This window comes from Pipistrellus kuhlii, unplaced genomic scaffold, assembly GCF_014108245.1.
Source record: "Pipistrellus kuhlii isolate mPipKuh1 unplaced genomic scaffold, mPipKuh1.p scaffold_m20_p_3, whole genome shotgun sequence".
Classification (NCBI taxonomy): Eukaryota; Metazoa; Chordata; class Mammalia; order Chiroptera; family Vespertilionidae; genus Pipistrellus; species Pipistrellus kuhlii.
Window position 1 is genome coordinate 10971718 of NW_023425529.1, and position 144179 is coordinate 11115896.

The window sequence follows — 144179 nt, forward strand, 5'->3', positions numbered from 1 at the left end:
GGCTAATGTTTATTTAGCACTTTCTACATGCCAGAAGCTAGTCTAAGGGACTTACATGACTTCACTTGTTAAAGACATTTAAAGACAGATGAAATTATAAAATACACTAATATACTAATGATATAAAGAATATTATTTAATGGAGAATCAGGCAATTCCTTTTTTTAACTCAACTTTGCTAGTACAATTGGGGACCAGAAATATACATATATGTTTACATACATATATACATATTGGAGAATTAGAAAAACACACTTTATAATAATAAACTACATGCAAATGTATTTTTCCACAATATTATGTTTTTCTTCTGAAAGTATAAATAAAATTTTCAAGAACAATGAACAGGAAAATAATTTTATTTTCAAACAACCCTTAACATGCCAACATTAAAATTTTAAATATCATTACATTTTAAAATATATCTGAAGAGTATCCATGTTATTGCCTTATGCAAATCAAATATGAAATTTTCAACACTACATCTAGTTGTCCCAGATGTTTTTATTCTAGTATTTCCCTGTTTAACTACCTCCATATTATTGTTTCCCCTGAATATCATTCCAAATACAGTCATTAAGAATACCTCAATCATAATTTTGTATAACTTAGTCAAACTTTCTAATAGCATCAGCAAAAATGTCTAAAGACAGACATTTTTCAAGAAAATTTTACCTCATAAAATGCATGATCTGATTTCTTAAATTACTGAATGTTTTAACGATTTATAAGTAATTTGGGACATTACTTAATAACATTCTTGATATTATGAAAGGTTGACATTTAATAGTCATTTTTATTAGAGAGTCCTGGAAATTTACTATCTTGCATAGCCTTTTCTTTCTTTTTTAAAATCAGTTTAGTCTCTCCCATAGTCTGTGACCCTTACTATTTTTTAAAAAGCTATGAGTTCACAGAATCATTTGATTTTTTAGGTCATAGCTCCTCATACATTTAAATGCTCTGCCACATTAACTCAAATGCTTCCCATCCACTGCACCAGCCAAAATGAGAAGTTATGCACAAGACAGCCCACAGTGTTGTTATTATTATTAAAACTGTTTTTCCTACCCTAAGGTGAAACCTTCTTCCCCAAAACTAATACCTATTTTGGACCCCACCAACCTCAGCACTGGCCCTGGCAGAATGACTACAGGCCAGTCAATCCCACTTCCTTGGTTGGAAAATGGGGATAAGAAATGTATGTCACTGTGGGAGTGCAGATCCAATGAGGATGCTCTAAAGCACCTGTCACAACACAGGGCCTCGATCAGCAGAGCCTTAGGGTTAGGAACCCTCCTAGGCATGGCTGCTCTCAGACATGCAGTGGCAGCTACTGGTTTCTCTCCTCCAAGTCAAATATCCCCATTTCCTCCCACCTTCTTTTCCTTTTAAAAATTTATTTATTTCAGAGAGTAAGGAAGAGGAAGAGAGAAAAAAAAAATCAATGATGAGAGAATCATTGATCAGCTGCCTCCTGCATGCCCCCTATTGGGGATGGAGACTATAACTTGGGCATGTGCCCTTGATCATAATCGAACCCAGGACCCTTCAGTCTGTAAGCTGACGCTCTATCCACCTAGCCAAACCCGGCGAGGGCCCATTTTCTTTTTAAAAACATTATATACATTATATATATATATATATATATATATATATATATATATATATATACCTATTTTGTCAACTTAGCGCAAATTCCATACCCATAAATGTCATTGCCAGATAACATCTATAATATCTCTTTTCTCTATTGCTGATTAAATCTTCTCTCCCCCTCCCCCACTTCCAGGGTCCCCACATTTAAACCCTGGCAAGCTGGGCTACAGAGAAGGCAATAGGTATGGATACTTTCTGGCTCTCAGGTGAGGGGAAGACAGAGTGCCCCTCAGACATTAGGCTGTATCTGAGAAGCTTCCCTCTTCATACTGGTACGATGTCAGCTCTCCCTCATCCAGGGTCACTGCCCCCTGCCCTCTCCATTCCTGCCTCTGGATTTCACAATTCTGGGTGGTGGCTCCATACGACATCTTCTTTCTGGGACTTGCAAGACTCTCGTGGTTGAGTTCTGTCTCCTCCTCGGCTAATTCATCCTGGTCGATGATTCCACACTTCTCATCGGAGAGGTTCTCAGGATCAGCCCACTCCTGTTTCTCCCCCGAGGCAAAGACCCCATAGAAGATCACGCCACTGTAGTGTACCAGGGCAGCAATGAGGAACACATTCTGCCATTCCTCGCGGGTCTAGACAGGAAACGGTATTAATCATTACTTTAACAAGAGAGAGAGAGAGAGAGAGAGAGAGAGAGAGAGAGAGAGAGAGAGAGAGAGAGAGAGAGAGAGAGAGAGGAGAGAGAGAGAGAGAGAGAGAGAGAGAGAGAGAGAGAGAGAGAGAGAGAGATGAACAGAAAGCTCTGGACAAAAGCACAGTTACCCTAAAGGCAATGGTGTGTTCCTGGGAAGACATCAGAAGCATGCCCGGGATCCCAACAGAGTTTGAGTGTTTGAGAATTGCAAGTGAACACTATTAGATACAATGAATATGCCTTTTTTTTTTTAAATTTAGAAAAAGACTTTACAGAATAAACATCCTATGAAATAGAGCTCTCTGAATACACAAGAGGTTTCCCCTCAGCTAGTAGGTTAAATGAAACTTGCTTTGGGAACCCACCATTTTCAATATCAGAGGTCTCTTCTCACTTACTATTGGAGATGTAACCATTTGAGCCATGAAAAACTCAGTCTTCACTGTCAATAGCTTATTTGTAATTACATGTTCTGTGTAAAATACAGTATCAAAAATAATGGGTATGTGTATTTAAAGTTGAGGGGAGATAGTGGCTGAGATTTAGTAGGAATGTTATCAATCTTACATTCTCACGAACAGAGAGGGAAACTGAGTACTCTCCAACTTTAATAATCTCCAAATCCCACCTTTCTTTTCCATCAACAAATAAGAAACACTGCCCAGCCAGCATGGCTCAGTGGTTGAGGGTTGACCAGGAAGTCACAATTTGATTCCCTGTCAGGGCACATGCCTGGGTTGTGGTGGGCTTGATCCCCAGTGTGGGGCATGCAGAAGGCAGCTGATCAATGATTCTCTCTCATCGTGGATGTTTCTATCTCTTTCTACCTCTCTCTTCCTCTCTGAAATCAATTTTAAAAATCTATTTAAAAATTAATAAATAATAAAAATTGCCCACACTTTTCCCTCCAAGAAACAGAAAGACTTTCTGAAGTTATATTTGTAATAGGCTATGCAAGTTTTAAAAATATGCATAACCCATTGACACAGACAATAGGGAGGCGAAAGCCTGGGGCAGGCTAGAAGGGGGAAATGGGGACATATGTAATACTTTCAACAATAAAGAACTATTTTTTAACTGAAACTGGTTTGGCTCAGTGGATGGAGCATCGACCTGCGGACTGAAAGGTCCCGGGTTCGATTCCGGTCAAGGACATGCACCTTGGTTGCGGGCACATCCCCAGTAAAGGGTGTGCAAGAGACAGCTGATCAATGATTCTCTCTCATCGATGTTTCTAACTCTCTATCCATCTCCCTTACTCTCTTTAAAAATCAATAAACTATATTTAAAAAAAAACTATTTTTTAAAAATAGTAAGACTAAAAACTCCATAATTTTAAAAATTCTTATTTGTAGAAAGCAGCATCCTGGAGCCTTTTCAGTGACAGAGATTAAGAAGCCATATGGCCTGTGGCTGAACTCTGCATGGATCTGGGCTCCTCCTCCCTGGTCTAAATGCAGAAAGGTTCAGCACTGACTGAGTGCCATACTCTTCTTAGAATGGGTCATTAATGTCTTGCTTATTTTCTGCATAATAAGGAAGTATAACAGCACTATTTTTATGCTGGAACATGTTAAGCAATAGATGGAAATGGCTATACAGTTTAATTACTTAGAATTATAAAACAATCTTGAGTAATATATTCATCCTGAGTTGATTGCCTCAGTTTCTTCCTGTCTCTAAACTCTCTTTATGGAACTTGTCCCCACTACACACACACCTTTTATTTGTCAGTTGAGAAAATGAAACATGGAGTTAAAATTAATCAGTTCTCTTGCCATCCATAAACAATAAATTAAAGAAGGAGGAGGAGAGGTGAAGAAAGAAGAATGGAAGGAAGGAATGGAGGAAGAAATCAAGGGAAGGATGGAGAGATGAAGAAAGAGAGACGAAAAATAAGGTAAGTTCAAATGACTTAGCCAAGGTCAAGGACATACACATTGACAGGCTCAGGCAGGGCTTTGAAATCACAAGGGTGTGCAGTATTTCAGTCCTCTGATCCTCACAGCCCAAAAAGAGACCATTACCTTGTGCTTAGTCATTGCACCAACTATGAGGGGACAGACCATTCCAGAGAGGGTTCCCACTCCGTTGGAGATGCCCATGAGAATGCTGGCATAACGGGGGGCAATATCCAGGTGGTTGACATTAAAACCTACAATGAAACAAACCTCAAAATCAGGGTCAAGACCAAAATTCCAAATACATCTTGGAAACTGCTTTGTATCCCCCCAATTCTCACCAATTTAAGTGGTTCCTTCTAGCATATGACTAATGGGTGTACAGAGAGGGCTGGGCTGAGGATTGTCAGGCTGTGTCTGCATATAGAGGAAAGCATGCTGTGATTGATTAGCAATGTCTGCCATGGACTCTCCATAGGGAAAATTAAGGCACCTGTGCCTTTTAGGTTCAAAACTCCAAAATAATGGTTTTCATTACTGCAAAGCAGAAAGCCTGGGTCACATCTATTCAGCATAAACAATCACACAATCATATTCAGTGTGATTAGAATCAAACCTTGTCTCGTAACATCCTTCCTTCCAGCCCCCAACAGGCCACCGTAGGGAAGTTTGCCTTAGTGGCCAAATGGCATACTGACTAAGGTACTTTTTAAGTAATACAATTGCAGAGACATGGGCAGAATCCCCTGTAATTTACAAAACACTTCTGTATAATACTTGCTTTCAAGTCTGTAAATCTAGATTTTTATCTTGTTTCTAACACTTAAGTCATTTTAGGCTTTGTTTCCTCATCTCTAATATGGGGTACTATTACTACTTAAGTCATAAAATATGCTGTAATATGAGACCCAGGTGAAGTTGTATGTAATATCTGATGGCAAATAGCTAAGCTCTGCTAACTACCACTAGCCACCACTAACCACCATTAACTACTACTACCACTTGTACAACTATCACTAACTACCTCTACTACCACTAACCACCACTAACTACCACTAATCACCACTACTACCACTACCATTAGCAGTATTACTCCTGCTATGACGCTGTTGCTAGGCATCCCCCTCTCTTTGATGAAAAGAGGCTACCGCAGAGAGTGGTAAAATAATAACTTGCCAATATCTCACTATTCACCTGTGTATCAGGAGAAAAGAATGAGTGGGAATGGGGAGGAGTGATGGCAGGGGAAGGCCAGGCTGTGAAAGGGACAGCTTCAGGCCCTAAGAACCAACTCTACCAATATTGCCCAAGGGTGCATTTTAGTCAGACAGGCCTGCCTCTGATAGCCGAATTGAGATACAAACCTGAACAAAGGATTAAAACTTTCTGAATTCCACTTCTTCATCTGTAAATTGGCATAATAATTCTTATACAATTGTAAGAATTCACTTAAATAATGTATGTTCACTGCATGGCACATAGAGGTTGGTTATCCATCTGTCTTGATTCTATTTTAATACCTGAACTGGCAAAGTGTCTGGCACACAGTAGGCACTCAATAAATCATTATTTAATTAATTATCAATTTGAGCCGTGACATGACAGCAAGGGGCCGTAATTTCTATTTACTCATTTTTTGTGTATTACTTTGCTTTTTAATTCTCTACTCTGTGCAAAGAATCTGAAAATAGGACCTAAAATAAATTGTTTTTCTGAATCTGGTACATTGGCTGGTTGATTTTTACTACTTCTTTTCAAGAAACTTTTTGAGAAAACATTTTTTTTTAAATAAACATGCCATTTCTTTCAGATCAAAGTGGCAGACAATTCAAATATGAAACATCTGCAAAATTAATTAATCTTGCTGTTGATTTCAATGTGATAAACACTTATTAGAAAAGAAACCAGAGATAAGAAGCAATTAACATGATTGTCGAGCATTATATTCCAACACAAAGCCCAGGCATCTGCGTTCAGTTAAAGATAAGGTCCAATTAAAGATTAGGTTTCTAGCTGCACAATCCTGGTATTGGAGGGAGAGGGGAAGAATCACTGAGAAACTCAGCTTTATGTGTGGGTGATGTAGTTTTGTTTTGGGGTTTGTTTTTTTTCTTTTTTGTAGCATATAAAAAATATTTTTGTTGGCATCCAAGCTGGGAGAGTCGGTTTTCTCTACATAGGACATTTCTCAAAACAGGTACCACCCAGCCCTTGTATTTGTCAATATCACAGTCTTGACTCTTGTCTATAATCAGCTCCTAAATTGTGCCAGTCTTCCTTGGCATCTCTATGAACGTCTTATGACAGTGGCAGGTAGTAGATCCCGGGGAATTGTCACCCCCATGGCCACAGTCCCTCCCATCGTATCACTGTCAGTCAAACAAGCCTGTATTCCAGTCCCAGCCGCTTACTTACCTGGGCAGGTTAAGTCACCTTTCCAAGCGTCAGGGTCCTCATTGGCTAAGCGGACATAGCAATACCCTTCTTGCAGGGTTGCTACAAGGGCTGAATGAGACCATGTCCAAAAAATGGCTAGCTTGGAGGAAGTGCTAAAAAAAAAATAATGGCAGCTGCTGTGCTTTGGAATATTGGGTTTCACTCCTTCTGATTGCGACTTACTTGGCAATCTGGGGGCAATATGAACCTAACTATTTCAACATTTCTGAAAACAGAATATGAATTTCTTCCACATCATAGAACTATAGGGAAGGCATTCTTCAACATCTAGGGGAAACAGGTCAGAATTGCTCTGCCCATGCCTCTGGGGTCGCCTGGACTTTGTGTCTTTTCCCAAGATGGAGAAACTGGGGACAATGCCAGCTGCACCAGGCTCCTCAGCCCAGTCCTCAGTGACCTCACAGTCATTGCCAATAGGCGACATTCTCTAGCCAGAGGCCCCACTGGCAATGCCTGCCTCTTCAAGGAGGAGAACCCATTATAGTTTTCCTTCCTCCCTCCTAAGTCTTGCTGGATCTGTAGAAAAGATGTGGACATCCGAAGGACACTTTACCTGAAATGGCAAAGCCACTAAACCCCACAGCCAGCACCAGAAAGGAGATAGCCACCCCTTTGGTGTGGGAAAAGCCAACCACCAGGAGTAAGGTTGCCTCCATGCCAAAACCTGCGAATGGAAACCCCAAGGGGGGAAAATGTCATTGTCATGTCAGTCAGCCCAAGTTCATCAACTTATTAAATAAGAATCTATTAATATTTCAATGAACCTGATGTTTAGCACATACATTCTGACACAGTGCTTACAACTATTACCCAGGTGCTTCTTGACTACATGATGATGCTACTGTTGCCCAGGTGATGATGCTACTGTTACCCAGGTGATGATGCTACTGTTACCCAGGTGACAATGCTACTGTTACCCAGATGATGATACTACTGTTACCCAGGTTACTATGCTACTGCTGCCCAAGTGACCACCCTACTGTTACCCAGGTGACCATGCTACTGTTACCCAGGTGACCATGCTACTGTTGCCCTGGTGTTCTGTGAACCTCTGCCATTATCTTGGTGCACCTTGAACACTAAAGGATCCAGCAGATTCCAATGAAGCCCTTGGGATGAGGGATGTTTATCATCAGTTGCTTCATGAGCAGTTGCCCTTGCAAATTCTAACACTAAAACTCTCCTTTATACTGTGAATGAGTCCCCTTTGCTTACATGTTATGGCCTGTCACAGGAAGAAAAAAAAAGTGACCACACTTCAACATTTATTGCCAAAAGTGGCCTTCTATAGTGAATAGCTGAAGCAAAATGCATAAAGTGGAATTCTTCCCTTTCAGTTCACCAAGCTCTCCGGCCTCAAAAGTCATGTGATAGTCACACAGAAAACACAGTGGGATAGAAGTGCTTTCTGTGCTTGTCGTTCAGGATACATGACTCCAGCACAACAAAAAAAGGACTAGGGAATTCTAATGATGCTCCTCTGACAATCCAAACACCACACACTCACACACACACTCAGCCAACAGCAGACAGAAGAATGGCAACTTGAGTACCATTTCCGGTATAAACATGCCCTATGAAATGAGAGACAAGGATACATTGTTCTCAAGACTGCTTCTTCCAGACATCTCCACAAGACTGTCCATGGATCCTTCAAAGCCAACATCCCCAAGTTCTCCTATTTCTTACTCATAAACCAACAAAGCAAGCCACCACTGCCATGCTCTTTCTTCTGCTCTAAATTAATCTTCTATCCACCTGTGTTTAGAACCCAGACTTAGAGACAGACAAGGCTAGGTTCAGATCTCACCTCAAAACCACCCATTATGTGACCTTCAAGTGACCTGTGATCCATTATGAGGACAAGTCACTTCACCTCTCAGATTCCTTATCCAAAAAAAAGAGTGGGGGGGGGGGGAGATAATAACACAACCTTATAGGGCACTGGAAGATTAAGTGAAATTGGGTTATTTAAGGTATTGAGCACAGTCCCTAGCACATGGGCACGGCTCAACACATAGCAACCAAAAATCCAACACAGCAATCTCAAAATCTCCCTCTTTCTCGGCATTCCCATAAGAATCCATGGAGTCAGCCGGGACCGGTTTGGCTCAGTGGATAGAGCGTCGGCCTGCGGACTGAAAGGTCCCGGGTTCGATTCCGGGCGGGGGCATGTACCTTGGTTGCGGGCACATCTCCAGTGGGGGGTGTGCAAGAGGCAGCTGATCGATGATTCTCTCTCATCGATGTTTCTAACTTTCTATCCCTCTCTCTTCATCTCTGTGAAAAATCAATAAAAAATATATATATATAAAAAGAATCCATGGAGTCAGTCACAGAAATAGCTGTCAAAACCAACCTTGCCCTCTCCTCCTCGGCTGCTGTCCTAGGCCTGGGCCCCATCACCACTCACCTGGGCAACTTCAACAGCCTCTTCACTGGTTTTCTCATCCCTTCCTCCTCTGCTCCATTTTCCACATCACTCTTTCTAAACCACAGATCTAACCATTTGTGCCTTTACTGAAAACTGTTGTAAGGGTCCACAATAGTATTATTTGATAAGTCCCTCCTGCTGTTCCTGTCTCATCCTCTGCTAGCCCGCACCTTCCAGCTCACCACCGAGCCCATATAGCACCCTCTGCTGTAGTCCCACGGCACTAACAGCTATTTCCTAGACACAACACTGTTTATGCTTATACGTATTTTCACCCACTGTTCCTTTACCTGGGATCCTCTTCTCCCACCACTTATTTCTCTTTTTCTGGAGGAATCATATCCTTTAAAGCCCAGTTCAAATATTACTTCCTCTAGAAAGCTTTCCTGACAATCCTGCCCTCACCCCCCAGTGCCTTCTTCTTACTCAGAACTTTTCAACGTTGCCTGGTATAATTTTTCACCTGTGTTTCTGCCTCTTCAACTGAACTGTGGTATTCTCCAGGAGAGGTACTGTATATATAGTACAGTACTGGTGGGGGGGTGGACTTAGGGGCTTTTAATATCCTTTCCAGTGATTAGACATAACCTCTGAGATATACTCTGCAGTTCAATTTCATCTCTTTCTAGAAATGCTGCTTAAAATCGCTTATGAAATCCATAGTACCTCCACAGTTCATGATTTTTCTGACGGCGGTTGTGCTCAAAATTTGTCTGCTTCTTAAATAATCTGCCAGTTGTCCTCCAACAGGCACAATGATGGTCATAACCATGTGTGGGAGTGCCGACAAGAGCCCCACCTGGATGAGAAAAAACAACAACAATGAGCTATTTTTAGCTGTTTTCTCCAAATGTATGGATTCCCACTTCCCACCAGCTCCCTGCCTATCATCATTACCACTAAATTTCATCATCTACTTAAATGGGACCCAGGTAGGCCTGAATTCTGTAATAAATACATAATGAATGAGGGAATGATTATAAGAGTGGACCTAATTGCCTCCTCCAGCAGATTGGAAGCTCCTTAAGGGCACAAGTGGCTGTTATACATCATAGAGACCCCCACCACCAAGCATAAGGCCTGGTACATGGTAGTTAAACACTTAGCACAGAGTGAATGTTCACTGATGGCACTGACTTAGCTCTTCCCCAGTCACTTCAGACAGTACCTGGAGCTACGCAGACATCTATCCCTAGTAGGCTGTATTCTTCCCTTGTAGGAAGGGGGCTTGATTCCTTCTTTTCCCCCTTTTTTTATTAAATTTATTGGAGTGACATTAGTTAATATGATCATATAGGTTTGAGGTGCGGATTTCTACATTATGAGATCTGTATATTACACAGTCAAATCTTCTCCCATCACCGTATATTATAACAATTCTTTCATGATGCTGGTTTAAGTTTCACCATTCAAACCCTTCCTCCATGAAATACAAGCAACCTAGTGACTGGGAAACATTTAAAACAGCTTGTAAAGAAGGCCTTGGTCACTATCATCATAACCACCATAATGAAGATAGGAATGATCTGCAAAATAAGCTTTAAAAGCAGCTCTCCACAGTTCTGATCCTTACTATAAAGAAATTAAATAACTATGTATCCTATGCACAGAATGTATGACTTGTCTGACTTCCAGGGCATTCATTAGGTGTCATACAACTGATATAAATTATGAAAAGCAATGTAATTACATTACCATGCAAAGATTTTCTCAGACACAAGAGATTTAACGTTAGAGAACATTTGAAGCATCTTTGTCTTTACCTTACTTATTGCAAATCCGAAGACCTCTTCAAAATAAGCAGGCTGACTTATTAACAGCAGATAAAAGGTCCAGCTTCTGCAAAAATTTGCCACAATGATTGCATAGACCGGCAATGATGTGAAAAATTTTTTCCATGGTGTATTAAATTTCTAGAGAGTAAAAATACCATGAGATTTCTAGGGAAATATATTGACATGTAATTTTTCTTCTTTTATTTATCCATTACAGCTGATATTCTATATTATATTCGTTTCAGGGACACAGCATAGAAGTTAGACATATAATTTATAAAGTGCTCCCCTAATAAGTCTAGTACCCAACTAGCACCAAACATAATTATTACAATATTATTGACTATATTTTCTATGCTGTATTTTACAACCCCATGACTATTTAGTAACTACCAAATTGTACTTTTTAATCCCTTCATCTTTTCTACTTAGTTCCTCAAATCCCCCAACCCCCACCACCATCAGGCAACCATCAGTTGACATGTTATTTTTCTTAAGAAGACAACACAACCACTAAGAGAAATAGTCATAGAGAAGAGAGAGGCAAGTCTTCATCTATCCATTGAGACTTACGCTTAGGCTAACCACATTGGCTCCTTCTCCGATACTTGTCTCTATGTAGGTCTTCTCCTCCTGGGATATTGTTGGATGAGCTGCTGGGCACTCATAGGCCTGCAACAGCCAAAAAATGTACCAAATAATGCCAAACATACCTAAAACAAAAGGTTAAAATAGTTAAAAAACCAAAGGTTTGATGATATGGTCTCATTCCCTCCCATCTCTAAATTTTTCCATTTTCAAAATATTCCCAAACAGTACTATGTTCAGCTAGGACAGTGGTCGGCAAACTCATTCGTCAACAGAGCCAAATATCAACAGTACAACAACTGAAATTTCTTTTGAGAGCCAAATTTTTTAAACTTAAACTTCTTCTAACACTGCTTCTTCAAAATAGACTCGCCCGGGCAGGGTATTTTGTGGAAGAGCCGCACTCAAGGGACCAAAGAGCTGCAAGTGGCTCTCTAGCCGCAGTTTGCTGACCACGGAGCTAGGAGAAAGGATTTTGTTGTTATTCACTGGTATTTAAAGAAAGAAACTCAACTTTACTATAAATGTTGAATGAATTCTAGGTAGTCAAGTATTCCTTGATATCCTATCGTAAACTCTCCGTCTATCCCATTACCCAGTAAAATACCAGCTCTATAGTCACCATGGAAACTCATGAAGTCAAATCACTCACCATAAATATAAAAGACGGAGGCCCAGCCAATGTACTGTACCAACACCCCCGCCAGGGGCATGGCGATCACTGCTCCAGCATAGGAACCTGGAACAAGAAAAAATTGAGAGATACTTAGTGATCTCATGAAGCCCTCTCAACCCATTTGGAGTTCACATGGTTGGGGTGAGGATAAACCACCTGAGCAGGAGTCAGAAGGCCAGAAGGGACAAGCAACTCCCAGCATGCCTTAGCCCAGGACTTCCAGGAGAGAAAGATCACAAGGATGCCCTTGAACTTCACCCAGGTACCCTGAAGGGGTTTTTCAAAGATTGCTCAGGCACAGCAATGTGAAACTGATGACAGGATGAAAATAAAAAGAGAAAAATCTAAGAGAATTTAAAAAAAATTCAACCAGGTATAATATTGGGTGCTGAAGACAGCAGGCAAAGAAACATGGATCTGCCTTCCGGAGCTCACAGTTGAGAAGGATTATTGCCTACATCTTTAAATAAGGAACCTCAAAGTATTCAAGGATCATGCTTTTTTTAGAGTCTTAATTTTTTTTTAATTTAAGGAAACAGTTTAATGGCAGGAGGACCGACAGGGCTGCTGTCTCCATCCACCTCCTGGATGAGTACATTTTTAGGTTTATTTCTTACTCTGTAAATACTTCACCTGGTAAATACTTACCTGTGTGTGGATGTTTATCTTGTCTAGACAAGATAATGAGGGCAGAGGCAGTGACCTGGCTTCCACTATCTCCTGCAGCTACCTAACATCTACTGGAAAAACATGAGCCCTGCAAACTCCCAATAAATATGAACTGAGTAAAAGAAACAGCTATCTGAAGTGCCCTCTGGGTTGTGAATGAAAAAAAAAACATCTTGCTTCAGAAAAAGTGAGCAGCGAAAGGCAATTCAGTAGCTCAGAGGGCATTGCTGAGGAAGGCCTTCAGGCCACGGAGGTTTAGAAGGAGGAGATGAAATCCCATCTTTCCAACCTGGGCCAGGTCCAACCCCGAATCCCAGATCTGGACATCATGGCCCTGAGGAGGGGTCTGCATCCCCCTGAACCATTTTCCTCGGACAGAAGATGGGAGAAATCTCTACAGCCGACTTGGGGAGAAAATGAAACCTGTATGTGGAGATGTTTGGTAAGTTACAGTTAGTGCTGCATTAACACCAACTAAAACTGCTTTGTCACGTACAGTATGTTGGCACACTTCTTTCTTTTGCTTCAGACTTCCCCAGAGCAACAAGGGAAACATTCCTGGGCATCCCAGAAAGAGCTGTACTCGACTCTGCTGTGTGCGTGGAGAAGGCCCAATACCCTGGGAGTCGGGGAGAGGCTCCTGTTGAGCTGATGCAGAGAAATAGCCGGACAGGGAGAGTCAGGGAATAACCAGCAACTAAGCTGCGTTGGGTACTGTCTGTGTGCCCAGCGAGGTGCTCAGTATTCTGGACCCATGATTTTATTTAACCCTCTTTTCAACCCGACAACGGTGGTACCAATATCACCCCCATTTTACAAGAAGGAAACTAAGGCTGGAGGAGGGGAGGTAGGTTGCAAGAGTTTACACAGCTGTGAGTGACAGCAACCCAGGTCTGTCGGAATCCAAAGCCTTTACCCTGAGCTACTCACTAATTCAGGCCTGCCTCCCCCGCTCAGAAAGACCTATTTCCTCCTACTAAGAAGCATTCTTTCATCCAAGGAGTTTTATAACTTGAAGATGTCCTTCTTCCCTGTCTATTCCCTATCTATAAACAAACTCTTCCTCATCCTTACGGACATGGCTGCATGTAAGATCCTCTCACACTCACCCACAGCCCCTAGCACACCTCAGTAGGCACTTCACCCTTATTGCCCGGGGAGCTGGCTATGCCTCCACCCATCAGTACACTCACCACAGGACAGAGAGCCCTCGAATGCTGCTGAAAGGCGTGGAGAGTGGGGAATGGCTGCATTGGGGGTGGGAGGGTCCCCAGTTCTGTCCTCACTAGTTGTAGAATTTATATTTTCTCCTCCCTCACCCTTTGTTTCCTCTCTAAAACAATGGCTATAATTAGATGTTTCTAAAGTCCCTTCTAATAATATATTTTTTTAATATATATTATTGATTTTTTTTACAGAGAGGAAGGGAGAGGGATAGAGAGTTAGAAACATCGATGAGAGAGAAACATTGATCAGCTGCCTCTTTGCACACCCCCTACTGGGGATGTGCCCGGAACCAAGGTACATGCCCTTGACCGGAATCGAACCTGGGACCTTTCAGTCTCCAGGCCGACACTCTATCCACTGAGCCAAACCGGTTTTGGCTAACTCCAAAATTTTTAAGTGTAGGAACCATTTAGACCCCAAGCTTGGGTCTCCTTCTAATGGCATTTTGCCGTGGCTCTTCTTCGACACCTTAGCTGGAAATGTGGCTTTGATCAGGTACCTTCCTTTGAGAGTCAAACCACTTCTGAAAGACACTTAGCATGGGGAGTGGCACTAGTCACACTTGTTTTGCTGGCAAATCAAAAATGCAAGCCCTCATAAGTAAACCATCCAAGGAAAATTGGGCCCAGGATCTGACAGTTCACAAGATTGGCGGGAGCAGTACATTCTTCTAGAGTTGGTATAAAGTCAGTAGTGTGGGTAGAAATGATCTTGGACTGCAAACAAGAGGACAGGAGTGGTTTCTGAAGACAAGAGATGCTAAAGATGACAGGACATCTCAGCGGTGCATGCAGTTCCAAAATGGGCACAAAATGGGCACATTGGTGAGTATGTCAAACTGCTGCCAGGGATGATGATGATGATTGAAGTAGGTAAAGAGGAAGAACAAGGGAGAAAATACAAATACCTTTAGAAATAAAGAGGAAGCGTTCTTTCTCCTTTAGCATTAGCTCAGGTTAGCTTCTCTCAGGAAAGGCACGTTACCTTGAAAAACTAGACTGACCTAAATTCTGATTCTAATCATTTTTGTCTTCCTGGGCCCTCCCCTGCTTTAAAAAAAAATTAAAGATATTTCATACCTGCATTGATTGATACCTAAAAGAAACATATGATCCTAATACACTCACCACAAAAAGAGGTCGTGGCCAGTCGGCTTCTCTCCAAAGGTGGAGCCCACTTGCTCCACATCCCGTGGCAGGCTGGGTAGGTCACACCCTGGCAAAATGGTTGAAAATAGATATTTATTTGATTTGACTCCATTTTTTGTTTGTCTTCAAAATATGGACCATGATTCTTTAATAGCGACTACCATGTAAAAGCCCAATACATAGACACCAAATAGCATGTGTCAGCTACTTGGACTGACAGCATAGACCTGATTACCAATTCAAAGGTAAGCATGGTGGAGAATGGGGGAGGAGGTCTTTGTATTTCATATTATATGGAATATCACTATAGAAAGAGACTTCTTTAAAAAAAAAAAAAAAAGGAAAGAAAGGAAGAAAGAGAAGGGAAGGGAGGAAGGAAAGAAGGAATGAAGAAAGGAAGGAAGACTTCTTCTGAGCCCTGGACAGGTAGCTCAGTTGGTTAGAACATTGTCCCCAATACACCAAGGTTGCAGGTTTGATCTTCATCAGGACACATACAGGAAAGAGCCAACGACTGCACAAATAAGTGGAACAACAAATCTCTCTCTCTCTCTCTCTCTCTCTCTCTCTCTCTCTCTCTCTCTCTCTCTCTCTCTCTCTCATCAATTTTTTTTAAAAATTCTCCTTAAAAAAATACTTTTCCATGGCTTTAACTACCACTTATGATGTGACCTTACTCTCAAATCTTAAAAAAAAGAAAGAAAAGGACTTCCGTAATCACCTAGTGCATCCTCTCATTTCAACCTGGGGCTCAGAGCCATTAAGTAAGTAGACTCTAGTCTTTATGGCTGCAATATCATGTTCTTCTCGTCATGCCAGTATTTTTGGAAATGTGGTATATATATATCGTTCTAGCGGGACTAGGGTTAGGACTAGCGGAGCTAGTGCTACAACAACCTACATTTTTTAATATAATTGTGGCATATATATTCTAATATGCTTCAGAAAATAAGTAACTAGCACTTCATATCCCCGATTTCAAAGAACTGTTATGGACTGCCCAACCTATGAGGGAAGGTGGGGGGATGAAGGGGTAAGAGATCAACCAAAGGACTTGTATGTATGCATATGAGCATAACCAGTGGACACAGGGGGGAGGGTGTGCTGGAGGGGCGGCTGGTGAAAAAGAAGACTTATGTAATACTTTAAACAATAAATAATTTAAATTTAAAAAAGAGAATTGTTATGATGAGGTTCTTTTGTTTTTTGGAACATAACCATGCCCATTGATTAACATTGTCTCCAGCTACTTTTGCTCCATAATGGCAGACTTGAGGAGTTGGCCAAGTCCTCTGGCTATATCATGCTACCTCCTTCATTGAGCTAAATCTCTTTGTAAGCCACACTCTAAAACTTCACATATTTATTAATAAATCCATTTAAATTGCGTCAGTGGGAAGAGCTCTTGCTATGTTTAGGGCTTGGGTTTCATCATTTATTAAATGAAAAGGGTTGGATCAGGTTATCTCCAAGATCATTTCTTACACATCTAAAATTCTACACTCTAGGCAATGGTCCTTTATTTGTGTTTAAATTAAAGTGTTCATAAGGGTGGTCATAACCAGTGAGGTGAGATAGCAAAACAAGGTGGAAGACAGGAAAACTGAGTAGAGGGAGCTTCCTTCAGAAGCGGAATTTCCTAAAGGACCATGTTGTTTCCAGCAAAAACATGGAAAACTGTGAGGAGGAGCATCTCCTACCTCCACTAGACCTTGCAAAATCCTGACACACATGACACAGCCGTAATGCACTCTGGCTGCAGAAGGAATGAACATGTTCAAGGTCGATGTTAGGAAGATGGCGGCTCCAAAGACCCTGAGGGACCAAAACACTGTGTTAGGCCTGCTCATCGTTGTGGCAGTTTAGTTAAACATTAGGAACAAAACAAAACAAAAACAAACAAACAAACAAAAAAACAGTTTCTGGAGGACCACTATGGGAATGAACAGGAAAAATGGATGTGTTACAGTCTAGTGTGTCCCAAACTAGACTGCTGGGCTGCTTTGGTTCCCAAGCTCCAGACCCCGGACCAGTCAGGGACAAGTTTTTAGGAATACAAGGATGACGTGCCTGGATGAGGTCCTGATGCTGGAGACTGACCCCCACGTGGTGGGCTCCTGGAGACCCACCACAGCGGACCCATTCTGACCCATACCTGGCAACTTGTGCACATTTGGGCGGTGTCTTCTGCTGTACCATTCTGCTCTCACGTTACCAGGAGGGGATACAGACTATCTGAGAAGCATGCTGTGTCCTGGGACCAGCCAAGCACAAGGCGGGCTGTGTGCCTGTCTCAGACCCCAACTCTCTGCCTGTGCCACTGCCTTGTCCTCCCCACCTTGACCAGTGTGGGAGAAAGCAGACAGCAGTCTTTAATGCCCTGCTCTCTCACACCTGTTCATGATGCTTCAGTCCGTTTTACATGCTGGGAAATTATGTATGATTTCTTTTTGCGGCAGAAATGTAAGCAGTAACCCAATAGATCATAGGAGCCAACATGTTATCACTTTTAAAAAAAAAAGAATATAATAAGTAAGTGGAAATAAAAAGGGACATAAATTAGACAAGAACATAAGTAAATACAGTCTTGCATATATATATATATATATATATATATATATATATATATATATATATATATTCTATGATAGTGACTTTCAAACTTTTTTTTACCTTGACCCATAAAACAAAATATATTTTATACAGCAACCTAACACATATTCATACACACAAATGTAGCCAAAATAAATTTTAAAAACCAAAACTTAAATGTACAATGAGCTAAGATATTTTATGCTATTTTCTTCTATTTATCTTCTCTCTCTCTCTCTCTCTTTAAAAAATGCTCATTGGTACATAATTACATTGATTTCATTACCATCTAAAGAGTTGTGTTTTAGAATTTGAAATGTGCTGCTTTATAAAATGCATATTTCACAAAATCCATGTACATGAGATCAAACCGGACACACAACTGGAAGGGGCCTGGGGCATTCAGTGCACTCCTTTCTGGTACATATACACCCTCCCTCGCCTTCCAGTGGCCATTCTCTTTGGCAGGAATCCCTCCAGTAACAGAACTCACTGCTTCTCGTGGAACCTCATTCTGGCTTGGCTACTTTTAGTTGTCCAAACACCTGCTATTAAATATCAAGGGCATTAAAGACATTTTGCGATCTAGAGGCCAGTCCCTACTCACATGACAAAACCTGTAGGGAACATGACAATATTTACATAGGATCACAGAATGTCACGGGTCACAGGTAACCCACACACAATCTAACCCATGCTTCATTTCACAGGTGTGCAAACTGAGGCCCAGAGAAGGAGGGAAGGTGACTCAGTAGAGGGCACCGAGTGAGTGACTCGGAGTCAAATTTTTTTACTACATAATCAAGATAAATTAGATTCAATAAAAAGAGATTCTGAAGAACAGGACCATATGGGATTGATATCTGTGAGTCACATCTGTTGGAATGGCTCCTGTCTCTCCTCTGTGCCCCCACATTGAGAGCCAGCTCTGCAGACTTGGTAGGAGGGCAAAGCCATGCTATGGTCTGAGCAGCACGCATGTCATATCGGTTGATCTTACCTATTAGCAGCAAACTTGTTTGAAATGAAACCACCTGGAATTTGGGTCACAATATAACCCCAGAAAAAAGAGCCATGGATAAAGCCCACCGTCTCTGGATCCCAGTTGAACTGTGCTACCTGAAATTGAGAAATCAGATACAAGTTACGTTTGTAAGAAAACACTTGCCCACCATTTTTCACTGAGGATCCTACAGAATAATCCCATGAGTTCCTTCTTTCTTTTGCTTATTCAATAATTATGTATGGAGGGTCCTTGTGTGCTTGGGATATAGCAGTGATCACGACAAAGTACCTGCTCTCAGGGAGTTCAGCTTATAGTGAGAGACTGTGTATGAATTTACACATATGTATATATGATATATATGTATGTACATATTTATATATATTATAACATATATATTATATATACCAAATATATATACCATCATATATTATGATATATATGCATAGACCATTTATCTGAGTCCCCTTAGAATCATAATAACCTCCAGTACGAACCATTGGCATAAGTCAAGCACTGTATCAGGCACTGTGTTAGGCTGTAAACATGGTCCCCAAGAGGCAGACACACAAAATCCTGGAACCTATGAATGCTGTCTTATTGGGAAAAGGGTTTTGTGGGCGTGATAAAGTCAAGGATCTGGAGATGAGTTATCCTGGATTATCTAGCTGGGCCCTAAACACTATGACAAGCACCCTTATAAGAGAAAGGCTGGGGAGATTTGAGACAGATAGGAAAAGGCCTTGTGAAGACAGGCAGAGACTGGAAGGATGCTGCCCGGAGCCAAGGAAGGCCTGGAGTCACCAGAAGCTGGGAGAGAGCAGGAAGAATCCTCCCCTAGAGCTGTGGGAGGGAGCACCGCCCTGCAGACACCTTGAGTTTGGACTTGAGTTTGGTCTCCACACCTGTGAGAGAATCAGTTCCTGTCATTTATTATGGCAGCCTTAGGGAACGAATACAGGTACTTAATATACGTATTAGTACCATATTTGATCTATAAAGTAGGTCTTTTATCCCCATTTTACAATGAGGGAAATAAAGTTAGCAAATAATTCCATCTTCTTGCTCACATTTTTCTATTTTTTTCAATTACAGTTTACATTCAATATTATTTATATTAGTTTCAGGTGTACAGCATAGTGGCTAGACAATCATAAACTTTACAAAATTCCCCCCCCCCAATATTTCCAGCTGGCCCCAGACAAATACATTATTATTGACTACATTCCCTAAGTCGTACTTTACATCCCCATGACTGTTCTGTAACCACCAATTCCTTCCAAGAGGATTCCCCCCTCTTCTCAGTACCCTGGGCCTCTCCCCTGCTGAATGAACATCTGAATAGAAACAGGTAAGACTGGACTGAGCCAGATAGCCTCTGTTTATCTCCGTGATTTTTCCCCTCTATCTCTCCCTATCTACCATGTTTCCCCGAAAATAAGACATCCTCCGAAAATAAGACCTAGTGCATGGAAAATAAGACATCCTCTAAAAATAAGACCTAGCGCAACTTTGGGATAAAAAAATTAATATAAGACACTGTCTTATTTTCAGGGAAACAGGGTATCTATCTCTATCTCTATCTCTATCTCTATCTCTATCTCTATCTCTATTGCCCTCCCTCTTTCCCTCCTACCTTCCTCCCTCTCCCTCTCCAATCTGAACCCAGAGATTCTAGTTAAACAGTACTGAACTGCAACAAGGCCCACTGGAGTCAGGGTCAGTTACTTACTAGTAAAGGCTCAAGAAATTCAGCTTTGAGAGCAGTGAGGAACCATAGAAAAGGCAAGAGAACAGTCCATGGAGAGGCCCGGAGGATGGAGCAGATTCAGAGAGAAGCAGAGGAGAGCCATGAGGAGTGAGTGTGCTGGAGGCATTAGCTACGGGGTTCCTGGCTCCCAGGAGGTCCAGCTCTGCTCTGCCTTCCTGGCGGGCCTCTGTTCGTGCCTTGGAAACAGTGACATAAAGACGCCTTTCCTCCTCACAGTGGAGAGCAGCCTGGATGTCAGTCCCACCACAGGCTGGGCGCCCCCGTCCAGGGCACATGTGGGACACACGCACACAGCAGCGCTGCTCTCCGCCCTCCCCTTTCCTGAGATCCCCGCTAGCCTCTCATGATTCCCTTTTTGACTCGACCCGGTTCCACTGAATTCCTATTCTTTTGTACCCAGCGAACCCTTCCCAGGACACAAGGGCAACTTGCTCAAGGCCTCAGAGCTAATAAACAAGAGTCAAGTTTGAAACAGGGCCTGGCCAGTTCCAAAGTCCAAGCTCTAAATCTTACAGAGCTCCTGATTCACAGGAAGGCGTCTAGACTTTTCCTGAGGGTAACAAGAAATAATCGTTTCTCCAGCTCCCATCATTTATTGCCTACCATATGCTAGGTTCTCACGCTCTAAAACTCATAATTATGGAACTGCAGCTGATCATTCACACATCAGCTAAAATGACCTTTTATACCAGCAGTGGGATATATATACCATGTATTTGCAAGACCTATCTAGTCATACTGCTTAAGCCTCTCACTCTTTTGAAAAGAGGAATTTAAAGTGATCTCTGTGCAAAATATCAAGATTTCTCTCCCTAAAAGGAAAAATCAAACAAACAAAATTAGCAGCCATACAAGGCCTTTTTATTGATACAATTAGTGGAATCGCTTTGGCATCAGGCTGACCAATGAGCTGATATCTAAACTCGGTTCTGTGTGGATGAGAGAAACAGCCGCCTACTCTACATGAGAGCTGGTTAGAGCTTCGAAATGCTACTCAACTTCTACTTTCACCGCCAGCGAAAAGTGGCGTCAAGTATATTTTAGAATTTAGGGGTGTCGAACTCAATCAGAGAAGGGGCCAAAATCTAAAATCCAGCCTAAATCGCAGGCCTAATGGTTTACTGAACAGTCATAAACTGCCATTGTGATGGAAACGCAGCGGAGTGCAGTGATGACAGCGCGGTGCGGGCCACATTGCAAGGCCTGGCGGGACGGATTTGGCCCGCGGGCCTTGTGTTTGACACATGTGTTTTAGATCTTAATCAGTTTCTGTAAGATTCCAGAGGGCAAAGCCATAGAAACTACAGAGAGCACACCAGCGTGGTACACCAGCATTGGTGCTCGGGTTTATCAAAAGGCCTTTTCTGTGGGCCTCACAGCGGACTCTACTGACCTAGGCGTATGGTCTCAGGCGGCAAACAAATGGACACCGGCATCGCATTGTGATCTGGGCTGCGGCACAGGAGATTTAATGACATCTGCAAGCTCACTGATGCTCATTGCTCTTTGTTTTAAAAATGCATGATATGCTCCCTGCCCCTCGACTGCCTGCCCCTACCCCTACCCCCCAGTGAAAATAAACAAGGGTGTTTATTTAAGGGTGAAAATAAATTAAATTAAGGGTGAAAATAAATAACAGTATCCTTTCGAACAGGTGTAGCTGTGACATCAAAGGGACAAGTCAGAAGAATCTCTGTGGAGCTCTTTTCTCCTAAGCAGAATAATCTCTTAGAAAAGACCTTGTGGCAGCTGGAGGGCACTACGCTAAGTGAAATAAGCCCAGCAGAGAAAGACAAATCCCACGTGATTTCTCTCCTGTGTGGAATCTAATGAACAAAATAAACAACTTAGAAACAGACTCATAGATACAGTGAACAGACTGACCGCTGTCAGAGGGGAGAGGGGCTGGGGTAAAAAAGGTGAGGCGATTAAACCAACAAACAGGAAAACCAGACACAGACAGTATGATGACTACCAGTGGGAAAGGGGTGGGGGAGATATGAAAGGGTAAATGGAGGGTAAGTGGGGACAGAAGGAAAATTCACATTGGGTGGTGAACACACAACATAATATACCAATGTCATCCCAATAAATTCAATTAAAATTCAAAAAAAGCCTGCAGACCAACTCAAGACTTCTTTTTAATGGATTGAAAGCAGCTTTTCCCACATCAGTGCTTAGCAGGAACTGGTCCGGGTAATGCTAACAGTGGCGGCATGAAGGAGGGCGTTCTGCAATCATGTCTGGGAAGCACCGCGTTCCATGGCCCCCTCTCAGGTTCCCCATAGAGCACAGCACAGAGAAGTCTCTCATGTCACACAGCAGCGCCTTCTTCACAGCACAGCCCACAGAGCACTGACTGGCCAGACACCAGTGTGGGACACTCTGGTCTAAACGTGTGTTCAGTTGTGGGCAGGGACCAGACCAGACAACTATTAGATGCCTCTCCACAAATGGATGGATTTCTACCCGTCATTCCAATGCATGGGTTCAGTACAAGGAAACGTGCATTTATTGGGTATCTATTGGGCATCTATTTTCATCTTTCTTTTCAATGATTCTTTAGGCCTCCCATTTAAGATATTAACCAATGAGCCGAGACCGCTTTGGCTCAATGGATAGAGCGTCGGCTTGGGGACTGAAGAGCCCGGGTTCGATTCCAGTCAAGGGCATGTATCTTGGTTGCGGGCACATCCCCAGTAGAAGGTGTGCAAGAGGCAGCTGATCGATGACTCTCTCTCATCGATGTTTTTAACTCTCTATCTCTCTCCCTTCCTCTCTGTACAAAATCAATAAAATATATATATATTTTTTAAATAAGATATTAACCAATGAGCCCTGGCTGGTTTGGCTCAGTGGATAGAGTGTCAGCCTGTGGACTGAAGGGTCCCAGGTTCGATTTTGGTCAAAGGCACATGCCTAAGTTACGGGCTTGATCCCCAGTAGGGGACATGCAGGAGGCAGCCAATCAATGATTTTCTCTCATCATTGACATTTCTATCTCTCTTTCCCTCTCCCTTACTCTCTGAAATCAATATATATATATATATATATATATATATATATATATATATATATATATATTACTTACCAATGAACTTATATGCATATATGCTTAACCCATGGACATAGGCAATATTGTGGTGAAGGCCTGGGGGGGCAGGGTGGAGGGAGTCAATGGGGAAAAGGGGGAGACATTTGTAATACTTTCATCAATAAAGATAAAATAAATAAAAATAAGCAAAGGAGATTTTTGACTTCCCGGTGATTCATAAAAACAACACTATTTAAGTCACGTCAGAGTATGCTCCCTTGTGACTACAACAGCCTGGAACTGGGCCTCCTGCTTCCACTGACGTCAAACCTGCCCCCCGCCCCCTGTTGTGGAGCACAGATCTGACAGTACAGCCTCTCCTAAAAGTTCATCTGTGACTGCCTACACAGTTTACTAGGCTTGACATGACCTGACCCCTTTCCCCTTGCTGCCTCCATCCCCTGATGCTCACCCCCCAATCTACTCCCCTATGGGGTTCTCACCCTGGAATCTGTGAATGGGGATCTGTGAACTGGATGGGGGATAATCGGCATCTTTATTTCTACTAACTGCTAACTGAAATTTGGCGTTTTCTGCAATTATGAATGTGGGCGACAAACCACAGTCTTATTCTCAGGACCTATGACTCTATTAGTAGTGGGAATTATCGATATGGTCACATCCGCATGGCAGTTGTTGCCACTGTCTCAAACTACGGTTTATAGTTCAAATTCGAAAGCACACTGATGTTTAGACCCATTGCTAGATTTTGTCATCTGATGCGTTCATAAAGAAGTTCGTAGGTGTCTGTATTGCAGATTTTATTTTCAAAGATTTTGATATCTGTATTTTAATATTAGTTTCTTTTACAATCTCATAGATTTAGTTTTAAGAATTTAAAACATGATTTTGACAGTTCATAAGTCTTCACCAGGCTGCCAAGCATGACACAGAAAAGATGAACTCCTGTCTCAGTTCTAAATTCATCACTCCTTCTCTCTCTCTCTCTCTCTCTCTCTCTCTCTCTCTCTCTCTCTCTCTCTCTCTCTCTCTCTCTCTCTCTCTCTCATTCTCTCGCCTTCCCCTAAAGACTTGGACACATAATGTTCAAAGATTCTTATTTCTCCCCCACCGAAACCTTTAATGTCAAAGTCTTCCTCATCCTTCAGCTCCAGCCCTCACTTTCTCTGGGAATTCTTTCACAATATCAAAGTCTGTACTACGTCCCCTCCCTTCTATGATCCCGACCATTCTGAACACCCCAGCATAGCACCTAGACCCCCGAATTGTAATCGCCTGCTTGTATGTCTCTGTGAGAACCACGGCCCAGCCTGCGTTGCTCAGCATCTCTCCCATCACCTTGCTCGGTGCCCTCTACCTTTTCGTCACACCAACGAATGAGGTGCAGCACTCTCTTTCACATGGTCACGGATTTGCACAGCTACCGCCAAACAAGCTCCCCCCGCAGACGGACCCTGACCTGAATTTCCGGTTTTCCATCCACGTAGATGGTGCTGTTGTTGACCATTTCCACGATGGCCACTCCGAGGTTGCACCGAATCCCGAAGGAAATGCAGAACCCCAGGCCGCTCATGATGGCGATGATGTAGCGCTTGGGGACGCCGCAGCACTGGCAGTCGCAGAGCGGGGGTTTCTGCCTGGACGCCGGCACCGGCCTCCCCTCCTCATTCAGCTCGATGTCATTCGCTTCCTCGTTGGTCCCGTCGATTTTTCTACAGCGGAAAACGCACGGGCAGAGAAGAAAGGTCAGGAATGGAGAAAAACAAAACGTGCTAGTCACAAAGAAGAAAGTGTCCCGAGAAAGGAGAAGGGAAACAGGGAGGATGCAGCCTGCATTATTAAATATATATATTTTATTGATTTTTAAGAGAGAGGAAGGGAGAGGGATAATTAGAAACATGGATGAGAGAGAAACATCCATCAGCTGCTTCCTGCACACGTCCTACTGGGGATGTGCCTGCAACCAAGGTACATGCCCTTGACCAGAATCAAACCTGGGACCCTTCAGTCTCCAGACCGACGCTCTATCCTCTGAGCCAAACCGGCCAGGGCCAGCCTGTGTTTTTTAATGTTATCATTATTCTCACTACAATAAGTTATAAAGGCTAAAATAACTGATATTCTGGATCCTGCGTTGCCCGGTGATAGGCAAAATAAGTCATTGCAATCTCATAACAACCCCACGAAGTAGATAGTGTTCTCTTGCCATTTACAGATGAGGAAACGGAGTCATCTGAAATGGGATGTGGGCCCCAGATCAGAGGCCGTGTCTCCAACAATGTGCTTCACTGAGTTTCCCAAACCGGGGGACTGTCTACAAAACACCCAGTCAGTATTTCTCCAAACCACCCCAGCCATGAAGAGCAGGAAGAGGCTGAGACACAGTCCCAGATCAGAGGGGACTACAGGGACAGGACGGTTAAGTGCAATGTGGTATCTGGACTGGATCCTGGAACAGGAAAAAGGACATCAGTGGAAAAAGTTATGCAACTTTAATAAAGTGTGGGGAGTAATTAGTAATTCATCAGTGTTGGTGCCTTAGTTTTGACCGATGTGCCCTAGTAATGTAAGCTGTGCACATTGGTGGAAACCAAGGCAGGAGTATATAGAACATCTCTGTACTATCTAGGCAAGTTTTCTGCGAGTCTAAAATCATTCCAAAACAAAAGCTTAATTTTTAAAAAGCAAAACAGCAGAACTCCAGGGGAGGTGGAATTCTGAGCTGAGGTAGGTCTCTTTCACCAAAGCTGAGGTCCTGATAAGAAATGGTATTCTGGGAACCTGGATGAAAGGGTATCTGAGACTTGGGTTAGGGGATAGATGCACTTGAACATCTAATACCCTAAATTCCTCCGAACCCTCTGGACCTGCAGAGGAGGCCACTTCTCCTGCTTGGAAAGTATTGGTTCCACCTCTTTAAAGGGAAAGTATAAGTACTTGCAAGGAGAGCAGAATCCCCCTCTTCCCCCCCCCCCCCTGGGCAAAACATTTTATATGTCATTATCTTCCAGACTTGAGGTTAACTGACACCAAGTGCATGGCAGAGCTGGTCTCGCTGGAGAAGCCCTAATTCTGGAGCCCAGCTCAAAGACCGCTAGAGCTGAGCATCAAGGCAGACCACTGGTCCGTTAATGCCTTTGTTTCTTTCCTAGGCCAATAATTCCCCTGTGGGGATCACTCAAGGAAGGGGTCTGAGTTTGGCTCCATTTCAGCTAACGTCGTCCTAACAATTGTGAGGGCACTGCTAACATCCAGCGTGCATTTAGTGCGCTCTCTATCCCAAGCGCAGGGACTGTGATTGTTCCGGGATTCTGTTCCGAGGAAACTGTTCGGAGTCCGAAACACAGAGCCTCGGTTCTAGGTTGAGGTCACACAACTTGGAAATTTGTGTTATTATATGCCTGAGTAAACCAGCTGGCAAACAAAAGGATTTTTAAGTGGCTCATCTACTCAAACAGCAAAACCTGCGCCGAAGAGAAGTCTCTCATTGAAAAAAGAAAAAAGAAAGAAAACGGACAGAATTTCAAAATAGGAATTCAACTTAAAGTTGGAAAAGAAAATTCTTAAGGACCCTTTGCCAAGTATTTTATAAGCCAAGAATCCGGTGATTATAAATGGCAACTATGGTCCAACGTCATGGTTTCCCTTCCTGACTTTGTCAGATTCCTTTGTCATCAGGTGACTATGCCTGGGAAGCCACCGTGCATCCTTGTCTGCATTTTTAATCAAAGGAACACCACCACAACAAGGTGTTACTGGGGGGAGGCTCAACAGGAAGGACAAAACACTCTTAAAAGAATGGGCTCTTTTAATCATAGCCTGTGTTCGGCACCTTTATCATACTTTCACCAAACTAGGTTTTCATCTCTACATAATAATGGAGTCTGATTGGAAGCTTTTTGTTTTTAATTAAATTAATAAAGTGCACAACCCAGTTCTCTGACTATGAAAGCTCATCAAGAGTGACACAATAGCCCAGCTGGTGTGGCTCAGTGGTTGAGCATCAACCTACGAACCAGGAGGTCGCAATTTGATTCCTGGAGGTCATGGTTTGATTCCTGAGAAGGGCAAGTGCCTGGGTTGCAGGCTGGATCCCCAGTGTGGGGCCTGGAGGAGGCAGCCTATCAATGATTCTCATCACTGGTGTTTCTCTCTCTCCCACTCCCTTCCTGTCTGAAATTACATATTTATAAAAACTATATATATATATATATATATATATATATATATATATATGCTTTTTTTTTAAGAGTGACACAACAAAAAATATAGCACCCACAGGAACCTCTGTGCTATAAAACACAAGAAGTGAAATGAACCTCAGTGTGCCTAGACAAGTTGAATGCTAATGTTTTTAAATTTAAGAGATAACATAGAAAAGTTAAAAGAGATACCAGGTGACATTTTCACTTACCATGATTAGAAATAATCATTCAAGCACATAAAAATCTTAACAAGGGTATTTTTCACATTTATTTATATCACAGAGATTAAGGGAGTCATTTTACCATTGCATGAGGACTGCTTACTAATTCATCAATAAAAACCTAGGAAGGCACTTACTATGTCTATAAAAAAAAAACACAAATTAAAATCTCACATTAATTCATTCACTTAGAGTAAACTCTCCTTTCAATAATAATATATTTTAATTTTTTTAAAAAAATATTTATTATTTTTTGTTTGGTCCAAAGCATTTAACTCAATAATAGGCCTTAACATCTCCCACTAAAATCATGTGAGACTTTCTGATTTAAAGAATACTAATTTCCTAAGTTACCTTCTTCAAACTATGGTATAATTACACTTTTACACAATCAGGAACCACTCTATATAGTTTATATGGCAAGCTAAACAGTTTGCAAATATCTCATTTTCATTTACAGTGGGGGGTGGGGGGGATGAAGTAAAAAAATTTCTTAAAAAATTATTTCAGCTCCAAGCATAACCATATATTTCATTCCTAGAGAATTAATATGAAGTGCCATTTCCCTAAGCCTTTCCTAACTCAATGCCAAACACACGCTACATAAATCACCACGTCCAGTAAGTGCTAGTCCTGCTGTCTCAGCAGAACCCTGTACTTTGGATGTATCTCTCCCTCCCCCGGGCACAGTCTGCTGGAGCTGGAGGGGGCTCCAGAACCGTCGAATCTGACCCACCTTCTGCTTATTAGAAATGGGTCTTTAAAAACAGTAAGCAAAATCCCTGAAGCACTGGCAATGCGAAGCTGCTCAGAAATAAGCCTGAAGTTGGCATTCAAACTTTACCTTTGTAAAATCCCCAGCGAATCTCCCACGGCATTCTTCACTCCTTCCTTCCCGGGTTTCAGGATTTTCTCCTTGAAGGTATCCAATGCTTGGAAAGGCATTTTGCGTGGGGGACACCTCGGAGCTGGTTACCAGCCAGTCTCAGACGCTGTCATCCTCCCTCATTGCCAGCCTGGGGACCACTCTGCTGTCCTCGATGAGCAGTCTGAAGTCACTTCCCATGCAGGTAACTTCTTCAAATCAAGAAGGAGATGAAACTCAGCCCAGATCTTTCACGTTGAGACAACACCCTCCACACACACACACACACACACACACACACACACACACACACACACACACCAAAAAAGAGGCCAGGCCGAGGGAGCCTGGGTGGGAATTCAGCCCCTTGCAGAACCCAGGCTCTGCAGCAGCTGTGGGGCTGCCTCAGGCTGAGAGCAGCCCCGCTCCCTCCCTGGGGCGGCAGCTGGAGAGGCGGAGTGGGCTCCAGCCCGCAAGGTGCTCCCAGCCCAGCAAGGCCAGCAGCCACAGCATCCAGCCCTGGTGGAGTGTCTCCCGCCCCTCCTGCTGCCTCTGACCACATCCCCCTGCGCCTCCCCCGGCTTGGCTGTGATCACTGAGTGATCCGTTCCAAGGTGATGCTATAGTAACGAGCACAATACCTGCCCCCACAGCTGGGGCTTATGAATGGGCTCTCGGCCTGGCAGGCACCCAGGATGGAGTGGATGAAACATGGACAAGTCCCCTGCTTTTCCGAGACCTGGCCCTGCAGACGGGCTCTCTCGGCCACCACAGTATGCCTCTGAGGCCCCTCATGCGAGCCATGAGACAGTGTGTCAGCCCCTGTCCTTGCATGTGGTCCTTGCAAAAATGTTTATTCTTTTTTAAAATATATATATATTTTATTGATTTTTTTTTTTTTTTTACAGAGAGGAAGAGAGAGGGATAGAGAGTTAGAAACATCGATGAGAGAGAATGGCCGATCAGCTGCCTCCTGAACACCCGCTACTGGGGATGTGCGCGCAACCAATGTACATGCCCTTGACCAGAATCGAACCTGGGACCTTTCCGTCCGCAGGCCGACGCTCTATCCATTGAGCCAAACTGATTTTGGCAGGAATGTTTATTCTTGAGGAGGATAAATGCAAAACACTTGCCCCAGACATCTAGGAGGGCTTTTCTTGGCTCCTCATCAACAGAGCATGGTCCCCCACGGTGCCGCTGGGCACATCTGATGGAAGAGCCCGGAGCTGGCCTTGGACCTGCTTAGAATGCTTCCCTGGCCCTCACTGTGCCCGAGAGAAGCCCAAGTTCTTTATCACAGCGCACAAGGCCCTCCACGGGGGACCCCGGCCTTGATGCCTGTCACTCCGTTCTTCATATCAGACTTCCTTGAATTCAGCAAGCTCCCTATTCATCCCTCAAGCTGTCCTCCCTGCCTGGGGAGCTCTCCTCACCCCCCATCTGGGGAACATCAAGGGATTCTTGCGTCTCAGCGAGGCATCACCTCCTCTAGAGACGCTCATGGACAAGGCCCGCCCTCCTTTGCCCCATAGGACCTGGCATGTAGCGTGTAGCGTAAATCTTGCTGGATTGGGGTTACCATATCACACATGGGTGGGAGGCAGGGTGACGCCTCCATAAACGGTGCTGCCATGAAGAAATGGCCTTGTGCTCCCAAAGCTCCAGTGCTCCCATCCCCCGGCCTCCACATGCCCAAAGACCCCCAAGCTTTGGGTCTCAGGTTCCTCAGGAGTCATTTCCGCAGGACCAGCTGCTGCCCTCTGCACGCCACGGTCCAACCCTTCTCCAAGATTTGAATTAAACTGATCTAAACCAGAGCTGGATGCTTGGTAGATTAAATACTATGGTACTACCAATGACAACTATTATGATGATGGGCAATATGTATTGAGCTCTCTGGTGCAAACTCTGGGTTAATAAGCACTCTTGGTGTATTGTCATAGTCCTCCTAACACTGCTTTGTGGTTAGTAATTTATTTTCCCCAACTTTACTGACAGGAAAGTAGAGTTAAGAGATTTCAGATGCAGCCGAAACCGGTTTGGCTCAGTGGATAGAGTGTCAGTCTGCGGACTGAAAGATCCCAGGTTCGATTCCGGTCAGGGGCATGTACGTTGGTTGCGGGCACGTCCCCGGTAGGGGGTGTGCAGGAGGCAGCTGGTCGATGTTTCTCTCTCATCGATGTTTCTAGCTCTCTATCTCTCTCCCTTCCTCTCTGTAAAAAATCAATAAAATATATTTAAAAAAAAAAAAAAGATTTCAGATCCAAACAGCCTGGCTCCAGCCAACTCTGCTCTCTTTCTTATTCCCCATATTCTCAGTTCTCCCCTCTCCTCTCTCTTTCCTCCCTCTCCACCCTTCCCCTCCCCAACTACCTCCTCTGACTTTATGAGGTCTATTTTATATATCATGGACTTCACCCTTTTCAAGTGAACAATTGGTTTTTCATAAATTGACCAAGTGGTGCAAGCATCACCGTAAAGCACAAAATAGATGGGACATTTCTATCACCTTAATGAAATCCTCATATTCATTATTAATCCTGGCTCCCATCCCCCACATTGCCCCAGGCAACCATCCAGCTACTTTCTGTCTCTACAGAGTTGCCTTTTCTAGCAATTTCATATAAATGAGATCAGACAATCTCTTGTGTCTGGCTCCTTTCACTTAGGATAATGATTTTTGAGGTCTGTCCTTGTAGCAGCTTATATCAGTAGTGTCTTCCTTCTTTTTCTCTTCTCAGTGGAATAGTTTATTGTATGGACATACGGCATTGTGCTTATCCACTGAGCTGCTGATGGACATTTAAGTTGTTTCCAATTTATGGCTATCCTATATAATAAAGATGTAATATGCAAATCGACCAAATGGCTGAACAACCAGTTGGGGGGGGGGGGGGGTGAGGAGCGGGTCTGTGAGCAGGCAGCACCAGGCCAGCCAAGGTGAGTGCCAGCAGGCAGAGAGAGGGGCAGCCAAGGTGAGTGCCAGCGGGCAGGGAGAGGGGATGGTGATGGGGGGGAGGGGCAGGGGAAGGCACTGGCAACCAGCAGAAGCAGAGGGGCGATGGAGGGGGGAGATGGAGGGCAGGGCATTCTCCTGACTGGCCAGCCTGGTTGCCTTCGACAGAGGTCCGCTCTCCAGGGGGAGCAGGCCCAAACCTTCAGTAGGACATCTCTTGAGGGCTCCTGGACTGTGAGGAGGTGCAGGCCAGGCTGAGGGACCCCCATGAGTGCACGAATTCTCATGCACGGGGCCTCTAGTTATAAATAAACTGTTAAGAACATTCCTGTGCAAGTCCTTGTGTGAACATATCCTTTCATTTTTTAGGAGAGCAATTGCTAAATCATATGGTAAGTCCATTAACTTTTTAAGAAACTGCCAAATTTGCCCTAGCTGGCTTTGCTCAGTGGATAGAGCGTCAGCCTGTGGACTGAAGGGCCCCGGGTTCAATACCAGCCAAGGGCACAGTCCCCAGTAGGGGGCGTGCAGGAAGCAGCCAATCAATGATTCTCTTTCATCATTGATGTTTCTATCTCTCTCTCTCTCCCTCTCCCTTTCTCTCTAAAATCAATAAAATTTATAGATTTTTAAAAATCCAATGGCTCTAAAAACAGAATATTAAAAAAAAAAGAAAGAAAGAAAGAAAGAAAGAAAGAAAGAAAGAAAGAAAGAAAGAAAGAAAGGAAGGAAGGAAGGAAGGAAGGAAGGAAGGAAGGAAGGAAGGAAGGAAAAAAGTAACTGCCAAATTATTTTCCAGATTGGCTGCACTGCTTTGCTTTTCCACCAACATGCCTCTGCTCCATATGTGGCACTTATCACACTGATGGACTCATTCATTTCCTGGTTGGTTGGTTTCTTCAGGGGATTAGCACAGTCAACCATTATCACCAGTGCCTCAAGAGGGCCTGCCACACACCCGGCCCTCACGGAAGGCCCAAATGAATACATGAATAACATGACCTTCAGTTCTGAAAAGTCTGGCTTTATGTTGTTTCAACTACCAACAGTTCTATAGGTTAAGAGTACAACTCTGTTATTGCTAGACTTCCTGGGTCCATATCCCACCTCTGCTTCATTTCCCGGGTGTGAACTTGAGTCAGAAGTCCCTATTTGTAATTGGGGAAATACTGGTTCGTTTCACCCAGTATTATTATGGCATGGAAACACTTTCCCATGCCATAAATGGTGTCTTGAAAAAAAAAAAAAAAAAAAAAAAGATTCAAGGCTACCTTAGGTTGTGTCCAAGGCCAAAATATCCTCGAATTTCTGCTAATGTCATCAATAGAGTTGCATCATAATAAAGCAACCTAAAACTGTGGGAGAAAGTCAAGATCAGAGTGTATTTTGGAAAATTTCTCATCACCTTCACTCTTCTTAAAAGTGCAGCTGAAACGCAGAGTATCCAGATAATTTCAATACATAAAGCAGTGAACAGGGCACACATTCAGGGCATCAAGAATTAAGTTGAGCCGAAACCGGTTTGGCTCAGTGGTAGAGTGTCGGTCTGCGGACTGAAAGGTCCCAGGTTTGATTCCGGTCAAGAGCATGTACATTGGTTGCGGGCACATCCCCGGTAGGGAGTGTGCAAGAGGCAGCTGGTCGATGTTTCTCTCTCATCGATGTTTCTGGCTCTCTATCTCTCTCCCTTCCTCTCTGTAAAAAATCAATAAAATATTTAAAAAAAAAGAATTAAGTTGAGCCGTAGCCAGTTTGGCTCAGTGGATAGAGCGCTGGCACATAGACTGAAAGGTCCCAGGTTCAATTCCAGTCAAGGGCATGTACCTCAGTTACAGACTAGATCCATGGCCTGGTCAGGCTCATGTGGGAGGCAACCAATTGATATATCTCTCGCTCACATCAATGTTTCTCTCTGTTTCTCCCCGTCCCTTCCAATCAATGGAAAAATATCCTTGGGTGAGGATTAATTTACAAAAAAAAAAAAAAAGAATTAAGATAAAACCAACCTACACACTTTCAACAAATATTTGTTATAAGGCCCTATCCTTCTTTTCATTTAAATTCTAGAAGCCAGATATTCTCATCAATCTGTCATAACCTATCCATGTGGAAAAAAAAAAATGTACCTGAAAAGGGACCAATAGATGGACCATTACCTGGGACACAGTGACATCTTCTGGTAGTTCATAGACTAAATACATTTATGCCAGGCATTTACACACACACACACCCCGTCCCCCATGGTGTATAGGTTGGCTGTTCGGTGTACCTTTATGGAGCCCATAAGTGTGGATTCTTACATTTCTGAAATGTTCAATGAGGCATAAATTATTAGCTCTAAAATAATACTACACTCACTTATTTTGTTCCTTGCCTGGCCGTCGTCCTGGCTTAATAGGAAATATTTTAAGCAGCTAATGTTCAAGCAAATGTTTTTAATTGCACTTTTCCTGGTAATCAAATCATCTGACCAAACTTGCCGCCATAATTTAAGTGCTTTTCATATAATCTCAGAATTTAAAAGGGCCTTGGGAGTTTACCTGCTGGACCTCCTCCCCAGTATGACCTGTTTAATTTTGGGAAAATGTGATCCCTAGGTAATCATGCGATAGCATCAAAAGCAACTTTAGAAAGGCTCCACGCAAAAGCCGAGCTCAGGCCCCATCTCCTCTGAAGACGCCCGGTCTAGGTGGGGTGTCTCGGCACGTGTCACACTGTCCTGTATCTGCCTGCCTACCCGGCCACCTTTATAACCACAGCACAAATTCCCTGAGGGGTAAGGCCTGTTTCCCATTACTATTTGTGACCCATGAATCTCACAGCGCCAAGCCCAAAGCCTATTTTTTCACTTGTTTTTGAAAAATAGAAATACTTAAGTAATGCTAGGGGAGGTACCCGTTTGACCACTGCATTTACAAAGACTGGCAGCTTTAAGAACAGACTTGGAATAGACTGTATGAATGTTGATTCCTACATTCAAATTCTAGACATTCGAGTCTCAATCTCATTTATTTTTGTTGTTGTTGTTGTTGTTAAAGCATGGAAGGGAAGGGAAGAGGTAGGGGGAAAGAAAGAGAAACATCAAATGTGAGACGTCGATTGGTTGCCTCCCACACGTGGGGCCAGGGATCGAACCTGCAGCCAGGTACATGCCCTTGACCGGGAATTAAACCTATGACCCTTAGGTCTGTAGGCAGATGCTCTAACCACTGAGAACCCAGCCAGGGCTCATTTCCTCCTCCCCCTTTTTTTCAATCTTTATTGTTGAAAATATAACATATAATAGGTCCTCCTTTTTCCTCCATTATCCTCTCCAAGCCCACTCCCAGCCCCCTATCTCCCAGGTCCTCACCATCCCCTTGTTTGTGTCCTTGGATTATGGATATATTCATTGGTTGCTCTCTTTCCACCCACCCTCCCCTGTCTTCCCACTAAGTTTCAACTGTCTGCTCATGCCTCTGGGTCAATTTTGATCATCAGTTTATTTAGTTCATTAGATTCCACATATGAGTGAGATCATGTGATACTTACCTTTCTCTAATTGGCTTATTTCACTAAGCATAGTACTCTCCGGGTCCATCCATGCTGTTGCAAGAGGTAAGAGTTCTTTTTTATTGCCAGATAGTATCCCATTGTGTAGATGTACCAGTTTCTTTACCCACTCATCTGCTGATGGGCACTTAGGTTGTTTCTAAATCTCAGCTGTGGTAAATTGTGCTGCTATGAACTTCGAGGTGCATATATTCTTTCTGATGAGTGTTTTGGCTTTCTTAGGCCTTATTCCTAGAAGTGGGATCGCTGGGTCAAATGGGGGTTCCATTTTTAATTTTTTGAAGAAACTCCATACTGTTCTCCACAGTGGCTGTACCAGTCTGTATCCCCACCTCATTTACTTTTACATGAAAGTCAAACACTAGCTTTCCTAACAATCTAGGCCATCTCACAAAGGAACATGTACAAAAAGAAGAAAAAAAATAAAATAAAATTATATATGTATATATTTGGAGCTGCATTAACTAGGGTATAATTAAATTAGCTAAACATATTTCCATCTCAGACACATTTTAAAAGAACTCTTTTAAGAAAGAAAAGTTGTGGGTAGGAGGCTGGGGGGAGGTCAAGTGGGGGAAAGGAGACATGTACTACTATTTGTAATGCTTCAAACAATAAAAAAAAAATTTAAATTTAAATTTAAAAAGGAAATTTGTTAATATAGGCTAGGCATATATAACTCACAAATGGCTTTTCCTAGCAGCATAAGGACATACCATGTAGCCCTGGTTTAAAATGGTTTAGCAGCTTGTCTGGCATGACTCAGTGGTTGAGCATCAAAGTATGAATCAGAAGCTCACAGTCTGATTCCGGCAGGACACATGCCCGGGTTTCGGCTCTATCCCCAGCTTGGGTGTGCAGGAAGCAGCCGATCAATGATTCTCATCATTGATGTTTCCATCTCTCCTTCTCCCTTCCTCTCTGAAATCAATAAAAATATTTTTTAAAATAAAATAAAATGGCTTAGCGAATTCAGGAGTATATCAGAGAGTGAAGTCAGGAGACAAAAATCACACAAGATCCTTGAACAGGGCCATTTTAACAAAATAATTAATTCATAGGTGATTACTTAAAAGTGAAGAGAGTTTTTAGGGGTAAAATAGGCAGGTTTAGGGTTTTAGGAATTAGGGGGTCCATGGGGAAGGGAGGCACAGTTGGCTTGGGACTTGGAACTGGGAAAAGGCATATATTCACAGAGAACTAAAGACGCCAGTCTAAGGGGAAAGGAGACACCCATTCACAGGAGAAAAGGGAAAAGCCACCAGGAGAAAAACAGCAGAGAGAAAGAGGAAAACAGATTTTCACAGGAAATAGAGAATTCTACCATAAGAGGAGAAAAAGAAGGGCCCCACGTGGGATGTGTGTGTGTGTGTGTGTGTGTGTGTGTGTGTGTGGGTGTGTGTGTGTGTTATAATATATATATAAAATTGACTTCAGAGAAGGAAGAGGAAAAATTAGAAACATCAATGAGAATCATTGATCAGCTGCCTCCTGCACGCTCTCTACTAGGGATCGAGCTTGCAAACCGGGCATGTGCCTTTGACTGGACTCTAACCCAGTTTATTAACCTTCAGTCCACAGGCCCACGCTCTATCCACTGAGCCAAACCAGCTAGGGCCCCACGTGGGGTTTGAGCTCTGAAGCTGCTATAGTGACCAATCAGAGAAGAGTATCAGGACACAAGGAACTGCAGCCTTTATAGACCTTAGGAAAAGGGGGCTTAGTGGACTACCCCTTTGGAACCCCCTCCCCACCTGGGAGTCTGTGCTGGTTTCCCCATAAGTTCCCACCTTTTCCTATACCACCTTTTGTCCGTGGCTTCATTCTTCGAATCCACCTGGACAAGGACCCTGGAAAGAAATCACCTTCGCATCCTGCCCGGAGGAAAACCACGCGTTTCAATTTGATTTCCGTGTTTCAAAAGAATAGGACTCTAAGGAGAGTCCAGAACAGTTGCAAAAACAAACAAAAACCCCAGCTCAGCCAAAACTGATTTGGCTCAGTGGATAGAGCGTCGGTCTGCGGACTGAAAGGTCCCGGGTTCGATTCCAGTCAAGGGCATGTACATTGGTTGCGGGCACATCCCCAGTGGGGGATGTGCAAGAGGCAGCTGATCGATGACTCTCTCTCGATGTTTCTAACTCTCTATTCCTCTCTCTTCCTCTCTGTGAAAAATCAACAAAATATATTAAAAGCAAAAAAAAAAAAAACTAAAAAAAAAACACACACACAGCTCTATCTCTAAGCCAAAAGTGAAAACATGAAGGAACTGAAGACTAGGAGAGGCTCCTCACCACGCCCCGGCTGGGTGCTAGGGAAGGCCTCACGGGAGCACAGCCTGCCAGTGCTGAAGGAGCTTGTGGAGGGAGTGGCCCACAGAGGACAGTTCCTGAGGGAGGGCCAGGTGCCACAGAAGTAGCCCCTGGGGAGGATCTGCACCTCGGGGGCAGGGTTGGCAGGTGTGCACTGAGTGCCATTAGCTGGAGCTCCTCTGCTGGGGCCACGGGGCTCCTACGAATGGAAATGAGGAGGAGCCCAGGGCGAAGTGTGTTCTGGCAGCTACTGCTCAGCAGCGCCACCTCAGGCCCCCTACCCAGGAGGTACCACTCTGCAAGCTGGCAAAGCAGACGCCTCTCTAGGGCCCTGCTCCAATTTTACAAGGCAGGGCCAAGGAAGGATTTGGAGCTGGAAGACAGTAAGTGGTAATGGCCATAGTTCAGTCTTTTGGCTACTTAGCTTCCATATAACCTACACCCGTGGTCGGCAAACTGTGGCTCGCGAGCCATATGCGGCTCTTTGGCCCCGTGAGTGTGGCTCTTCCACAAAATACCACGGTCTAGGTGAGTCTATTTTGAAGAAGTGGTATTAGAAGAAGTTTTTAAAAATTTGGCTCTCAAAAGAAATTTCAATCGTTGTACTGTTGATATTTTGCTCTGTTGACTAATGAGTTTGCCGACCATGGATCTATTCTACACTAATGCAATAGCTACTCGTTGGCTACTGAATACTTAACTGTGACTAGCCTGAACTGAGTTGCGCTAAGTGCAAACCCAATAGATACTATATTTCAAAGATATATGGTAAATGTCAAATATCTCATTAAATTTTATATCAATTCCATGATAAAATGCTATTTTGGCTCTAGTCATGTTAAATATTATGAACATTAATTCTGCCTATTTTTTTAAATGTAGTCACTAGGAAATTACATGTATGGCTTGTACCCCACGTATTAAATGCTCCCCCAGTAGCTTTGGACAATGTTTCTAGTTCCCAACAAACTCCAGTTGGTGAGATGGCTGTTTGTAGTGCACCTCCTCCTCGGGGTTACATGCTTTAATTCTGATGCATGCTGCAAGCACTGTTGACCCGGCTCCCCAGCCCTCCTCACCTACAATTCAGAGAAACAGCCCACAGGCAAACTGACTAAACATTTGTCCTGTCATTTCCCTCTTCAAAGCCAATTTGCAATGAACACATACTTGCCACAAAAAGTTTCAACAAAGGCAACTCCAGAAGAATTCACACGGTAAAGGACATAAAGGATGCAACATGGCAGAGTGGTGGGACTGCAGATTAGGAGACCATCTAGCTTCTCTTCCTGGCTCTGACCAACTTGGGAAACATGTAAACCTCTGGCCCTGTTTCTACATCTGCTTAGAGAAAGTTAGGGCTGAATTATTTCACTTCTATTCAAAATGCAACATGAAATTCTTTGAGATTGTAACCAGCTTTCTTTCTAATAGAATTAAAAATTCAAGACATTTTTTGAAACTTGTTTTAGATATATATGTAGAGAGAAGCCTGGTGCATCAAAATGCATGCAACTGAGGGGAGATCCCACAGCCCAGCCTGGCCCCTCTCACAGTGTGGGAGCCCTCAGGGGCAGTGACCCAGTGATCAGGGGAAAGTGACACCCCCATCACACCTCTGCTGCTGCCACTGCCGGCAGCACAAGCCTCAACCGGCTCTGGTTACATGAACCTCGGGTGACTCTGGGTGACGGGGCAGCTGCCATCCAAGGCTCGCCTGCACCTCAGGCCCACCCAGAGCAGTTGGGCAGCCTACACCCTATGCTTGCCTGCACCTCAGGCTAGCCTGAGATGGCTGGGCAGCCGACATCCAAGGCTTGCCTGTGCCTCAGGCTGACCCATGCCTCGGGCTGGTCCTGGGCGGCTGTGGGGCTGAGGGTGGGTTTGGCCGCACTGTGCACCTGCCACTCCCCCACCTGGGCTGAAAGGACTGTGGGATTCTGGTGGAGCTGAGGGGACTGGGTGCTGCCATCTTGTGGCTATGGGTGCCGCTATCTTTGTGACGGCATGATGGTCAATTTGCATATTCCCTCTTTATTGAATAGGATATATACAATAGATTTCAGAGAGGAAATGAGGAGAGCTAGAAACATCAATGTTGAAAGAGAATCATTGATTGGCTACCTCCTGGTTCATAGGTCAATACTCAATTTCCTAGCAAACACCAGCCATATATACTGGTTTGCATTGTATTTCCTTTTTTTTAATATATTTTATTGATTTTTAACAGAGAGGAAGGTAGGATAGAAAGTTAGAAACATCAATGGGAGAGAAACATCGACCAGCTGCCTCCTCCACGCCCCACCTTCCCCCACCAGAGATGTGCCCGCAACCAAGGTACATGCCCTTGACCAGAATCGAATCTGGGACCTTTCAGTCCGCAGTCTGACGCTCTATCCACTGAGCCAAACCAGTTTCGGCTATAATATTTCTTAGTGAATGTCAGTTAGTTTGAAAACCATTGATGTAATCTTTTAAATTCCTATGTAATAATTTTATAACAAAACAGATCAATAAGAATTCAAACTATTTCAAGACCAGTAAATCACAAAGCATGAAATCACCACTTATATGGAAAGTTTTATCAAAGCTAACATTTATTTGGTGCATACTCTGTGTTTGCTCTCAGGTGCCTTCACATATATCTTTTCCTTTAATATGTAAAAGCAATCATGTGAGGTATTTTACAGGTTAAAAAGACAACATAACAAAAAACTACTTCCCTTTAACTTATTCAGGTGAAAAGAAGGGTTATAAGCATTCCAACATAAAAACAAAAACAAACAAATCAAACCCAACCAAGTGCATGGTCTATTTCCATTTCCTTTGTACATCTTCTACATATATCACACACTTCAGCATTAGAAGAGCCGGTTCAAACAAAAGGGAATCTTCCTTGTAATTTTTGTCTACAGGTGCTTTTTAACTTACCAATTTATCTACTCTAAGCAAAAAAAAAAACCTTAAATGCTGTCAATATCTGAAATAATTTTCAAGGTGATCTAGTACTTTGAAAATTCTGTTCACACAAATAAAAGTCTAAATATAGAACTTTTTCAGAGGCTATTTCTCAACAGAAAAAGGCAATGGTAACAGTTCAATTGATGGAAATGATTTAAATAAAATACCTTCAAGAAAATAAAGTGTAGGGAAATTATTTTCTACAGATGTAGCACCGTTACCTCAATAAATGAGCAAATTTCAAGATGTAAGAATTACATATAATTTTTCAAGTAATCTATTTCATACTTACAAGTTCAAAGTATATGTTATTACAATACATTAAGCTTTCCTTCTAACTAAAAGTTCAACACACTGACATCAAGGTATTTTACAAAATAAAAAGCAATTTCCTAATAAACAGTGACTAGTAAATTGTTACAAAGAAAAACTCTTAACATTAAGCAATGTTATTCCATATGTAAACTTTTCTCAAGAGAAATATTGTGTTACAAACAAGACATAATCTGGTCAAGGTGAATGTATTTGACAAAACACTTGATCTTCCTACTGCTTTTTATTTCTTGGCTGTTTTTTCAGAATTTGAGTCCTTTTTCTAAAACCATGTAACAAAACACAGCTCATACAGAACCCCAATATAAAGCTGACTTTTTTAAAAATGTTTTTATTGATTTCAGAGAGAGGGACAGAGTGACAGAAACAACAATGATGAGAGACCATCAATCACTGATTGGCTGCCTCCTGCACGCCCCCTATTGGGTACTGTGTCCACAACCCAGGCGTGTGCCCTGACTGAAAATCGAAAGGTGACCTCCCTGGTTCATGGGTAGATGCCCAACCACTGAGCAACACTGGCCAGGTGCTGATTTTTTTATTTTTTTAAGTTATGCTCTTACTGAATGCCACTATCACTATTACCATCACTTTATAATCAAGTACTGTCTGGTCAATGATATATTTAGTATGTGTATACATATGTATTTGAATGAAAACAGTATCAGCACACTAAATAGCATATGATTTATTTTAAAGAATTGCTGGTCTCATATTTAAAAACCACAAACTCTATGGTAGTAACTATAATACATATATATTCATCTGAAAGATGACTTTAAAGTTTTCATATAATGGCAGAATATAATTTAACGAAATAAAAATAACATTTATAACATACGGCTCCACCTGTGATTGAATGAATAATCAGCAAATCAAAGAAAAACATCAGAGAAAGGTTTTGAAAAATAAAGCATGTTTCCTGTTAGAAGAATTTATTCTTTCCTTCTAAAAATATCTATTTATAACTTTCAAATAAGAGGTTTCTGAAATTCCTAGAAAAGGAGTAAACTTCAGTTGTAGTAATTGATGAGGTCACACTTTATCATGGTAAACTCAAAATTAATCTCTTGGTAGCCAGAAGATACAACTGCTCATTTTTATAGAAGTAAAGTTTATTACATTTGAAACAATACAGCAGAAATCTCAAATGTTTACTCATTAAATATAATTTAATTCTTACAAATCTCCTTTTGAAAATGCAATTCATATATATCGCAATCTCGGAATTTTGAATTCAAGTGAAATATAAAGGCAATAGTCAGAGAAATCACATTAGGGAGCTTTGTCAAATATATGCACAAATCAGTACATACCTCTCCTGTCTGGACACCATAGGAAAAAGTGATTCTAAATATATCCAAGGAAATGCAGAAAAATACATTACTATTTGAGGCAGACCATGCTAAAATATAATTTACAATGATTAATTTGCATTTAAGGTGGTTAATAATGCCTTTAGTTTGAACCAATGAAATCAATATTAAGTCAAATTTTGCAGTATTTGCTCGGTCTTTTGTACTAAAACATTAGTTCATCTGAGAAGTAAATAAGATTGGAAAAAGTAATGATCCTTTTCTCATTATGCTTATTATTTTCTCACTCAGTCATACTAAGTGCACACAAATCAACACAGCATCAAGATTTTTCACATATTAAAATGAAGACTAATGACTTGTGAAGGCAGACTATGTACCATATAGTATTTAATAGGTAAAACTTGCAATTACCATCAACTCAATTTTTTAAAATAACAAGATTTACAAGCAAAATAAACATTTGATTAAAAAATTTTGCTATTCAAGGTACTCAGGTATCTTCTCTTTGAGATTGGTACAGGTTGGGTCTTTAAAAAACCCGAAGAGAATATGGTAAGAGGGAAAAAATTCCTCAATGCTTTAAAAAACTCTACTGTTAGAGGAGTCCATACAACCACTATGCTGGCATAGAAACAGGTGTTTTCTATCTTAGAACCATTCATTTTCCCACAGAAATAGTTTCTCCAAGCCAACTATATAAAGATGTAAATCAGTTCACACATGATTAAAATTGAATCCTTTAAAAATAGGAGCAATACACATCACCCAAATAGATCTTTTAAATCATTGCTAGCTGAACTGCTACTGTTCATAGTAGTTGGTGGCTGTGCAAAGTTCTGTGGGTTAAAGAAAGGATTGGCTTGCATACCAAAGGCGGACTGTCCCATCATGTTCATTTGGGTTCCCATTACTGAAGTGCCCATACCTGGAGACCCTTGAGGAGGTGCAAACTGATTAAGCCACTGATTCGGTTTCTGTTGTGATAACTGGTTCATGCTAACTTTGGGTTTCTGAGGGCCAAAGAGATTATTAAGAGCAGACATATCTGGGGGTCTTTGCTGAGTCTGCTTTGCACCAGCAGGAGGAACCCCCACAGCATTGAAGTTTGGCAAAGCGGGAGGTGTTCCCATTGTCATCGTGGTCACGCCAGGTGTGCTTGGACTGCTGAAGAAGTTCTGGTTTGTATTAACCGGCATGTTGAATCCTGAGGTCTGAAAGCCCATGTTAGCATTTAGGCCATTTGTCAAATTTCTCTTTGTATTATCAACTGGTGCAGAAAACATCATGCCAAGGCCCATGGAAGGAACAGAAGTGAAGGTACTTGAAGCAGAACTTTTAGTGGTACTAACAGACAGGCTGGTCAAAGATGACATATTATCCATCAATGTGTCTGTCAAGTCCTTAGTCTGAAAAATATGAGGGAATTACTTCATCTCCAAGAATTATAAATTACTTTAAATTAATAAACATTTGATAGATTATATTATAAAGGACAAGTTAAAACTAAGCTCAACAGTCTACACCAAGTTAGCAAACCATGCCACAGACCAAATCCAACCTATCAATACATATTTTTGTTTTTTCACAGATGAACATTTGTAGTCAATTTGCTGATAAGGAACACTAATTTTGAATTCAAATGAATTGTTGTTTTCCCCACCTTTCCCAAAAGAGAACTGTAGTCTTCTCATTAGTAAATCTTTATATCAAAAATGGATGCTTTATTATTTTTATATTTTGAACTCTATCAAAACTTTGTGAAAATTTCTTTTCTTTAATATTACATAATTTAAAAATATTCTGGTCCTAGCCAGTTTGGCTCAGTGGAAAGAGCGTCAGTCTGTGGACTGAAGGGTCTCAGGTTCAATTCAGGTCAAGGGCATATGCCTGGGTTGCAGGCTTGGCCCCCAGTGTGAGCAGTGCAGGAGGCAGCCAACCATTTATTCTCTCCTATCACTGTTGTTTCTATCTCTCTCTTCTTCTCCCTTCCTCTCTGAAATCAATAAAATATATTTTTTTAATATTCTGGATTTTGCATGTTGACGCACTAAAATGTTTTCCAAAATTTTAGAGATTAAAAGATAACAAAAAAATAACTTAAAGAAATCTTTGAAGAAAAAGTTATTTCTGAAACCAGTAAGGAATGTACACTCTTTACAAGCAGGGACTTTAATCACTGCACAGTACCAGCACCTATATAACACTGCCTAGAAAATAGTAGGAAATAATTCCTGGTCAGGAAATACATAAAAAGTTTTCCTAAACCAAGTTACAAGCCCAACTACAATTGAAACACCAAAATTTGAAAATTATTTTTTTAGTCAAAAATATATAAATGCATATTATATTACTGATCATTTCAAAGTGAACAGTGTTTAATTAGTACCAAAGGACTTAATATTAAAAAAAAAACAAAAAAAACCTCCTTTCATCTAGCTTCCTCTTTATTGGTAACAAGCATACAAAACATTATCCACCATGTAGGGTATTGAGGGGTTGTTGGAAAATCCTTTATACCCATACGTCTCAAAACTGAATATTAAATAAAGTATTATTTACAATACCTTTTTATACAAACCCCAATAAGCAGATTAAATTCTACATTACCTTACTCTCTAAGAGTAGTGTATGCTTTTAAAAAAACAAATGAACTCTGACCTGTTTCACTGGAGCAATAGGTGCATGTACTTGGGGTTTAAGAGGCTGCTGACTTTTCAACTTCTGTGCCTGCTCCTGTTCTTTTGCTAATTTTTGTTTTTCTTCAAGTGTAAGTGATGCCTTAAAACAAAACAAAACAAAAAAATTAACTGACAACTTCATAATTCTATTAATAAAACAGAAGATTTTTTTGTAAAGCAAGTCTTGGTATGTTTGACAATACCAAATAGTTTGCACAGATTCTGTAACTTTCTACCTAACAGCCCTCTCCTGCCGGCCTGGTCATCACCAACTGCCCTCCCCTGCAGGTTTGGTCCCTCCCAACTGCCCTTCCCTGCAGCCTGATCACCCTCAACTGCCCTCCCCTGCTGGCCTGATTACCCACCACTGTTCTCCCCTGCCAGCCATCTTTTGGCAGCCATGTATTGGTGCAAACTACTCATGTATTGGTGCAAACTACTCATGTATTGGTGATTGCTACAGGTTAAGTTACATTTTGAATTAACTTTAAACAGAAAAATAATTTTTAGGTAGAAAGTTACAGAATCTGTGCTAAAATATTTCTAGTATAAAAACAATTATTGTTTTAAGAACATTCATTAAATCATATTTTTACAATGAGAATATGATTAGGTGACTTCATTTTACAAAATTAGAAGATTTTGTTCAACTTTAGTCTATTTCACTCCAAAAATATTTTAGGAATTCATAAAAAAGCAAAGGAAAAAGTAAACAGCTTCTTTCACTATGCCTGCATCAAATTTGACATTTGTCCATTTGTTTTTCAATCTTACTAAACTATAAACACAATTTTGAAAAGCCACAATGGCTTTACACACATAGGTATTCTCATTTGTTGAATGAAGAGGAAAACTGCCCTCAGCAGAAATTCCAAATTGAAGTAGTATTTTATACTGGATGCTACCAATATTTCAATTGGAAATAATTTTATAGTTTAGTACTCAAAATCAGAAGCAGAAAGAAGACATAGAATTTACCAAGGGGTGTGACATTGACCAAGTACAGCAGAAAAGACAAAGGAGTTAGGCAATCTAGAAATGTTACCCTGTGGGAAGTTGTAATAAAGCAACTAAAAATCATAAGCAGTTTATTCTCAACGTAGGTCAGCTCATATTCCACTGTTAACTTTTAAATTTCATAAAAATAATGTTTCTTATTAAGATGCTAAACATTATTTCCCAACAGAAGTCTGCGGTTTACAGGAAACTGTGTGTGTGTGTGTGTGTGTGTACACAAAAAATACCAGAGGCCCTGTGCATGGGTGATGGGGGGGTCCCTCAGCCCAGCCTGCATCCTCTCCAATCTGGGACCCCTCGAGGGATGTCCGACTGCTTTAGTCCCGATCCCACTAGGATCGGACCTAAATGGGCAGTTGGACATCCCTCTCACAATCCAGGACTGCTAACTCCCAAACACTCACCCTCCTTCCTGCCTGATTGCCCCTAACTGCTAATGCCTGACAGCCTGATCACCCCCTAACCACTCCCCTGATCGATGCCTAACTGCTCCCCTGCCAGTTCGATTGCCCATAAATGCCATCCCCTGCTGGCCTGGTCACTCCTAACTGCCCTCCCCTGCTGACCTGGTCACCCCTAAATGCCTTCACTTGCCAGCCTGGCTGTCCCTAACAGCCCTCTCCTGCCGGCCTGGTCATCACCAACTGCCCTCCCCTGCAGGTTTAGTCCCTCCCAACTGCCTTCCCCTGCAGCCTGATCACCCCCCGCAACTGCCCTCCCCTGCTGGCCTGATTACCCACCACTGTTCTCCCCTGCCAGCCATCTTTTGGCAGCCATCTTGTGTCCATCTTTGACCACATGGGGGCGGCCATCTTGTGTGTTGGGAGTGATGGTCAATTTGCAAATTACTCTTTTATTAGATAGGAGATATGTGTGTGTGTGTATGTGTATAGATATATATATATATGATAAAAAGAACAGTAGTAAAGAAAGTTACTCTTTTGTGTTTATTCTGTAACACATCCTCTTTATTTTCTGATTCACCACCAGTCAGAAGGTCTGTTCCAATGTTGTTAAAAACTTTGTCAATCTGATGAAACAGAAAAAAGTCAACTGCTTAAATGACATAAAAACATATTGTGATTTTACTTCTTAAAGATCAAAAGCCCCAAATGAAGCACACTGTGAAGCACTTTTACAAAAACTTAATCTAAATATCTTCATACCTGAGATCCAACATTTGTAACTTTTGTCTCTTCAGAAATATTCCTTTGATTTCCTATATCCAAAGACCTGTAGGAAAATTGATAATTACAACAAAGTAATAAAAAGAAATGCATGTTTTTGAAATATGCATGCTAAAATTAATTCATTTACATGGAGTTTACTAGAACCCCTGAAAATGCAACTTCATTCTTTAAGAAGAGTCATAAATAGTTTTCACTATTTACTAGTAGTAATGTCTGCTTGCCCTAAACTCCAAATGAACATTTGTATACAAGTCTTTTTTTTTAACTCAATATTTGAGATTTACAGCAAAATTTACTCAGAATGTATTAAAACCAGGCAAGCATGGTTCTTACCATCAGTTTATACACTGAGAGATAAGATGTAATATGGGAAAAGTTTGACTCTAACAATAAATGCTATAATCATTGTGATGTAGACCAGATCTACATCTTGAAAAAAAAAAAGATAGGATTTATATTGGAAAAAGAAAAAGGGAATGTGTGTGTGTGTGTGTGTGTGTGTGTGTGTGTGTGTGTAGGGGGGGGGGGGTTATTGGGAGGATAAGAACACATATGTAAGATCTTAATCAATAAAGAAAAAAAATAAAAGAAAAAATAATTTTCATTTATACCTTAAGTATAAATGCTAGATATTAAAAATTTCTGTTACAAATTTTTAAAAATTATTTTTCAGGATTTCTATGTTTATACAGTCAACTGATCAAACATCATAAATATACATATTTATACTAGAGGCCCAATGCCGGCACTGGCTTCCCTCTGGCACCTGGGACCTGGGCTTCCCTCGAAGCCCTGGCTTCGTCCATAAGAACATCCAGTCTAATTAGCATATTATGCTTTTACTATTATAGAAGATCACAGAACACTTAGAGCACACAAGGTTATTTCACATCATTCTACAACACACCTTGTGTATTTACTTACATAAATCTTCATCTTACACTGGGGTAGAAGCTAAAGAATTTCTATTTGGGAACCTTGCTCATAATTGATATCAATTTTACTGATTGTCAGATGTCTTTGGCTTATGGTCAAAATTTAACAAATATGCTAAAACCGTGTGTGTGTGTGTGTGTGTGTGTGTGTGTGTGTGTGTGTGTGTTTTCCCCCTGGAGCAATGAATACAGCAAAGATTTTATTTTAATAAACTAGCATTCTCTAGTGCAGCAGTCGGCAAACCACAGCTCAGGAGCCACATGTGGTTCTTTGGCCCCTTATGTGTGGCTCTTGCACAAAATACCACAGCCTGGGTGAGTCTATTTTGAAGAAGTGGCATTAAAGAAGTTTAAATTTTAAAAATTTGGCTCTCAAAAGAAATTTCAATCGTTGTACTGTTGATATTTAGCTCTGTTGACTAATGAGTTTGCCGACCACTGCTCCAGTGCATAACTTTTACATTTCCTTTCTTCCTTTGAACATAAAATGAACGTTCTAAAAATGTTTCTGGAGTTAGAGGAAAGAGGAAGGGGGAAATTAAAACACCAAGGTTAAATATATTTAAAAATATGTTTAAGTGGTTCTCTTGATGATCAACACCCTGAGTTTACAGCACCAGCGGGCTATGCTGACAAGATTTTCTCAGAAACAGAATTCTCTCTATGTAGAGAAAATGCTAAGATTATATCATATTTTATACTTTTGTACTCAGAAATAACATTAAATTTTCAACAAAAATCTATTTTAACTCAGTTCAATTTAATATGCTGGGATTTTTTTTTTTTTTAATGCTTGACATATAGTCAAGCTAAAATCCATCAATTTTCCTAGTCCGTATTTCAGAAACTAATCATTAGGTAAGTTTAATCTCACAATTAACCACAAAAAATTCACATGCAACCTACTTACTTCTGCTGTTCTTGCATTATGTGAAGTTGTTCCAGTTTAGTCTTATGTTCAGACTCCAATCTATTAAGCATCTCTTTAATGACGGAAATGAACGAATTGAACTGGTATAACAAGAAGTTGATATGGTTATAATGTTTCAAGTTAGCAACAAATGTTATCTAATAAGATAATTCAGCAAGTAAACATAATATCCTCTATTTTCATCAGAATATGGCCTATTCATAGTATTGATATCACAAAAAGTGTATTTAAATTCAGCATATCAGAGCAAGATTTCACAATATCTTAGTATGGTGGTGTATATAGTTGATGAGACTTTTAAGTTCCAGAAAACATGTCTCAATTAATTTTATATCCTGATTGTCTAACAGCTATTATTCATGAGTCTCATATAAATTCATCCCCAGCAGACTGCATGTGTCTCATATAAATTCATCCCCAGCAGTTATTAAATATTGATTTTTCTAGAATAATCAAAATTTGTGCATATCTAGAAGCAATCTGCTTAATAATGCATAAAAATATTACTGTGTATTCAGATTATTATAAAAATGTTTGGCCAAAGTAAGCCTTGTTTTCTAAAACATTAGAAATACTGCCGAAACCGGTTTGGCTCAGTGGATAGAGCGTCGGACTGCAGACTGAAAGGTCCCGGGTTCGATTCCGGTCAAGGGCATGTACCTTGGTTGAGGGCACATCCCCATTAGGCAGCTGATCGATGACTCTCTCTCATCGATGTTTCTAACTCTCTATCCCTCTCTCTTCCTTCCTGTAATAAATCAATAAAATATATATTTTTTAAAAAATACTAAGTAGCCCTAGCGGATCTGGCTAAGTGGTTGGAGCGTCAGCCTATAGACTGAAGGGTCCCAGGTTCAATTTCGGTTGAGGGAACATGCCTGGGTGGCAGGCTTGATCCCTAGTGGGGATCGTGCAGGAAACAGCTAATCAATGATTCTTTCTCATCATTAATGTTTCTTTCTCTCTCCATCTCCCTTTCTCTCAAATCAATAAAAATATATTTTTAAAAAATACTAAATAAACATACATAATCTAACTTTCAAATAATTAAAGTTCTTAAAGTAAATTTAATACTATATCTTAATGTAGTAAACTTTGGTTAAATAATTCTTATAATCCCCTTCAGGATCATCATTTAAAAATGTATTTAAATAACTAGAGGCCCAGTGCACAACATTCATGCACTGGGTGGGAGGGCAAGGGGGTATCCTCAGCCTGGCCTATGCAGTCTGGGAGCCCTCAGGGCATGTCCAACTGATAGCAGTCATCCTTAGCACTGCAGCGGAGACAGGAAAGGCTCTTGTACCGCTGCTGAGCTTACCAGCCATCTGCCTGACTTCTGGCTGAGTGGCACTCCCCCTGTGGGAGAACACTGACCACCAGGGGGCAGCATTGAGCATCTACCTCCTGGTGGTCAGTGCACATCATAGTGACCAGTTATTCCGCTGTTTGGTCAATTTGTTTGGTCATTTCGCTCATTACCCTTTTATTATATAAGGTACCATATATTATAGGAAAAATCTAGAAACTTCCTTCCCCTCACCAAATTTCATTAACTACATCTTTGTGCTAGGTGCTTATACATACACTATTTCATTAATCCTCACAACCCTTCAAAGTTGAGTTACTAACATTTCTACTTTATAAATGAGGAAACTCAAGGTCAGCAAGAGAGAAAGCAAATGCCCTGGCTGGCGTGGCTCAGCTGGTTGGAGAGTTGGCCTCTACACTGAAAAGGTCTTGGGTCCTTCGAATCTCCCTTCAGGGCAAAGACAGGAGGCAACAAATTCTATTTCTCTCTCACATCAATGTTTCTCTCACTTCCCCTCTCTAACATCAATAAGCATGTAACTTACTCAGAGATATTAAATAACTTATATGGCTTAAGTAGAATTCATACCGTGTCTCCAAAGCTTAGCTCTTTTCTACATTGCATTGCCTCTCACCATGCTCTACCATCCATTTATCCTTTGTCTTACCAGGAGAGTAACAAAAGGCATGTTTCCTTACTGAGAATGACTCTCTGCTAATTAGTTTTTTAGTTTTTAATGAAATAAAACATACTGACAGAAAAATATACATATAAGTGCACATCTCAAAAAATTCACAAACTGAACTTAACCAGCAGCCATATGAAGAAACAGAGCATTGGCAGCATCCCAGAGATTCCTTCTGCTCTCTTCTTGTCATTTACTGCCCCCCCACACCCCAACACACACCCTGTGAGTAAACACTAGCTTGGCTTCTAGCACCTAGTTTTGACTATTCTTTCAATCCTCTTCTATGTCCACCTTAATTTGCTCAACATGTTTCTGGCAGTCATCCATGCCGCATGTAGTTGGTGCAAGAATTAACACAGGCCTGACTGCTCTCCTTGAAAGGCCTGCTTACCAGGTTGGCCCTTGGCTGGTGTCCAGCAATTTAGCGGGTTCCCCCATTAACTGATGATAGTGGCAAACTGTGCCTAACGGCACAAAGAATACATTTCATGCTGAACACCTGCTTTTCTTCTGGGAGCCTGAATTTGAGAACATGACAGGCAGAGGGTGCTATTGATCAGCTTACAATAAAAATCTCCAGGCACTGAGTCCAATGCCTGGTTGGCAACATTTCACACATATTGTCACAACTCATTGCCTGGGAAATTAAGTGCATCCTGTGTGACTCCAGCAGGAGGTATCTCTGGAATTCAGCCTGCACCCTCGCCCCCCCCCCCCATCCCCTACTTTGCCTTCTCCCTTTGCTGATTTTGCTTTATATTCTTTTACATAAAAAGTCACCCACTCACTCCAGCCAGAATGGCTCAGTGGGTGGCAGTCACCCCTTGACCCTAGTGAGGGCACATGCAAGAGGCAAGCAGTCAATATGTGTCTCTCTCACATCGGTATTTCTCTCTCCGTCCGCCCCTTGTCTCTGAAAAGCAATGAGGAAAATGTCCTCACTCCTTGGGTTAGGAAAAAGGGGAGGGGGGAGGGAGGGAGGGAAGGAGAAAGGGAGAGGAGGAGGGAGGGAGAGGGGGGAAGAGGGGGAGGGGGAGCGAGGGGGAGCGAGAGGGAGAGGAAGGGAGAGGAGGAGGGAGGGAGGGAGGGAGGGAGGGAGGGAGGGAGGGAGGGAGGGAGGGAGAGAGAGGGAGAGAGAGGGAGAGAGAGAGAGAAAATGAATATGAATCACCCAAGAATAAAATGTTATGCTGAGGCCTGTGAGTCCTAGGGAATCACTGAATCTGGGGTGATCTTAAAAACCCTCCCAAACACCACTGTGATTGTGTTTTAGTTGCTGTGCTGTACGGAATTTGCTGTTTTTCTTTTTCTTTTTTCTTTTTTTTTAATTGATATTTTACAGAGAGGAAGAGAGAGGGATAGAGAGCCAGAAACATCAATGAAAGAGAAGCATCGACCAGCCGCCTCCTGCACACCCCCCACCGGGGGCGTGCCCGCAACCAATGCACACACCCCTGACCAGAATCGAACCTGAGACCCCTCAGCCCGCAGACCGAGGCTCCATCCACTGAGCCAAACAGGTTTCGACGAATTTGCTGTTTTTCAATCAAATGCTAAAAATATATTTCCCTAAGTTACTTCATCTTTTTCACATAATCATAATATACTTAGATTATTTTACATCAGAACTGACAGAAGAGTCTTGAATTAGGAACCCTATCCATAAAATATATATGAAAGCGAGCATTCTAAGTTAGACAACTAGCAATTGTAAAATGCTATAACATATGAATCAAGTATTTCTGTTGATGAAAATAGGCCCCTAAAAAAAATCAACCATAAAGCTGAGCAAATCTAACACCACATTTCAAATGAAATTATATATCCTAAAATAAGCACTTGGAAATATTTTAAATACTTTAAATCATAAATATAAGAACAGAAATGGCCCAAAGTTGAAGACTCTCTTGGACATATGATCATCCTATTCTTCCTCATCATTCACTTTGTCCCTTTTTGGCCAATCATAATCTCAACCGTGCCATCCAAGATATAAAGAAACTTAACAAGCTGAAACCGCTGTAATTAACCTAGTTATTAATAATAGGAAAGGAGCAAAGTGGGGAGCCAGATATTACAAGCATGTCATTTAGGCAGCTTTACCAGGAAATTACAACTTTACCCTCCAGGGGTCCAACAAGAGCAGACAGACACATACCCAGTAAAGTTGGAAGGACTAGCGAAGGTGGTTGCTACCAATCACACCTAGGGACAGAGGTGGCCGGCCAGAATGGGTGTGGCCACTGCAAGGGCGCAAAAATGTGGGATACTTAATTCTCTGGACAAAGAAGCTTGCTCTCTTCTAACTCTCTATCTCTCTCCCTTCCTCTCTGTACAAAATCAATAAAATATATATATTTAAAAAAAAAAAAAAAAAAAAAAAAAAAAAGCCGAAACCAGTTTGGCTCAATGGATAGAGCGTCGGCTTGGGGACTGAAAGGTCCTGGGTTCGATTCCGGTCAAGGGCATGTACCTTGATTGCGGGCATATCCCCAGTAGGGGGTGTGCAAGAGGCAGCTGATCGATGACTCTCTCTCGTCGATGTTTCTATCCCTCTCCCTTCCTCTCTGTACAAAATCAATAAAATATATTAAAAAAAAAAAAAAAAAAAAAAGAAGAAGAAGAAGCTTGCTCTCTTCTGCTCTTGGGACTCTTGGGATTTATGTGACTCTGGGCTTGTGGGGCTCCCTTGCATTCACCCCACACACAATGGACTAATGGACTGCAACTAGCCTGATGCTGAAGTGGACCCCACTCCAACATGGAAAGGAAACTCCAGACACTGGCTTTGCCTTTAATTTTACTGAAACCCCAGCTGTATTTCTTCTAAGACTGGACTAAGGGAAATGGTACCTTGGAAACTTAGGGGTATAAGTCTAGGCAAATAAAAATCACTCATTCTCCTGCGCAAGTCTTAGAAAATTCTTTTCTCAAGATACTGTAAGAACTACACCCCCCAGCAACCAGTGGGGAAAAGGACCCTCCACTTCGCCATAAAACAAAGCCCAAAATTAAAATTTAGGAACACAAACTTCCAGAGGCTTACCCTACCTCCTCAATGAAAATTGGGGTCTGATTCATGTCATACATTTCTCTAATTCCAAAATTCCATTTACTCAGCACTTTCCCCAAACCTCTCTTGCTTAACTCCTAGCTTTGCTCTAATTCACTTTCAGTCCTTAATTCCGAATCTTGCCTGCCTATCTATTTCTAAACTCTCAGTTTAACAGTAATCCTTCTCAGTCTTTTCATTATACTTCATTAACCATTAGTTCTGTGGTGAACAAACTACGCCATTACTCTGTACCTCAAATTTTCTCTCAATAAATATTTTTGTTTCTGGCACTGCACTAACTGCTGAAGATATATTGAAGAATAAGCTATAAAAACCAGCCTTCCAGGACAGTCAGGCATGTTAAGTACATAGCTGTGATAACCACAGTGATAAAGGTAGGCAGAGAGGCAATTTTATAATATTCTGAACACATTACTCCTTTGCTCATATAGCATACCTTCAATGTTTGAATATCTAAATCATAACTTTTCTAGACTAACTTATATCACTACTCCTCTATTATAGTATAGTTATCTCTCATTCAAATTAAATTCTTCATTCCCAGTGGCAGATAGGGTAGAATGGTTCCTTGTGATTTCATTCTGCTACTCATTCCTTTGTGCAATCTCCTGTTTTTAGCATTGGCAGGACCTGTGATCTGCCTGTAACCAACAGAGCATGGCCAAGGTAATGGAATGTCATTCCCTTGATTACTTTATAAGACTGTAATTTCCATCTTTCTAGCAGATTCTCTCTCTTTCCGGCTTTGATAAAACAAGTTTCCATGTTGGAGAGATCCATGAAGCAAGGAATTGACAGTGGCATCCAGCTAAGAGAGAGCTAGCAACTGAGGCCCTCAGTCCAACAGCCCAAAAGGAACTGAATCCTGCCAACAGCCATGTAATGAGCTTAGAGGCAGAACCTTACACCAGCCAAGCCGTCCCTCAGGTGAGATCTAGCCTTTGATGGTAGAAGAGAAACTGAGCAGAGAATTCAGGCTCTGGTTTGGCTGACCCACAGAAACTGAGATAAGTGCTCGTTGTTTTAAACCATCAAGTTTATGGTGACTTGCTATGTAGCAATAATGACTATATATCCCAGGCACATTACATTAATATTTATTTGTTCATGTCTACTACCCAAATGTAAAGTAGCCCCAAATCCTATACATCTTTCAACATTCTGCTCATTTACTATTTCCCAATGAGCCTCCAATAATCCACCCTTCCACCTCACATACCCCTTACTTCAAACCCATAAGCTTTCACTTAACTCTGTGAGACAGTTTTCCGAATCTTGCCTGCCTATCTATTTCTGAACTCTCAGTTTAACAGTAATCCTTCTCAGTCTTTTTATTATACTTCATTATACCAATACAAATATGTAATATATTTAATGCCAAGAAACAGTAAGCTGAATAAAGTGAATGAAGCACAAAATTCCTCCTACCTGGTTGAGATTAAGATTATTTTCAATACTCAGAGGAATCAGATGAGGCAATACTTTTCCAGCCAGCTGCTCTTTGGTGATTCCCAACTTCTTATGAGTAAAAGTACATTTGTAAATGCCTGACAGAAAAGAATAAGAAAATTTTATAATTCAATACCACAAGTTAATAGAAATTAGGAAAACAGCTTATCTACATGAAATCTCTTGACAATCAGTTTAGCTACAAATGTTTCCTTATCAGTGCTTAGGATAAGGATGCTCTCACATATGGCATACGGAATGATTTCCAGATTTGCCATCAGTTTAGATTTAAACACCAGGACATATTTATCCTGTATTCTTTGGTTTAAGAGCACATGTAATAAAAGCATAACATTAAAAGCCTATGAGAACTAGGTACAGTTCTTACAGTGCAGCAGGAAGATTACAGAATGCCCTCTACCCTGAAAACATTCAGACCTCTCACTAAGTAGAGACATCTACTTCAAAGTGTATGGGTAGAGCTCCTATACATTTATTCATCTTAAACTAGTAACACTCAACATGTTTGAATCTTAATAATTTAATTCATCTCCATACAACACTCCTGTATTATCGCATCAATTTACTGGACCTTCAAGACTACTGGTTACACCTATTCCACAAACCCTGCATTTAATCAACAGAGCACATTTACTCCTCATTCTCTACATGTTTCTGTGTTGTAAGCATTTTGCATAGAATCCAAAACTGAGTAGCACACCATCTCCTATTATTCTGTTAGTGTACACTTAACTTATATACTGAAAGCACCTTTATTGTGAACGTACTGAATGCTTATTTGTTAGGCACTATACTAATTACTTTCTCTTCAGTTTTCTCACAAGACTCCACTTATAATGATGTTATTTTCATCCTCATTTGATAGATGAACAGATTGGGACTAGGGTTCTTTCCATTATACCAAACACCTTCTCAAGAAGACTAATTTCTTTGAGCTCGCATATTTCATACCATATCCCAAAATTGCCACGTTTCCAGAAGTCCACAATAAATTACTTGCTTACCATTTTTGCAAATATTTACTGAGGACTTTCTAATAGACCAGACACTGTAATAGATGTTAAAAATACATGGCTGAGTAATATAGTTTTTCTTCAAAATTAATGAAGAACTTCAAATTTAGTAACAAGTGAACTTTTGTTTTTGTGATTCCATAATTATGTCTGTTTCTCTTAGTAGAGTAGACCTCCAACATTTCCAGATTGGACTCTCATAGCTTTAACTGTTCATAAACAAGTTCAGAGTTCCTGAGATAATAATCTAATTATGCAGATACAAAATGTGCCGTAAGGCTAATATGCTTTATCAGCACATCACTTAGCAGAGAAACATAGGGCTTAAGATTTAAACATATCTAAATTAAAAACCAACCCTGGCTGGTATTGCTCAGTGATTAGAGCATCATCAGGAGCACTGAAAGTTCACGGGTTGGATTCCCAGTCAAAGTCATGTACCTGGGTTCCAAGTTCAATTCCCAGCCCTGGTAAGGGCCTGTGCTGGAGGCAACCCATTGATGTGTCTCTCCCCACAGATCTTCTCTCCCACTCGCCCTTCCCCCTTCCTTCTACACTCTCTAAATATCAATGGAAAAAATATCCTCGGGAAAGAATTTAAAACAAACAAACAAACAAACAAACAAACAAAAAACCAAACCAGTTCTATCACTTATCAGTTGTGTATTCTTTAAGAACTTACTTCACTTCTGAGCCTCAGTTTACTATTATAAAACAGAAATAATAATATCTATATCTCATTGGATTTTGGAGAGTACATAATAAGATAATGCAGATAAAATAACTTAGCATAGAGCCTCTTACAAACTGGTACCAAATAAACATTAGGAATTACCATTAAGACTAGTATCAGTATTTCAAGTAGTTTTTGTTGCCTCTCTTTTTGGTACCATTTTACATGGCAAACTATGTGCTATCATGGTATTTGTGAAGCTAGAATTCCCAAATGTCTTATTCCTTTTTAAATGTCAAGGTTCTACTGCTTTTGCTAAAATTAACACAAAGAAAAGTTATATCATGGCATTTATCCCATCATTCTCCAATTACTGAACGCTATATATGTGAAAGTAGAGTACAATGGTTCTATAGAGTGAAAAATGTATTTGCATGACTGTAAAATGATAAAGTAGTATCAAATGACAAAGTTTTCAGCTACCTAAAATCCCCATGAGGACTGCAGGTTCCTTGGATGGAATTTGTTGTAAGAAGGGCAGGATATCATCAAGTACAAACCACTTATCCAAGTATTCCAAAATCTTTCCTAAGCATACTAATGAATTTACACGAACCTATTAAAAGAGGTAAATTGAATTAGTCATTTAAAGTCTTTGTAATATAGAACAAAATATTTAAGTATTTAATCTTCATATAGGCATGTTAAAAATAATTCAAGAATGAAAGTAGGTTTAAATGCTCTCATCCTTTATTAATACAAGAAATTCACATACTTACAAACTCCCCTGACTTGTTTCAGAAAAAAAATTTATGATGACTTTACCAGGATAGTTAGCTTAAGGTATAGAATGACTTCAGTTTTGTTTCATTTTAAATAAAGTGATTAGGACTGAAGAAGCTTTACTATGTGTTTACTGTACTAAGAACATTTTTTGGGGGCATCTGAGTTATAAAAAGGATTGTATTCTCCCACCAAGTAATCAATTTTACTGGGCTTCCAGTATTTTTCTATAATTCAGGTTTAATTCATTCTTTAAATGTTTTAACAACATGCAAAGAGAATCCATAATTGTTTCTAAATATTTCTTTAATACAGCTATTAAAACCTGATATTTAGGAACTCTTTTATAGAAATTCTTTCATTCATTTGATTATTTTGGTAAATATTTCATACTCTATTTTTTTAGCTGAAATTTGTAAAGACAGAATACTTTGAACCAGGATCGATCTTATTAATAAAACTCCATTTATTCTTTTTTTAAAAAGTAAACTAAGGCCGGGACCGGTTTGGCTCAGTGGATAGAGCGTCGGCTTGGGGACTGAAGGGTCCCGGGTTCGATTCCGGTCAAGGGCATGTACCTTGGTTGCGGGCATATCCCCAGTGGGGGGTGTGCAGGAGGCAGCTGATCGATGACTCTCTCTCATCGATGTTTCTAACTCTCTATCTCTCTCCCTTCCTCTCTGTATAAAATCAATAAAATATATTTAAAAAAAAAAAAAAAAAAAAAAAAAAGTAAACTAAGAAAAGCAGAAAACAGTTTAGTTTAAAAAACATTTTCTGCAAGAAAGATGAAAATATTTTTCTGAAAAATAATGTGTAATTGTTTTCTGAAACCCAAACAAAAGGTAATTTATAAATTCAAAATTATATCTGAAGGCTAAACATGCTCTTACTTTAATAACAGGAACCGCTGCATTTGTTATATATGTATGTATGTATGTATATAAATATACACAAAGATATATGAACTAAAAAAAAGTTTACTGTTATTTTCTTTCACGATATATAAAATATTAGTCATATGAGTCATGAAGAAACAGAGCTCTTGGAGCATTTTATCTTTCATAGAATTTTTTTCTTCTTTATTTTCAGGGAACTGTATTAAAATATAACTTTAACTCATGATTCACGTTTCAGGAATTTCCTAGCATATTTAAACCTTAGAGGTCTAAGTCTATGAATGCAATTCAAGAATTCACATTTGCCACTGTGAAGGTAAGAGCACTGAATGTAATCTATAAAATGCAAGTCCATTCAGTTACTGTTCTAAATCCATTCATTATAATTCGCTATAAACAACAAGCCTTTAAGGGCTCAGTTGGCATCTTTAAAGGGGATATAAACATCCCTGAGCATTACAGATTATTTAAGTACCCATGCTTCCCACCTTAGAACTCATCTAAAATATCTATTTTGACAAAATGTATGCTGCCATAAAATACTATATGATTTTTAAAAAGGCATTTTGAAAACTGAGTTTTAAACTATATATTACTACTATGTAGTTTGAAATTTTAATCTTAAAATTAGAAAATTTCAGAGAAATGGACTGCATTTCAAATCCTTTTAATGTTGATGAAGACAAACACTCAGAGAGGTACAGTGACTTGCCTAAGGGTACAAGGATAATTAGTAACAGAGTCAGAATAAGAACTGTTTTTTTTACTTCATTTCATACAAGTTCATTTCAGTAAACAATTATATTTTTTCCCCACTTTAGTGTTGTTTTCCATTTCAGAGTCTTTCTACCAAAAAGAAAAACAAAAAAATAATAATAAAACATGGATTAGATGGCTGAAAGAGTATATAATTTAAACTTCTTTTGCCTATAAATCTATTAAGCTACAAATATTTACTTTTATTTAATTCACATTTCACACACACACCCCAAAAAATTGATAAGATTTCCAAAGAATTATCTTTGCTAAATGCAAGTTTAATGCTATGCCCATTATTAAATATCAAAATAAGAAGTGAAAGAAGGGCATTTCTCTCTTTTTTTCTAAAGCTGGTATTTGCAGTGAAAAGAGTATTCAATGCTACTTCTATAAAGAAATATCAATGAGATAATTCTTATGATTCAGTTATAGAAAAGGTTGGGCACATTTATTGCCCCCAATATGAGATCATAAAAACTTTGTTATTTATCCTACCACCCTGACTATCAAATAACAGTATTAAAATTCTCTATTGAAGGAGACAACTACCCTTACTCTAAACTACTTTCCCCATTGATACTCTTATTAACTTATTTTTTATTGTTCCCTTTACTCTTTTTTGAAAGTAAGCAAATAAGTGAGGGATAAAAGTATTTAGAGTAGATGACTAAAAATAAAGGCAGTTTATAAAAGGAAGCCATTAAAAAATGCTTAGGTTTATACACCAAGTTAAACTCTCATGATTACTTTAAAACTACCATCAAAATAGTGAATTAAACCAGAAAATTATTAAGAAAAAAAGTACTCAAATTTTCTATTAAAGAACTCAAAATTAAGGGATAATGAATAAGGTCAGGAATGTACTACTGTAAAATTATATATCAAGGAAAACTATAGCTGTTGCTCACTTTTATAGTACTTTAGTAGTTACCTATAGCCAAGACAAAATACATGAACACACTATAAAAGGGTCATTAAACAATTATAAACTTATTTAAACAAATGAGAAAAAATAAAAAATATTCAATTACTTACAGCAAGGGAAGATGTTTGTAGACATGCATTTTTAATTCTTGGTATCAAAGCATTTTTCATAGATGGGTAGTCTATAAGATTTGCAAAGGTTGGAATGATGTTTAGACAGAGCTCCTATTAAGAAAATTAATTGGATCAGTCTTAAGGACTCATCTTTTTTCTCACATATTAAAAAATATTTCGCATTTGCATGGCTAATTTGACACATAGTTTGAAAAACTTTTATGTACATTATATCATTCTGTCCTTTCAATAACTACTTGAAATAATAGTTATTTTCAGTTTTCAATTTTACAGATGAGAAAACAGGCTCAGAAGACCTTACTCAAAACTATACTAGGTCCTAAAACTAGCGTAGAATACCACAATCCCCTGGTCTCATTCCTAATTTCTTTCCCTAATAATAGAATCCTTAATTTATTTTTAAAAATAGGAAACTTGGGAATACCTAAGTTTTGCTATCTTTCACAAAGACGGGAAATTAAAAATAAAAGTTATGTAAAACTACAATATTACTCTTAAATAAGGAATTTCTTAGCTGCTATATATATCCATACGATAGAATGTAATATAAACGTTTTTTAAATATATTTTAAAACATTGTTTAATAATATTGGGGAGAAAATGCAATAAGACACTATTATATAGCCCCAATTTTTAAAAGGTATATGTACATGTGTCTGTCTCTAGGCTTAGGATAAAAGCCTGGGAGGATACTTAGAAATGTTAACTGTAGGCTCTCTGAGAGATGATTTTAATTTTCTTTATGTTTTTAAGTACTTTTAAATTCTGAAACATAAGCAAGTATAACTCACAGAAACAAGTAAAAGTTATTTAAAACATTCTTGTTAACTAATGCCTTGCCACAGTGTAAATAATTGGAACTGGGAAGTCTGAGGATAATAGGAAAAAGGAGGATGACTGAGGTTAAGTGGACTAAGTGAGATAAGGAAAAGAACCAAAATGGCTGAGAATCAACTGGCTGAAGAACATCTCAGATGCCTTAGAAGGGCAAGAATGATCCTTGTAGCAAAGCATAGCAGAGGGATTACTAAAGAAAATGGAAGTATAAATGTGTATCAGAGAAGGAGTTTTTGACAATACCTGTTAAACACATTCATTTGTAATTAGCAGACAGAAACAAGTTAACTACTAAGAATCTGTTATCAAAATACTGGGAAGCATTTTTATTGTATTTAACTTATTCCCAGATTTTCAAAAGGCAAATAGAGTTATATGTTCATATCCACTCAGAACTATAATAATTCCATGGGTGGCATTACTGAGGATAAGAAATACAAGCTACATTTAAGGACCCATTTTCCACTGGTGGGAGACAATTAAGAAGGGTGAGTAGTCAGTAAGAAACTGTGCTCGTTACCAAAGGGTGCCTTCTTAAGGAAGATCAGTCTTTAATTGAGAAGGGGAGGGGAGATAGAAAGAGAACTATGATGTATAATCTAGCAATAGGTTACAAAGAGGCAAATCTTGAATTATGATTAAGTCACTTAGCAAAAGGAAAGGAGAGCTCTCTCCATAGGAGACAGGATGAAGAACCCAAGGATTAGCACATTCTCAGGAACTTCTGCCTTGTATTTTAACTTTTTCTGTAATTGATGGTGGGGAGAGAAGAACGAACATAGCTTCTATGTTTAATCTTAAAGGTAAATAATGTAAGAAAACTGGTACAGATAGATTTCTATTAATGCCTCTAAGAACCCTAACTTTTGTTAACCATCTCCTTCTTTTCCAAATGTATTTCTAATCTCTCTCTAGCCTGTTAAATACATCAAACTTCTACAAAAATATCACTCCAAAAACGAATTTCCAGCCGTATACCTGCATAAAGCTTGAGGAAAAGATTTCTGTATCTTGCTCTTGCTCTAGGAATCTCCCAAAGTTTAGACAGGCTTTAACTTTATCAGACTCTTCACCAAGCAAGGTTTGATGCAAGTTCATTGGACTGGTGACTAAACACTTATCCTATATAATAAAAGCCCAATATGCAAATCGACGGAACAGCAGAATGATAGGTCACTATGACACCACTGACCACCAGGGAGCAGACGCTCAACAAAGGAGCTGCCTCCAGCCAGGAGGTCCCAAGCCAGCTAAGGTCGATGCCAGGAGGGGCGGGGGACCCAGTCACCCCGCCAGTCACTCTGCAGAAGGAGGTGACTGGGGGCTGGGGGCGGGGCTGGCAAGCAGGTGGCCAGATTGCTCCACCCGTCACTCCACAGATCAGCCCTGATAGCCGGCCAGGCCTAGGGACCCTACCTGTGCATGAATTTCATGTACCGGGCCATTAATATTTAATATCATACATGGTGGTTTAAGTATCTCAATAAAATACTGGCTGATACCTATTGGCAAAACTAAGCCCTTATTAAGAAAAAAATGGCCTTTTTAATTCACTTAACCTTTCCTCTCCTTCCTAATCTCACTGAATATAAAACTAGGTTGGCTACAGAGCCTGTGGGAATGTTTCAAGAAGCTTTAAATGACAACTCCTTTGGAAAGGGCTAAAAAGTAGAAGTACCCTTTCCAATAACCCATGTCATTTGGACAAAGGCAACATATCCCTGCCTTTTAGAAAGCATGCCCTTATAAAAATAAAATTTTTAACTTAACTTCACAACATTAAACAAAAGAATTTAGCAGAAAATAATTGAAATTAGTAAAAAAAAAAAAAAAAAAAAATTACCTTATACATGTGGTATTAGGCTCACATTAAGGAAAACTATGGTTAATAACTTTTAAAAATTAAAATTCTGTTTTTCTTTACTATAATCTATATTGAATTTTTATATTTATATATTATTTAGCAATGAAATGAAAAACGTTTGGAACCATTTTTATAGTAGAATGTTCTTAATATCCTATATAATAAAAGCCTAATATACTAAGTGTCTGGTCATCCAGTCATCTGTTCAACCAACCAAAGGGTAATATGCTAATGATATGCTAAGACTGCTCAATCGCTCACTATAATGGGCACTGACCACCAAGGAGCAGACAGTCGACCTGTCAACAATTGTTATGATGTGCACTGACCACCAGGGGACAGTCAACCAGTTGCTATGACATGCACTGACCACCGAGGGCAGACACTCCAACTGGTAGGTTAGCTTGCTGCTGGGGTCCCGCCAATCTGGACTGAGTGAGACGGGCCAGACACAACGTTGGAGCCCTCCCATGGTCCCTACCTAGCTGACCAACCTCCCGTATCCCTCCAGGTCCCTAATTGTGCACCGGTGGGGTCTCTTGGCCTGGCCTGTGCACTCACAATCCAGGACTCATCAGAGAATGTTGGAGAGCTAGTTATAGCCTGATCCCACTCAATGCAGGAGCTGCCCCCGGTGGTTAGTGCACTCCCACAGGGGAAGCGCCACTCAGCCAGAAACCAGGCTCATGACTGGTGAGAGCAGTGGCGGTGTTGGGAGCCTCTTCTGGCTCCATAGCAGGACTAAGGATGTCCAACTGACAGCTTAGACCCATTCCCTGGCCGAGCAGGCCTAAGCCATCAGTCAGACATCCCCTCGGACTGAAAGAGGGCACAGACTGGACTGAGAGACACCTTCTTCACCCCCACCCCCCAAAGTGCATGAATTTCGCAGGAGCCCTAGTTAAGTATATATTTTTCAAAGTAAAAAAACAAAAACAAAACACTATACCTTTAATAGTAATCCAAAATTTCTTCCCATGTAGCCAGCCATAGAATCAAATTTTAATAGCAAAACTACAAAACTAAGTTTGGCAAAGTGCATGATGTTTTAACATCACTTTTGTGACACAAAAGCAAAGTAAATTAGGAATGATTACACTAAATTACTGTTTGCTTTTCTACCTACCTGCTACACAAATTAGCTTCAATGCAGAAGGAACATTTCTGAACAGAAAATTAAGTTACCAAGCATGAAAGAAAATTATGAGTATGGGAAGAATTACTTGGTATTTTCATAAGAAAAAGGCACATACATATTTGACATTTTCATTTACATGTAAAATATTCATGTAGGAAGAAAGTATATAATAATCTAAACTATAATCAATCAAACCTTCCAGAATAGTACATTTCTGATAAGTAAAAGCAATGACTCATTTTGCTTCACTAATACAGGTATTTGCAAATTGATTCTTTAAATTAGTTAAAAGACCACTTCCATGATGTGAGAACTCAGCAAGAGGTCAGCAGTTGGCAACCCAGAAGAGGGCCTTCACTAAAACCTGGTGCTGCTGCCACCCTAATCTTAGATTTTGTCTCCAGAACTGTAAGAAATAAAGTTCTATTGTTTATAAGCCACGTGGCCTGTGGTATTTTGTTATAGCAGCCCAAACTAAAGCAACCACATTTGCCCTTCAGGAAATAATCATGACCTGGGACAGAAGACCTGGACTCATCCACTGACATGGACCCCTCCCTCCTAGTCGTCAGTGTCCCCACCTCTACAGGAGGGAGAGAACCACATGATTTCCAAGGGACCTTCTGGTTCCTCCAACATCCTCTGGATCCAGTGGCTCTACTTTGTCACTGCAAAAAAAGTCGCAATTTTGGCTGAATTGGAAAGGCGGATGGATAGAAAAGGCCCCTCACGCTCAGGAGACACACACCTGTGGGCTGCGCCTCTGAAGGTGGCGGCAGGCAGTGAGGGGAGGTTAGTGAGGGAGCAGGGCAATCAAGCAATGATGAACCTACAGGCAGACACACATCTACCAGAAACAGGAGATGGAAGTCAGATACCTGGTTTTGAGTGTCCCCCCCACCACTTAACTACGTGACACCTTAATCTGAGCCTTCATTTCCCCCTTGATCCATGGACGAGCTAGCAATGTGTCTGCTGAATTGGGTTTTGAACCCTGAGGAGCTAATGGAACAAGAAGCCAAACTCTGGGCTCTGAGATGTCACCTGCCGGAGGTGAGGGGCCAGTAAGGGGAGCCCCTCCCACCTACTCCCCACCCCTGCTGCTCCCGATGCAGCAGAGCAAAAGGTACTGGTACCTCTAAACCCAACTCCCCACAACCTTCTGCTATCAGATGAAAGCAAGAAATCCGGACTAGACAAGAGCCATTGTGTTAAAATTTTATGTGAAATTCTGTAAAGGTAGAGGTTGCCTGCCCACGAGGCCTGGCCTGTCGGCTTCCACTCAGCACTTGGTGTGGATGGCTGTACTGCCCTTCTCCTCAAACTCTTCCTTGCTGACCCAGAGCTGCTGGAAGGCCTGCAGGGAGGCCAGGATGGAGCCACCAGTCCACACGGAGGTCTTCCTCCCAGAAGCTGCAGCCACTACAGGGCTGTCCCCAGGGCACAAGAGGCTCAGCTCCCTCTGGAAGCGCTCAGGAAAGCCCTCCAGCATGGTGCAGCCACCACACAGCAGCACATTTGCAACCATCTCCTCCTTGAAGCCCGCCTCCTGGCAGTGGCCCAGGCAAGTGGCTGTGAGTGCAGGGAGGCCGGGCTGGATGCTTCCCACCAGGGTGGGATTGAAGAGCATCTCGGCGCACTGGAAGCGCTCATGGCCAATGGTGATGACCTTGCCATCTGGGAGCTCGTAGTCCACGCGCAGCTCCTCCAGGTCCAGGCCAAGCTCCTCCTCAGGCTGGAAAGCCGAGTAGCAGCACATCTTCTTAATGTGGTCAAGGATGTGCAAGTGGTCGTCTTTGGTGAACTTGAGGCCGGCCTTAATGAGCAGCTGCAGCAGGTAGTTGGTGAGGTCGCTCCCGGCATAGTCAACACTGCCAGTCAGGCCTGGCAGCACGTTGCCTTCTGAGATGGGGACCACATTTGAGACACCGTGTCCGCTCTCCACCACCAGCCCGGTGGTCTTGCCGTAGGAGTAGATGGACAGCAATGACTGGGATGTCACATGCATGGCGGGGATGCCAAAGGTCTCAAACAGGAGCTCCGCATACTTCTCCCGGTTGCTGCTGGGGCTGAGCGGGGGGTCGGAGACCAGCACGGCGTGCTCCTCGGGGAGGATCTTCATGGCCTTGTGAAAGATGTACTCCCAGATGCTCTGAACGCAGTCCCAGTCCACCACCACGCCGTGTTTTAGAGGGTTAACCAGCTTCAGGGGTGCCTCAACGTTGAGCAGCTCGTGGCCCACATACATCTCCTTGCGGGCATCGCCCACATCAGTGGCCTCACAGGGCTTGCCCACTGTAGAGGAGATGAAGTAGGTGGGCCTTGGGTCTCCTGCATAGCCACACTTACAGTACTGCGAGCCCAGGTCGACAATGAGTGCCTTAATCTTGTGTACATTCTTGGGCTTCATCTTCAGCTGAGTGGCTGAACTTGTGTCCCGAATGCCAGCATCAGGAGCTGACAGCGTTCCTGCCTCTCCATTGTCACCATGAGCCGTGCCCGTGGGCATGGAGCTCAGGTTGTTCCTCGTAGTCATCTGCCTTCCTTGCTCACTTTCTCACATCCACATCCTAGAGCTCCATGGAGAGAAATATTCCCCCTCCAGCATTGCCAGAGCAACTACTCAGGATTGTGATGTCACTGGGTGCTGGTCCATTCCAGCAGCCAGGGGTTGGCTTGGCCTTGGCACCTGTGATCTGTCAACCTCACTCCCATCCCCCTAACTTGACTTTGCTCACAACAGAGCAGGTGACCAGCATGGTTTTAGGAACCCAAGCACACTGGGGTCTCAGAGATTTGTATTCCTACCCCCTTACAGCCCACTCCTGACCCCCTGCTCACTAACTGGACACCTTTTCCTTCTCTGCTTCTTGGCTGCCAGAGTGATACATATTTGACCCCTTATAGTAAGCCAGGCACTGTACCAGGAACCTCACATGTTACTTCACAGAATCCTGAGAGGTAGACAGAGCTGAGGAAATTGAGGTTCAGAATTCCAATGACTTGCCCATGAGCACACAGGTCTTGGAGTGTTTGTGGTTTAACTCAAGTTCATCTAACTCCAATGCACCAGATCTCCCTACGAAGTGTGATGGCCCCAACAGTACTTTCATTCCTTCAACATTTACTGGGGTTTGTGGTGGATCCAGCCCAGTACAGCCTGCCAGTGATAGGTAGAAACCCAGTCACAACCAGAACCCAGCCTCGGTGGGAAGAAGATGGAATTGATGCAGGGATTTTACAGGTGAAAGTCCATTGGGAGAACAGAGATGCACAAAGAAGGGAGCATTCATTGGACGGAGGGGGTCAGAAGGTTCCCTAGAGTGGTGATGCTCAAGTCAAGTTCTCAAAGATATGTGGATATCTGTGAGGAAAAGGCATCCCCAGTAGACCACACAGCCTGAGCAAAGGCTCAGAGGGGGGCATGGTGGGGAACTACTTATAGTTAAGGTGTTTTTTATTTTTTTTTATTTTTTTTTTTTATTGATTTTTCACAGAGAGGAAGAGGGAGGGATAGAGAGTTAGAAACATCAATGAGAGAGAATCATCGGTCAGCTGCCTCTTGCACACCCCTTACTGGGAACGTGCCCGCAACCAAGGTACATGCCCTTGACCGGAATCGAATCCGGGACCTTTCAGTCTGCAGGCCGACGCTCTATCCACTGAGCCAAACCGGTCCCGGCTATAGTTAATGTGTTTAGAAAAATGGGTGAGCCCTGATTGGTTTGGCTCAGTGGATAGAGGGTCGGTCTGCAGACTGAAAGGTCCCAGGTTCGATTCCGGTCAAGGGCATGTACCTTAGTTGCAGGCATATTTCCAATAGGGAGTGTGCAGGAGGCAGCTGATCAATGATTCTCTGGCATCGATGTTTCTGACTCTCTATTCCTCTCTCTTCCTTTCTGTAAAAAAATCAATAAAATATAAGAAAAGGAAAAAAAATGGATGAAGCTGGAATGTCACGGAGCCACCCAGGGAGGGCTCACATGCTAGGAATAGGTGCTTGGATTGCATTGAAGACAGCTGGAAAACCATAAGTACTCTAAGCAGAGAAGTGCTCAGATCTGACTTCTAGAACAATTTTAGAAAGATCTGTGTATAGTTGTAATATAAAGTGGCAAAACTCTAAGACCTGAAAGGAGGATTGAAGAAATTCTTATAAGACTCAAAGGCATCCTAAAATAGGGCTGTGATAGTGTGGAAGAGAGCAGGGGCAGGGTCTAGAAAAGTTAGAAGGTAGAATATAATTTAACTGGTTGGTTAGCTCATGTGCCATCTCTAGCCTCAAGCACTGCATTTACATTAGATGACTGGATTAGATGTGGAGAGTGAAGGAGAAAGAGGAACTTCTTACTTCTGCCAAAAGAAAGAAAAATGGTCTATCATCCAAAATGGACAAATTCACTAGTTTCCCATAAGGCCCTCCATACCAAAATGCCCCCAAACCCAAGAGAAACCAAATCTATGAGGACTTCGGTGACAAAGAAATGAGAGAAAAAAAAGGAAAGGGAAACAACTGGGCTGAGGAAGTTTTCAGTGCAGAAGTAAGTGAGGGACCAGGAGGCATGGATAGGAAAGAAATGGGTGATTATTGCTATGAAGCATGTAAGCATATTAATGAAGAACTCATGGGAATTTTTGTTAGCTGAACTGTTTCTGGATCATGGCACTGTGAAACTGGCTTATGTCGGCAACAACTTTATAAGGATCACAGTTATAAGCATCACCAAGCTCCAGGGGTGGTATCACAAGTCACAGAACTGGAGGATCAGACACAATCTGGAAGGAACAGTTGTGAGTCATAAAGCTGTCCTCACACTGGACAGATATAACTCTCTGAAGAAGCCACTAATTGGTCTTGAGTCTACTTTTGAGATTGTGCAGGGCAAGCCAATTCTTCCATGTGACAACCCTTATGCTATTCAAAGGCGGTGCTCAGAGAAAAATTAAATTAGCTAAGAGTGGGTACATTTTAGTAACTGTGTATGATGCAATTCAATGGATTAACATATACTACTGAGTTATTTATATGAAAGATTTTATGACTCAAATCCAAAGTGTACTTTACATTTTCTTTTGCTTTAAGAATCAAAATCATCACTAAAGGGGGGAAGAAATCAAATATTATACCTGGATCTGAATGGAAGGAGCCTCTAGTGCTCTGTAAACCATTGGTAGGACACTGTTCTTTATTTCATCAGGAGGAGTTTTGGTTAATAACAAATCCATTTTTTGTAAGAAAATTAACAAAATCTGTGTAGAAAAAGGAAATAATTCATTAAATTCCAGAATCTTTACATGATTTTATGCACGCCAAAATTAAAAGAATATTCTAAAGAATAAAATTCTAAAGAATAAGTTATATATTTTCACACTCACCATGTTGCTAGCCTGAGGGCATGGAAGACAAAAACATACAAATCAAGTCTCTTACAGAATATTTAACATCTGCTCTCAGTTTAGGCATTTAAATAAAGACTAATGTCTAACTCTCACAAATCTTCAGTAATATGTCACTCACCCACAAGTATCAACTATCTGGAAAACAACTGGGTAAACCTGGAGAGGGATTTGGGATGGGAATGGGGGGATGAGGACAATTATGTGATATCATAATCAATAAATAAATTTAAAAAAAAGAAATAAAAGCCTCAGGGCAACAAAATCATATGGCCCCCAAAAGTAAATTCTGTCACTTGGTTTCCATGAAGCTCAAGAGAAGAAAAGGTATAGGAATTAAGAGAAGAGTCAGGAAAAACTCTAGAAAATGTCTCCGTTCATTTTTTGACCTAGCTGCCACCATCTACCTAAAGTATAAGGAACAAACTGCCTTTTTTGTTCATAAAGAATACTTAAGACTTGCTAAGGCTCGGTTAGAATTTTTCAAAAGAAATTTTTAGCTAGACTACTGCGGAGGAAAAGAATACCAAAGAACGGAGGCAAATAAGAATTCAAATGGTATCCTTGGGATACTATATTGACTAATGCATAGCTTAGTGGACATGTGGCTCCGCTATTTTCCCTCCTGATATTTTAACACTGTTTGCGTGAGTCTGCTTCCAAGTTACCAGTTCCTTCATCTGCCTTTTACTTAGCCACAGGAATGCCTGCCTTACCACGAAGACTTCTTTCTGTCCCACTCCTTTGAAGGGAAGGATTGTAAACCGCCTGCCACAAAACCATTAAATCAGGTAGCTGATAGTTTATTAATAAGTGATTGCCATGTAGTGGCAAAAGCAAGTAATAATTTACAACGTGCCAGAAAATTTCATTTACTCTCAACAGCCTCTTTCATTTTGGAAATGAGCAAAATGGAAGCTTTAAAAGATTAAGGACTTGAAGTAAGGAGATAAAGGATAGATTCAAACCCAGGTATATGATCCTACTGCTCTTAAATCCAAGACCACCTTGAATGTGGCAAATAAATATTGTAACATAGTTTACATCAGACACTAATTATGTTTTTCATTTACAATACACACATATATTATTTTTGGGTGCAATAAGCATTTTCCCTTTTCTAATGAAACTCTTCATTAAAAGTAAAATAAAAGAGCCGAAATCGGTCTGGCTCAGTGGATAGAGCGTAGGCCTGCGGACTAAAAGGTTCCAGGTTCAATTCCGGTCAAGGGCATGTACATTGGTTGCAGGCACATCCCCAGTAGGGGGTGTGCAAGAGGCAGCTGGTCGATGTTTCTCTCACATCAATGTTTCTAGCTCTCTATCCCTCTCTCTTCCTCTCTGCAAAAAATCAATTTTTTTTTTTTTTAAGTAAAATAAAAGAGAAAACACTGGCATAAATCTATATAAATAAAGAACCCTGAATAATAGAACAAACAAAAAACAAATAAAAACACTTAGGTGTATAGGAGAAAAAGATATACTTCTTTTTCCAAACCTGTAACTTTTAATAAGGTCAATGGGAGCAGCATAACACATGTACAATCTCATTATAATTAATTTTCTGAGAGGTGAACTTATAGAGAACTGCAGACATTTACTTGGAGAGTTCAATTATAATCTTAAGATTGGTTCACTTCAAACATGAAAAATAGGTGACTAATGGAAAAGAAGTCTCATATTTATCTCAATTTTTTAAAAGTCATATATTCCTTGTTTTCCATGATAGTTTCCGTTGACCAATATCACTGAATAACAGCAGATAAATAGGAAAATTATCTATATACATACTTGTATTGGCTCCTGCTGTTTAAAGACAGGTCCAAGGTCAGGTAGAATTAATTTAACATATTCTTCTTTGGTGCATTCTTCAGCAATCATTAGAACATTAGGCAAAACAAAAGGTACCATGTCAGGGTTTACAAATTCTGAAGTCAAGCAAGGCAAAATTCTCTGCACAATGACACGCTGAAAGGAAAAAAAATGTTTCATAAAACTAAATTTTATTTCAGTTCTTTAGTACCAACATTGAAATTATAGTTTAAAATCTCCAATCCCTTTGGGTAAGGTGACCATATAATTGATGGTTGAAATGGATATTTAAAAGTAAAATAGGGTGCTATTACCAATTATGGTAGGACAAAGACATAATTTGGTAATGTCCCAAATAAAAAAAGGATACATAACCACTCTTCCTTTAGGAAACCTTCCCTCAATTAGTCTTTATGAATATGTTTTTCCTCTTAATTCCTTCATTACTTATGACTCATACCACACAATTTAAACACTATCCTATATTGTTAATTATTGCTTCACACATGTTAATCCTATTTACACTTACTATAAAGGCCTTGAGAGCAAGAATAATTTTTGTCTCCTCTTTATTTTCCATAGAATTTAAGTAAAGGACTAGACAAGCAGTATATAATCAATTAGTATCTGATAAATTAAACATGTGACATTATTTTGGAATCCGAAATTTTTCTTTTTCAAACAGTGGTTTCTTTAGCATTTATAGAAACTATACTAGTATATACTATTCCTTATTATACTATACTATACTATACTATACTATACTATACTATACTATACTAGAAGCCCAGTGCATCGATTCATGCACCGGTGGGGTCCCTTGGGCTGTCTTGCAGGGACTGGGCCTAAACAGGCTCTCTGACATCATCTGAGGAGTCCCAGATTGCGAGAGGGTGCAGGCCAGGACGAGGGACCCCACCAGTGCATGATCAGAGTCAGGGAGGGACTGCAGGAGGGCTCCAGGATGCATCCAGCCTGTCTTGCCCAATCCCAACAGGTCAGACCCCAGCAGCAAGCTAACCTACTGGTCAGACTATCTGTCCCCTAGTGATCAGTGCACGTCATAGCGACAAGTCGAACAGTCGGACACTTAGCATATTAGGCTTTTATTATATAGGATTACATTCATTATGTAATAAGCCAGAGAGGGAGAATTGAGGAACTGGAAAGACCTAGCATCAATACAAACATATCCCCTTAAGTGTTCCTCAATGACAGATTATGGGCTTCCCTTATGACATTTATCTTTCAAATTTTTTTATATTATTTCATTTTTGAACAATGCAAAAGAAGGTCCACTAAACTTCTGGCTTCAGTTTCAAGTCTTTTACAGTCATAAAGTTACATTTATTTCTTTGGAAGAGTTATCACAGTAAGTTAAAGTAAACTTTAAATTCTAAAATCCTGGCTATAATAAGAAACTGACCAACAACAAACCTTGGGCAATTTTGGTAGAACCTTTGGCAGTCCTTTGAAAAACTGTGATTTCTGAAGGTTATCTCTTTGGAATAAGGTATCAAAATACTGCAGTGTTACTGCACCAACATCATCAAAGAATGGAATCTAAAAACAGAAAATAAAGTTATTTTGATAAGCATTAAGGTACTTCTCATATCTGCAACTGCCACAGTTTGATTAAAAATATTTAGAATATTTAACAAATATTTAAAAATATTTAAAAAAGATTACTTCATAAAAATTCTAATTTAAAAAATCAGAATAAGGAAGTAACAAATTATTTTTCTTTCCAAGTTCAAATTTTCACAAGCAGTACCTTTGAGTTGGCTGAAAAAAAATTTTTTTTTTTTTTACATAACTAGTAAAATATTGAAATATTAAGTAAAATAGGTTGGAGGTACAAAGAACATCATTAATCTATTAAAGTCCATGCGTGAACAAAAGTTGTAGTGAACAAAAGTTGTAGTGTCCAAACTTTTGCATGTATAACTATGTCACAACTATTGTTTCTTTGAAATCTTAATTTTATATCAGAGCAGGTATATACATAAATTATTTAAATGTTTAAGAGTAAAAGAAACTGAATATTTAATACATTCAAGAATACAGATATTACCTGGGGACTATATCTAATTAAATCTTGTTTTAGAAGCAGTTTATCTACTTTCACAGATTTTCTGTTCCCCCACCTAGGGCAGAAATATGTGTACTCACTTACCTTTGTCATTTGATCTGCATCTGGTCTTACAGTTGGAGTTACATTTAACAGTAGTTTTACATGTTCACGGACTTCCTCAGGTATATTTGTAAGTGAACTAGATCCTAAACGACTCAACTAATCATAAAAGTGATAACATTAATTAAATATGAATAAAAATATTCAGAGATATGCATTTATATTGTCAAGTTCATCTAAGAAACTTAACATTTACTTAAAAATCTATTTTTAGATTCAAACAAATTGCTAATTCTACTACTGCAAGATAATTAAAACACTTATCTTTATTAGCTGATTATTTCTATTCCTAAAACAAAATGCCCAGTTTTTTAGACCATATTTTAAAATTCAGTCTAGTAAATACATGTCATGATTATAGTTGTAGTAAGACTTGAACTAATTCTCATTGATTAGAGAATTACTTTTGCTAAGTTGATTTTATGCAAACAAACTATAAGACACTCATCTCAGAATTTTCTGAATACATTTTAGAAAAAAAAAAAAGTAGCACTTAAATACTTTTCTAATGCAAGCAAATATTTAAAGGTAAATACCTGATCCAACTGCCTACTGAAACTCTTATAAATATCTTGCTTATTAATTTCAAATACAGGTTTCCCTTTGTTAAATACAGCATAAATGACAGTTCCTAAAGAGTACATATCACTGGCTGTTTCACAGCTCACAGAAAGTATGTATTCAGGAGCCAAATATTCAGGATTTGGAAGACACAATGATGGTAAATTTGGGTCCCATTCTTTACATGGAAACTTGGGCTATAATAAGACAAAAAAAGAGATTTTATAGCTTACACATTTTAAATTAAAACAAACCTCTATCGACTAACAATGATATAGTTTAAAATTCATAATTAGCCATGTAAGTAAAAATTGTCATCCCCACCTTAAATCATAAAATTCTCTCATTTCCAAATCTGGAAAGTACATGGAACAAATTTATATAAATATAAAAAAATCTCTTATATTGACATTACTGAGTTCTCTTACAGAAGACTTTAAGATACACTATGTTTTGATACACAGGGTTCAAGTTTTATGGGCTCAAATAGATTATTGATTGAAACCTTATTCTTGTACTAACCATGTGATTTAATTAATAGGTTCAAAAAGTTGTAAGATTAAACAAATGTATAGAAAATAGACTTAAATAGTCCTTTACCCACAGTACATAATCAATACAAATTCTTTCTGCTTCCCTTAAAAATGTTTACTTAAATTACAAACCTATCTTAGGACAAATCAAGGTCTCCTTAACAACTATAAATAGTGAAAACTTGAAATACTGCAGCGTTTTCCAAGTGTAAATAGGCAGGTTTAATCACTAAGTAACAAGTGCCAGCTTGAGGTTCACAACATTTGTTAGTGCATTTGACATGGCGAGGAAAAAAATACCTTAACCCAACAGTCCTCAAATTTATTTAAATCTAGCATCTTTTTCTCAAGCAACATTAACTATTGTGGAATTAATGAGCTGAAGAATACTTTTAGGTACAATAAACTCTAAAAATTTTCTATAAAGTTAAGCATACCATTGTACCATGCAACCTATTTCTAGACATTTGTCAGGCTTATAAATTCTCTTAACCATTCCAGATGCCGTCACAAATTTCCATAGCTTTAAAAAATTAGAACACTAACACCTTCATTACCTCTTGTTCAGAAGGATTGGTCGATGATACACAAAAATCAAAGCCCATTATTTTCCAAGCTCCACTTTTATTCAAAATTATGTTTTCAGGTGTAATATTTCCATGAACCATTTTCACACTACTATGCAAAAATGACAATCCTTCAGAAACCTGTAAATGTAAAAATAACCAGACATTTTTACATTAAATAAAACTCCTTTCAATTATAATAAAGTGTCTCATAAATCATAATTGCAGCTTCTCCCAAAAGGTTTTTTATTTGTCAGATAACAATTAAATTTCATCACAAACGCAAAAGTGCAGAGGATAAATGAAACAACCGAGTACAACTATTAAGTTCTTTTCTTAAATTTTGTTTGTTTGTTTTGAGAGAGAAAGGGAGAGGGAGAGAAAAAAAAGAGAGATTTGTTGTTCCACTTATTTATGCATTCATTTGGTTGTTTCTAGTATGTGCCCTGAGTGGGGGTGGAACCCACAACTTTGGCATATCTGGAAGATGCTCTAACCAACTGAACTACCCAGTCAGGGCCATTAAGTTCTTTTCTGTAAGCAAAAAGAAAATACAAAAGCACTTTACTATCCAAACTTACTGGAGAAAATCTTTGGTTTCTGAGTTACTGATTGTAAATATTAAGAGATACCTTTGTCAATTTAATTCTAATTCTTAGTATTTTTTAGACTTACACTTCATATTGAAATTCAATTTTTCTGAATAGCATTGTGTTCAGTTTTCAAATATTAAATAATGTTCTCTCATTCTCAAAACATTTAGGTTTACTGAAAGAAGCCAGGCCAAAATAGGGAATACATATTTTATAATGCCATTTATAAAATTCTATAAAGGACAAACCAATTCATAGTGACAGAAAGCAGTTCAGTGATGTCCTAGCGTGGCAAAAGATAGAAAATAAACAGTAGGGGAGAGAGGGATTATAATCGGTATGAGGAAACAAGGGGGGGCGGGGGATGACTAGGTGGTAATGGGTATATGCAGGATATATGCATTATTTTTATTGTAGTGATGATTTATGAACTTATAAAACTGTGTATTTTAAATATGGAAGTTTTTGTATGCCAATTAATTATACCTTAATAAAGATGTTAAAAATAATAAATGGAATGAACAGTTAACTATCCTTAAGGAACTAAGGATCTATTGCAATTTATTCTATAGAGCTGAAGATATTTTGCTAAGCAGGGAAAGAAAAATAAAAAAATATGGACATATATGAAATGGCTTACTATATCTCCTGATACCTATTAAATAATTCCTTTAAAGATATAATTTCTTTTTATTAAATACTTTATTATTTCAATTTAATATTTATGAAATGAATTCACAAGATTTAAAACTAAAAAAAATCATGCACCAGTTAATGAGTGCCCTTATCCAAAGGTTACCCATATTATGTTTCCAACAATTTAAATAAGTCTAGAAATAAACTACAGAAAATTCTAGAACAAATAAATTTTAAATTACTAAAAAAAAAAAAAAAAAAATGCAATGATGTCTACATGGCTAATAAATTTGAAATATCCAAAAACAATTTTGAAGGAAAAATTATTTTCACATGATGAATAGAAATACATACCTGAAGCAAACCATATTTAGTTTCTACATCATAAAGTTTATAATCCTTAATGTCTGGAGACACAGTAGAAGGCAAATTTTCCCAGTTACCTAGAACATTGGCTAAACTGGCAAAAACTGGTTCTGTACAAAATGCCAAGCAATCCCTGTTTTAAAAAGAAAAAAGGGTAATTCACTATCATTTTTTTCCCACATTATCAAAATTACGTATACCTAAAATATTATTGGTTCTATTAACAAAAACATAATCTATTTTAGATTTCTCTTCAGTATTAACTTAATAATTCAAACCTATAGAACAATGTCTCAGGAAGCTTTGCATAGGAATTATACAGGTAAATCATTCAACAGTCTTTTAAACTAAGTGTTATAACCATTGTGATACATTTTTTTAAACTTAAAAAAAGTCAGGAAATAAAACATCATTTCAACTGCACTTTTTGATTATTGATATTCTTCATGGAAAACCAATAAACTAATTTAAAATATTGCTACATTATACCTAAACTATTCTCTTTATTTATAAGGCTATAATTTTCAGACTATGTGCAAAGGAAGCCACAGATTTCCCATAAAGGCCTCTGGAGCAAGAGGAATCAGAAAGAGGGACAGAGCATAGCTCCAGGTCCCCTATTTCATAGAAAGCAGCTTTGCTTTTTATGTATTTTATATACCACTTGAAAAAGGTGTCAGATTTTTGCCCAAACCGGTTTTGCTCAGTGGACAGAGCGTCAGCCTGTGGACTCAAGGGTCCCAGGTTAGATTCCCATCAAGGGCATGTACCATGGTTGCGGGCACATCCCGGTGGGGGTGCAAGCAGGAGGCAGCTGACTGATGTTTCTCTCTTATCAATGTTTCTAATTCTCTCTCCCTCTCCCTTCCTTTCTGTAAAAAAAATCAATAAAATACATTTTTTTTAAAAACAGAAAGGTGTCAGATTTTAAAATTTTTTAAATTACTGCTCTTGCCCAACTGGCGTGGCTAAGTGGTTGAACATCAACCTATGAATCAGGAGGTCAGGATTCTATTCCTGGTTAGGGTACATGCCCTAGTTTGGGGGGCATACAGAAGGCAGCTGATCCATGATTCTCTCTCATCATTGACATTTCTATCTCTCTCCCTTGCCCTTCCTCTCTGAAATCAGTAAAAATGTTTATTTTTTTTAAAATGACACAACATAAATTTCATTTTCTTGTCATTCTCAGCAACAGATCTCAAACTCATCCTTGAGAAAGATGGAAGAGTAACTTAGGGCTATGGACGAACAAACTGGGCACAGTAGGTTAAATGTATAGAACAGTACCTGAAACACACATAAAAATAGCCCCCAAAGAGTGAATCAATGAAGACAGGACAGAAAATTCTAGCAAATTAACAAGGACAGCAACTTTCAGACAGGGACTGTATTCTATACTATTTCAGTGCTTAGCACAGAATAAGCAAATAGACTCAAGGCAAATGTGAAGAAAGCTTCAGTTAATATTTCAAAAACAAGACATATACATAGAATATGCAAATAAATTTTAGGGAAATAACTAATCCTTAAGAACTCAACACTCAGTTTATAAAAATTTTTCACTGACAGGAAACTATATAGACAGATTTCATATTTAAAGTTATTATAAACTATTTGATCAGCAAGTTTCTTACATAAGTTATATAAAAATTTACCTGGATTCTTCTAAAGGATGCTGGACAGTAAGAAGTCGAGGGTGCCGTAGCCGAGTTAACTGTTGGACTCCTCGTTTTAGACAATCAATGATTTGATCCTTTTCAAATTTTTGATATTTGTCAATCAGCTTTTTATCAAAGACAAAAACAGCCACCTCCTAAAAAAAGAATTGTGTAACTAATTTTAACCAAAAATATGTAAGAGTATTAAAATTTTATTTAAGTGTCACAACAGTCTTCAAGTAATTAAAAACTAATAACCTGGAAATTTTAGCACCATTGTAATGCTTTTCTGATATCAAAAAGCTGGTTTCTTCATGATTAGTAAATCTAAATATTTTTAAAGATATAAGACCCACAGCCTCAGTTAAGAACATAGGAAAATCATATCTGAACTCTGGAATCAGAGGTACACATAAACTGTGTGCAATGTGTTGTCCCACATTTAGTAGTCTCGTATGTAACCAGAATTCATATAAAAGTTAAAATGTTTAAAAATTCAAAATGCTATTCATAATGGTAATGCTGGAGCATATTATAAAATTTTGAAATCCTTTTTAAAAGAAAGATTGTATACACAAAACAATTTATAAGCTTCTTTTACATATGAATAACCTATAATTTCTCTCTCCTTTTACTCTATCCCCATCTTGTTATGGGTAGTAATGGGAATGGTTACCAGTGTAGGAAGATGCTTCCCCATCACCTCTCTTTGAGATCATTCACAGCTTATTTTATACGACCAAAATCATACATCTTTCTTAACTCTCATCTTGCTTTCATTCTCTCTGTTACCCAGGAAAAATAGTTCCCATCCATTTACCAATCTTAACAAGTCAGTCAAAAACTAGCTATATTGATTATTGATGAATAATCACTGGTATATTTCCATCATAAATACAAAGAAAACAGATAAAGCTGGAAGCAAAATTAACAGGAATCAATGCTAGCCTTCCAAAATTCTTTGAAAGATTTTTTTCCTTTTTATTGTATTTATTGGATGACACTGGTTAACAAAATTATACAGGTTGCAGGTGTGCAATTCTACAACACATCATCTGTAATTGTTTTGTGTGTTCACCACCCCAAGCCAATTCTCCTTTTATCACCATTTATACCCCTTATGTCCTCCTTCAGTTCCTCCCATCCGCCTCCCGTTATGAAAGATTTTTGAATGGCTTTTCCATAATTTCTATAGAAGTCTGTTTCAAAAACTTCTTATTAAATTTATTACCACTAAACTTCAATATCCAAAATAATATCTTTCCATTTTATTGCTGTTCTCTTCTAATTATTTTTACATTATGACTGTTTTCACAAGTTAGCCTAGCAACCTAATCACATAACAGAGATTTCACTGCAGAATTCCAAACCAATAAATTTCTCAAATACAACCTGTTTTAAGTTAGAGATTCTTTATATATGTACAAGTGAGTTAAGGATATTAGAGGATATCCTTAACTTAAATCTCTGAAAAGTGGTAACATAGAAGGACTATTTAGTACTGAATTTTAACATCCCATTCCCTAAGCATCTGTGTACTTTTTAGGAATTCTTTCATTTCTAATAGCAACCCTATGAGTCAAGTTATTATCCCCAATTCACAGATGAGGGTATGATGAAAAATATAAATGTATTATCTAAGATTTCACAACTGGTAAGATGAAAAAAATCAAGATTCGAATCCAGTCAATCTAATCCTAGGGCCCACATTCTTAGTCAATATACCATTCTGTCTCTCCAGAAATAACACATAGCCAATATATATCGAGCATCCCAGTAAAACATGACATATGCCTTCAGGAAAACAATCATTTAAGTGAGAGCTTTAAACAACATCTACATATAAATACATTATTTTATCTCTTTTGCTCATTATGAGACACAAGACAATCTGGAGCTAAGAGCATAATATGAACTAAAAACAAATGACCTAGAAGTTCAAGTTCCTATCTCACAACTCATGTGCACAGCCTTATTTTAGTAAGTGTTCTGCTATAACACATTTTATAAATGCATCCAATTTAAATCTGTTTGTCTTTTCAAGATGTTTTAAAAACAGGTCATGTGAAATGGCTCTTGACTCTTGCAATTTCACCACCTTCAGTTCATAAAGAAGAAAAACATGAAACTCTCTCAGACTTCTTTTAGGTCAAGGATGAAAGATTCCTACATAGGTCAGAAGGGGTTATTTTCATTGTTTCAATCAGTTAATTAAAGTAAACCACTTTTAACAAAGTTGTTACTAATTAACTAACCCTTTAGGCCTCATATCTACATCCTATGAGAAAACTCATCAGAAGACTATTATCTAATTTCTAATTTGTGTTTTCCTTCTAATATTTCACTATACTAACCTCTGCTAACAAATATCACATGTGTAAAATGCCTACCATCTTATATGTTTACAAGTTTCTTGAAGAAAGAAACCATGCCTTAAGTACCTCTATACCCACCACAAGATCTACACTAGAAGACAGATGTTTGTTGCCTACTGGTAGTCAATAAAGATAAGCAATTACATGAAGCTTTTCATTATCGCCTTGAATTAAAATCTTTTCAACTTTTCATTATGAAAATTTTCAAACATACAAAAAGATAATATAGTGTAATCATCCAATATATCTTCCACTTAAGATTCAACAACTGTTAACTCTAAGTAAAAATTACTAAAGCAAAATGTAAGCCATAGTTAGCACTCTATAGTTTGGCTTTGTGAACCAAAGGGTCCCGGGTTTGATTCCAGTGAAGGGCACATACTTTGGTTGCAGGCTCCACTCCAGCAACCAATTGATGTGTTTCTCTCACATTGATGTTTCTCTCTGTCTTTCCCTTTCTCGACCACTCTCCCTAAATATCAATGGAAAAATAGCCTCGGGTGAAAATTAAGAAAAAAGCAAAAAGAAATGCCAACTGGATCAGAACTATGATAAATAAATCTAAATATCAGGTGAGTAAAAAATATTTTTTAAACGATATTTTTCCTAAATAGCCTATCTTTAAATTTAAAAAGGCAATGAAATAAATTATTTTTTAAAATATATTTTATTGGTTTTTTTACAGAGAGGAAAAGATATAGAGAATGAGAAACATCGATGAGAGAGAAACATTGATCAGCTGCCTCCTGCACATCCCTTACTGGGGATGTGCCCACACCAAGGTACATGCCCTTGACTGGAATCGAACCCGGGACCCTTGAGTCCACAAGCCGACGCTCTATCCATTGAGCCAAACTGGTTTCGGCTGAAATAAATTATTTATTTAAAAGCAAATGTTTCTCAAAATGGAGGCTATATATATCCAGAGCCAAACCAGCGAGGACTGTATATATCTTTCGATATAGGACTAATTTATAATTTTTAAAAGCTACTTTGCTTACTACCAAGTGTAAGAACACTTGCTGAAAACAAGATAGTTTAAGTCAGTGGTCGGCAAACCACGCTCTTTGGCCCCTTGAGTGTTCTAAAGCCACTTCTTCAAAATAGACTCACCCAGGCCGAAAACCAACCTCTGCGCATGAGCCACGAAGTTTCAATCGCACTGTACGAGCTGTGGAAGAGCCACACTCGATTGGCCAAAGAGCCACATGTGGCTCTCGAGCCACGGTTTGCTGACCACTGGTTTAATAAAATCTAAGTTAATGTATACCAATGTCTAGGGTTTCCTAACAGCAGTCATGACCTCCACTAACCTATCCCTCAAGCCACCAGAGATGGTTTTTTTAAACACAGTGGTTCCCGGTGATCTCTATTTTATGGGTCTTTCATGACAGGCCAGTGATGACTGCCAAGCATCATACTTTTTTTTTCATGCGATTTGCAACAATGTTTCTTTCTCAAAACAATAAAGCAAAATCTAAAATTTTATTTAGACTAAGTTAAAAATAAGGTCATTTTGAGAAGACTGAGAGATAAAATACTTATTTATTTTTAACTATTAAAACTAGTTATTCGAATCTCTTAGCCCAAAGTCCCTAATCTGGTGTTTACTTCAAAGTCAAATTTAAGATCGTATATTCTGCTATACACAACTGCAATCAAGTACACTACATGCTACATCAAGAAAGATGCCCTCAGTCTCAATGTCCCTTTATAGGGGGAAGTAAGGAGGGAAAGGACTAAGGAAAGTAACATATTTCTTTGTTTTTTTCCTTCCACTTTCTGTAAGTTCACAGAAAGTTCTATATCTTGTCCTATATGGTAAAACCAGTCACATGTGGCTATGGAGCATCTGAAATGTGACTAGTGCAACTAAAGAACTGAATTTAATCTGATATAATTTCAATTAATTAAAATAGCTATATATATATATATCTTGTGGCTACCATACTAAATATTGTATATTGAATAGCAAAACTCTAGATTACTTTCTGTGATTCCCATTCAGTGCCCAGGTGGGTAAAGACTTAGCTATTCCATCAAGAATGAGCCAGTAGTCCAGAATGGATAATCAGTTCTAACCCATAAGGTATGAAAGAGGCAAAGAAAAACATTTCAAAACCACATCCACAGAGAACAATGAAATATTTCTAAACTATCTTTTTCATCAAAGCAATAAATTTGGGGGTGAGGGGACAAGAAATATAATAGTTTCCTAAGAGAACTCAGTTCTGGCAGTCAGCAATTAAGAATTGCTGTATTACTGTACAGTAGTTAATCAATGATCTATTGTCTGTGCCTTGTTCTCATGTTCTATGAGCAGCAGCTCCAACATTATCAGTGGATGTCAGCGTATGAACTACTAATATAAACACCAATACCTAGGACACTTTTGGTTAAGCACAAAGACACTATTATATTGCCACATCCTTAAAAGTAATGTAAAATTCAGTAAATTTGATGTTTTTTCATTTTGCCTTTATATAAATACTTATAAAAGCAATTTGTGCTATTGTGGGAGGTTGGTCATTTACAGGCTTCATGACTTCAAACTTCATGAGCTTTTTAAGTAGTCAATACTCAAGAAACCACTTACTTTGTGATGAAATTTTGTTGAATTTAAAGGGAAAACAATGTTCCAAAAATGACAAATCAGTCAGCATTGAAGACACAAATCAATATTGGACTTAAAGACTCCCTCCAAATGGCAATAAAAATAAGATTTGCAGGTCAGGTGCAAACCACATACCAGCAATATTTTTCATAAAAGTATAGCAAAGTCAATTTAGTCTTAGACTTGTTTGGGAAATAAGCTGGTTTTGGAAAAGTGACAAATAATACATATCCACAATTATATGACTGTGATAGTCACCGGAAAATTCGTGTAATAAATCCCATAAGCCTTACAATCCAAATGTTTCACTTTTAGGGAAGTAAAGTACTTTTAGAAATGGTGATTTTTCTTTTTAAAGAACATACTTCTACGGAGGCCTTAAACTGGAAGGTTTTTCAATTCTTTGACAATTCCAACAGAAAGCTGCAGTAAAATTTAACATTAATGATCCTCCACATTTCTAAGAACAATCTGTTGGGTCTCCTAAGTTAAATTTAGAAAATAATATTACAACTCATTCAAACTACTCCTCACTAAAAGGTCAGTTAGTTTTCAAATAACTTTAAAATCAGTATATAGCAAGACACGTTAGTATTGATTGTAGCCTACAAATATAACCCTCTCTTTATATATACATATATATACACATATATATATATACACACATATATATTCATATGTGTGTGTGTGTGTGTGTGTGTGTGTGTGTGTGTATATATATATATATGTTATTGATTTTTTTACAGAGGAAGGGAGGATAGTTAGAAACATCAATGAGAGAGAAACATCGGTCAGCTGCCTCCTGCACACCTTCTACTGGGGATGTGCCCACAACCAAGGCACATGTCCTTGACAAGAACTGAACCTGGGACCTTTCAGTCTGCAGGCTAATGCTCTATCCACTGAGACAGTGGTCTGCAAATTCATTAGTCAACAGAGCCAAATATCAACAGTACAACGATTGAAATTTCTTTTGAGAGCCAAATTTTTTTAACGTAAATGTCTTCTAACACCACTTTTTCAAAATAGACTCGCCAGGCCATGGCATTTTGTAGAAGAGCCACACTCAAGGGTCCAAAGAGCCGCATGTGGTTCTCAAGCCGCAGTTTGCCAACTACGGCACTGAGCCAAAGGGCAATATAACCCTTTCTGATGGTAAAATTTATTCAGGTTAAATGCAAAAGAAGGGGAGGCAATGGTAAGATATATATACATATAATACCTTAATTTAAAAAAGAAAAAAAAAGAGCACTTAAAATAAATAAATAAATAAATAAATAAATAAATGCAATAGAATATTATAGAAGTCAATTTTCAAGAAGGCTATAAAATTAAAGCGGGAATGAGAATACACTACATAAGAATGCATTTAATGCCGAAAAAATTTAACTGCTTATTTTCCCAATAACTTATTGACAAATATGAAAAGGAACATGAAAATTTTTATTCTAAAAACATACTTTGCTAAATATTAAAATGTAATATTACATAATCATTTGTGTAGCTATGTTTATTAAGTAAACAAAATTTAATTATAAAATGAGATTATATATCAAACAATATACTCACAACCAGGAGATTCAAGGCATGTTTAAAAGCATTTGTTTTTGTATGACTTCATCAGACAAAGTGAGAACTAAAGAATCCATAATTTTTGGCATTTCTTTTTTTTTTTTTTTAATATATATTTTATTGATTTTGTACAGAGAGGAAGGGAGAGAGATAGAAACATCGATGAGAGAGAGTCATCGATCAGCTGCCTCTTGCACACCCCCCACTGGGGATATGCCCACAACCAAGGCACATGCCCTTTTCCGGAATCGAACCCGGGACCCTTCAGTCCCCAAGCCGATGCTCTATCCGTTGAGCCAAACCGGTCTCGGCAATTTTTGGCATTTCTTAACATAAAAATGCATTCATGCATGTTATGATCCTTATTAGCATGTGTTTTTTCTAAGTGGACTCAATGAAAACTTACCTGTTTTGTTGACTTTTTTGTGCCATTAAAAATCTTCCAAGCTAGCCCATTCCCACCACTGGCAATGTGACGACCAACATCGAATTCTCTAGTGACAGGATTTCCCATTACAGCACTAGTGACGTCGGCTGTTACTTTTGTAACAGTACTCTTCAACTTATTAAGCATGGACTCCATGGCTGCAATATTGGGCAATTATAATTACCTAGAAACACAGGGGGATAGGGAAGCTCTGATCATTTCTTTATTCTTATTTAAGCACTTACCATTCATTACATAGTATGAAAAGCTTAATATATCTAAACATTCAGCAAAACAATCCTATAGAGCTACATAATGGTTTAGTCTTCTGAGAACACAACATAACTTTCATGCAAATTTAAGTCTAGGAACCAAACAGTTCTCTGCAACCTCAACTGTCATAGACCAGGAAGAAAAAGACATATTTACACTTGACACTGATATGAATGTTGCTCAACTATGTAACTTGGACCCTTTAAGATAGAGGTGTCGAACTCAATCAGAGAAGGGGCCAAAATCTAAAATCCAGCCTAAATCACGGGCCGAATGGTTTACTGAACAGTCATAAACTGTCATTGTGATGGAAACGCAGCGGAGTGCAGTGATGACAGCATGGTGCGGGCCACATTGCAAGGCCTGGCGGGACGGATTTGGCCCGCGGGCCTTGTGTTTGACACATGTGCTTTAAGACATACAGTGGTGTAAAGGGTCTGAATCTTTCTTCGGACTAAAAACAACCATGTAAAACTTGAAAGGAACTAAAAACAGTAGATTTAAATCCAACCATATAAATAATAACCTTAAGAATAAATCATTTTAAATTCAAATTAAAAAGCAGATTATCAAATTAGATTTTTTTAAAAAAAGGATGACCCAACTTATGCTGCTTAGAAGAAACCCACTTTAAACCACTTTATAAGATGACTAAGAGAATGTGAAAATATACTAAGCTGGTGTGGCTACATTAATAGACAGAATAGGCTTGAAGACAAAGAGGAACATTTCACAATGATAAAAGTTAATTCGTCAAGAAGACATAACAAACCTAACTCAATGAGAGAGCTTCAAAATAAATACAGCAAAAAGTGACAAACTGAAAGAATAGAGACAAATCCACACTTATAGTTGGACTAGAATATCCTCACTCAGTAACAGATGGATAGAAAGACCAAGTAGACAGAAATCAGTAAGGGTATAGCCAAAACTGGTTTGGCTCAGAGATAGAGCATCAACCTACGGACTGAAAGGTCCCAGGTTCGATTCTGGTCAAGGGCATGTACCTTGGTTGCAAGCACATCCCCAGTAGGGTGTGTGCAGGAGGCAGCTGATCGATGAGTCTCTCTCATCGATGTTTCTAGCTCTCTATCCCTCTCTCTTCCTCTCTGTAAAAAATCAATAAAAATATTAAAAGAAGAAGAGTAAATGATATATTATGGGTGAAAGTATGGGTGAAAGTATGGCAAGACTAAAGAGAATATCAATATGTATTTCAGAAAAGAGGGAGGGAGGAGAGAGAGAATACAAAGCAAGAATACAAAGAGAAAAGACACTAGGAAATAGGGACAAAGAATATAGGAAAGAGATGGTGAGTGGACGGGGTGCTAGTTAAATGGTTGTTTACTTTATAATTAACTAGAGGCCCGGTGCACAAAATTCATGTGAGGGGGAGAGGATGTCCCCTCAGCCCAACCTGCACACTCTCCAATCTGGGACATCCCTCTCACAATCCGGGACTGCTGGCTCCTAACTGCACCCTCACCCTCACCCCGTGCCAGTCTGATCACCTCTAACCCCCTCTGCCTGTCAGCCTGATCACCCCTAACTGCCCCGCCTGCCTTCCTGGTCACTCCCAACTGCCCCTCTGACAGCTGGGTTGCCCCTCACTGCCCCCCACCCCCTGACAGCCTTGTCGCCCCATGCAGCCTGATGTTCAGTTATTACTGTGAGGGCATCATGACCAATTTGCATATTACCCTTTTATTAGTATAGATATTAAATTTCATTATGTCCTGTCTTATATTATATATCAAAATTTTAAGAGAGAGAGAAGTTGCTGAATTAAGAAAATAGCTGTAAGGAAGGGAAAGAAAGAAAAAATTAAGACACAAGTATGCATTAGAATCAAGAAAACTTACTGGCCAATTAAAGGGAAGGGACAAGCCAAAACCGGTTTGGCTCAATGGATAGAGCGTCAGCTTGGGGACTGAAGGGTCCCGGGTTCGATTCCGGCCAAGGGCATGTACCTTGGTTGCGGGCATATCCCCAGTAGGGGGTGTGCAAGAGGCAGCTGATCGATGACTCTCTCTCGTCGATGTTTCTAACTCTCTCTCTCCCTTCCTTTCTGTACAAAATCAATAAAAAATACTTAAAAAAAATAAATAAAGGGAAGGGACAAAACTAGGAATCCCATCAGGTGTCTAATTTCAGAATCTAGGTGCAGAGTAAAACCATTTACCAAGGCAAGACTTAAAGCAGGCAACTGTCTTTTGTGGGAGGAAGAACTCAATTTTGGACAGATTGAATTTGAGTTGCCTTAATGATTTTCATATGGAGATATCTAATAGATTTCAAATATGTGGACCAAAAACTTAGAGAGAAAAAACGTCTTGATTGAAGATCAAAATTCAGGCACCATGACCTTATAACCAGTGCAGTAATTAAGACTGTAAGCTTGAGCATGGTAACCCAAGGAGACCTAAGAAGAATATCATGAGAGCAACAGAAGATTAAGGACAGATAAACTGAATGAGTTTGTAAAACAACATTTTGAATTATTAGCAATAATCTTTTAACATATAGAAAACCTAGAGTCTAAATATCTTTTCTTAAACTAAGTGATAGTTTTTCAGATTTTAACTTTATTAATGAATAAAGAAATAAGTATATGTTTTACAAAGACAAAGTTATAAATGACAGAAATATATATTCATATAAGCCATTTCCCCTTGTACACCACAAGAATTCACTTGAAATTCAATTACCTCCCCCTCCTAAATCTCAGGCAAAATAAGGTTTGAGAGAGCTTCAGTATGATCCCCAGAATATACCTTTTTACCATCTGGCTCAGCCATCACTTGGCTTTTAGTGGAACCAGTAGGTGAATCTGTTGTATTACTACATTTTACAAGCACCTGATGAAAGGTGGGTTGAGTATTATAGTACCTGATGGCAGGTAGTTTAAAGGAACTGGCAATTCTTTAGTTCTGCCTACTCAAAAACTCTAGACATAGCAAGAATATAGTAGTTAAAATTATATAATGCTAAAAATATGTCCTGAATTTTCAAGTAACACAAGTGCAAAAAGAGATTCTTAATTCGCAAGAAAATACTGAAAAGTAGAACTTGCATTTTTACTAGAAACTAGTGTCCCGGTGCATGAAATTTGTGCACAGGGGTTGGGGGTGTCTCAGACCAGCCTTCACCCTCTGGGACCACTCAAAGGATGTCCTACTGACAGTTTACAGGAATTAGGCCTAAACCGGCAGCCAGACGTCCCTCTCACAATCCAGGACTATTGGCTCCAGCCATTCACCTGCCTGCCTGATTGTCCCCAACTGACCCCCCGCCACCAAATACCTGCTCACCCCAAAAGTCCCCCGTGCCAGCCTGCTCACCCCCAACTGCCCCCCCTGCTGGTATGCTTACCCCCAAAGGCCCCTGCTGTCCCATCCTGGCCTGATCACCCCCTGGCCACCCAAGGTCCTTGCCCCTTTTTTTCTTTTTCTTTTCTTTTTTTTCTCCCCCAGCACCTCCTTGAGTGGAGGCCAGGGCCAACTGGAAGCAAGTATCTAGGACTTATTATCTTCTATAATTGAAACTTTGTAGCCTTGAGCAAAGGCCAGGAACAGCCAGGGCAAACAGAAAGCTTGGCTTCCTCCATTGCCAGGGCAACCCAAGCCTCCTGCTTGCTCCATCTCCATGGCCACCAATTATTTTTGTTGGGATTTATTTATCTCTTATAATTGAAACTTTGTAGCTTTGAGTGCAGGCCAGGGCTGGCCAAGGCAGGTGGAAAGCTTGGCTTCCTCCATTGCCGGGACAATCCAAGCCTCCTGCTTGCTCCAGCTCTGTGGCCAGTCACCATCTTAGTTGGATTAATTTGCATACTCGCTTCTGATTGGCTGGTGGGTGTGACTTGTGGGTGTAGCAGAGTGATGGTTAGTTTGAATGTTTCTCTTTTATTAGTATAGATACTATAATATAAATAAAAAGGTTACTGTGATTACATCTGGTGATGAAATCATGTTTAGTAACTGTTCATCTCATGGCACCTAGCAGAGACTAGACTTTCTTTTTTCTTTCTTTTTTACTATATTTTATTGATTTTTTTACAGAGAGGAAGGGAGAGGAATAGAAAGCTAGAAACATCGATGAGAAACATCGACCAGCTGCCTCCTGCACACAGGATGTACCCGCAACCAACGTACATACCCTTGACCAGAATCAGTCCTGGGACCTTTTAGTCCCCAGGCTCTATCCACTGAGCCAAACCGGTTTCAGCAGAGAATAGACTTTCAATAAGCACAAAATATTACACATTGACTACAAAGAACAATATAAATGAATACAAATGAGCTCAAAATAGTTTGTTTTGTTCCTTAAAGAGGTACCATGGTCTAAGATTTCTTTCTATATAAATGTCTAAAAATAAAAGAATATCATTTACCCTGGCCAGTATGGCTCAGTTGGTTAAAGGGTTGTCTCATACACCAAAAGATAGTGGTTCAATTCCTGGTCAGGGCACATACCCAAGTTGCAGGTTTGATCCCTGGTCTTGGATGGGACAGAAGGCAACTAATCGATGTTTCTCTCATACAATGATGTTCTCTCTCTCTCTCCCACTCTTCCTCTCTCTAAAGTCAATAAAATTAGAAAATAATAAAATTAAAAATAAAAGACTACCACTTCTATAGTCATTTAAATATTTAAGCATTCATAAATGAAAACTTATCATTTGAAATAAGAATTACATTAATATGACATAAATAACTTTGGTAAAATGCTTCATAAAATTTGGGGAAATTTTTTGTACCTATACTCCCATATGCAGCACTTATCTGTTTTTATCTAAAGTAAGATAATCTTGAGAAACATTCTTGAAATATATGTTTTCTTTTTCCTGTGGGAGCACTCAGAGATTAGTAAAAGTTTTAAAAAGATACTTAATAATTCAATGAGATTTTTTTTTTAATGGCTACTATCATTCTTTGGCCTATACCAGTGGTCGGCAAACTCATTAGTAAACAGAGCCAAATATCAAAAGTACGATGATTGAAATTTCTTTTGAGAGCCAAATTTTTTAAACTTAAATTTCTTCTAATGCCACTTCTCCAAAACAGACTTGCCCAGGCTGTGGTATTTAGTGGAAGAGCCACACTCAATGGTCCAAAGAGCCGCATGTGGTTCTCGAGCCACAGTTTGCTGACCACAGGCCTATACTAGTACAGAGGTCATGCTTAATCTTACTCAGAAAACAAAGATTATACCAGCTGAGTACAATCATTCTCTTTACAACCACAGAAAGTATCTAATATTATCAGTTGAGCTAAGACAGATAACTTACAGAAGACAAACCCAATTTTAAGAAATAAATATAAATCACTAAAGAGACTTAGCAATGTGTTATGAAGTACACATCCATTCAACAAGGAGAAAATAAAACATTGTTTCCATCACTGCTTGCAAACTTAAGACCATTGTGCAATAAAGTTTAAAAAGCAACACGAGAGATTATAAGGAAACATATGCTTAAATGTCAAATTAGTAATGTGAACAATAAGTAAGATCTGAGGAGAGATTATATCCAACTCTTTTGAAGATACTTCCAGACTATGTACCTGGTTTAGTTTTTACTACAGAAATCAATCAGATTGTTTAAATCACATGTGTCAAACACAAGGCCCGCGGGCCAAATCCGTCCCGCCAGGCCTTGCAAAGTGGCCCGCACTGCGCTGTCATCACTGAACTCCGCTGCGTTTCCATCACAATGACAGTTTATGACTGTTCAGTAAACCATTCGGCCAGCGATTTAGCCTGGATTTTAGATTTTGGCCCCTTCTCTGATTGAGTTCGACACCCCTAGTTTAAATTATTGTAATTTTTTTTTTAATGTAGAAGCACTGGGGTTGTAGATTCTGGCTAGAAAAGGCAGAAAGGAGTAACTGGGTAGGAAATTTGACTAAGTGACCTAAGGTCACTTCCTTGGGCATACAGTTCTTTCTTGACTTAAGAACATATAAAATCTGAAACATATGGTAGTACAGTTATGTGAAAACTGTATTCATAAAATACTGAAGTGTTCTAAGACAATGATTTTCAAACTCTACTGAACATCTAATAACATTTAACAACTGAGTACCTTGTTAAACCATTTAGATGCTTATGTAGTATCTCAAACCTTTTGAATCAGAATTTATAAATGTGCAGTCAGGGCATTTGTATACTGAGCAGCTCCCCCAGGTGATTCTGATGTGCAGTGTGAGAATTAAGTGTTATATAATTCAGTACACAACCTTCAGTAGCAAGAAAGCCTGAGTTCAAAAGCCAGTTGTGTTTTTTAAATATATTTTTATTGATTTCAGAGAAGATGGGAGAGGGAGAGATAGAAACATCAATGACAGAGAATCGTTGATTGGCTGCCTCCTGCACGCCCCCTACTGAGGATTGAGCCTGCAACCTGGGCGTGTACCCTTGACCGGAGTGGAACCTGGAACCCTTCAGTCCGCAGGCTGATGCTCTATCCACTGAGCCAAACCAGGTAGGGCCAAATCCCAGTTCTAATACTTAATACACTGTGACCACCAACTAACTCCCTAACACTATTTCTAACCTTTTCTTTAAAAAAGTGGGAAAATACCACATGTTCTTCAAGTGATTTCTCTGAAGATTAAAGATGATGAGGCATGTAAAATGTTTAGTACAATTCCTGAAATATTTAGGAAGCATTCAATGAATTCATTCATTTAACAAACATTTATTAAGCACTTACACAGTATCAGAAGATGAGAAACATCTCATTCAATTATTAAGTGTTAATAAATATGGCAACTCTGTAATAGTGTTATGAGAACACATAATTAGAAGAATCTATCCTAATCAGGAAAGTCTTCCTGAAGTGAGCTGCATGATGAGTTGGCATTAACTGGATGGAAAGGAAAGGAAATGCATTTCCAAGCAGAAGAAGCTTCATAACCAAAAGCCATGTGCCTGAAGCAGAACAGTGACTAGGGAAGAAAGGAATGCCGAAAAGCAGTGTGGAGATGAGGTTGGAAAGTCAATAAGGGGACCCAAGCAGGCTGTTAAGAACTTTAGTTTCTTTTATAAACAATGATGAAAAGTCACTGAAGGCGACATATTGGAGACAATATGATTAGATCTATATTTTTAAAATGTCACTTAGTATGGGGTGGAAACCTAGAAGGAGGCACTGTAAATGCAGCTAGACCATAATTAGGTGGCTAGTGATACTTCACATGAGAGATGATCGTGGCTGGATCTAGTGGCAAAGGTGAAGACAGACAAATATTCAAGAAGCACAGTCAACGGGACTTAGAGATTGATAATGAGGAAGCTGTCACACTTCTCCTATAGAAAACTAGAGGTGTGGTGCATGACATTCATGCACTTGGGGTGGAGATGGGAATGGGGGGAGGGGGGATCCTCAGCTGGGCCATCCTGTGCCCTTTCACAGTCCAGGAGCCCTCGCAGGATGTCCACAGGGAGCAGGCCTAAGGCGTCAGTCAGACACCCTTATCACACCGACATGGAGGCCGGCTGCTGTGCTCAACAGCCTATCAGTCTGTCAGCCCAGTCTGTGGCTGAGTGGTGCTCTCCTTATGGGAGCACGCTGACCACCAGAGGACAGCACCTGCATGGAGCATCTGCCCCCTGGTGGTCAGTGCCCGTCATAGCAACCAGTCATTCCTATTTGCATATTACCTTTTATTATATAGGATTATATAGGATGATAGATGATGAAGCCAGTCACTTGAGTTAAACACAATAAGAGGACCTATTTGGGGGGGGGGGGGGGGGCGGGCGGGTAGGAGGGGAGATAAAATCATGAATTTCAAACATGTGATCAATGCTAGTTATTCACAATTATAGGGTTATTTATACAGAAATATTCTGTTGTATGGAAGTATAATGTGCTTGTATTTATTTTATTGGTTGTTTGTGGGTCTTAGAGACAAAAGAATAAGTTTCTGAGGTTTCTGCACATGTGTAAAGTGGATCTGAAAGAATTAAGGTCCTCCCCTTTCTTAGGTTCCTTTCTTTTACACAATGCCCCAGAAGCGTCTTTTAAGAGTACAGTTTAATAGTGACAAGAATTTTACCTATACTCCGCTGATAAGTCATTTTTAAATTTAAAAAAAAAAAATTTACATTCATTCGAAAGAATAAGACAGGAAGCCAAACAAAAGCACCTGACTCTCAAACCATTACCAGAGCATGAGGGGGTTTTACAGGGACAGGCTGTAAAACTATGTTAATTTTCCAGAATGGAGAGGCACATGAATCCAATCTGTAAAGCAAATCATCATACAGACAATACCTGAATTTGATCTACAAAAAAAAAAAATAATAATAATAATAATAGCTTGCAACTTACAAAAAAAAACATCTTGCAACTTACAACTGTAAGTCACTACTGCCTTTAAGTCGCTTAAGTCTGGAGACTCATGAACAACTGTTACAGGAGGTGACTTGACAGCAGCGGTCTCCTTAATTACTAATCATAGGAAGGTATTCATTCGTATCGCAAGAAGTTTTTTTTGCAAGCTTTACAGGTCTAAACCGTCCTCCATCCTTTCTGTCCCGCTTAGGAGAAAACCTCGAGCGGACGGCGTTTCTTCGGTCTTAACAAAACACCTGCCCCACCCTCCTCCAGCACAATAACCTTCCGTTCCAGAACCAGAGCCCCAGTCAGAGCGCGGGGGCCCCGGGGGAACGGCCCAGGCTATCCGAGGCCGACCCCAGCCCCACGGGGAGCCATCTCCTCCTGTCCCAGAGGAGGGTCCAATGTCCCAAAAAAGGGAGCCCAGAGTTCGCCGACGGAAACCCGAGCTACTCGCTCCCGGGCCGGAGCGGGGCGCTCTCCCGGCGGCAGACGGCTCCAGCCGCGGTCTCCTCCCGTCGCTCCCAGGCCTCGTCCGGGGGCTCGGGCCTCGCTCGGACCCGCTCCCCGAGCTCCACGGCGCGCGGGCGGGCGCCCACACAGCCCGGCCCTCGGCCCGCAGGCCCGTCCCCCTAGCAACAGTCGCCAGCACCGGGGGTCCGGGGAGGCCTAGCCGGGGCGCGGGTCCTCCCCCGTCTCCCCCTCGCGGGCCTCCCTCGGAAGCCCGTGCGGAGCGCGGCCGGTGAGGGAGGTCACTCGGGGCCCGTGGGGGGGGGGGGGGGCGGTCACTCACCCCTTTTCCTCTTTTCCCCCGGGAGGGGCGGTGCTGGGTCGTCTCCCCGGCCCTCACCAACGCCTCCAGGCGGCTCCGGCTCGGCTTCGGCGGAAGCAGCCACCTCACTCCATAGCCTCTGCCACCCGCGCGCCCTCACAGGCTGGAGCCGGAGGAGGGACGGGGGAGGGGAGGGGAGGGCCTGGGGAGAAAGTAAGGGAGAGGGAAGAAGACCCGGAGACCGGCCGGCCAGGGCATGACGTCACTTCCCGCTGGTTCGGAAGGGGCGGGGCCTGCGGGGGCCGCCTTGGTCTCCGCCCCCCGAGGATCAGGTGGGGGCGGGGCTTAGGGCCGGGGCGGGGCTGAGGCCACCTAGGTCTCCGCCCCCCAAGGATCAGGTGGGGGCGGGGCTTAGGGCCAGGGCGGGGCTGAGGCCACCTTGGTCTCCGCCCCCCGAGGATCAGGTGGGGCGGGGCTTATGGCCGGGGGCGGCGCTTCGGGCCGGCGCGAGAGCGAATGGCGGGTCTTTTGACTCCGCGCTGGTGTCATATCGGCCTCCCTCTGCAGCCAGAAGCGAGCTCTCAGGCCCAGGGCGGAGCGGGTCCGAGTTTCGTAAGCCGTGGAAGTGGCTTCTGCCGGAAAAGGACAGGTAACCCAACCAAATATTAGGATCTAGGGGAGGGCGGCTGAGGGGAGCCGTTGGTTTGGCCCTAGCTGCACCTCAGGTTTCTGGGGCCCGCCCCCTTCCTGGCCCCGCCCCCTTCCTGATCTTGGCCCCGCCCCTCCCCGTGCTTCTGCCCTCTCTGGTCTGGACTTTAAGATCCCTGATGGAGCTTTCTCCGAACCACTCTCTCTTTGGGAAGTCCAGGAAAGCAGCGATTTTCAAACTTTAATGTGCACACGAGTCATTTGGGGATTTTGTTCAACCGCAGTGTGTGGATGCAGGAATAGCCTGATAATCCGCGTTTCTTATAAGTGCTGTTGCAAGGCTGTGGGTCCACTTGCTGCACTTAGAACTACCGGGGGTTGAAGTATTTACTAGGTGGCAAGTTCCTTGAGCACAAGTTCCTAGTTCTTCCAGCCCACTTGTTTAATGAAAGTTAAAGGCACATGGTCCGTTGGGAAATATCATTGTCTCCACCACTCAGACTTCTACCTTCTCCACCCCACTCCAGCCCTACCCCATCCTTCACGCCCAAAGTTGGTGCAATCTTAGTAAATATTGTATAGTTTGCCTAAGATTGGGGGAGTAGAAACTTAACAATGGCAGCAGATAAGCCATTAAAAAAAAAAAAAAAAAAAAAGCATAAGGTTGTCCTAGCCCAGTGGTCGGCAAACTGCGGCTCGTGAGCCACATGCGGCTCTTTGGCCCCTTGAGTTGTTAGCAAAGGCCAGCTTAGGAATACCCTATTTAAATTAATAACAATGTACCTACCTATATAGTTTAAGTTTAAAAAATTTGACTCACAAAAGAAATTTCAATCATTGTACTGTTGATATTTGCCTCTGTTGACTAATGAGTTTGCCGACCACTGTACTAGCCGGTTTCTCAATGATTTAGGGCATCAGCCCAGGGACTGAAGAATCATGGGTTCAATTGTGGTCAAGGGCATATACCTCAGTTGCAGGCCCCATCCGTCCGGATCGTGGGGGAGGCAACCAATCGATGTGTCTCTCACACATCCATGTTTCTCTCTCTCTTTCCCTGCCTTCCTTCCACTCTATCTAAAATCAATGGAAAAAATAGCCTGGGTCAGGGGGAGCAGAAGAATATCCTTGAGTGAGGATTAACAACAACAAAAACAAAAAAGCATAAGGTTGCCCTGGCCTGGTGGTTCAGTCGGTTGGAGCATTATCCCGACAATAAAATCATGTCCTCAGATGAGTATTTTTTAAAAAAGCATAGGTGTCAAAACTGAAAAAACTTAAATATTTTAATTTTGTGTAATTTAAGCATGTGTTTGGTTTTTTTGTTTTAATTTTCAGGATGTTCTGGTCCTTTTCAACCTACTCAGCTATAGGATGGTATTATTCATTCCCATGAGACTCAAGTGGAAATAAAAAGGAGGCGGCATCATCTACGAACACACAAAGACTGTTTTACTGGTTCTGATACTGTTGGTGTAGTATTAAGTCATCTTATGCAAAATATGTGCCTAAGTAGTTATGATCTCTCTTGTCTTAAAGGAGTTCATCTTTGCCAAGTTCTAATGAACCATAAAGTATTTCAACTAGTAGGAGTGAGGCTATTCAAAAATGAGAAGGATTTAATAATAAAAAAAAAATACTGTTAAAAAAAATGAGAAGGAGTTGAAATTTGAAGATTCAAACAATAGACTACATAGGTTTCTCGGCAACAAATCGTCTTACTTTTTTGTGAAAGAAAAAAGGATGCTGAGAATGGATTTAACAGATAAAATAAATGCAAAAAAATCTTCAAGGTTAGTGTTAATCACAATACTGTATTGTATTTAGATTATGGCAGAACAGTTGTCATTGAGCTAAAATTGAATATTATGCTTTCAGTATTTTTCAGAAGTCAATAAAAGAAATAACCGTGCCGAAACCGGTTTGGCTCAGTGGATAAAGCGTCGGTCTGCAGACTGGAAGGTCCCATGTCTATTCCGGTCAAGAGCATGTACCTTGGTTGCAGGCACATCCCCGGTGGGGGGTGTGCAAGAGGCAGCTGATAGATGTTTCTCTCTCATCGATGTTTCTAGCTCTCTATCCCTCTCTCTTCCTCTCTGTAAAAAATCAATAAAATGTATTTTTTTAAAAAAAGAAAAGAAATAACCGTGTAAAAATTCAACATTTCAGCATTTGCTCTAAAACTGTGGTGGAGGACATTAGCACAAATTTTGCATAATTTATACCAGGAAAAACTTTATATCCTGTGATGAATTGTATGTTTCCTAATTTTGAAAAATGACTTAACCAAAGTAAAAAATAAAAAAATAAAAAATAAAAAAGGTTTCTGGAAACTGTGCAAAAGTTTTCTATCATAGTAACAGTGTTCACCTTATAATTATTCTTTAAAATATATTCTTCTCTTTATTTACAACCCTAATCTATCCTCTTTTGGTGATATTCTATTATGTAATAACTAGAGGCCCAATGCACAAATTCATGCACTGGAGGGGTCCAGCTGATCTGGTGGATTGGACTCAGGCCTGTGGGGAGGAGGAGATGGCAAGAGGTTGGCCAGCCAGCCCGTCCCTGATTGGAGCCCAATCAAGGCTGGGCCTGTTGGGGGAAGAGAACGTGTATGATTGGCCCTGGGGACCCGCCCCTAATTGGATAGGGGGCCAATTGAGGGTGGGTCAGCTGTGGGGTGGGTCTGTGGGTGGTGGGTCAGCCAATCCCACCCCTGATTGGTGTAAGGGTGCCAATCAGGGTAAAAACTGCCTGGGGGAGGGGCACGGGCCAAAAGGGCTGGTGGGGGCTGATCTGGATGGGGCTGGCTGGGGAAAGGGGCTGTCGCAGAATGTAGGGGCCTTGCCCCTGATCAGAGTGGGAGGGCTGATTGGTGGTGGAGCTGGCTGGAGCCACAGGCTATTGGCGGCAGGCTCTGCCCCTGATGGGGGTGGGGGTCTAATCAGGGGTGGGGCTGGGCAGGGGTAGGGACTGCAGGAAGTGGGCTGGCTGGCCCTGCCCCCTATTTCTGTGAGAGGAGCAACAGGGGCAGGACTGCTGAGTTGGGGGGAAAGGCCAGGGGGGTGGGAATTGGCTGCCACTCCGCCCTTGATAGGGGTGGGAGAGGCCTATCGGGGGCGGGGTCTACTGGAGGGGAGGGGCCTAGGGAGGTTGGCCAGCTGGCCTCAAGCCTAATCCACTGGTTTGCTGGCTGTAATGGTGTCATAGCAACTGGTCATTCTAGTTATGGCATTCAGGTGGCTGGCTTTTTATATATATAGATTTTATTACTTGTGTATTTATTGTAAGCTGCCTGAGATATTTTTTGGAACTAGTGAATATAAGATTAAGTTTAATAAGTTGTTATTTGAAAATTTGGTCCTATATATAATGGAAAAATTCACTTATTATTTCTTAACAGACCAGAAGATGAAAGTTTCAAATCCTCTAGCACAGAAATTGGTGAGAAAAGAATTAAGGAACTTATTCATGCAAAGAGAGGGAATCTGGCTTTACCTCCAAATATCACAGTTGACAAACCTGTTCTCCTGCTTTCAAAAGAAGGTAATTTGTTTTCATTATTTTTTTCAGAAGTTTGTAATGAAGAACTGACTTTTAAAAAAATAAACTTTATATTTTAGAACAGTTTTAGGTTCACATAAAAACTGAGCAGAATGTATAGAGAGTACCCATATACTCCTGTCCCACAGCCTTCCTCACTGTCAACAACCTGCACCAGAATGGTGGTTACAATCCATGGGCCTCCAGTGATAGATCATTGTCAAGCCCATAGTTTACATTCATGTTCACTCTTGGTGGTGTGTATTCTAGGGGCTTTGACAGATGTATAATGACATGTATCTACCATTATAGTATCGTACAGAAAAATCCTCTATGCTTCACCTATTCACCCCTCCCTTCCCCCTGACCCCTGGCAACCACTGATCTTTTTACTGTCTCCAAGAACCTACTTTTCAGATATAATACAATAAAAGCAGTGTGTTTGGCATATTGACTCACTATTCTCTTCCCCGTAAAAGTTTCCTTCTACCTAGCAATTACGTCAAACAAGACAAGTGAGGCAACTTTGATCCAATAACATTTAGTTTATTTTTTTGCAACCATGATCAGATTAACCGAAGGTGCTCTACTCTGCACTACTAGTCCTTATTCTTTTTAATCCAGTACCATCATCTTCTAATGAGTGTATCCTCTGACCATTGTGTGAGCCCGTCCTGAACATCTCCCTGCCATTTGCCTTTCAAAACAAACTAAGCTACTCCTCTTGACTATATACTTCATCTACTTGTGGTTTTCTCCTTATTATGTCACCAACAGTGGAAAGAAGAGCCCCATACGCAGGGCAATTAAGAGGAATGCATACACAATTCAATTAATGGTTAAACCCTCTACTATAGGGGTGTCGAACTCAATCAGAGAAGGGGCCAAAATCTAAAATCCAGCCTAAATCGCGGGCCGAATGGTTCACTGAACAGTCATAAACTGTCATTGTGATGGAAACGCAGCGGAGTGCAGTGATGACAGCGTGGTGCGGGCCACATTGCAAGGCCTGGTGGGACGGATTTGGCCCGCGGGCCTTGTGTTTGACACATGTGCTCTACTGCATCTGGTCAAACCATGAGAGAAGCAAGACAAGCATTGTTTGCATCCTGGAGGAGCAAAGACTACCAAGACACAGTAGGGAAGGAAAGCTGGTATTCTTATGTACATTTTGTTAAACGTCTTATTTTTGTGTGTGTGTGTGTTATATATGCATGTAATGTAAAACATTCACAGAATCCTATGGGTTTTGTTACCAAAAAAATAGCAGTTGCCTACCATTCTCCCCATCCATTGCCCTTTCCCTATGACAGCCATTTACAACGTATTTCCCGTTACTCTAAATAGCATGCTTATATTGCTAGGTCATGATTTTTTTCAGTTTTGGCTACTAAAATGATTATTCATTTTTCCACAGAGGAAATTGGGGTTTTAGGCCTTTTCCTTACCTCTGTCTCCCAATACTTGAAATAATACATACGCTTTTATACTATTTTTTGTGTAATATACTGTTTAACAAAAAACATCAGGTGAAAATAGGAGGAATATATGTAGGCCTAAGATTTTCATTAAGATGGAGATTTTAAACATTAAGTAAGAAAACAATAAACTATTAAGTGTTATGTATATATAGAGAGAGATTTTATGTTAAAACAAAAATCAGCCAAGTCTAGGAACCACTGCTTTAGTTTAGACTGCTTATTTTATAGATGAGAGGTCCAGTGCACAAAATTTGTGCAAGGGTAGGGTCCCTAAGCCTGATCTGTAATCAGGGCTGATTGGCGCCTTCCAGCTACTCCTCGGGGCCTTCCTTCATTCCACACCACGCCCTGGTAGTCATCCCATGTCATAGAGAGCAATTGAACTCCATGTTTCCCAGTAGAACTCCCGAGAGGACACTTTGCATATTAGCCATATATACATATGGAAAATTAGAGAAATTGGATAATATGACAAGTTTTTACAGTTAACTAATGGAATTACAATTTAGACCTAGATTTTCATACTCTATCTATTGTTTATCATTATTGTTGCAACAAAGTGTTGTAAATGATAAAATGTGGGAATGAAGTGTATTTGGTATGACAACTGAATGTGTCAGCCTTCAGAATAGAGGAACACAAAAAACTGTTTTAGTTTTCTAACAATAGCATTGTTTTCAGAGAAATAGTTCTTTAATAAGTTACTAATAGGAATTTTTCCTTTTTTTTAAATCCAGTAAGGTGGGATTTTTGTTCTTTGGTTTATAAAAAGGTTTGCAAAAGAGAACTAACTTCAGATTGACCGGTAGCTCTTATATTTAATGCATTAAAAAGTTCACTTTTTTGGAAGTTACATTTTCATACTAAAACTTTTGGGAGAAGTATATTAGGAAATTTCTCTGCTCTAACAAATCAGACATGAATAAAGTTTAATGCTATCCACTGAAATCTGATTCTTCTGTGATCCTCAAGCACAAAAACAACCCCATGAGAGCTGTGCCCATATGTGGGTATTGACAAATGTGGACCGATTGGTTAGAGGCTATTTATGATCTCAAGTCTTTACTAAAAGATTGTTAATTTGATTTCCTTTTGGCCAATAGCTCACAGGTAGCAAACTCAGGTGAATTTAGGAGCCAAGCAGACTTGAGAGCCAGTGAGTACTTACTTATCAAAACATATAGGAAAAAAGTACACTATTGTTTTGCTTGAAATATATGGCCCTTTCGGGCTATTTTTCCTTTTCTGGCTTAACACAAAGATATAATTACAGGGAAATTAATTTTTAATGTAGTAAAGCCAACAGAACAATACCATGAAAATGGTATCTAGCATTCAGCTGGGATACAGCAGATAGCAGTGGATTTGTGGTTAACTTGAAATAACATGCAAGTTAGAAACATAAATGAGAGAGACATCCATCAGCTGCCTCTTGCACACCCCCGACTGGGGATGTGCCTGCAACCAAGGTACCTGCCCTTGACTGAAATCGAACCCTGGACTTTTCAGTTCGCAGGCCGACGCTCTACCCACTGAGCCAAACCAGTTTCGGCCTGTCCCTTAATCTTTTTTTTAATTATTATTATTGATTATGGTCTCACATAATTGTACTTATTCCCCCATTCCTATCCCAAACCCCTCCCTAGATATGCCCCACCCCCACCCCACCCCCGTTGTCCATGGCCACTGGCTAGGCCCATATATATGCACACAAGTCTTTTGGTTGATCTCTTCCCCTTACCCCCATCCTCCCTTACTTTCCCTCTGAGGTTTGAGAGTCTGATCGCTGGTTCTCTTTCTCTGGGTCTGTTTATGTTGTTCATTATTTCCTCTAAATGTGTGAGATCATGTGATCCAAGAAATACCTTGATTGGAGCTTAGGCTCACAGTATTTAGCGAGTGGCTATCATCATAAAACTTTTTAAAAGTACAAATTGAAGAAATGTTACCTATATATTATATAACATTTTAATATTTTCTTCTGTGGTATCAAGGTACTGCCTGGAGTCTTTTTTTCACTTCACTAATGTTGCCTGCCATGTAAATTGTACCATTCAATATAACTAATGCACTGTAGAACATTATATCAAAGGTAATTATATCACAGGGACATTCTAACAAACATTTTGATATAATACGGGATTAGAAAACTGTGGTATTTAGTGACCTTTTAGCAAAATAAAAATAGAGTGACATAGTATCGCAACTTTTTTAGCTACGTAGGTGGCTATATAATTCCATGTTGAAAACAAAATACGGTTTGATAATGCTGGATGTAATTACACAGGTGTTTGACATATATAGAATTATATAGACAATTTCCAGTATGTTTGAAATATTTCTTAACAAAAACTTTTAAGTTGTAAAAAAGAATCCACAAACCAAATACAGCATCATAGCATTTTAATTGCTACTTTTAATTGGCTACTAAATTCTATAATCTCCATTTTTTGTCTCATTCTTTGTCATTTTGGTAATGCATGTAGCAGAAAGTGAGATAAGAACAGAAGCACTGGAGGCAACACAATTCCATCTAAGATTGTGGTTGTAGCCAGAACCAGTTTGGCTCAGTGAATAGAGCATTGGCCTGCTGACTGGAAGGTCCCAGGTTTGTTTCCGGTCAAAGGCATGTACCTTGATTGCAGGCACATCCCCAGTGGGGGCTGTGCAGGAGGCAGCTGGTCGATGTTTCTCTCTCATCGATTTCTAGCTCTCTATCCCTTTTCCTTCCTCTCTGTAAAAAATCAATAAAATATGTTTAAAAAAAAAAAAAAGATTGTGGTTGCCCAACAATAGAGAAGAATTAGGACGGCTACTTACTCTTATGGCTATTGCATCAGAGCCATACTTGTAATGCCTACAAGTTACAAAAACAGGTAACAAAATATAACAATGTGACAGTTTTTGGCTACTTTAAAACTGTTTGAATGGACAACAGTGTAGTAATTGAGAAGGAGGCGGGGAGAGGTGATGGGGGAGGGTTAAGGAGGGATAAGTGTTCATGAATGGAGACCTGACTGGGTGATAAACACAATGCAGTGTACAGATGATGTGTTGTGGAATGTGAGCCTGAAACATGTATAACTTTGTTAACCAATGTCACCCCAATAAATTTAATAAAAAGAAAAAAAAACTGTTTGAGATAATGTAATCTTTCTGTTTACAGTATAATGAAACAGTTGTCCTGAAAACTTGCCAAAGCAGTTTTTCATACCAAATCATTATCAAAAGTATGGGCAGAACAACTCATCTGGTTTCTACTGGAATATCACTCTGAGCTCTTCAAGGTATCTCTGGCATTTTGCCTGGGCACATTGAGTACCAACCAAGCTATTTCTGTTAAGCAAAAAAGGCAAGTAATTCACTTAATAAATAATCTATTAAGTGCCTGGAATGTGCAAAGTTTGAAGGAATGCTCTCTTCCCCTACCCACTAAAAAGAAGGAAGCTGACTTAATGTCAATATTTGAAAATATATTAATTTCTTCAACCTATTTCTGGTGCATTACTATGTGCCAGGCACTGTTTTATTTAGGTGCTTAGAATATAATACATTAGCAAACAAAACACGAAGATGAGGATCCTTGAAGAGCTTATATCCAGATGATCATGACAGACAATAAAAATATACACACAGTCCTCACCGGTTTGGCTCAGTGGAGGGTCCCAGGTTCGATTCCAGTCAAGGACATGTACCTTGGTTTCGGAAACATCCCCAGCAGGGGGTTTACAGGAGGCAGCTGATTGATGTTTCTCTGTCATCAATGTTTCTAACTCTCTATCCCTCTCCCTTCCTCTCTGTAAAAAGTCAATAAAATATATATTTTTAAAAATACACACAATCAAGTCAATTCATATAGTTTGATGGGGGCAATAATGCAATAGAAAAAGAAAAAAAGAGCAGGTTCAGAGGACTTATGGTGCTAGAGTGGGTATGACTGGGGACTTATTGTATTAAACAGGGTGGCCAACATTGGGCTCAAGGGGAGAGTAAAATTTGAGCAAAGACTGGAAGAGTCAACCAATGACTGTGGGGGTGGGAGTCATGGTTTAGGGGAGAGAGATTGGGTCCTAGAGCAGAGGCTCTGGGGGTGACCCAACCCATTTTTAGTGAAGTGATAAGCAGAATGGAAGGCAGTATGAGATGAGGTCAGAGATGTGGGGGCCCTTGTAGGCCATTGGAGAGACTTTGCTCCTCCTTGGAATAAAATGGGGAATCACTGGAGGGTTTGAGCAAAACCTTGGCCTGATATGACTGACATTTATAAAGACAGACTAGAGGCATGGTGCATGAAATTCATGCATGAGGAGGGATGTCTCTCAGCCCAACCTGCACCCTCTCTAATCTGGGACCCCTCGAGGGATGTCTAACTGCCCATTTAGGCCCAATCCCTAATGGGATCACAATCCAGGACTGCTGGCTCCCAACTGCTCACCTGCCTGCCTTCCTGATTGCCCCTAACCGCTTCTGCCTGCCAGCCTGATCACCCCCTAACCACTCCCCTGCCAGCCTGATTGATGTCTAACTGCTCCCCTGCCAGTTAGATGGGCCCTAACTGCCCTCCCCTGCAGACCTTGTCATCCCTAACTGGCCTCCCCTGCAGACCTGGTCCCCCTCAACTGCTCTCCCCTGCAGGCCTGGATCCTCCCCTCCCCCCCCAAACTGCCCTTCCTCCAGACCTAGTCACCCCCAACTTTCCTCCTCTGCTGGACTGGTCACCCCTAACTGCCCTCCCCTGCAGGCTTGATCACCTCTACCTGCCCTCCCTTGCAGGCCTGGTCCCTCCCAACTACCCTCCCCTGCTGGCCATCTTGTGGTGGCCATCTTGTGTCCACATGGGTGCAGCCATCTTTGACCACATGGGGTAGCCATCTTGTGTGTTGGAGTGATGGTCAATTGCATATTACTCTTTTATTAGATAGGCTGTGGCTTTTGTGTTGAGAATAAATTGTTGAGAGGCAAGGGTAAAAGCAGGAACATCTTTTAGCAGACTGTTGTAATAATCTGGGCAAGAGGGGTAGCAATAGAATTAGTAAAATGTGATCAGATTTACAAAATATATCAAGAAAATGATTGTTTTTTAGTTTCACTACTATATTTTAATACTGATAGTGGTACTTTTAGTAGTATTTCTCCAAAGCCTGTACAAAAAAATTGTTTCCTTCATTTTTTTGCTTAAAAATTGTGTCTCATATCATAAGAAATTAACATTGGTTCAAATTTTGTAGTTCTGTCAACCTTAACTGAAGTTTCTTTTCCATTATTTCAGAGAAAAAGGTGGTAATTAGAATTTGCAAGAAATAGTCCCCATATTATGAATTTTGAATGAAATATATTTTAGAAACTCATTTGTAAGTCAGTTGTTATGTACATAGTTATTTTTGTTTTTGTTTTAATCAAAATCCTATATCATAAAATTGACCAAACGGTGGAATGACCAGTTGCTATGATGCTCACTGACCACTAGGGGCAGGAGCAAATACTCAATGCAGGAGTTGCCCCCTGGTGATCAGTGCACTCCCACAGGGGGAGCACCGCTCAGCCAGAAACCCTGAACCAGTCTCATGGCTGGTGAACTCAGCAGCAGAGCGGCAGCAGTGCTAAGGACACTCGGGGGATGTCTACCTGCCAGCGTAGGCCCACTTCCCTGCAAGAGGGCGCAGCCAGGCTGAGGGACACCCCCTCCCCAAATGCACAAATGTCGTGCACCAGACCTCTAATATATATCGGGTCTAGTAATAATTAATGTCGATTTTAAACATTCGTTTAAAATCTTACTTGGCGTTGACTTGTATTGACATAACCTTCAAACACGTGGTATCTACAGAATGTGTGAAGTGCAATTAACAAGGGCTAAGAAGATGGCGGATGAAGAGCATATTCGGCACTGCATGCTTTAAGAGTTCCAATTAGGAAGAAAAGCAAGTGAGGCTGCAAAAAACATCTGTAGTGCTCTTGGTCAAGATGCAGTTAGCGCCAGAAAATGCCAGCATTGGTTTGAGAAATTTCGCGAGGGAAATTTTTCGTTAGATGACAAGAGTGGTCGAGGCCGTGTGTCCAATTTTGATCAAAAAGCTCTTCAAGCTCTTTTGGTGCAAAATCCTCAAATTACCCAACAAGAGCTTGCGACAACTTTAAATTGTTCACAAAAAACAATTTCCAATCAATTGTGTGCACTTGGCAAAGTCCAAACGTTTGGAAAATGGGTTCCTCATGAGTTGACCAACAACAACCGTAATCAAAGAGTCACAATTTGCAGTTCGCTCCTCTCTCGTCAAAACCGTTTGCCGTTTTTAGAGCAAATTGTTACCGGAGATGAAGAATGGGTGCTGTATGTTAATTTGAAAAGGCGGCCTCAATGGTTGGACAAAAATGAGGCTCTGCAGCCCACGCCAAAACCCAACTTGCATGCGAAAAAAGTGATGTTGTGTGTTTGGTGGAATTTTAAAGGAACTCTTCATTATGAACTTTTACCATCTAACCAAACCATTACAAGTGCAGTGTATAGTGCCCAATTGGAAAGGTTAGCCCAAGCTTTAAGAGAAAAAGAACCCGCGCTGATTAATCGGAAGGGTGTAATTCTTCACCACGATAACGCACAACCGCATACTGCAAGAATCACTGCTGAAAAACTGCGCCAGTTGGAATGGGAAGTTCTCCCTCAACCTGCATATTCTCCTGATATTGCCCCTTCCGATTACCATTTGTTTCGTTCTTGCAAAACTTTCTTCTTGGAAAAAAATTTAATAATGAAGAATGCCTCAAAAATGCATTGACCGAATTTTTTGCATCAAAATCACAAGAATTTTACAACAGAGGGATTAAAATGCTTCCTGAGGGTTGGGCACAAGTAGTAGAAAACAACGGCAACTATACTGTTGATTAAATTTTGTTGTATTGTTTAAATAAATTCGATTTCAAAAAGAATTAGAAAACGACATTAATTATTACTAGACCTAATAATAAATGGCCTGGCTGGTGTGGCTCAGGGATTGAGCATTGGCCTGTAAACCAGGAGATCATGTTCAATTCCAGTCAGGGTACATGTCCAGGGCACATGTGATTCTCAATAGGGAGTGTGCATGAGGCAGCAGATTAATGATTCTGTCATCACTGATATTTCTATCTCTCTCTCCCTGTCCCTTCCTCTCTGAAATCAATAAAAATATTATATATTTCATATATATGTATATATTAAATAAATGGAGATTGGGGAGCCCAGGTTACATAAATGTTTAATTCTACAGTCACTAAATCCAAACTCATGTGTATAGTTTACTTGTAAAATGGGTGCCAGATTTCCACTAGGAATTTAGAAAGAACATTTCCTCTCCCTCTTCCTTAGCACTTAGCCTCTCCACTTTCTTTTTTCTCATCCTGCCTCGACTTCTGGGTAAATGAATCCTCCTCATTCCTACATACAGGCAAGAAATTAGAAAGGATTTTTTTCATTTTTTGACCTTCCCTTCATGTCAGAGTGAGCAGTGTTTTGAAACATACTAGCCTCAATTTTGCAGCAGCCCACAAAGGAGAAAAGGAAGTGACGTGGACTGAAGGAAGTGCAGATGTGGGCTTCAGGAAGCAGGGAGAAGCCCTCTCATGACTAGTTTCTGGAGATTAGGGCAGGAGGTATTTCAGGGAGCGTGCGATGGCAGCATTTATAATGGAGGCTCTCAAATGTGCCAAGTTTTTCCCTGTTACGGGGCTTTCTCTATGCTGTCTACTGTCTGTCTGGAACATTTTTCTCCCAAATCTTCTTATGGCTCATTCCTTCCCATCTGTTCAGGCTTCTGCTTACAATATTACTCTCAGCAGAAGCCCTTCCCAAGAAGGATGGCTATACATCGTCCTCACTCTGGCCTGTTACCCTGCTTCATTGCTACAGCGGACATCCCCACACCTACCAATGGCACCATCACTACTTGAAAATAGACTATGTATTTGCTGATTTTTTTAAAAAAAAATTTTTGTGGTTTTGGTGTGCTTTTTAAAATTTATTTGCAGGTTTTTTTGTGTGTGTGTGTGTGTGTGTGTGTGTGTGTGTGTGTGTGTGTTTTGTTTTTTTAATTATCTTTCTCTTCAATGAGAATGTAAGCTTCAAGAATTCAGAAACTTGATCTGTTTGTCACCTAGAACATAGCAATCACTCACTAAGTTTTTATAGAATGACAGAATGAATTAATGGAGACAGCTTCAAGACTCGAAATTGGCAAGAGTATATATATTATAGAAGCTAATGCAAAGGCAGCCTGGGGTCTAGGGGGAAGAAGCTGTGTAGACAGGAGGTTCAGCATTGGTAGGTGTGGGGATGTCTGTTGTAGCAATATTAGCTGAGGGGGATACATGTAGTCTGGGACTACCTTTGTGTAACCAAAACCCGGAAAAGGAGCATTTATCCATTCCAAGATAATAATGTTTTCATTTCTTCTAAAAAAGTGAACACTTTCTCTCATTCTGCTCCCAAGTCTCACCTCCCCTTCAGCCTATCACCCACTGCAGCTTCCAGGCTCCTGCACTCTCTGTTGTCTGTTTGTCTCTGAGTCTTCCTATTGTTTTTCATTCTCTCTCCCCTCCCTCCTCTCTTTTAGGAAATGACCTAATTTTACAGAGAGGAGCCTGGCCAGCAGTTGAATAGGCTCCAAGATTTTTTTCATTCAGTGTCCTCTGGCAGTTCAGCTGATTCCCTAATTTTGGATTTCTTTAAACTAAAAAATAGTTTTAATGCAAATTTCCAAAGATTGTCATGTGAGAGACAAAATAGCATAATTGCCATAACTAGGTTATCAGGCCCAAATTGCCTGGCCAAGTCCTTTAACCTCTTTATGCCTCAGCTTCTTCGCCTATGAAATGGGAAAAATAATAACAAATACTTCATAGCTATAAAATACTTAATATTTAAATTAATGATATATTATAACCTATAAATATTAAATACTGCTAATGTTTAATATTAGTGGACACTAATGTTGAGCCTACTATGTGTCAGGCACTAACATGGATTTATGAAATTATTTATTCTATACAATAATCTATGTAGGTATTATTATTATCCCATTTTTATAAATAAGATAACTGAAGCTTAGAGAGATTAAGTAACTTGACCAACTAGAAAAGTAGTTAACATTTTTTTCCTTTAAAAGATGGTTCCTAAGGCATTACTAATTTTTAGAAAAAAACATTCATAGAGTAGGACATACATTTATTTGCCTGAGTTACTGGGATTTCTCAGCTATTTTCTCTCATGTCCTTCTTTGAACACAGGGCATATGACAACAGAAATGTTACCACCTGTATTCTATCTGTTTTGATGCAGTTAAACAATAATGCTAAGTATTCTGAACCTAACATCAGGAATCTTTTCAGATTAATTTGATCTCATCTAACTTCAAAACAAGCCTCATTTGGCTGCCATTTACTATATTAGCTTTTCACATTCAATGCTTCATGGTTTTTGGCTTTTGAGGAAAATGTAGGAATTATAGGCATTTTAATATCCATTTCCATTCAACATCCATTCAACAATATGCTTTAAAGGGAGATAATGAATATAAGTGCTTTGCACAGTGACATGTGCTATAAGCACTTGGACAGTGAAGAGGTATCTGTATTTTTCCCTAAATAGCTTGACTATTTTGTCTCTTCTTTTTTTTTTTTTTTTGGTGGGGGGGAGGGGGTAAGGGAGGCCAGGGTATTCTGTCTCTTCTTAAAGTTTATCCCTTATCAGTAAAATTGTCACACTATATCAATATGCAACTTAATGGACTTTTAAAAAAACCATCTGTATGTTCTATTATGATGCTCTTTTCCCCATATTTGAGTTTCTTACCAAGTAACTGATTACTTGAAATTCATCTGTTGATGTAAAAAGCTCCTGATATCAAATATTTATCCATTCAATTATTCGCCAAAGATTTTTTAAAAATATTTACTACATGTCAGACTTTGTATAAGCACCAAAAAATACTAAGATGTGTAAGACAATGTCTCTGCTTGCAATAAGCTCATGTTCCAATTCTCAAAGTGACTAGCACATAGATGTTCAATAGATATTCGGTGAATAAATTCAGTGGAAGAATTCTGTATGAGAGAGACAACCATTTTAAAGCAATCTATACTAATAAAAGGGTAATATGCTAATTAGACCAGTTAGACCAGACGTTATTCCGAACATCCTTCCTGACAAAGCCTGGGGCATGGCCAGCCTGCAAACCACCTGTGGCCCCTCGACTAGGCCGGCCCCACCTCCTGGCAGGGACTCCCACACCGATCTGGGGCATGGCCAGCCTGCAAACCCCATGACCCCCCCACCCCAATCCGGAGCCCCCTTCAGGGCAGGCCAGCAGACCCCCACCCATGCACCAGGCCTCTGTCTAACCTAATAATAGAGTAATACACAAATTAACCATCACTCCACCACACAAGCCACGCCCGTCAGCCAATCAGGGTGAATATGCAAATTAACCCAACCAAGATGATGGCTAATTTGCATATCAAGATAGCATAGAAAGAAGCCAAGCCAGCAGAAGGGAGCGAAGCTGTGGAGAAGCAAGTGGGGCGGCAGAGAAGGGAGGAAAGCAGGCGGGGCAGCGACCGTTGCAGGAAGCCCTATTGCAGGAATCTTCCTGCAATGGGCCACTAGTCCTATATAATAAAAGGGTAATATGCAAATTGACCCTATCAGCAGAACAATCAGAACAACTGCTGGACCAGTCACTATGAGGCACACTGACCACTTGTTGGTCCCTTTCCCTGGCCAGCAGGCACCAATAGTCTGAAGGCCACCCATGGTGGGGGCAGGACCAGCAAGCAGGCAGGAACAGCCAACCTCTGGGTCCTGTTCCCTGGTCGTAAGGCACCGAAGTCAAACGGGGAACCAGCGGTGGGTGGCGGCGGGGGGTGGGGTCAGTTTCGGCAGCTGGGCAAGATGGCCCTGATCACAGGCCAGGCCTAGAGAACATACCAGTGTATGAATTTCATGCGCCGGGACACTAGACTATACATATAAAAGGCTAATATGCAAAGTGTTCCCCCAGGAGTTCAATCACTTGCTATGAGATGCGCTGACCACCAGGGGACGGCATGGAACATGGCAGGCAACCAGCAGTGGCGGTGGGACGCTGAGGGAGTGAGAGGAGGCAAAGAGGCGGAGAGGTAGGGGGTAACTCCGTGGTGGAGGCGCATGGGTGGTAAGGGGAGGAGAAGGCAGGGAGGTGGGGAACCAGATTGGCCCTGATTGCTGGCCAGGCCTAGAGACCCTACCCATGCACAAATTATGTGCACCAGGGCTCTAGTCATAGTATTATATAACAGGGATGTGAATGAGCCAGAGGAGATTATGGAAGACTGGAGGATAATTTACCTGATCTCATTTGAGGGGACCAGACTAGGCTTGTGGAAGCAACAACGCCTACTAGGAATCCTAAAGAATTAGTAAATATTAGCTAAACCAAACAAGCATTGAAGGATATTCCGGACAGAAGGAACATTGTCAGCAAAAATAAGTAAGTGCTAGAAACCGCAGCCAAGGGGTTGCCAGGAATTGAAACTAGAGAAACAGGCAGATGTCAGGTTATGAAGGACCTTATTTAGCAACCATGGAATTCACTAGGCATTTGGGAGCCGTCGAGTTATTTTTAAGAAAGTGATATGTCTAGATTTGTATTTTAGATAGAGCATGCGTAGCTGCCATTGGGAGACAAGTTGGCCAGGGGCACTGAAGGCAGGGTTCTTAATTAGGAGGCTAGCGTGCTCCAAGTGAGAAATGACGTAAGCCTGTACTGTGGCAGGGGCAAGAGGGATGAAGAGGAAGGAGCAGGTTTGAGATATAGGTGACTCACAGATGACTCTCAGGTTTCCAGGTGGGATGACTGCCACCCATTCAGATAGAAAAACAGGAAAAGGAACACATTTAGGGAAATGATTGAATCCGTTTTGGTCTTTTGATACGTGTGGGACATACTGGTCAAGATTTTCAGCAGGGAAGCTGAATGTGCAAATTTGAAGCTCAGAGAAGGAATAGGAGCTAGAATTAAATGCCTGGGAGCATGTGGAAATTGAGGCTGTTTAGAGTATATTGAGTAAAATAAAAGGTCCAAGGATAAGACATTAAGGGACACTAATGGTCAAGGGGTAAGTTAATGGAATCTATCAATGAGACAGAAATGAAATGTTAGGAGGGGAATTAGGTGAAGTTGTATTCATTAAGCCAAGGAAATACATGATTTTAAGGGTTCCAGCTGAAACCAGTTTGGCTCAGTGGATAGAGCATCTGCCTGCAGACTGAAAGGTCCCAGGTTTGATTCCAGCCAAGGGCATGCACCTTGGTTGTGGGCACATCCACAGTAGGGGGTGTGCAGGAGGCAGCTGATCAATGTTTCTGATTCTGTCCCTCTCTTCCTCTCTGTCAAAAATCAATAAAATATATATATATATATATATATATATATATATATATATATATATATATAAATTTTTTTTTAAAAAAAACGATTCCATTTTAAGGTGGTGATTTTAAGGTGGTGGAAGGTTAGGACTGCCACTGACCAAGTGGAGCCAATTAATAAGAGCTGATTTAGTGACTTGTATTTTTAAATAGACTTGTATGCTTTTCTCCTGCTAATCTGTCTTTGTCAGTTTACTTTTCAGGCCCAGCCAGGAGCCCAAAGAGGAAAACATTTTTTCTACCCCACACTGCCAGTTCATTAGCCATATCACTTCAATGCCTCATATTCCTCTAGAAACTGTGGGAGTAGTTCCTCACTACTTCTTACACTGTATGGGGTTTTTTGGCCATCAAAATAAAGTATGTAAAATAAGTGTTTTTGCTAAACATAGAGCACTTGTGAAGATACAGTATTATTACTCTGAAGCAAAATATGAGTATACTGAGCTTTCCATGCCCCACCTTTCCCATCTTCCTCCTCCTTCCCCCACACCAAGGCACCTTACCTTTACCCTTCTCCCTCCTAAGCTCCAAGGGCCCTTCTTTTGCCTCTGTAACTTGTTTCCTGAGCCCATTTCTTCTATCACTTACTTTTCCTACCACTGTGACTTTCTAAATAAACCTTCTCTTATTAAAAAAAAAAAAAATTAAGTATAGTAAATACAATTATCGACAATATTTTTTTTTGGCGGCGGGGGGGTGGGGGGGAAATCTAGAATAAGGCCAGTTTGAGTAAATACTTTTTTTGTATTGTTTTTAATTTGCTTCTCCTATTGCACTTTTCTTTTTAATTTAATTTTCTATTTATTTCTTTTTTTTTAAATATATTTTATTGACTCTGTACAGAGAGGGAGAGAGATAGAGAGTTAGAAACATCAATGAGAGAGTCATCCATCAGCTGCCTCTTGCCCACCCCCTACTGGGGATGTGCCCGCAACCAAGGTGCATGCCCTTGCCGGGAATCGAACCCGGGACCTTTCAGTCCCCAAGCCAACGCTCTATCCATTGAGCCAAACCGGTTTCTGCAATTTTTTATTTATTTCTTAAAGTATTGCAAATAGTTATATATATGTCTCCTTTTTAAAAATATATTTTATTGACTTTTTACAGAGAGGAAGGAAGAGGGATAGTTAGAAACATCGATGAGAGAGAAACATCAATCAGCTGTCCCCTGCAAGCCCCCCACTGGGGATGTGCCCGCAACCAAGGTACATGCCATTGACCAGAATCAAACCCTGGATCCTTCAGTCCGCAGGCCGATGCTCTATCCACTGAGCCAAACCAGTTTCGGCTATGGTCTCCCTTTTTTTCCCCCCCAAGTGACCTTCCCCCAGCCTCTCCTCCCCGCGCCCCTCACCCCCCCCCCCCACGTGCCCTTACCCCCTTTCCAGTGTCTTATGTCTGTTGGTTGTGCTTATATGCTTGCATACAAGTCCTTCGGTTGATCTCTAACCGCGCCCCCCCACCACCACCCTCCCCTACCTTCCTGTTGTAGTTTGACAGTCTGTTAAATGCTTCTTTGCCTCTACTTTTGTTCAAGTTTGTAATGTTTTTTATTATCCATAAATGAGTGAGATCATGTACTTTTTTTTTAAGGCTTCACATTTTGCCAACGCCTGACATACAAGCAATTTGAAAAACACAAGGAAATGAGAACTCAGTATCTTCACCAGTTGGCTCTTGAGATTACTACCGTAGTAACCCCAGCATCTCTTGGAAACAAAGAATGAATTAAGGAATTTCAAAAACACCACCCATCAGGAAGCTTTGCATTAACATTTCTGTGGCAGAAAACCACCATTTGTGAATGTAAACAAATCTCTGGGGTTTCCTCAAACTACCACACTGACACCTCAGGGACAGAATAGCTTCCAAGCACTGTGAGTGTAACCGCGCATAAAATGTCAAGGATGGTGGTCAAGAGGTACAGACTTCCAGTTATAAAGTAAATGAGTCCTGGGATGTAATGTACAGCATGGCGACTATAATTAATAATACTTAAGTACATAGTTGAAAGTTGCAAAGAGAAAAAAATTTTTTTTAATGTTAGGGAAGGCTGAAACCGGTTTGGCTCAGTGGATAGAGCATCGGCCTGAGGACTGAAAGGTCCCGGGTTCAATTCCAGTCAAGGGCATGTACCTTGGTTGCGGGCACTTCCCCAGTAGGAGGTGTGCAAGAGGCAGCTGATTGATGTTTCTCTCTCATCGATGTTTCTAGCTTTCTGTCCCTCTCTCTTCCTCTCTGTAAAAACTCAATAAAATATATATTTTTAAAAATGTTAGGGAAGTTTTTAACTTTAAAAGGGAATATGTTAAGTTCATGTAAGCTAATGTACTTACCGTATTTTTCGGACCGTAAGACGCACTTTTTTCCCCCCAGAAGTGGGGGGGAAAAGTCCCTGTGTCTTATGGTCCAAATATAGCCTACACATATACTTTAAAAAAAAAGTTTTTTTACTTGCCCGGCTCTGTGTGATCTCTGTGTGCTTGCCCGGCTCTAAAATGGTTCTAAATGCTGCTGTTTACTTTACAGGGTTGATTACATGTGTTTATGACTGTGATGTTGGGTTTTAATGCACATAAAATATTTTAGGACACTATTTGTTTCAGAATCTTTTTTTCTTCATTTCCCTTCTCTAAAAACTGGTGCGTCTTATGGTCCGGTGCGTCTTATGGTCCGAAAAATACGGTAATTATCATGCTGCTGAAGTCATGTGCTAAATGTGCTACTAGGGATCTGGTACATTTACTATCTTTCGGTTGATTTTCCCACAGAAAAGGAACATTTCATACCTGAGTTCTCTAAAGAAAACTTGCACTTTCCTTAGCATATATTATTTTTAAGCTATCCCCTCGGGCTGCTATTACTTAAAAACTGAATCATCTAAATAGTGTAAGGCTAAGAAAGTAGATTTTAAAAGCCATACATTTAAAATTCATGAATATCTAAAACCATGATTTTGCATTGTCTACTCCTTCTTTAGAGAGTATTTTATGGCTTTCTTCTTTCCTCTCTTCTTCTCTCTTTCTATACCTCCCTCCCTTCCTTTTTTTTTTTTTTTTTTAATATATTTTATTGATTTCATACAGAGAGGAAGGGAGAGAGATAGAGAGTTAGAAACATCGATGAGAGAGAGTCATCAATCAGCTGCCTCTTGCACACCCACTACTGGGGATATGCCCGCAACCAAGGTACATGCCCTTGACTGGAATCGAACCCAGGACCTTTTAGTCCCCAAGCTGACGTTCTATCCATTGAGCCAAACCGGTTTCGGCCCTCCCTTCCTCTTAATTGGAGGGACATTCCTGGGGAAAGTTTCCATTTTATTGTTCTGTGTAAGTCTAGTGGGGAATTCCTTCCTATTACTATGAGTGGCTGGAAGTGTGTATTACCAGGTCCTTGGATCTGATGATTAAAAAATTATATATAACCTTAAGTAAATATATTCCCTCTGAGCCTGTTTTGTTTTTTACTCTCTAGAATAAAAATACAGCCGAAACCGGTTTGGCTCAGTGAATAGAGCGTCGGTCTGCGGACTGAAGGGTCCCAGGTTCGATTCCAGTCAAGGGCATGTACCTTGGTTGCGGGCACATCCCCAGTAGGGGGTGTGCAAGAGGCAGCTGATAGGTGTTTCTCTCTCATCGATGTTTCTAACTCTTTAACTCTCTCCCTTCCTCTCTGTAAAAAATCAATAAAATATTAAAAAGACTTCCTTTTATAAAAAAAAAAAATACACATACAGAGATTGCATTTATAAGACTGTACCAAAAATATCAGAGGCACGAGGTATGGTAGACAATGAGAGAATGGGCTGTGGAGTCAGAGACCAGGATTTCCTAGTGACCTATTTGGGTTCAGAAGGGAAAATATGAGCAAGTGAATGACTTTGATTAAGGCAAAATCCAATTTAGAAATGAAATTAGAGTTGCTCAGCAATGCTTGAAATGCTTTAACATTTAAATTGAATGACATTTCTTTAAAAAGCTTATTTTCATCAGCATATATACTACTATTAGATTAATCTTGTTTACAAGAAAAAAAAAATTGTCTTCTACTGAATGGTTTTTGTAAGTTGAGGCATTAATTCCTAAAGAGAAAATCCTAACCAAGAGGTGCCACTCCATCTAGTGACAACTCCATAAATTACAGTTATTAGGCTTAAATAGAATTCCCAATTTGAGAGACTCGTTATATGCAAAGTATTTTTCCCCCTGTATAAATAAAACCCAGCTCCCGTCACTGTAAAGCTTACCTCCTGTTAGAATATCCAGTAAATTATAATGGGAATTCACAGCCTGATCTTATATAATTCACATTCTTAGATACTATCCAGATTAAGTAAAAGATTTTCTAACTCAAAGAAACAAATGTTGATACAAAACTCTTATCACATATAATTTATATACATAATATTCAAGATTGAAAATCATTCTTGAGATCCTCCTCCCTCCCCCCCGGAAATCTTTCTTCCCTGTACTCTCCACAAGTGGATTTTGGGGTGCTTTTACTATACAAACTGCTTGCATGCTAGAAAGATTTTTGAACATAAAAACCAGAACATTGGTGTAGCTGCAACTCTCCTTTAACAACTCTGTCGTCAATGATACTAATAGGCTACTCTGTTGCCCAGTTGATTCCCTCACAGGTGTATAATTCCACATTTGATTAATGCCAGCACTCCAGTTCTGGCCAGTGCCCACCATGTCATGCATAACTACCTATAAGCCAGGTTTGAATTCTTTCTCTTTGGTACTTGGGAACCTCCATGAGGTCACAGATGTGGGTTGCAGGAAAGGTAAACAGTGCACTAAATTCTCTAGGGGTGAGCTCACGCCACCGACTTGTCCAACCTGAGTCCAAACTTGTATGGACCGCTTCCACTGGACAAAGGCATGCTGCTGTGCGTGCCTAACCTGCGGAGGCAAGGGAAATGACCCCAGGACCAGAACTGAGAGCAGCGTTTCCAGTTGTCCAGTTTGCATAAAGATATGGCTGGAAATACTGGCTAATGGGTTGATTGGAGGATTAGAGACTTGAAAACAAAGACAAAACAACATGGGAATGAGAAGCTTCAGGATAGTATGTGAATGGACACCTCAACAAAGGCCAAAAGTGCAAGGATACCTCTGTCCTGTATGAAAGCTCATCCAAGTCCTGTTCTTTGGAGAAGGTCAGGGGTGGGGAACATCCGGCCCGCGGGCCCTCTAAGTCATTTGGTCTGGCCCTGCCAAAGCAATAGGGGTGACCTAATTAACTGTGTGACCAAGTATAGCAGGCTAATTTTTAAGTTGATAATTATGTATGGCCCTTCAATGTTATAAATATACAAATGGCCCTTGGCAGAACAAAGGTTCCCCATCCCTGCTCTAAGTGGACCGCATAGCCTACACTGTGGTTGTTAGTTAGCCTCTTTCCCCAGCCACCCCAGTCCTTGCCCAATTGTGCTACATTCTGGGGAAATTCCCTTAGCTTCTTTCTGTTTTTCAGTCTTTTTTTTTTTTTTTTTAATATATTTTATTGATTTTTCACACAGAGGAAGAGAGAGGGATAGAGAGTTAGAAACATCGATGAGAGAGTGTCATCGATCAGCTGCCTCTTGCACACCACCCACCGGGGATGTGCCCGCAACCAAGGTACATGCCCTTGACCGGAATCGAACCCGGGACCTTTCAGTCCGCAGGCCGACGCTCTATCCACTGAGCCAAACCGGTCCCGGCTGTTTTTCCTTCTTTAGTACTATCTGTTCTGCTATTCAACCATGAACTAAGCATAAGAAATCTCTACTTAAGGGAGCGGGGGGATTGGCAAGGGGTGTCAATTGGGGACTTTATTTTTATTTATTTATTATTTTTTAAATATAGATTTTATTGATTTTTTTACAGAGAGGGATAGAGAGTTATAGAAACATCGATGAGCGAGAATCATCGATCAGCCACCTCTTGCACACTCCCCACTGGGGATGTGCCCGCAACCCAGGCACATGCCCTTGACCAGAAGCAAACCCGGGACCCTTCAGTCCGCAGGCCCACGCTCTATCCACTGAGCCAAACCGGTTTCAGCTCAATTGAGGACTTTAAACAAAACAAACAAACAAACAAAAAAAAAAACACTTTAAACAAATCTCTACTTTTAATTTCTAAGATCTTTGTTATAGCAACCTGTTGTTGTTGTAATAGATGCAATTCCCTCACCAGTCTCTCAGAGAATATTACTTAAAAAGTTTCTTTTGCTTATTTTATTCCCTAGGGGTTCATTCTTGTTTGCTGGATTTGGTGGTGTTAAGCACTCCTCAAATGTTTAATGTTTGGGTGTTTGTTTTTTCATTTATGAATTCCCCGTTTTCCCTGACAGTGAATTAAGTTCTAATTAGGGTGTCTTTCCCCAGCAGGAGGAAAGTGTACTAAATTTAGGACCCTGCCCAGAATTCTTTGTAATGAGGTTTGAGCTCTTGTCTTTAGCCAAAGATCAGTGCCACAATCAACTGCCCCTTTAAGTTTTTAAAATTCTAATACTCTTAGTGGATATGACATTACTTCAGTTTCTATTCTGTTTCTCTTTCCAACTCTTACACTTCTACTCTTTCTGCTGAGCCTCAACTCCAAGAAAGGGAGTTGAGTTTAGCTGTTTCCATCTCATTCTTTATATGGCTTCCCCATGATCTCCTACTCGTTGGATTTGCCCTAAATTAAAATACCTCTCGAGCCCTGACAGGTTTGGCTCAGTGAATAGAGCGTCGGCCTATGGACTGAAGGGTCCCAGGTTCAATTCCAGTCGAGGGCACATCCTCAGGAGGCAGCTGATTGATGTTTCTCATTGATGTTTCTAACTCTCTATCCCTCTCCTCTCCTCTCTATAAAAAATCAATGAAACATATTTTTTAAAATAAAATAAAATACCTCTCGAATTATTCTTACATCTTTGGTTTTCTCCTTTCCTGATCTAGGTTTTCTTGTCCTATTTTCTCTAACAACTTAATCCAATTAGTTTTCCATATTTTAAAAAGTTTCTCCGCATTTGGCCGGGACCGGTTTGGTTCAGTGGATAGAGCGTCGGCCTGGGGACTGAAAGGTCCCGGGTTCGATTCCGGTTGAGGGCATGTACCTTGGTTGCGGGCACATCCCCAGTAGGGGGTGTGCAAGAGGCAGCTGATCGATGATTCTCTCTCATTGATGTTTCTGACTCTCTGTCCTCTCTCTTCCTCTGTGTGAAAAATCAATAAAATATATTAAAAAAAAAAAAAAAAAGTTTCTCCGCATTTGTTCACTAATGGCATCCTTCAGGATTTACTCTCCTAATAAAATATATGAACTGTTTCATGCACATAATAAAGTATAGATTCTAATACAATAAACACCTATGTGCCTTCCACCCAGGTTGAGAAAGAATATATCACAAGTAGCATCTGAGTGTTCTGTGTATGCCTCCCTGATCTCATTTGCCTCTCTTCTCTGAGCTTAAAAGGATTTGGGACAGACAGAGAAGTAGGTGGACATGATCAGTTTATACTATTGTATATTAAAGCCAATCATCACTGGATTAAAAATTTCAAAACCAAGATAGAAAAAGCTTTTGAGAAGGCAGTTCTATCTTGATTACTCATTGCTATAAATCCTAATCTTCTATCTTAAGGTGTATATTATGCAGGGCCAACATGTTACTTCCCTGCATGCAAATTATAATAAAAATATTAAACTCTAATATGACTAAGCGCTATCTCCTAGTAAATCTCATACTTAAGATCATCACTAATTTTTTACGTTTTTTGTTATGTGTTCAAAAAAATCATTAATGTGCCGAGACCGGTTTGGCTCAATGGATAGAGCGTCGGCTTGGGGACTGAAGGGTCCCGGGTTCGATTCCGGTTAAGGGCATGTACCTTGGTTGTGCGCATATCCCCAGTAGGGGGTGTGCAAGAGGCAGCTGATCGATGACACTCTCTCATCGATGTTTCTGACTATCTCTCTCCCTTCCTCTCTGTACAAAATCAATAAAATATATTTTTTAAAAAATCATTAATGTTTTTCTAAAATAATAGAGATCTTTAATCATTATATCAGAGAATATTTATTATTCTGAGCTAAAGTTAAATGTTCTCTTTGAAGTCAACTTATTTTATAATATTAAAACATCTCTAGCAATAAAGTTTTCAAAATTAGGCAGATATTGAAATACATGAGAGCTTTGCCGAAACCGGTTTGGCTCAGTGAATAGAGCGTCAGTCTGTAGACCAAAAGGTTCTGGTCAAGGGCATGTACAATAGCTGCGGGCACATCCCCAGTAGGGGGTGTGCAGGAGGCAGCTGGTCAATTATTCTCTCTCATTGATGTTTCTAACTACCTATCCCTCTCCCTTCCTCTCTGTGAAAAATCAATAAAATATATTTTAAAAAAATAAATACATGGGAGCTTTGAAACTACAGATAAAGGATTAGGCTCTATGTTCATTAATTTAAGAAATGAATTTTTATGGTCTCAAAAAAGCACTCTGAGACCTACACTGTATACATAAATTCTGGTCTACTGTAGTAAGGATATGAACGCATATGCATCATCCTCAGTAGAATATAACAGAAGCCTTCAGGTGAGGGCATGTTTTGGGAATGCAGCCTTGAGGAATGCCTAGTTCCTCACAGCAAAAACACCTGGCTGGTAATGACAGTATTCTATCTGACCAAGATCACATCCTGACAAGTCAAGAAAAGCCCTTTAAATGGGCTTATCTTTTTACCTCCAACTACATTACCTTGAAATTCTAGCACTGTTCAATTGTATGGTTGCAAAAACTTTTTTATGCCACCAGCATCTTTTTCCTACAATGTCCACAAATTATATGTTAGTAATTGTGTATCTTCAAACTCTGTAATGATAACCAGCCTCGGTCTTGGAAGGACTGACCTGGCCTTACCCCAATATAATTCAATATATAATTGTAGTTAATACACAGCTCTTTCACCCAGCCCAGCGTCTGTCTCTTCACCTTAATTTCCCTATGGGAAACTTCCTTCTTTTACTCTAGGCTGTCTTGTTGGGACTGTCAAAGTCCGTAAAGCCATAAGGTAGGCACATGATCCCAAGTTGGGAAAAGAGATTGGGAGGAATCTGATTTATGAGCACAGGCCTAAGATAGAAAATACAGAAGCTGAGATATTTTGATGGTAAGGCTCTGTAAGGATTGTCTCTTAATTTCTATAATCTAGACGCCTAAGGTTATCTGGTTTTTATTCTTAGGGCTGTCGGTCCAGCTTTTTCCTAGATTTCCCGAGCTGTCCTCTGTCCTGCTGATAAATGATGTTTCACTTAGGATTGCTCTAATGAGTTCCTACTGTTTGCCATTAAAGAAGCCTACCTTTAACATCTTAATATGCTTACTGTAGATTAGATTTTAAAACTAATATTCATTTCAGTCGAACCCCAAGTTAACATCAAATTTATTTCAATCCCCCAAAATGGTGCAGTATTTTTATGAGTGAATACATTTCTGCCAACACAGTGGTGACTAAAAACACTTTAGTAAATTGGTTTTAGTCTCCACATTTTCAAACTTACTCTAAGTAAAAAATAAACATTAAACACACATAAGAATGGTCTTTACAACTTAAGTATATACAAATAAGAATGAGAAATTTAAAATAAAATACTTCTAAAAGAGAGAGAAATCATACCAGACTGAAAACACTTTGGCCAATTCCTAGTCAGTCACACAACTCTTAAGGAAAATGGACCAACTATGCTTTCAACTATGAAGAATTAAACCTAAAATGCATTTATTCTTTCATCTTCTAGTGAAAGATAACCTATTCTGAGAAACAGCATAAGCATTGTTACAGTAATCTAGCTCCTAAATGAAAATAGGGGCTGAGTTACAGTTCACTTAGTAACCTAGCTGAGAAACCTTTGAAAGTTATCCTTAGATCAAAGTATTTACATAAGTTCAAGTTTTTTTCTTCAGATAAAAGGTAGCACAGATCCTTAATCTTTAAAAAGAACATATAAATTAAACCTTTGTTGCAACCAGTCAAAACTTTCAGAAATGTTTCTTAAATATCAAATTTCTCTTCACAGATGCTATGTCCATTTTCTTCATAATCTTCTCTTGTTACCACCATATCTTCAAAATCATCATTCTCTGATATCATTTTTCCTCCTTCCCAGGAATAAGTAATAGGGCTAAAAATAAAGGTAACATAAATGAATCCAGATGATCTTATAAAACTAAAAGGCAAAAAACATTAATTAGTCACTAAAATGTAGCAGTCACTACCTAACAGAAGTCATTAAAGTGTGAAAATAATAATAAACTTCATAGGACTAAAGCAAACTCAGAAAGAAAGGAATCTTTATCAACATTACAAATAGTTCTTCTTTTGATTTTTTTCCCTGTGCTCTGAATCTATAATAATAAAAGCATAATATGCCAATTAGACCAGACAGCCAAACGACCTTCCGGACGGAATACCGGATAACCTTCCAGACAAAGCTGTGGCTGTGAGGGCCAAGCCCATTACATGAATTTCGTGCTTCGGGCCTCTAGTTCTTATAATAGAAAACAAGAATACAAGCAAAAGATCAAAAATACATAAAATGAAAAACACTGTCATAAGTGAGTCTAATTTTAGTATGCAGTAAAGATATGTCATCACACAGCAATATAGTTATTATAACTCCCATTTTATAAGTTTGGAAAATAAGGGCCAGAGAGATTAAGTCTGGAACTAGATTCAACCGGAATTGTTATCACACAGTCCATGCTTTTGCTGCTATACTCTGTTGCCTCTAATAAATGAAACATTTAGAAAACAGTGCAAGATAAACAGTTACATGGTAGGACATGGACAGTAAGTAAAACTAAAGCAAGTTAAAATTTAGTTTGGCTTTGTTTACAAGCAAGGTTATATACTCTGTCTTAACTTAATTCTATTTCTACTGTTCCACTATCCCCAATTCAGTTTCAAATCTAAAACATGAGAAATAAAAAAGTTAATGTTTTCCTTATTGTATTTCCTAATCTTGCCGGGAGAGGAATACACACACACACACACACACACACACACACACAAACATATACGAGCAGATATGCAATATAGATTTGATGAATAAAGAATAAAATTACTTCTGTGCATCCCTTGGCCTGTAATGTGTTTAACTCACACTTAAAATGCAGGATAAGCCCTGGCCAGTTTGGCTCAGCAGATATAGCCTGCAGACTGATGGGTCCCAGGTTCGATTCTGGTCAAGGGCACATGCTTGGGTTGCAGGCTTGATCCCCAGTAGGGGGCGTGCAGGAGACAGCCAATCAATGATTCTCTCTCATTGACGTTTCTCTCTCTACCTCTCTCTTCCTCTATGAAATCAATAAAAATATATAAAATAAATAAAATTCAGGATAAAGCTTGGCCAGTGTGGCTCAATTGGTTGGAGCGTTGTCCCATATACCAAAAGGTTTTGGGTTTGATTACTGGTCAGGGCACATAACTATGTGGTGAGTTCAATCCCTGATCAGGGCACATATGAAAGGCAACCAAGTGATGTTCTCTCTCCCATCAGCGTTTCACTCTCTCTCATTCCCCCTCTAAGATCAATATGTACACTGTAGGAAGAGGATTAAAATAAACAAATAATTAAAATAAAATGCAGGATAAAAATCCAGTATGCTTCATACTGTAAAGAGTATATGAACATCAATGATGATAAGAATAATTTTAATATCTAATGGTAGTTTATTATTTTACCTGATAGCTATGAAATAAGTAATCAGATGAGGGCCTGCTGTAGGTTTTGAAAATTTCTACTTTAGCTTTAAAACAAAACTCTAAAACTAAGTCAGGTATGTGGGGTCTCTGCCACTTAAAACTTGGAAGGGAGCAATTATTAGATGTATGTTTGGTAAGAGATCCTGCCTCCAGGTAAAGAGAACTGGGTTTTGATTTGGTCATTGCTATCAACTCACTGCCTTTGACAACTTATGAATTCTTGCTTCTTCATTTACAAAGTAAGAACACTGGACAGGATGATGTGTAAGCCTTCCTTATAGCTCTAAAATTCTGCCTTAATTGTTTTTACCAGTAAAGTAGAAATGATATCTGCTTTTTCTCATAAAACAGGGTAGGGGAATATACCATATAAAACAGTTTTGAATTTAAGAAAAACTAATTACATTTAAAAGTTAATTTAAAATATTTTAAATTATCTTAAAACATTCCAAAACAACTTATGAACATAACTTACTTCAATGGGTAAATTCTTAAATTTCTATACTTGAGAGAAACTCTCAGGAAACGACACACCTCAAATAACTCAAACAGATAATAACCTAATTGCTTTGCCTATAAAAACTCTTAGGAAAGCCGAAACTGGTTTGGCTCAGTGGAGCGTCGGCCTGCGGACTCAAGGGTCCCAGGTTTGATTCCAGTCAAGGGCATGTACCTTGGTTGCAGGCTCATCCCCAGTGGGGGGTGTGCAGGGGGCAGCTGATCGGTGTTTCTCTCTCATCGAAGTTTCTAACTCTCTCTCTTTCTCTTCCTTCTTTTCTGTAAAAAATCAATAAAATATATATATTTTCAAAAATATCTTAGGAAAGAAGACTGACTTACTATAGGGAATTGATCTCATATTAACAAGTGCCCAACATGTTCTAATCATATGGTGGACATTTCACATACTTCATAACACTGAATCTACTGAAATGGAAGGTTTGTCACTTCAATTTTGTTGTTGTTGTTGTTAACCCTCACCTGAGGATATGTTTTTCATAGCTTTTCTCAGAGAGCTTGGAAGAAAGGGAGGGGGGAGAGGGTAAAGGAGAGAGGGGAGAGGAAGAGAAAGAGAAACATTGATGTGAGAGAAACATATCGATTGGTTGCCTCTCAAATGAGCTCCAACTAGTAGGGGGTTGGGAAGGGGGGGGGGGAGTGAACCTGAAACCCAGGTACGTGCACGTGCCCTTGACCAGGAATTAAACCTGAGATCCTTCAGTGTGTGGGCCGTCACTCTAACCACTGCACCAGTCAGGGCTATCACTTCAATTTTTGAGTAAAGGAAAATGAGGATCCCAAAGGTGAAAGAAACCGACCAACGTGGAAGAACCAGGTTTTAAACTTGTCTGCTTATCCACAGTCCACCTGATCTACAGTCTGCCATGTTTTATGTCTATATGAGCCAACACTTACTTTTCAGGCAGCACAACAGAAACATCATAATCTGTTGGAGTGAGACATCGAACTTCTGAGTAAACCCGATCCCTAAATCCTGGGAAAAGGGAGTTTCCTCCTGTCAAAACAATGTTCCTAAAAAAATGCGGCTGCATTTCTTTAAAAGAAAAAAAGGGAGAATGGAGAGTAAAAAAGGCATTAGAAAATCTGTTTACCTATCTTTATGGAATAATAAGGATGAGGGCTTAGGTGAAAGCAATTAGGGATCACAGGTACTGGTTGGGAAACCATATAATATTTTTATAACCATATAAATTATAAATTTCTGAGATTTTTATAATGATATTATAAATAGATATATTAAACAGAAATATGACCTCTAGATATTGAACAAAGGCTAAGGTGAGGGGCTGAACTATGGGACTACTTACTTTAAGCTATACATATATCAGTAACATTCTATTAGTGGACATTTGATAATTATAGCTATTCTTCCCTAAAATGGGAGGGATCTTTGTGTAGGTTGAGACAGAGCTAGTGAAAGATGAAAAGGAGGTCCTTTGTGACATTTTAACTTCATATTATCTCACTCAGACAGGTATTTGTGTAAGTATTATGCAATAAGTATTTTCACTTAATAGTGAGAAATACTCATAATCTATAATAATATTTAAAGAAAGGATCTTGTTTTGTACTCATTAAAGATACATGATGGAAAACATTAAGTGCCATATGGTTAGCCAGTATTAGAAGCCAACTCAGCACCCCAGGGAAATTTATCAAGAATTACAATACTGAGCCGTCACCGGTTTGGCTCAATGAATAGGACTGAAGGGTCCCAGGTTTGATTCCAGTCAGGGGCACATGCCCTGGTTACAGGCTCGATCCCCAGTGGGGGGGGTCTAGGAGGCAGCCTATCAATTATTTTCTCTCATCATTGATGTTTCTATCTCTCTCTCCCTCTCCCTTCCTCTCTGAAATCAATAAAAATGTATTAAAAAAAAAATTACAATACCGAGTACTGGCATAAAAGAAGGAATGAGTATATATTGACACTGAGTCTCCTGGCATGACATTAAAGGAGTATAGTATAAAATGTTGCATATCTCATGACTGCAACTTTATATAAAGTGTGAAATTAATATGAAATATTAATATGAAAATTGTTGTAAAATAATTATATTAAGCTGTTGGCATTATTGACTTTCTTTTTCATTTTTCCTTTTTTTATTATATAGAAAGGAAAGGATGTTGCATATGCTAGGTTTTCTCCAATGCCTACTGCTCCTTATGAACTAAAAAGACATTTTTAAGATATAAAAGTACTCTAGCACTCAAGAATATTAGTTAAATCAGTGAGATTTAACTAATCTCACTGATTTAACTAATCAGACATCACTCCAAAGTATCATATACTTCAATCTCATTAAAATTGTATCAATCCGAATATAACAAAAAGAATAAACCAATCCTACCAACAGCTGAAAGCCATTTAAGTTGCTAAGTTATAAAGTCATATTCTGTGCAAAGGTGGGTTAAATTAAAACTTTTTCTACAATAAATATGATAATCTAATACTCATGGAGAGAAGAATTTCTTCAAGCTTAAGTGGACCATTATGACTTTTCCCATATGAGATGTAAGATCTGGGACCGATAAAGAATTACTCAAGTATATTATTGGATCTAGAAATCTCTACAAGTAAAAGACTTGCTATTTCCTGAAATTATTTAGAAGAAACAGATGACTTCTCGAATTCACATAAGGTTTTGTAAATATATCATTACTACTCAGTATTTTAACTATGTACCTTCAGGTAAGTTCTGAATTGAATAGACAACAGCTTCTGGAATTCCCATTTCTTGAATTCCTATATCAGAAGGATTAAAGAGTATTTCCGGAACAGCAAATCTCTCATTGGCCAGACGAAGAATTTGTTCCCCAGATTTATATTTTCCACTTAACACCATCTCTTCCCTTGGCTTAAAGTAAGAGATAAAATATTTACTACATTATCTGGATCACATGACAAATAAAATTTAGTAATATGTAATACTAATATATTAACATGTTCCTAGAAGTTTCAGGTTCTCAAAAGTTAGAAATAAGTAGTTTTCTCTCCTGTTGCCTAAACTATACAAATAAATAATTGGTGTTGCTAACATAGCTATTCCCCCAACGATAATCTGGTTTTATTCCACACATTTTAAAACAGAAAGAAAAGAACAGATGAGAGAAAACTTCATAAACTACTTATTATACTGTGATTTCCAGAGAACAAAGAACATACTCTCAATAGAAAACACTTACTGTCTTATGTTTCTTCCCTTATCTACTTTCACTCCCCTATTGCTTATTGAATACTGTAGTTCATTCTATTAGGATATTCCCTTTCCCTTGTGCAAAAAGCCTACATTTTTACATTTATTATTTATTCAATCTCTATTTAAAAGTCTGTTTCCAAATGACTTAAGCAAATATATAGGCATTACCACTGAAATTCTTGTTATTGCTAACCCACCCACCCGTGAGCTGTGTTCTTGAGGAATCAGAGGGGGAAAAAACCCTCCTTCTACAACATCTTACCATCATTAAAATAATATTCCATCTCATTAGCTTTTCTAAATTCAGTTATAGATTTTCACTTCATTTGATTCATATATACAATTTTCCTCCCATAATACAGTATATCCAAATCCTTTATATAGGTATAAAAATACTTAAAATAGCCCTAGCTGATTTTGCTCAGTGGATAGAGCACCAGCCTGCAGACTGAAGGGTCCCAGGTTCGATTCCAGGGTTGTAGGCTTGATCTCCAGTGGGGGGCATGCAGGAGGTAGCCAATCAATGATTCTCTCTCATCACTGATGTTTCTATCTCTCTCTTTCTCTCCATTCCTCTGTGAAATCAATAAAAATGTATTTTAAAAATACTTAAAATATATAAAAAGAAATATCAGCAATTCAGTCCTCCATCAACTGTATCAATATTCATAAAAGGCAAATAACCAACTTCTGTTTATCTCCAGATTTGTCATTCGGCTGACAGTTCTTTTTCTAAATAACTTTAGTGAGACATTTATTAATCACTTATGCACTTGTGCCTGGAAAAATGGCCAACAGAAAGGCAGCCATCAACAATTCTGTTAAGACTACAGAATCCCAGCTGGATGCTTTCCAAATCTGAGGTGGTCACTTGAAGAAATATAATGAGGATTTTTCAAATTACCTTACAGAAGCCCTTTTTAATTGTACTAAAGTCAGGCAAAACATAGTCTATCATCACTGTATTTTCTTCTCCTTTCAACCTGGAAAACAAAATAGAAATTTATGAAATATTTTACTATGTATAACATTCCCAAGAATCAACTTCCCAATTCTTAGAATCCCTTTATACATACTTGGCAATATCCATATCCTTATAAAAATCCTGAGACACATAGCATACATCTTCTTTCACTTGATTAATCACGTGCGTTTCATCCATAACATGTAACTGCCTAAAAAGAAATAAAAATTTTAAATGGAAAAGAGCCCAGAATAGTATAGCTCAGTTGGTTGAGCGCTGTCCTGTGCACCGAAAGGCCATCAGTTCGGTTCCATCCCTGATCAGGACATATGCCTGGGGGGTGGGCTAGATCCCATCCAGGGGAAGGGGTGCAGGAAGCAGCCAATAGATGTTCTCTTTCTCTCTCTTCCTTTCTCTCTCTCAAAAACATATTTTTAAAAATGATATGGAAAATATTTATATATAACTTATAAATATCATTTTAAATATTTTTTTTTGAAATTAAATGTTTAGGTAACTAATTTTTTAAAATAGTAAATTGAATGTGTAAAATATTTGTAACTTTATGGAATACTTATTTCCATTATTATTATTTTTGACTTAAACTCTTATGTTGACACTTGCACATGAATCTCATTTCCCCCTCCTTTGCCCACCACCACCCAGCCACAACCTATTTCCATTATTTTATTTTATCTCCACATCATCCCTGTAAAGGCAAACATAAGTCCAGTTTAAAGAAGGAAACTGAAAACGTGTTAAGGGGTAATGTTTACACAATTAAAGAGCAAACTTTTTCCTTCAACCATTCTGAAAGAATCGTGCTTTTAACTCTGCACTTTCTTTTCTAATTACAAAAGTATTGTGAGTCAGCACACAGTACCTGGCATGTAATGGATGCTAAATAAATATTTAATGAGTAAATTATAAAACCCACAGGCTTAATGTATAAAGATTTATAAAAAACAAAAATTTATAAAGATTTATAAAAAAAACAAAGGTTACTTCCTTTGAATATATAAGATTATATACCTGTTTACTTCTTATGTTTTAGACTAAACATGATCTCATGAACATTTTCTTATGCTATTACATACTCTTTAAAAATTATTTCTGCCAAAACCGGTTTGGCTCAGTGGTAGAGCGGCGATCTGCGGACTGAAAGGTCCCGGGTTCGATTCCGGTCAAGGGCATGTACCTTGGTTGCGGGCACATCCCCGGTAGGGGGTATGCAAGAGGCAGCTGGCCGATGTTTCTCTCTCATCGACATTTCTAGCTCTCTATCTCTCTCCCTTCCTCTCTGTAAAATATCAATAAAATATATTAAAAAAATTATTTCTTATTGCGCTAAAATATTCAATCAGAGTGATCTATTAAAATGTATTTGGCACTCTGACTGGTTTGGCTCAGTGGATACAGTGTCGGCCTGCAGACTAAGAGGTCCCAGGTTTGATTCCCGACAGGGGCATGTACGTTGGTTTTGGGCACATCCCCAGTAGGGGGTGTGCAGGAAGCAGCTGTTTGATGTTTCTCTCTCATCGATGTTTCTAACTCTCTATCCTTCTCCTTTTCTCTCTGTAAAAAAAATCAATAAAATATATATCTTTTTTAAAATGTATTTGGCAATATTTCTAATGTAGGAAATTTAGATCGGGGCGGAAAAGATACCTGGGTATTTATAAACATGGACTTAGGAGCTGGAGACATAGGTTTAATCTTACCTTAGTAGCCAAGTTACTTTACCTTTTTGGGACTCCAACTCTTCAACTTCTAAAAAGGTAATATTGCCAATTTAACATAGCTATAAGTCTATCATCCTAAATATATATATATGTGTGTGTGTGTGTGTGTGTGTGTGTGTATAAAGTGTTTAGATAGTCCCTCTATTCAATAAATAATTATTGCTTCTGCCTTAGCCAGTTTGACTCAGTGGATATAGTGTCAGCTAGCGAACTGAAGGGTCCCAGGTTTGATTCCAGTCCTAGCAGAAGTTGTGCAAGAGGCAGCCAACCAACAATTCTCTCTCATCATTGATGTTTCTATCTCTCCCTCCCTCTTCCTTCCTCTCTGAAGTCGATAAAATTTTATTTTAAGCCCTCACTGGTTTAGCTCAGTGGATAGACCATCAGGCCATGGACTGTGGGGTCCCAGGTTCACTTCCGGTTGAGGGTATGTACCTTGGTTGCGGCTCGAGCCCCAGTAGGGGGTGTGAGGGAGGCATAGAGAGTTAGAAACATCGATGAGAGAGAATCATCGATCAGCTGCCTCTTGCACACCCCCTACTGGGGATGTGCCCAAAACCAAGGTACATGCCCTTGACTGGAATCGAACCTGGGACCTTTCGGTCTGCAGACCGACGATCTATCCATTGAGCCAAACCGGTCCTGGCAGATAATATGATTTTAAATGCTAGAAAGCTTTTCGATTTAAACATCTTAGTATTTATATATGTGATATAGCTTTTAAAGCACTAATCATATAGAAATGCCACCTGAAGTTACAACTAAAGGTAAAGAATAATTTTAAGTTGCTTGAAAAACTTCACTGCCAGCATCCCATCCTCCCAAAGAATAAAAGTTAAGTATTACCTATAAGATATGATCTCCTTTAGATGATTGGTTAAGAGTTTCCCACCCACATTTATCCTAAAAAAGGAGAAAGGAAATTTGAATCAATTTATCACACATTTTTCAGTTTTATTCTAAAAAATAACATAAAAATTTAATGCAGCTCACCGAATAATTGCTTCTTTTTTCTTTTTACTTCTACAATAAGGCACTATATGTGTAAAGGAGTACCCACTATCAACAATGATACAGCATAATTCGGAAGGGTTATCTCGGAAATACCTATGTGCACTGAGAGCCCCGGCTATTAAGAAAAAAAAAGGAAGAGAAAAAGAAACATTGTAATTATTTTAAAGCAATAAAGAAAGGTAGAAACTAAGGCAAAGACAAATGTTTTCTTTTGTTTATAAGAAAAACGTTAACTTATTATACTCATAACTGTCAAAAGTTCTTTATAGTGTTTAAACTCTCAAACATCACTTTTTGTGGTAAATATAAATTTGTGATCAATTTTCAAAAGTAAATATCCATTCCATAGCTTATAAAATTGTTTTAACAGCAGATAATTTTACTGAGCATTCATGACATGTTGGACACTACACTAAACCCCACTGAGTATGTGTGCTTTAAATCTCACAACAATCCTATTTTACAGAAACTGCAGCACACAGAAGTTAAATAATGGCCCAGAGTCATACAATTAGAGCCAACCAGAGCCAAAATTCAAACCTATGCAGCGTGAGCTTCTCAACTTTGAAAATATTGACATCTTGGGCCAGAAAATTCCACGCTGTTAGGGCTGTCCTGTGCATTGTAAGATGTTTAGCAGCATCTGTGTTCTCTACCCACTAGACAACCAAAAATGTCTCCAGACACTGCCAAATGTGCCCTGAGGAGCAAAATCACCTTTGTTGAGAACACTGTTCTAGAGATTCTGCTCTTAACCATAATTCTGCTCTTAGTACTAGAGGACCAGTGCATGATTTCGTGCATGGGGGCGGGAAGAGGTGGGGGGCACTGGGGGGAGGGGGTCCCTCAGCCTCGTTTGTGCCCTCTCAGTCCCCTGGCCTGTGGGGATCGGGTCTAAACCGGCAGTCGGACATTCCCCGAGGGATGTAGCAGTGCACCAAGCAGCAGGCGGATAGGGAGGAGCCAGAGCCTAGGCCAGGTGCTGCGCTGCTTGCTCTCATCCCGGCCCTGGCTGCACCTGCCGCTGCTGCTCCGTAGCACTACCACCACCAGCTACACTCACCAGCTGTGAGCCTGTCTTCTGGCTGAGAGACACTCTCCCTGTGGAAACACACTGACCACCAGGGGGCAGTTCCTTCATTGAGTGTCTTTCCCCCAGTGGTCAGTGCATGTCATAGTGACCAGTCAACTTGTCATTTAGGCTTTTATAGATATAGAATGTTGCTTTATACAACTTTAATTCTGGAAGCTAGAGTACTGTACATTCATTGTACAGCCTTTAATGTAATTCTAACCTTTATTAAACTTACTCCTGGATGATAGTGACAGAATCTATGTTGGCAATCTGACTAACATTTTTTCAATCAATTCTATATAATAAAGATGTAATATGCAAATGGTTGTTAGGCCGTGAAGCGTATTGACTATCCACGTAACAACCGGATCATGGATCAGCGGGAGGGTAGGGCAGTGCGCTATGAGGGGGTAGGAGGAGGGAGCTACAATAGAGCGGGGCAGAGGGCGGAGAGCTACTGGAGGGCAGCAGTGAGCTACTGGCGAACTACTGGTGCACAGATTCATGTGTGGGGCTACTAGTAATAATTATAATAACAAGCATATCTGTAACAAAAGATAACTACCTCAGAAACAATAATCTTTCATAGATATATATGGCTAATAACTTCATTAGGGTGAAATATTATATGAATATAAAGATAAAATGAGAGAAATCTGACTAATCTCTAAGGATTCATCTAGTTTTTAAATTCCATGTTTTATTTTTTTCAAATCTGAAATAATATTCTTGGATTTTAAGTGTTCATTTACCCTATTCATATCCATATTCACATAACTCAATTTCAACCAAAACTTTAACTCACCATTTACTCTTAATACTGCTTGGAACTGGTATTCTTCAAATAAAATCTCATTCATTGATTCTTGAATAGAAGTAAAGTTAAAATATGGTTCTGTGATAATAACATTAGTATCTAAAAAATCAACCTAAAAGAGAGAAAAAAATCCCAAAAATTTTATAACTTTGTGTTAAAATTATAAACATATTTCACATATATGAACAGACTTATTTTAAACTCACAATAATCCTAGACTTATTTTAAAATCACAAAATCTTATTAATTGAGTATAATAAGACTGATCTTATTATACTCAGTTAATAGCTGAGCAAGTCGGGACCGGTTTGGCTCAGTGGATAGAGCGTCGGCCTGCGGACTGAAAGGTCCCGGGTTCGATTCCGGGCAAGGGCATGTGCCTTGGTTGCAGGCACATCCCCAGTGGAGGATGTGCAGGAGGCAACTGATCGATGATTCTCTCTCATCGATGTTTCTAACTCTCTATCCCTCTCTCTTCCTCTCTGTGAAAAATCAATAAAATATATTAAAAAAAAAAAAAATAGCTGAGCAAATGGAGAAAACTGAGAGTTGAGTAAGTTACCAACGTTCATATAACTAGTGACCAAGGCTTTGAACACAGGAAATCTGGTAACTATTATTAAATTTTAACTGTCTTAATAGTAGCATTTAAGAAAGTGGTATTATCAAATTGTTTAAATATAATTATGCAAAAGTAATGAATAACTATAAGCATTAAGGCTACTGTTATTTTGCTTTTAAATGTTAAAAGGCTAGAAGCTTGAGGATATTTAATGTGTACATAATTCTCTACCACCCATTCTTAAGCAGCATTAACATTTGAACATTTTCTCTATATACTTAAATTCACACTATGGACATTATAAGCACAAATTTCTCATATTGTAATATTCACACATTCAAATATTTAGGCAAAAACATTTCATTGTGAAAATAAAAATAAGATACTAAATTAGCCTAATAATAGAAATCTGAAGTAACTTTTAATCTTGAGTTTCATACAGAGTATCTCTTATCAACCTCAAATTCCACTTCAATACGGAAATTCTATTCACTTGCACTTATCATATAGAAAATCAAAGCCACGCACAGAATATTTAGTGACTTAAACATATATCTGAAGCATATTCAAAAGTTTATAAACCTTAAAATATAAACTAATTTTTCATTTGAGTAAGACTTGGAAATAAATCTGAATACATACTCCAGTTTGTTACCTGATACATTTCTTTTCCAAAAAGGTAATCCCAAACTTGTCTTTGAACATCCCAATTCACCAAGTAACCCTAAAAAATTTTAAAATAAAATTTAATCATCAAAAATATTTGAACAATTAATAAAAGTCAGATTAATATATTCTAAATTGCTGATTTCTGTCTCGTTATGGTTACCTTCACCAGTCTAATGATGTTTGAATTTCAAACTAATTATGTTTTTCTCCTTTTAAAAGTTAAAAAAAATTACAAGTCAACACTATCAAAAGTGTCAAGGTTTCAAAAGATGTAACAATAAGTACAGATGCTTTTCTGTGCTTATTTTCTTTAATGTATTCATCTCATTTAGTTTTAAGGCAAACAAGTAAAATTCAGTACCCATACCTACAATTAGTAACTAAATCATGGGTTGGTCATTTATTCATTTTTTTTTTTGGGGGGGGGGGGATGAGAGGGAAAAGGAAACACTGATTTGCTGTTCCATTTATTTATGCACTCATTGGTTGATTCTTGTTGTGCCCTCACCTGGATCAAATCCACCACACTGGCAAATTGAGACAACACTCTAACTAACTGAGTTACCCAGCCAGGGCATGGTCATTTATTTTATTTTATTTTTATTTTGTTAATCTTCATGCGAGGATATTTTTCCATAGATTTTTAGAGAGTGCAAGGGAAGGAGGGGGAGAGTGAGAAACACTGATTAGTTGCCTCCTGAACACACCTCAACTGGGGTGGGGGGACAGAATCTGAAACCCAGGTACATGCTCTTGACTGAGAATCAAACCAGAGACCCTTCATTGTGAGGGCCAATGCTCTAACCACCGAGCACACCGGCCAGGGTGGTCATTTATTTTTAATAGGACACTTTAATTTCAAGTTTGGGTTTTATATAAGATCTTATTTAAAACTTAGCTCTGGCCAGTGTAGCTCTGTAAATTGGGCAATCCATGGACCAAAAAAAAAAAAAAAGATTGCCAGTTCATTCCTGGTCATGGCACATACAGGGGTTACAGGTTCAATCCCCAGTAGGGAGCATGCAGAAGGCAGCAGATCAGATTCTGCTCTCACAATGAATTTCTTTCCCTTTCCCTTCCTCTCTTTTTAAAAATCAATAAAAACAGCCAGGACCGGTTTGGCTCAATGGATAGAGCTTCGGCTTGGGGACTGAAGGGTCCTGGGTTCGATTTCGGTCAAGGGCATGTACCTTGGTTTCGGGCACATCCCCAGTAGGGGGTGTGCAAGAGGCAGCTGATTGATGACTCTCTCTCATCGATGTTTCTAACTCTCTCTCTCCCTTCCTCTCTGTATAAAATCAATAAAAGATATTTTTAAAAATCAATAAAAACATTTTTTAAAAGAAAAATTTAATGGCATTTTTTATTTTTACTTTTGCAAAAGAACATTTATTAAGTAAATTACAAAGGTAGACAAAGTAATTCCTAGAAGTAATGGCTTAGGAAACAAGTTATGAAAGTAAAGGAAGGGCCCTTGGAGCTTGGAAGTGAGGAAGTTAATGGTAACATGCCTGGGCCGGGAAGGGGAAGGGGAAGGGGAGGAGATGGGGAAGGCCTGGCATGCTCCGAGGAGGGAGCGCGCCTAAATGACATATTTTAGAAATCTAAAGATATTTCCATACATGCAAAATCTTACATATACATTTAACATTATCTTTAAATTTGGGTCTGTAATGCTAGAAATGGCATATAATTGAATTACCTTCTGAAAAGGAAGGATATAAAAGAGTCCAGAAGGGTCCTTTATTTCTTCTATCTGGTTAGCAGTAAAAGTTTTAAGACGTGCTGTTTTTGACCTGAACTGACAGTTAGGAATAACCCTGTAAACAAAGAATCAAGTAATATAATTATTCCCTAAATACTTAGTTGCTATGAATACTTTCACTTCACCACCACCCTGGATGCCAGAAAAATATCCAAAACCAGTGTTTCTCATTGTCTTCACACAATAAAAAGTGTCTTTTTTTTCCCCCCCAAAGGGTTAATATATTATACAATATATATCGGTTATATACTGGACCCTTTTTCTTTCGCAAATACTCCTCAAGATACCTTTACAGGTGGGTATTGTTCCTGCCACCACACAGATAAAAGGGCACCTAGGTAAAGTTCCTGGTCTTTCTGGCTTTAATTCATAAATTTTAAATAAAATTCTGGTAAAACGTTTACTAGTACAAGTTCAAAATTCTGGCGGTAACATCAAATTTCCATAAAGTCAAAATATTCAATCAGTAAGATGCTTTGGGTACAGAAGTAGGAAGTAGTAATATGGTTGTGTCTACCATGAGCTTACAATCTATTTAGGAAGACAAACTAGATCCATTATCAGCACAGGCTTTTCTCTATGCTTAAATACATGATTTTTTAAAAGCTGCATGTAATCAATCTTATGGTTGTATTGCAATTTTAATAAATCTGGCATTCTTGATTATTTAGCATCCTTCCTTAATTTTTGCTAACCACACACAGTGGCTATAAATCATTCAGAGCATCCTGTATTTATTGTTCTCAAGCATCTCTGATTGATTCCTTAGGTAACTGGTAACAGAATTGCTGAGTCAAAGAATAAAAACAACGATACACATGCCTAAAATATTTTCCAGAAGACTGAAAACAATTTACATTCCTGAGCAGTTCAATTGTCCTTTTTCAAAAGAAAACGGAAAGGACAAGAAAAACACACCCCTCTGTGAATGACAAAAGAAAAGCGTGTCTTTAAAACTGTTTATTCTTTATGCAAACACATATACAGTATCTGATAAATGCTATGGTAGTATTTGTTTAATGGACTCTACTGGTATAATGGAGGTCAGCCAATGAGCACTTCGAAGGGCTTAGACACAAGCTTTGGAGTTCTCCAGCTACTAAGACCGTGGTTTTTACATTTCTGGGGGTCATAAAACCCTCCGAGAATAGGAAGCAAGCTGTCAACCTGTCTCTAAGAAAACGCATTGGCCCACGACTCCTGCAGATCTGCAACCCTTTTTAACAGAGCAATTTCTGGTTACAAAACAAAACACATGTCCCGCCAAAACCGGTTTGGCTCAGTGGATAGAGCATTGGCCTGCGGACTGAAAGGTCCCAGGTTCGATTCCGGTCAAGGGCATGTACCTTGGTTGTGGGCACATCCCCAGTGGGGTGTATGCAAGAGGCAGCTGATCGATGTTTCTCTCTCATCGAAGTTTCTAACTCTCTATCCCTCTCTCTTCCTCTCTGTAAAAAATCAATAAAATATATTTTTAAGAAAACAAAACAAAACAAAAAAAACACGCCCCACTTCCGGGGCCTCACAGACCCAAATTAGCATCTAAATTCCAGTTCAAAGTTTCCCCCCCAGCTCCCTCCCAGGAGGAGGGCATCCCCTTGGGCTCAGCTCGCGGCCGCGGGGACGGGCCTGGTCCTGACGTCCCAGAGACGAAGCGCAGGAAGTGCCGTGTTCCTCGGTCAAAACCAACACTTACGAGACATTCTCGTGGCTGTAACCGATTTTGGCGTTGTAGGCTCCGTTATCCAACACCAACGTCGTCATCTTAGCCCGAAACGCAACGCCTTTTCGGTCTCTTTCCGACCCTCCTCACGTTTTCTTCCGGCACGCTGCGGCCCGCGTGGGCGGAGCTGGAGGGCGCGCTTCCTGTATCCCTTAGCAACGGAGGACGCCGGAAGCGGGAGCCAGCTCAGCCACCGGCTCTGCGGCCAGAGTCGGTACTGGGCGTTCCAGCCTCACCCGTTTGGAAAAGTCGTGGCGAGACCGAAGAAGACTGGACTCTGCTCAATGCTTTCCGCCCACTTCGAATTTGGCCTTTACTACTTCAAAGTTTGACTCGCTACGGCAACCTTCTTTCTAACCCCTGTTGCAAACCAGCTGTGTGTGTGTGTGTGTGTGTGTGTGTGTGTGTGTGTGTGTGTGTTCGGATAGTGTTCAGACAGTGACAATCGTGTAGAATAAATTGCAAAACCATACTCAGCATGGAATTAGGTGTGAGGTCTCTTCCGCCCCATTCCCCTCCATTGCCCATCCTACTGTAGGATCCAATTACCCTGAATTACAAATATGCTGTTGGTCAATGGCCTTGCATTTTTACCCACACTCACAACTTCCTCTGTTTACTTGTTCTTCAGGACAGAGCTCTGTATCTTTAAAAAAAAAAAAAAAAAAAAAAAAAAAACCTTCCCGACATTTGCTGAAACTGGTTTGGCTCTGGATAGAGGGTAGGTCTGTGGACTGAAAGGTCCCAGGTTTGATTCCTGTCAAGGGCTTGTGCCTTGGTTGCGGGCACATCCCCAGAGGGGGACATGCAGGAGGCAGCTGGTCCATGTTTCTCTCTCATGGATGTTTCTATCTCTCTGTCCCTCTCCCCTCCTCTCTGTAATAAAATATATTTTTAAAAAAACACCTTCCCGACATTTGACATACCTCCTCTTCGTCCTCCTTCCTAAAATGAGGTGCTCCTCCTGTGAGTTCCTGTGATGTCCTTAGCTAACTCCTGAATATCACAATGACTAAGAGAACGATTGAACTCCTGAGGGGATACTTGGCATATTAAATATATATATATATATATATTGGTGTGCCCCAAGTTAGAAACTTCAACTATTTTCAACTCCAATCTTTGACTTAATCTCTGGAATCTGTCATCTCTACTAATATTGCCTTATCTCTCACCTAAAATAATGCCTCCTGCATGTTCAATGCTCTTCCTCCCTCTGTTCTTTTATCATTGTGTTCTATCCTCTGTACTGGCAGCAGTTACCAGAAATTGTTTTTCTAAAACAGAAATCCAACCCTCCTCCCCAATTTCACTCTCTGTAGAAGTCTTCCGTGGCTTGACATTGCCTATGTAATAATGTGCATGCATTTGCAACCTCACCCCCCCTTAACCATCTTACAGTGTGTGCTAGTAAATGTATAACAACCAGATCTTCAGAAAATGAGATCCTGATGTGTAGTATTTATCACTGTGTGCAGAACAAATGCCATCACAACGGACATTTACAATCTATCCTGAAGTCACCAAACAACGAATACAGCGTCAGAAAGAAATGCACACAGTTGGTTCCATGAGCTGGTATAGGCCAGCTTCAGCACGGACTGTTCAGTAATAGCTCCGACCTATCCGCCTTCACACTACCTACTCTCTCCTCCCAAGTTTCAGCACAAACAATCTCAAGCTCATAAGTACTACTTTTCAAATATGTACTTTGGCAATCTATAAATTTAAAACAATTAAAAACACGTCTCTCCTATAAATATGTAATAAACATGTGCAACGTACTTATTTGTTATAATAATGACTGGGGGAAATTTTTAATGCATTGGTTTTAAAGAGGGAGTGAGACAGAGAGAGAGAAACATCCATTTGTTGTTATACTTACTGATTCATTCATTGGTTGGTTCTTGTATGTGCCCTGGGAGGGATTGGTATATCAGGACACCCACAGCCTTGGGGCACCAGGACAATGCTCTAACCAACTGAGCTACCCAGCAAGGCCTTAGTGAATGGCTTTGTACCCTGCCTGGTTGGTTCTTACATTAATATTGAGAGGGTTAACTTGAATCGGAGGCGGACAGGGCAAGGATCCAGTGGGAAAACAAAGGCAGGTGAGGTGGGACGCAGCCAGGGGTAGATGTGGCAGTTTGAACCGTCCTAACCGCAGGAACCAACCAAGTGGAAAGAATAAAATGTTTCTGGACTCAGGAGGCATGGGAAAACAAGGGAGGGCCTGTGGCAGCAAGATGTACGAACGCACAGAAACGGGAAAAGTTCAGGTCTGCTGCTTGTCAAAAAACAAAACAAACAAACAAACAAACAAAAAAAAAAAAACCCCTGAAGGAATCAATCAGGTGATGACACAGGTACAACACAGAGCAGGCTGGTAGCAAATATTTATCTCTGACTACAAGGCTTTAACGGGCAGCCCACCCTTGGGTCTCCCTCTCCTGCAGGGAGTCTGAAACTGCTTGTAATAAATTTTCCATTCTTCTGCTTAAATCTTCTCATCCATGGAGCTCATGCTTCGGCGTCAGGAGACAGGAGCCTGGGGAAAAATGCCTCAGCTCACCATTCTGGTTATCAATGTAAGTTAATAAATCTTTGATGCATGTTTATTATATATTTGTATGGCAATCATGATTTTAAGTTTTTTAAAAATATATTTTTATTGATTTTTTACAGAGAGAAAGGAAGAGGGATAGAGAGTTAAAAACATCGATGACAGAGAAACATCTATCAGCTGCCTCTTGCACACCCCCTACTGGGGATGTGCCTGCAACCAAGGTACATGCCCTTGACAGGGATCGAGCCTGGGACCCTTCAGTCTGCAGGTCGATGCTCCATCCACTGAGCCAAACTGGTTTTGGCATGATTTTAAGTTTTTGAAAATTTGATAATTAAATGTCAACTAATGAAAAATGTAAATTAATTTGAAACACCGAATTTATGATGGTTTTGACATTATGTGTTAACTCAATCCAAGGAGTGTAAAATTAAAATTATTACCACGTATTTTCTCAATAACAAGATACTTCAGCTACATTTATTAATCTGTGGGGTTTATTGATACTTATTACTTTGGAAAAAAATCTGCATTTTGTTCTAGCCAAAGCATGATGCCACTTGCCATTTAGAAGCCATGAACTTTGACGCTTGTCTTTTTTCATAATTGTGTTTCATTTGTGTGAAACATCTTTTCCGGCCTTGTGAATTAATCATAACAGCTACCATTCTATTGTACCTGGGATTCTCTAAGAACATTACTTTCATTTGCTTGGTTAATCCTCCCAACAACCTCATGAAGATAAATAGCACCTTGAAGCTCAGCGGTTCTTTTCCTAGAATCCCATACCTAAAAACCTACAGGACTAGTTTTAAAATGCAAGTCTGACCTCAGAGCCAGTTCTTTCAATACATTAAGTTTCATGCTCATATTTTATTTTATTTATTTTTAAAATATATTTTATTGTTTTTTTGCAGAGAGGAAGGGAGAGGGATAGAAAGTTAGAAACATCGATCAGCTGCCTCTTGCACATCCCCTACTGGGTTGAGAACAAGGCTGTTAACTCTTTGATGATGCTGCCAACCAGGGTACATGTCTTTGACCAGAATCGAACTCAGGACCTTTCAGTCCACAGGCTGATGCTCTGTCCACTCAACCAAACCGGTTCAGCTCGTATTTTAAATAATATCTCTATTGTAAGTCTGTCTCTGATTCAACCAGATAGAATTAAATCACTCTCTCTTCTGTGTTCTCATAGTACTTTGTTTCTGTTTTCAATTATGCTAATAATAATAGCTTTTATCACTTAATTTTGTATTTTTATTCCCCCCACCCCAAGTAGTTTATCTGGGCAGGCCAGAGGTCAGGGCGGCCCTGCATCTGAAAGAAGATGTTGGCTCTCTTGGTAGTGAAGGGTGGTTTGTGCTAAGGACTAAGGACCGGTAGGGCAGCAAAAACTTGAACTTGGAACTGCTTGACTGCCAATGGTCTGCACTTGCGGGCCACAATCTTCTTTCTCCATGATCTGGATTAAGGGGGCACCCAAGGTGCCAGGCCCCCAAATCTGGGTCTGCAGGGAGCAGGAGGGGGCAGGGTGGATGTTCACTAGGCTGAGTAGACACTCCCTTTATATGCATAATCTCATTTAATCCTCATAAAATTCTAAGTTAGGTATCATTACTCCAGTAGTCATATGTGGTAACTGAGGCTGAGAGATATAAATAACTTGTCCAAGTTTACACAGCTACAATGCGGCTGAGCCAGCATTTGAACTAGTCTAATGATAGAGCTCAAGGTCTTAGCATTAGTAATTGACCTTCTACACAAGGCTGTTAACTCTTTGATTACAGGAACATTTGTTTTTATTTAGACATCCCTAGTTATTTGAATAATACTCGGTTTATAGTACATGATAAATGTTAATTGAGTAAGTAGTCAATCCATATATATCTCCTTTCACTCTTCACTTCTTCAAAATGTTGGACTATGTGTAAATACACTCTTCCCCCTCCCCGCCCATGTCTTCCTGATACATCCCTCAGAGGTCGTGTAATTTCTATTCCTCTTTTAAACATCACTGGGTGGTCATTTTCACATCTGAAAAATGTTGGTTTAGGGTTGGGTGGAGTAGAGGTGCAGAGTTGTGATAGTTCTCCATGCTATTTCAACAATTTCCTTCCTTTTTATAGAAATTTTCGAGTGAAATTTTACATCTTTATTTCTTTAGATACAACATCCTAATGAAGTAAGGCTGATATTATAACTCATTTTATAGATGATTAAACTGGGGCTAAAAATAAGAAAAGTAATTTCTCCGGGTTAACTCAGCTAGAAAATACTAGAGCCAGAATTTGAATTTGGGCCTTTTAATTCCCAGGTCCTGGACTCCATTAGAGCATGTTGTCAAC

At 39.9% G+C, this 144179-nt stretch overlaps 5 protein-coding genes and 2 long non-coding RNA genes across 10 annotated transcripts; 1 reads left to right on the forward strand and 6 right to left on the reverse strand.

The window, feature by feature from the left end:
- Positions 1–1662: 1662 nt before the first annotated feature.
- SLC17A8 (solute carrier family 17 member 8) lies at positions 1663–29163 on the reverse strand. The gene is made up of 12 exons (XM_036458464.2): positions 28872–29163; positions 25061–25313; positions 18773–18891; positions 16881–16995; positions 15160–15247; positions 12113–12199; positions 11446–11585; positions 10861–11010; positions 9764–9896; positions 7217–7327; positions 4333–4460; positions 1663–2243 (listed from the first exon to the last, which is right to left on the reverse strand). Exons 1-12 carry the CDS (start codon positions 28970–28972, stop codon positions 1896–1898), a joined length of 1773 nt encoding a protein of 590 aa, XP_036314357.1. The 5' UTR covers positions 28973–29163; the 3' UTR covers positions 1663–1895.
- An 11131-nt stretch (positions 29164–40294) lies between these two features.
- On the reverse strand, positions 40295–95584 carry SCYL2 (SCY1 like pseudokinase 2). Of its 4 annotated transcripts, XM_036455745.2 has the most exons (19): positions 95381–95583; positions 95271–95279; positions 85937–86143; positions 78967–79124; positions 77297–77441; positions 75705–75854; positions 74590–74811; positions 74036–74152; positions 73297–73422; positions 71839–72015; positions 69778–69900; positions 60788–60901; positions 57795–57927; positions 55584–55702; positions 49059–49159; positions 47190–47256; positions 46961–47053; positions 44987–45106; positions 40295–43734 (listed from the first exon to the last, which is right to left on the reverse strand). In XM_036455745.2, the coding sequence occupies exons 3-19, from the start codon at positions 86111–86113 to the stop codon at positions 43090–43092; spliced, it is 2787 nt and encodes a 928-aa protein (XP_036311638.1). In that variant the 5' UTR covers positions 86114–86143; positions 95271–95279; positions 95381–95583; the 3' UTR covers positions 40295–43089. The 4 variants fall into 4 exon arrangements, with proteins under 4 accessions (XP_036311638.1, XP_036311637.1, XP_036311639.1 ...); XM_036455744.2 differs by lacking the exon at positions 95271–95279 and having other exon boundaries at positions 85937–86144; positions 95373–95583; XM_036455746.2 differs by lacking the exon at positions 95271–95279 and having other exon boundaries at positions 85937–86141; positions 95368–95583.
- LOC118728841 lies at positions 52283–53784 on the reverse strand. Its single transcript, XR_004991025.2, has 3 exons — positions 53731–53784; positions 52588–53385; positions 52283–52360 (listed from the first exon to the last, which is right to left on the reverse strand). It is a non-coding gene; the product is annotated as an uncharacterized LOC118728841 (long non-coding RNA).
- LOC118728840 (actin-like protein 7B) lies at positions 65857–67840 on the reverse strand. Its single transcript, XM_036455748.2, has one exon. It carries the CDS (start codon positions 67184–67186, stop codon positions 65933–65935), a length of 1254 nt encoding a protein of 417 aa, XP_036311641.1. The 5' UTR covers positions 67187–67840; the 3' UTR covers positions 65857–65932.
- A 264-nt stretch (positions 95585–95848) lies between the features above and the next one.
- On the forward strand, positions 95849–104675 carry DEPDC4 (DEP domain containing 4). Its single transcript, XM_045587422.1, is given in 10 exon segments — positions 95849–95995; positions 97333–97594; positions 97635–97714; positions 97717–97791; positions 99416–99430; positions 99433–99550; positions 103818–103866; positions 103868–103897; positions 104188–104213; positions 104215–104675. Coding segments are annotated over 10 exon segments (1137 nt in total). The 5' UTR covers positions 95849–95862; the 3' UTR covers positions 104564–104675.
- A 15288-nt stretch (positions 104676–119963) lies between these two features.
- On the reverse strand, positions 119964–120474 carry LOC118730835. The gene is made up of 2 exons (XR_004991635.2): positions 120360–120474; positions 119964–120159 (listed from the first exon to the last, which is right to left on the reverse strand). It is a non-coding gene; the product is annotated as an uncharacterized LOC118730835 (long non-coding RNA).
- Positions 120475–122303: 1829 nt separating this feature from the next.
- ACTR6 (actin related protein 6) lies at positions 122304–139392 on the reverse strand. Its single transcript, XM_036459156.2, has 11 exons — positions 139239–139392; positions 137480–137597; positions 135764–135832; positions 134535–134658; positions 132634–132769; positions 132487–132543; positions 130011–130109; positions 129839–129917; positions 128421–128592; positions 126629–126767; positions 122304–123629 (listed from the first exon to the last, which is right to left on the reverse strand). Exons 1-11 carry the CDS (start codon positions 139304–139306, stop codon positions 123500–123502), a joined length of 1191 nt encoding a protein of 396 aa, XP_036315049.1. The 5' UTR covers positions 139307–139392; the 3' UTR covers positions 122304–123499.
- Between the last annotated feature and the right edge of the window lie 4787 nt (positions 139393–144179).

Bases quoted from the DNA above. Each gene is read 5' to 3' on its own strand.
- SCYL2 (XM_036455745.2), bottom strand. From the start codon at position 86,113: ATGGAGTCCATGCTTAATAAGTTGAAGAGTACTGTTACAAAAGTAACA. The intron at 74,812-75,704 runs GTAATGAAGGTG...GTCTTATTATAG, and splicing joins CCAATCCTTCTGAACAAGAG to CCCAAGTTTCCATGTAAAGA. The intron at 47,257-49,058 runs GTAAGTAGGTTG...ATTTTCCTACAG, and splicing joins ATAATGCAAGAACAGCAGAA to GTCTTTGGATATAGGAAATC.
- LOC118728840 (XM_036455748.2), bottom strand. From the start codon at position 67,186: ATGACTACGAGGAACAACCTGAGCTCCATGCCCACGGGCACGGCTCAT.
- ACTR6 (XM_036459156.2), bottom strand. From the start codon at position 139,306: ATGACGACGTTGGTGTTGGATAACGGAGCCTACAACGCCAAAATCGGT. The intron at 137,598-139,238 runs GTAAGTGTTGGT...CTTTGTTTACAG, and splicing joins TACAGCCACGAGAATGTCTC to GGTTATTCCTAACTGTCAGT. The intron at 130,110-132,486 runs GTAATACTTAAC...ATTTCTTTTTAG, and splicing joins AAGGAGATCATATCTTATAG to GCAGTTACATGTTATGGATG.
- SLC17A8 (XM_036458464.2), bottom strand. From the start codon at position 28,972: ATGCCTTTCCAAGCATTGGATACCTTCAAGGAGAAAATCCTGAAACCC. The intron at 12,200-15,159 runs GTGAGTGTATTA...TTCTTGTTCCAG, and splicing joins GGCCACGACCTCTTTTTGTG to GTTCCTATGCTGGAGCAGTG. The intron at 11,586-12,112 runs GTGAGTGATTTG...CTTTTGTTTTAG, and splicing joins CTCCGTCTTTTATATTTATG to GTATGTTTGGCATTATTTGG.